Here is a 143777-nt window from a genome sequence, read left to right as displayed (position 1 = left end):
TGGAAGTGTCCATGTGCACTGGGAGTTTCAGTAGCCCTGAATTTTCAGTAGCCCTGAATTTTCAGTAGCCTCTGCATTGGTGAGAAGAGCTTCATTGCAGTCTTGTCAGTGTGGATCATTACCTGCCTTTACATCTCTGGGATGTCACCTACTTCAAATAGCCTATAATTAATCTCTGCATTAAGCAACTTTTAATTGCATGTGGTACCTATGAACACTTAGGTGCCTTTCACTTCTTAATAAATACAAGTGAGAAATGCAGAAACTGCCAGAAAATGTCCTTCTTCTCTTCTCTTCTCTTCTCTTCTCTTCTCTTCTCTTCTCTTCTCTTCTCTTCTCTTCTCTTCTCTTCTCTTCTCTTCTCTGGAAATTTAAGGAAAGATTTAAATAAAACTTATGTTTAGATTTTTTTCTCTCAGAAATAAATAGCAAAAGTTATTTTGAAGCAAGGTTTAAAAGGGAGATATTGCTCCTTCACTCAAATCCCAGAAGCATTTCAACAGTCTTTATTTCAACATTTATCATATTGAAATTACTGGAGATTTTTATATTATTACTGGAGACTTTTGCATATATATATATGTAAAAGTACAGATATACCCACAAGCAATTTTCAATTTGCATTGAGGATTACTGTTGGTCCTTAATATCAGGCTGTGCTAATTAAGTTTAATGAACAAATGTGCATCATTTGCTTTCCAAGCTTTTTCATCTAAAATGTGTGATTTTTATGTTCATTATGACATTAATTCTCCACTTACATACTGTTACTGAGTCTTTTGAATATAACCTTCAAGAATATTGATGCTTTCTATTTTCAACATTTTAATTTCTAGCCTTAAAAAGAGATGTCAACAGGTGAAAAGTGTACTTTCATGCCTTATTATGCTGCTCAGCTCCACATCTAATACTATGAATATTTTTCATTTATTCAAAATTAAAGGATTTGTGCCATAAATATACCCCTGGTATTTTAATGTGATAAATAAATGATACAAATAATACATTTTTTCACTCTCAAAGGCATAAATATGGTTTAATTTGTATCAGCACATAGCTAGTAGGGGTATGTAATTATTTTCAATGCTTCCATTCGTTCTTTTAAGATGTCTGGAATTGTCTCATTCCAGTTTGCACAGGACTCAATACAAAATGACACATCTATAGAAAGCAACTGGTTGCCTCTAGACAGAAAAAGCTTGGTTTTCCCTGACCTCAAAATATTTGCTTGTCATGAGTTGCAGAGAAGGGAACCATTTGGCTGGCTCTGGTTTTGGCTCCCGTTTCTCGGAGCTGTTCAGGCAGCACAGAGCTCCTCCCTGGCCCTGGTTGCACTGCAGTGTGTTGGAGCTGCTGGGAATTTCATGGCATGAGTTGTTGCCATGTGAGCAGAGCCTGGCTGCGTGGTTCTGGTGCTGCTGAGCCCAACAGCAGGGCCCTGAGGAATAACTGCAGGCATTTTCCATGGGACAGGTTTTCCACGTGTTATCAATGATGTTCTATTTTTCCGATTTATCAAGCAACAAGATTAAATTTAATAGTAAATTTTTAATAGTAACAAAATGAATACAATCAAAGTATTGGAGATGGCAATTAAAGTATTAGAGATGAATACAATCAAAGTGCATATATTTGAGAATATACACAATTTTGGCAGTAAGTAATTTAGTATAATTGAGGTGGAGGGGCCCCCCTCCGACCGGGGATACGGGGAGTGGTTCCCATTCCTCACGTACCAAAGCATCCAGGCTAACAATCCCACTTATGTACTGTAGGCTACAGAAGTTTCTAGAAAGCTCCTCCTAGTTTCTATTCCTAAAATCTACGTCACCGTGTTGTACGACGCATGCTCTACTAATGGGTTAGGGGTCTCTCATCCTTTTGAGGGTCTTATTTCTGATGAAGGCTCATCATCTTCCTCAGTGACCGAGGTGTGACCTGCAGGTAGTGCAGGCGCACTGTGTGACTGAGCAGATGTTTTCCATAACAAGACTTTAATTGAGTCCCATGCTTGGAATTATCCCATTTTGGCCCATTTCAAGGTCAAAACTTTCTATTTCTAGATGCTGCTTGTCAGACTTATGTCCTTCTACTATTCTTGTTTGAGTTTGACTTTCTTCCAACCTCCTTCTTCAACTCCCAACATCTGGAAGATGTCCTGTGCCCTGTCTCACCCATCTCCTCCCTCACTCTGTAACAATTGTCTTCTATTGATCTAAATACAATTTTGTTAATATAGTTACAGCTTAATTAGCATGAATCACATTTATCACACACTGCTGCTCTTCAGTTTTGGCCAGTGAGAGGCCAAGCCCTGGTGCTTCCCTTCCACTGCACCTTGCTAACCAGCACTAAGTTGGTCCCTCCTTGCTGAGCAGAGTCATCCCAGTAAGCACAGCCTGTGGAAAGAAAATCTGCCTGCAGGATTAGTTATATCTGTGAAATCAAGCACTTGGGATGGTTGTTCCTTTTGAAGACAATTCTCATCGCTAAAAGGATTCTGAGATGCAGTTTCTTGCCAGGCAGTCCTGTGTGCCCACTTGCAGACCAAACCACAAGGGTTGGCACCAGAAATAACTCCATGGTCCATGGCCTAAAGGATACCTGTAGTGAATCCTGTTAAAAATGCAGGATGTATGCAACTCCTCTGTAGTTGCAGTTGCTTTCCTGCCTCTGAGTGCTCGTGGTGAAGAGCAGATTCTCTTCCAGGAGTTGTGCAGCCTGTTTCTCCAGCTGAGGGGATCTGGGGAGAGGTGGCAGGCAAAACATACCTGAGTACACATCGGGGCCCTCAAAGCCATGGGGAAGCCCTGATGTGCTCCAGGAGATCAGAAAGCCTAGAGAGAGAGACAAGAGCCATGACAGCAATGTTAGTATTGGGAGGGCAAGAGAAGCATGAGGAAAGCATGTGTGTTTCCATCTGAGAGGCTTCAGGACTTTCTGTTCATACCTCTTTCCATCCCCTGCAAGGTATGTGTTTTCCCTACTTAGCACTAGAAAGTTGCAAGCAGGAATTTCAGGCATGGGGAAAAAATGGAAACAAACCTGTCCTGCAGCCACAGTCTTTTCTTTTTTCTGATGGCAGCATCCTACTGCTGCCTCGCTGGGCTAAGATGTTTTCCCTTTGGGACTTGTGGGGTTTTCACTGTTTTTACTCTTGTCTGTCATCTATGTCTTAGGGACAGTCCATTTTTCCTCTAGAGAATTGTGTAAGACAATGCACTGAGGAATTAGTTCATGCAAGTCATTCTTGAGCACAACCAAAAAGCCTTGAAAGTGATGAAGTGTGTTTGTGTCATCTGTGAATGCATTGATATTTATCCTTATTATCCTTCACATTTTCAATTCAACCAGCACATAATTTATCAGCTCTGTTGTCAAATGCTGCATGTAATTGTGTTAAGTAGAAAGCTTGGTGGGAGAGATGGGAGAACAGATGGGAGGAGATAACCATTCCCTTTTTCCCAGGAGAATTGCAAAGCAGACCTTGCTTTGAATTTGGTGGCCATCTACTCTTTTCAAGTACTCCCATGGCACATGTTGTAAAAGTGGAGCAGCTTATCAAATGTAAGGATGTAGTTCAGCAGGGGAAACACAGGTAAATGTCTTACTGGAAAGATGCAGGGCATCGAGGGTTTGCCAGGCTGAACAGTTGCATAGCAGCCCCTTGGTCATTGACATCACTCTGAAAATGTCCCTCGGATACGAGATGCCAGTGAGCTGCAGTGGTCTCCTTTCAATATTAATGTTATGCTATTTTGAGTAGAATTTAGTTTAGTTCTTTTAGTCTCCTTCATGAAAACATGTATACAACACAGTTAACAGATGGCACCACTTAGACTGGGAGCATTAGCTGCAAAAGAGGCTGGAAAAAAGCTACTGACATGCTTCCATTTCTGTAGGAAAACATGGCTCTGTCTGTGTTCCCTGGTTGTTCTGTATTCAACAGCTGTGGAGTCACAGCAGACAACCTGACATTGAGACCCCTTAATGTGTACTTTGTAGAGTTGCTAACACACACAGTTAGGGAGCACACCTATAAAGTACAGCTATGAAAGTAGAAAAGGGGACAACTTGTGGACCAGGGCCTCCACTTTAATCCCCACACTAAGGCTACTGCACACTGTGTGACAGCTGGTTCTTCTGTGCCTCTCCCTTTCTCCATTTCTCACCATGGCCTCTGGTGTGTTGACAGAACAGTCCTTTGGAAAATGTTCTTGCTTATGTCTTTGTCAAAGATGCATAGACAAATTCTCACCAAGATTTTTTGCATCTTGTAGGCCAAAAAAATGTCATTGAAAACATTTAGATATTCCTGCTAACTGTTATCTTCCACTCTGGAGGAGCTGCAGTGCAGGGAGCATGTTGGGAATTGACAGACATCCTGATTGGTTTCTCTGGACCTCGTAAACCTGGCTAGGAGAAAGCCCTCTTGTAATAAATTAGGTGAGCCTCTATTGTTTTCATGCAGAAAAAGCCAATTCTTTGTTCACATAATGCATTTTTATAGAGTTTTATAGACTTCGTGTTGAACGCCCATTGGTTAATAGTTTTCTTGCTATTCAATTCATTGGTTAGAAGGTGTTTTTGTGTAGGTGCTAAGATTCAGGTGTTTACAGTTTTCCTTTGTGGATTCTTATGGGATATATCTATTGTTTATACAGGTGCACTTGCTTTCCTCCCCAAGAATTGTTTGTTGTGTTAATGAACTTTTCATACCTAAGATTGTTTTGCATGGGAGCTCGCAAGTTGCACTTAGAAGAAGTGACAAACTAACTTGGTAATTTAACAGAGCAAGGCCTGATTTTATAAGGCCTTTCTTTTACCTGTCCACAACACTCTTCTGCAATTCTCTTTTTCAAGCACACTTAGAAAAGCACTGAGGAAGTACACTGCTGTTGGAAGGAACAGACTCAGTGCCTGCAGTATGGGGCTGTCTGAGGGTAGTAGAGAAAGAAATCCTTGTTCTTTCTCTCTTCTATTCTTTTGATCATGAATGGAGATATGGAAATTGCAATAAAACTCTGTATTTTCCCAAGGTGCTTTGCTCAAAGAAAAAGGGAATGTTGTGACCTGGAACCTCAGCATCTTAGGAACTTTAAGCCTAGTCTTTGACTGTGATGTGTTTAAAAAGAGGATATTTCTTTAGCTAGGTTTGGCTTTCTCATGAAAAGGATGCTGCTCTGGTGCAGAGCAGTGCTGTGGTATTACTCCATTGGTAGAAACTTGTAGGGCTTTGCCTTTTCCCCTGTTGAATACCAAATCTGTGCTGGGACCCTTAGCTGGCACTGCCTGCTTGAATAGGACAAAACAAGGCAGCTACTGAGCTGTCAGGTATGGGGAGGCTGGACCAGGGAGCCCCACCCAGGCACCAACTCCTACCAACCACATAATCCCCCAGCCAGCCTGGAAGGGAAAAGCTTTTCCTGCTGTGATGAAACCATGCCCCATGCACTGACTGCACTGACTGGGAGTGAGAAGTTTTGTGCTGCAGCCTGGAAAGAAAAAAGGGAAATAGGATGTGGTCTGCTCTGGTGTGTCAGCCGTTTGGGAGCACTAACAGTGACTGTCTTGGGCAGAGCAGGGGGTGTGGGGATTTGAGCAAAAAGGGTTGCCAGATTGGTAGTTTGATGTCAGCCCTCACTGTGCCAGAAGAGCAGCTTGTCTCCTGTTAATAGATTAGCAGAAATTTCTGTGCCTCTCTAGCATATTAACAGCAGTTTGCCTCTGTTTTGTTACATAAATAGATTAAGCTTTAGCTGTGCTTCTATCAGACATTTTCTTTGCCTTTTTTTTTTTGAATAATCGTCAGATATTCTCATCAGTTTTGTCCTACAAGCAAGGCTTTGAAAAAACCCTGAAGAGCTGACTGAACAGTTGCTTTTCTTTCAGCATCTGTAGCTGTTTAATATTTTGCTTGTCTGTCTCTTCAGGTGCACAGGGGAGACAGAGCTGCTCTCTCCAGTCTGTATCAAGACAAGCAGAACTTGATCAACTGGGGAGAGAGGACGAACTGCCACAGCACTGCCAAAATTTCTGGCTCATGTTCTTGAGCTCTGCTGTTCGTGTGTCAAAAATTGAAACTGTAACTGGGTGAATAATTCTCAAGCCATAAAATTCGTAAGTGTTTGGGTTTCAGCCAGCACTTTAGTGGGGATTTTGTGGGTCCAGTTTTAATTCTTCCTTCCATTTGACACAGGAATCACGTAATTTATGCACTTCTAGGGGTGTGGAATCAGGCAGTGCTTTTTTTCATTGCTATTTTATTTATTAGTTTATTTAAGTGCTATGGTGACTTGTTACTCTCCTTATAAAATCAGAATTTTACAGATATTTAAAGCAAACTGACGTGTGAAGGAGCTTTGTATATAGTTCTGGATACTCACTACCACAAGCTAAATGGACTTACATTTGTTGAAAGAAAAAACAATCTGTTGCAGCTGATACTGCTGTTGTGATATAAACACCTGCTATGGTGAGGTCAGGCATCAATGGCCTCAGTGACAGAGCTTCCTTTAAGCAATTTTGCAAATAACAACTGCTTCTTTCATGGACAAATTGCTTTTTGTCTTAAATTTCTGCTTAAGAACCTCATCTGAAGTCAAATCACTACAATGCCACTACAGTACTTGTCTCACAAGCTGAATCCTCTGTTGGATTTAGTATCTCCTATAACTTTTAGCCTAATACTTACCTCTTGGCAGACTCTTGAGGCATAGCCAGTAATGAATTCAAGAGACATTTCATGCCTGAGCCAGGAATTTATTTATCTCACTTCTGTGGATCCACAGAGTGGAAAGACAGGATGCTGACAGCATGTCTTGCTGGCACGTACTGAGAATGATATTGAAAACATATTCCTAACTGCTTTTATACATCTGAATCCTGTGCAGCAACTTACTCTAATTAGCTCAAAATGTGTCTGACCTTCTGTGGTGAAACTGTATCAGCATGAAATGAATCTTCCTTAGACAATGGTGAAAGGAGTTAAGTGCCCTTGGATTTTTTTATCTTTTTATTTTTTATTTTTTTGACACAGACTTGCATACCTCTACTGAGGTTCTGGTGATGCTGTAGGCTTTTTGTGTGACACTGCAGAAATATATTAGTATTCATGACCTAACCTAGAATGTTATTAATGCTCTCCTGCGTTCTGCTTACAGTGTGAACATGTAGACAACTGTCACTAATTCTCCAGAGCCAGTAGCCCGGATTTAGTCTTGCAGAATTTGCTCTTATACATGGTAATAAAGCATGGGAATGATATCTGGCTGTGGTCATCTTAAGTATAAAAGCATTATCAGCTTTTGAAGTATGAGCTACAGGTTATTTTTGTGAGGTGGAAAAGGCTGTCTAATTTTATTTCTTCTTGTACAGAAAGGAGGGATAATTAGAACAAAAGCTTTTGAGAGTAGCAGGTGAAGTTTCTTGGAATTTTTTTCACCTAAATCAGTGACTTCTCTGTAGTAATCAGATGGTGGTCATTTCCTTTTTTCTTTTTGTTGTTTTTTTTTCTTTTCTTGTTATTATAATAGTGTTGGTTCGGTGGGTTTGGTTTTTTTTTTGAATCACAGCTGTGTCAGCCCTACTGCCACCCCCTCATTCACTCAGAGTGGATGAGAATTTGCTGCAGTGCCTTCTGATAGCCTTAGTGCTTTTCCTTTAAGTCAGTTCTATGGTTAAACAGATATTTTGAAAAAGATGACAGAATCCAAAGAGGATGAAAAATCATCCCAGTTTTCCCTAGGGAAATAATATCCTTGATGTAGAGTCTGTGTTACTTAGTTTTACTCCTGTGTAGTTTTTGTGCTGTCTAATTTTTCCCCTTCTGAAAAAGACACAGGGATCTTGCCAGGCACAATATCAGCACATGAACTACAAAGAGCCCTAAAATGCATCTCCCTACGTGCCAGGACAGCAGAGTAAAATACTGCAGCTTTCTGTGAGAGTCCATTTTGTACCACTGGATTACAAGAGAGTGTCACATAAAATTGATTCCTATTTTCTGACCTAGAAAGACAGATGAATAATGTAATATTGTCATAAAAAAGAAAACCAGCTCAAGATTTATTCTTTAAAAGAAGCAAATACTATTACTTCCTTCCTCTCTGGTTCCTTCTTCTTGACTAGCTTCCTAGCAATCACTTCTAAATTTCAAATTTGCATTTCTGCCAGCTTGGCATGCTATATAGAAACAAAGCTTTTCAATAATATATGTGCTGTGCCTGCTCTTAAAGCATATTTTGGCAAGGGCTCTTCTAACTCGAGCTGGTATCCACTGTCAGAGATTACTTTTCTATTACTATTTAATTTCAACACCGCCTGAGAGGGGCTGCTATCCAAGGTCCTGCAGAACAGGCAACTGCTTCCTGCAAGAATTTAGGGGCTATCAGGGAGCCAAAGAAGCAGCCCTGGAAATCCAAATCCTGCATGCAAAGAGCAAAGCTTCTCACTGGACTGTACTCCCAGTGAGGTTCAGAGCTGTGTCTCCTCGGGGGCTCCTGGGGATCCAGGAAAATTGGTGCTACAGGTCCCTGCTGCTGCTGCTCACCCCTAAGGGCAGGGCTGGACACTGAGGACCTGCATCCAGAACCTTTCAATTTCCAGCATTCCATGGGGAGGGTTTTTAAAGAAACAACAGGTTCCTACTGATTTCTGCCAGCCAAAAACAGACTGTGAGCCAAAACTATTGCTAGTGAGAAATCAGTAACTAGGGCATCCTCACTTCTACAAGGAGCATATCCACAGATATGAGTCCTGGGGGGAGATTCTTAGTATTTTCTCTGATCTGCTGAATCACAGAAGATGGACATGACACAGTTTACTTGGGTTTTCTTTGGTTTTCTTGGGCTTTCTAGGATTTTCTTGGGTTTAAGTAATCTGAAATTATGGTGCACTTTACTAGTTCTTACTAGAATGAATACAAACTGTCCCTGGATTTAGTGCACCCTTAAAAGCTTACCATTCACAATATGCTTTAGGATATTCAATTTCTGGATCACTTATGCTAAAAAATAGAACCATAGAATGGCCTGGATATTGGCCATGGGTATGGAACGGTAAAAACCTATTTTAGAAAGTGTTTGTGCCACAACATAAAATTAAGATCCTCAGTATATTGATATTCATACCTATGTAATTCTATCAATAATTTTATAGAAAGCCATGTGATAGGGTGAGTGCTTTTTAAGAATTTGATACTAAGAGATACAATAGACTACATTTTTTTTTTAAAGGAAAACAATAATTAAAAGCTATTCTTCCTACAAATCTTATGGCTTTGTTTCTGAAAGCCAACCAAAGTTAAGAATTACTGAGGCATGAAATGCTGGCAGATAAAATGTATGTTTGTCTTCTATTATAGAGAAATACATGTGAAAGAGAAACTTCAAAAGGATGAGGGTTTTTTTTAATAAGTCTTACTTCAGAATGAACATTCTTCCTTATTTTGAGGTTTGGGAAGGGTTTTATCCCAGTAAAATGTTTTTTTCTCGTTTGTGACACTGACTGTGTACTAACACAAATGGATGATGTGCCAAATGGCACATTTTTATTTACGAAGCATTGGTAAAATACTTCCCATTTTAAGATAATATTTTTCTTTGTTCAGTGCCAAAGCAGCTTTATTTTTCATAAGACAGAATTGCAAAAAATTTTCAGTATTTTTACATAAAGTGATACAATCTGTATCACAAAACAGCTTTCCATAGAAAATTTAGAAAAAGTGAAAAGCAGTGCAATGTTTCAACTTCAGACTAAAACCCAGCATTTTTATCATTAGGAAAATAGCAGTAAAAATGTATGACCACCATCAATTCTCAGGAACAGCAATCAGTGGAGGTAGTTTTTTGATTTTCTCTTCCCTTACTCTATCAAATTGTTGCATTTGAATATTTAGCTCAGCTCCTTTGATCTTCTTCCTCTATTCAGCTCACGTTTCTGTCTGTACTTCCTCACGTTGACACATAATGAGGAATTATTTATAGATAATCGAATCTCTCTCAGTTTTGTAGCCACTGCAAGCCTGCTATATTGCATACATTTGTCGATAAACTACAATGTGATTTATTTCAATGCACCTAAACCCATCTTCACAAATGGAATTCTCTCACACAAAGATGTTCACCTGCTTTGCAGAATTGTTCCTCTCAGGTGCTGTTCTCATTCTGAGAAGCCTGAACAACAAAACCAAAGCTAACGAAGTAGCTGTAGCAGCCCCTCCATTGTGACTATCCTTGGGAAATACCAGTGGTTCATGTTTTTAGAGTTGTGTTTTAGCTCCTCCACAGACGTGCTCTGGTTGCATGCCTTCCTCAAAACTCCTTCACTTCTCCATTTTGTCACCCTATTTCTGGATGGTATTTACAATGCACTTGGTGCATTCTTAGTAGCAAGACTGCGTCTATGATCTGTGGACAATAAAATGGGATAAGCTTATGCCCATGCACATTTGTGGAGCAACTTGGTACAGCTGGAACATGTACAAAGCACACATAGAAGAATGAGACGAGTGTATGGGAAACCAAATGCAGCAAAAATTAATTTTGCTGTCTTGCTTATTTTCCTAAGCACACTGGCATCTATCTTTACAATAATGTTGGCCCCACTGACAGAGGATTCTCCTGTTAACTATACTGCTGTGCAGTGAGTTTCCTGCTTATCCCAGCTGTCGCCCTGCTGAAGTGTCCTGAAATATGAAGCTGTCAGCTTGCTGTGTGGAGCCAGACCCATGTCAAGCTGCTGCCACCCCATATTCATAACCTATCTTGAATCAGTCTGAAGGCTGCTTGCTTAAAGGGATGCTCAGAAAGTCCTTAAATACCCAGCTTTTCTTATCTCAAAAGGAATTCTTGTAACTTATAGGTATCACCTTGGTAGGTGTGTATTTAAGGGCCTTTTTTTTCCCCCTTCTTCTAACATATCTCAAGTTTGCAGCAAAATCTGTATTTCAGCAGGCATGCATATACCCAGTGCACATCCAATCTTTGCCAGTCTGTGTGGATGCTGTTAACATTATTTATACATTACCAGACATGGGCTGGAAGCAGCAAGATAAAAGCTGTACTTTATGAGTGCTCCCAGAAGCACTACCCTCAGTTGCATAATTACCTGTGGCATCTGCTGGGAGACGTGTGTTACAGAACAGTGGGAGCTATCGATTTGCATACAACTATACTCTGCTTTTCCCCCGTTTGTCAACTGACCACAGCATGCTCAACTGCCTCTTCTTCATCTAGAGGAGGACATTATCCCTGCTTTCTTCTGAATCCAGGTACACAATAAGCAGCACAATAAGTTGGGAAGGGAGAGGAGGGAGGTGGAGGTGTCCTGCACCATGTGTCTGTGTGTGCATGAGGATACACAGGTGTTGGAACCCTGAAGCCTGGGAGTTTTGAACTTTCTGTGCTTTCTGACACTGACCCCCAAGAGAATACTACTTTTTACTTGGAGAAGGCTTCCAAATTTGAATAATGGAGTTAAAAATCACTGGTGTGTAGTTAAAATAGAAGTGTGTCATTTCACATGGTGAAGAGTTTTAAATTTCAAGTTTTTAGAGTACAATAATAAGTATGGGACAAGATAGAAGTTTTTGGGCATTGTCTCTTTCTCCTTTTTGTTCCTTCTTCTTCTTCGTGCTTTCAGGTAGTGGTTTTTGGTTAGGTAATTAGTACTGCACTGTGGGTCACAGGAGTTTGGTTATTGGTTCAAAAGTATAAATAATATAGGTGTTAATTCTCTGTTGGACTGTTGAGCTTTAAAAGACCTTGTAACTAGCTAGATTCATCTCCATTTTGCTCTCTTTTAGCTAGTAAGTAGAAGTATTGCAGAACTCTCTGTACTTTAGATAAGATTTAATAAACAACCAAGTCCAAAGGAGAAATCTGTCTCCTTCATGTTTTAATCCTAACTCTGAGTAAAGGCAGAAGAAAATGAAAACAAGCCCCTAATAAAGTCGTGCACCTAACCCATTACACACAGGGGTATGAGAGGCTGCACAGCAACACTTGGTATGTGCCTGTGTGTGCCAGAGAGAGGTAGGAATGGGTTGAATGTACGCTGCAGGCTTCCTGTTGGCCTCCTGTGGTACTAGGAAGAATTGTACCTCTTTAATCAAGCACATAGCTCTAATTAATAATGAGGAAGGCCGTCCTGCCTAATTAGGGTTTCCCTGCTGACCCTGCAGGATGTTACTTATGAACCTCATCAAATTTCCATTCATTCACTCAACAAAACATTTTTTGCTAATAACTTATTTTCTGCCTGATGCTTCAGCTATCTGCCTTTCTTTCCCAATACAATCTTTTCTTTCCCCTCCCATAAATTTAATGCCAGACAACACCTATTTCTTCCATTTTTCTAAAGAAAGCATTAGTCCAAAGTAATGCACTTAGTACATGCATTTGCATTTTTGCAGTGGACAGGAGAACAAGATTTGCATTTGAGAGGAAGAAATGCTTTCTGACAGTGAGGATGATGAAATAAACTTCTTTAGGTAGGTAGTCTCACTAGGACTGAAAGACTTTAAGAACAGTTTAGATTATTTTTCACCAAAAGTGCTGTAAGGTGTAGTTGAGATTGGTAGCAGGAACTTAAACCCGGTGATCATTCAAGATCCTTTGCATCATTATAATTCTTCAATTATTCTAGCACAATAAATTCTGCAGGTTCAACTCACTGCCTGCCACTGTTTCCACTTAGGAATTTTTTGGGGTTGGGAGACATAAATATTCGAGTAATTAATAAAGATGGCGAAAATTTTAGTGACACTTTTAAGTACCTCCAGTCATGAGACAAGGCACTAAACTGTACCTTAGCTTGAGAACATAGTTCTGCATCTGTGAGGGCCCTTCAGCCATCAGGGTATTCCACATCTGAGCTGTCATGGCTCCAGTTAAGGAGCTGTTTCACTGGGGCTCGGCAATGGCAGTGCCAAGAAGCAGACAGGGCACACAGCTCTCGTACCACCTCACTGCCCTGCAGGTAAACGATTGAGGCCTCTACTGTTCCTCCCATGCCCCTTCGAAAATTAAGGATTTCAAGCATCCTAAGTTGTGTTAATTACCACCAGTCTTCCTGCTGCAGGGATCTCTTCAGGAGAGGCAGTGATTTCAGACTGCAGCACTTCAAACTGCTTGCTGTATGTGCTGTATGCAGAGCACCACTTAGAGCAGATGAATGTCACCATATCACCTGAAAGTGTGATGTACTCCCCCTGTCAAATTTCAACTCTGGTAATTAAATTCCTTCCACCTGCATTCCCCTTCCCATTTCAATGGAGAAAGGTATACTTCAATTATTTTTCTAAATATTTATGTAGGGTTAAGAGAGAAAAATTAAATGTTTCTTGCTGTCCATTTGTCATCTGGTTACAGATGAGCAGTGAGAGCGTGAGCCATCTGAATCACCACATTTGAATGGTAAAGTGCTTTGAGAACTTTGGGAGGCAAAAAGCATTTCATACCAAATCTCATCCCCAGAAGTGTTTCATTAACTTCTTACAAAATAATATCTGCTCTTAATCTTGTTGGAATAACATGGAATAACATAATACACAGTATAGGTCTGAAGCAAGACAAGATGCAGGTAATAAAAGGTGAGCCTGGGCCACCAACTGATCAAAACTTGCATAAAGCCAATGCCTCTCCAAGGCTGCAATTTTGGTTTTTCATTGTCTCTGAATGATTTCTAATTGAACGGGAGGCTTCTTCTGAGTTTGTTCTAACTTATTTCTAAAGCCACTGATGTTACAAATCAACAGAACATGCTTTCAGTGTTTACTTTTCTATATATTTTAGGTTTCCTTTTTAAATGAGCCCAAGTATCTACAAAAGAAGAAACAGTCAAAACCCCACATCAAGGAATTACAAGAGAAGAAATCCATAGTATTCTAGTATAGAATAAGACCCAGAATAAGCCTATTCTAGTACAGAATGGTGATGTCTCATTTTTAAAGCTCTGCTTTTTGATAAAGAGCTAAAGCATGCAGTTAAGGAAAGCACATAAGCAGATTTGATTTGCTGGAGAGCAGTTAGCTGGGATGCCAGCAGCTTTTCCCCTGCAGGCTGCATCAGCTGGCACAGCAAGGGACACTGTGGTGACTGCAGGGACATGATGGTGACCTGCCCGTTCCTGCAGCCCCTCTGTGCCACTGGCTGTAGCTCTGTGCTTTGGTGTCTGCTTAAAACTCTGCTCAATGTTTCCCCAGCTGGTAAGACTCAGTGTAAGTGCTGGAGAGTTTCTAGAGTTGAATCAATAGTTGCTGTTGCTGTTTTCTGCCAAGACTTTAACCTTTTTTTAAAGCAGTTGTGCACAACGTTAATGAGTGTCTGCAAATAGAAGCCTGTATTAAATTGGCACTGGAGTTTGTGCCCTGGAGTTTGTTCAGACACTAAATGCAGCTGAAGGGAAAGTCTGAGTATTATTCTAAAATGTTAAGCACCCAGAATTTCCTCTCTTCTTCAGCTGATGCACAGCAAGTCATCCCTTCTAAATGACCCTGTTAGCTTGAGTTAGAGGCATTTAGTGCTATGACTCAGCCATTACAAGCTGTATCTTTCTAATTCATTTCTCATCTTCCCCTCCACTCCGAGCCAGTTGATGGATGCAGAGATGGGGCTGGGTGAAATGCCAAAAGCAGCTCTCAGCATGCCAGGAGCCCTACAGGAACTAGCCTTCATCTACCAGGATTGTGTGCTAAACTCATAGACCATGTGCATGTTCTCTGTAGTGTACACACACACACCTCACACATAAACTTCTGCTCGGTATGTCAGTCTCTATGGCATTTCTGAGAATTGCTCAGGTTACTGAGCAAGATGCCTGAAATTATGCTTTACCTTTGAGCATTCTTCATATGAAAGGTTTGTTTAATAATCATTACATCCAAAGTCTTGAATGGCATTTCAAGCCTCTCTTGCCATATCATCTGATTATAGCTCTGTTTGCTTCATAGACAGAATATGCAAATCCCCACAACATGTCTTTACAATGAAATGAGAAATTACCAGAATTTTATTGCTTGTTTTCTTCTCTGCTACCTCCTGGACATAAGCCACCCTCAATTTCTCTCATTTTGGTATCAGCTGGGCTGACAAAGTAAAACCATCAAGATCAGAAATAATTGCACAATCTTAAGGGAAATCAGAAATGTGCACATTCTCTGGAGACAAGACAAACCACATTTTCCAGATCACTGAAACAAGTGAGAATATTCCACATAGGTTTTGTTAAATTATATATTTAAGAAAAAGAGCCCCTCATTTTGTCAACTGGATGGAAGGAATCAGAAGGATTTAAGTCTGAAAGTGGGACATGGTATGTGGATTATTAAATGCAGAAAAATTTTAAAGATTTTTCAGGATGGAAAACCAAAATGTGACAGGCCTGATCCTCTGTGGCACTCAGCCTTCTGGATGCACTTGTGGTCGATTGGGAAGTGCCACCACAGGGTAGTAGGAGGACCAGGTTCTGCTGGGCAAAGGGGATTGGGGTAAATGTTTCCAAGGGGAAAGCAGAGGGAGGAATGGATCTTCCAGCATCGAGGTGGACTTGGAAGGATATACTTCTGCTTCCATGGAGCTGTGAATTTTTTCCAGTACTGCCACCATGAACGCTGGGGTCTTTCTGGTGGGATGCTGCCAGCTTTTGGCTTCTCCCATCTTCCCTAGCAAGATGAAAGGGAGGGAACCTGATAATCCTGAGAGAAGAGGTGCTGAGAGAACAGAGATTCCATGGTTCTGCATTGTGCTGGCAGAGACTAGAGCTGTTGAAGATGGAGCCAGCATGCTGGCCATCAGCCTTGGGACTTCTGGGCTCCTAGGATGTTTGGGGCCCATCTAGCAGATGGCTTTCCTCAGTCATTGGAACATTAGGCAGACTTTGTAGGGAAGGTGTCAGGCTGGGAAAGAGGACTGGAGAGCCAGAGTGGCCTTGATATGCCTGGTTTGACTGCCGAGGGGACTGCCTGGATGAGCCAGCAGTGTGGGGCAGCTCTGGCTTTTCCTGTTTGCCAGGCTGGGGCTGAGCTGAGCAGCAGCTCTGTCCTGAGAGCTTGGTGAGCACCTGCACTGTACCTGCATGGAGAGGGCAGCAGCCTGGCAGTGCCACACAAACAGCTTTCAGTGCTTGCTGAGGGTGTCTGTCCACGTCATTGGCTGAGTGAAGAGCAAATGTGAACTCCTCCAAGGACACAGGAGACTTCTGAGTTCATGGAAACACAGGATATGTGTGGATTATAAAGCCATTGGTGTAAAATAGTACAGTTTAATTTTCTGAAATGCAACCAGGTAGGTGGGGAGATCAAGTTTTGGTTCATTTATCCTCTCACCACCTAAATCCCAGTATTTTAAAAATACCACTTAAATGACATTAAAATAGGTCTAGACTTCTAGTAAAATCTTGATACAGTTTTTCATTTCATGATGTTTCAAGATTTTCACATCAGGTTGGGTTGTTTTATTATAGCATATGCAGCCTGAAGTAGAGGTTGGATTTGTTACCTGAGACTTATTCCAAGTGAAGAGGATTTGGCATAATATGTGTTTGAACTTACTTGTTTTTCAGAGATTTCTTTACTTTGCACTTCCTGTGAGGTTAAGCTGCCAAATAGCACAGCTTGGACTCTTTTACTGGTTTAGGAAAGACAGGAAAAAGTTTCCCCTGAAGACCATTAGAGGTTAGATCTCTTCCTCTAGATTTGATTTGCTGAATTCCACTCGTACTGAAGGATGGAGCTTTAGTACTCCTGGCAGACAACTGTATTGTTGCTAACAGCTCAAAATAAGGAGTTATCTGATAACACTGATAAATTACTGCCTTGGAGGGAGTGTGTATTTAAAAGGCATTACCCCAACTGAATTATAAGGTGGGTAAGAATGCCCTTCCTTCTGTATGAGTGGAACAGAAGGGCACACTGCACCTCAGGTTTGCTGCATGGAAATATTTTGTATGTATGTATTTATGCTGCTTCACTATAGCACGTTAGAAAAATCATACAAATATTTCTGTGCTGCTTGCAAACTGTTGGAAGGACTACACTTGGGAAGAGGAAAAGGATGCACATTAGTAATGATTTTATCATGTGTTTATTATTTTGTGTATTTAGAAGTATGGGGTTTTAGAAGCTTAGTAAAGGTAGCTCTTGCCAAAGAAATTACAAGCAGACTCCGTGTTGATAATTTTTCAAAGCAATCAACATATAAATCCCACTTCAAGTTTTACTTTGGTGGGGATGTTGGCATAGAGTCACATCTTAATCCAGATATAGGTTTGGAACTTCCCTAAACTTCAGGGAAAATTAGATCTGAAATTTTCTTTTCATCATTCCTCACTATTTTTGTTGGAGTGATACCAGCAAAGACAATTGCCAGTAGAGAGGAAAGATGGACCATGTGTCTGACTCCATGTGGCATTTGCTAGATCTGAGCATAAAGAGAATTAACATTTAAAATCAACTCTTGAAATCTGTCCTCTCATGCTGATAGGAGATGTTGACCAAAACCAAAATTCTAGACTGGTGAAACTCTCCATATCTCAATTGTGTGATGAGACAAGCTATGCAGTCAGGTTTAGATTGCTCTCACATTTGTGGAATGTTTCATACACATATTTTTGATGGAACCATGACTTGGCAGCCAGTGCTATCTGACAGGCTATATGAGCATGAGATAGAAAGCTTTTTCATTTTGTATATGTTTACAAGAGCAGTTACTCTTCTTTAATAAAATAAAATGTTTTCTTTTGCTTCTGCATTCACCTGTACAGACACTGAAATCCAAAAGCTTAGTAAAACAGTCTGGAGGAAGGTGGGGTTATTTTATTGTGGCATGTCACATAGTTTTCTGTCTCTGAGGTCCCTGGGTATGATGTGTAAAACTGGGGTCTCTCAGGACATCAGGCACTCTTTCTCCCATTCCTATGCCTCATTTGTATAATGGGGGGTTTTCTTGCTTTGCTAAAGCATTAGTAATCCAGTTGAGTTCACTTAAAAGCTCAGATTTTCCCAGAAGAATATTCATCTTCTCAGATGCAGAAAATCCTGTATCTCTTGTGTCATTGAATATCTTGGAGTATTTTCAGACAGAGTATGATGATGGTCCTTTTGGTTTGGACAAAACATGGTCTGACATCCAAAATTTTTCAAATAATTAAAGGAGTTAACAGGGTTTCTTTTTGTATTTCCCCCTATAGAGTCTTGTTATCAGCAGAGACAAGCATAATTCTTGTTCAGTACTAGTCCTGATTCTGAGAGCTTACACATATGATTAGATTTCAGTGGAGCAGCTTGTGTATAAATTTAAACAAGAATTTGTGGCGAGGCTAGAACTTTTGTGAATAAGATGCATATTACCCCTGGGATCTTTTGATGAAAGGTGTTGTTATCTGTGTCACTCAGATCAGATATGTTGCTTTTACATGAGTGCTGTGGTTGTAGTCATTTCATTTTCTAACATTTAGAATAAAAGATACAAACCCTGCATGACCTGAAAAGAGAATCATCATATCACAGGCACTGCATGTAGATTCCTCCCTAGCACAGCTGGCTGACAGGTATTTCATGGAGTTAAAGGTCATACATTTTTGTGTGTGTCAGGCTAGAGTTTGCTCACAGATCAAGTATCTTTGACATTTATATTCACATACACCACATTAAAGTTTTTCCTGCTGACTGTTACAGAGCTCAGAATTAGCTGGCTGGCTGAATTCACACAACATGATTTTTCTTTTGTGCTGCCCACCACCACTGGCTATTACTAGATGTGGCAGAATTGTCAAAATGAGCAGAAACACTATGGATAGGCTTGAAAAATGTCATCTGAATAAAAAAGCATCTGCTGCTTTCCTTGGGAGGTAGTGCAAAAATAATGATTTATTTTCTCTCCATGTATTACAGAGATGGAAGGGAGAGCAGCTCTTTTCTCACTTGAGGATTCAGACTCATCAGCCCTCTGGGAGCCCAAGACTGAGGCTCTCATTTGCCTCAGTCTGTGATCCCTGTTACATTCTGTGGGCTGAACATCACAATCAGTGAGCTACTGAGATGGGCTTAATGTTCTTGACATTCCTTGAAAGAGCACCCCAGAGTTCCCTTTGTGGTAGTTTTATTAGAAATGTGCCATTTCTTCAGAAAAAGCTGAAGTCCTGAGCTGATTCAGGATTGCATGTTTTGCATTAGATTTCAGCTGAATTGGGATTTCACCCAAACTGGTCTGCACTTGGTCTCTTTGTGAAGTGCTCACCACCTGAGTGATGTAAGGTGTGTGTTCTTTGAGGAGCATGCCACATTTTGTACAGATTTGCCTGGTTTCCTCCTATTCCTGCTGAGATACTGCTATTTGCCTCCATACCCAGTCATTCTATACAGAGCAAAAGAGAAGCTGTGTTTAACATGCCCTACAAAGAACACCACCAGTGGGTTCCACCCTTCCCAAAGTGATGCAGAACTCAGCCAGAGAGTTCAGATACAGATTCTTGTTTTGTAGACCTGTAAGTTGCATACACAAATCCCTGCTCATGCGTGCTGAGCAGGAATAAAGCCCTAGTGGAAAGTGGGATAAGCAGTGCAAAGTCTCATAACCTTACAGACTAGAACAGTTTTGTGGACAGAACACCTGTCTGTGAGGCACATCAGCACATAACTGTATTTAAAAGTCACCACTACACATGTTAATGACCTAGTTTTTCTTCATTTACCCTCTAGTATAACTGTGTATATAAAACCAAAACAGTAAACTCTAGGAACTTTATCTGTGGGTTTAATATGGCATATATCACTTTTGTGCTATGAACTTGGAGCACTTGCATACATCTCAATGAAACATAAAGCATATATCTCAATGAAAACCAATAAAGTATCTTTTGTATCTAAGGCAGGAAAAAATATCTATCTCTGTAGTGCAGTGAGCTCTGCCAGCAAAAGAATGTTGGGATAGTTTTGACTGCAACAATGAGATTATAAAAAACAGTCTAAAGTAAAAACTTCTTACACCACACACTGCATGTTAAGGGCCAGGAGTGAACTCTGAGAGCTGCAGAATTCTGTCTTTGTACTGCACTGCCATTGATATGTATTCTCATTAGAGGGAAAGTGATTCACCCAAAGTAGGATGTCGACAACTTTGTTCTTTCCCCCACACTTTCTTGGAGCTAAGGGGGTTTTTTATTGTCAAGGTCTCTCGGGATCATAGTCATGAGAAACTTCATGCAAGGTCAAAACCTACTTGAGTCTTTTCTTGATGCTAGTACTTAAGGCAGGTTTCTTCAATTATTTAATTTCTACTTTCTACCAGCAATGACTGGCTTCATTTTTTCTTCAGCTGTTTGGTTTCATTGCACCACTGAAACCTTGGTATTGCCGGGTTTTGGTTTGGGGTTTGTTGTTTGGGGATTTTTTTCTGAAGGTCACATCAAGGATAGCTCAGCATATTGAAAAGCAACCTACTTAGCAGCTTACCTTCCCCCTCAGACACTGAAAGAATAAAAATAAATCTAGAAAGACATTTAATTCTGACACCTAATGGCATGCCAGAACCAGGCACACACTATATACCTGATAAAGCAACAGCCACAATTGGGTGAAGGGGATGGGTCTCGAAATGAAGGTTATTTTAATGCTCTTGTTGTTGCAGAACATCACAAAATATTAACAGGGACCAGTAAAGAAGCAGTATCACTTCCACCAGGAAAATGAAAACCAAGTTCATTGCACAGTCATATGACTCTCATGAAGGGCTTAATAGAGATTCCCTTTACTGCTGGATCATGCTATAAATAAGCAGATGGTGGTGATTTTGGGTCCAGATTATTGGATTTACATACAAAATGTCTTTGGATAGCAGGAAGAAGGATGAATAGCTTTAAATTAAATAATAAAAGCATACTGTATTTAAAAAAAAATAAAGGAAAAAGATGGAAGCAAGAGCAACAATACTATCAGTATGAAAAGCTCAAAGCCTGCAGTTCTGGCAATGTTTTAAAGCTGAGTGAGATAATACATAGTTAAGATTACTCAAATACAATAAATTGAAAAATCAGTGGAGTCTTGCTGATTTGTAGCAATAGAGTTTTGATCCTATGCTCTTACAATTTTATTTTCAAGTTAAGACTTCAAATACATTAATTTAAAAATATTTAATAAGCTCTAGCCATAAGCCTATTTTAGATGGTTCTGGTTACACAGCTTGCATCTGAAGCTTTCTGTAAGTAATATTTGGTTTTAACCTACTTTTCAATCAAGCTGGTGGAAACCTGTCTTGATTTACACCTTCAGAAGGATTTGTCCCATAAGATCACTCCTGCCTGCTGCTGTAATATGATCCTGCCCCATCTCTTACAGCTCCTAAAAGCACTCACAAATGGAAAAACTCATGACAGTGTTGCCTACTTGATTGACTTCAGTCCTGAGCAGCAGTGTTTTCATACAAAGAGCTTTATGCCAATGAAAAACCATGTTATGTTGATGCCTTTTGTTTCTCTGGATCAATTGTATCTAGTGTGGATGTCTCCTGGATTCTTTTACATCTAGATACTGATGCAGTTTTGTAGAAATATTCAGTATGCAGTATTTGAGAGCAGCATGGGCAAAACCACATGGAGCATTTGCCCTGGAGCTCATGGACCCGTCCAGCTGCCCTTGAAGGACAAAATGATCCTCCAAGAGGGACAAATGGGAAGGCAGCCACACAACTGAGACAGGATAACCCTGCCCAGCATCCCTCTGCAGCTCATGGCTAAATACCACATGTTGTTGTAGAGGAAGGTTGCTTGCAGCAGCTTATGTTCTCACACAGAAGATAAAACTACTTTTCCTGCTGAAAATGTCCTCCAAAGCATGAGCCTTGTGACCTCATGAGAAGGGACAGTGTTCCCTACAACTGCTGTTTTCATTTGGGTAGTTAAATTCCAAATGAATGTAAACTACTGGAGGGAAGCAGAGAAGCTGGAGTTTGTCCAGGAAAATATTGGCATGTAATAATTGCAAGTAAGCTTGTGTTTACTTCTCTGGGAATGGTTCATGAAATCCATGGACAGGCTTTGCCCTAGCCATAGCTTAAATGCAGCTGTCTCGGGGGAAATATGGGGGTTATTTAATAGTGCCCAGCAATGACACAAAACAACTTAGGGCAGGAAGAGAAGGCACCATATTAAATTAAAACTGCACAAAGCAAAATTTAGGGAGACAGAATGTAATTACCCAACTTGGACCCTGGCCAAGGCACTGATGCTAACACCTTTATTATTTAAAAAAAAGGAAAAATGCCATGAGAACCAGGAAAATAAAAAAGAGAGAGGACCTTGCTTTTAGTCTCTTTTCTGAAAGATGGCACCTCAAGTAGCACAGTACCCGTTAGCACTATGCCAGGGTATTGATTCAGTACCTACTAAGAAAGAAGGCCACCCACTGAAGAACATGCATAATTAAAGGTAAAAAATGAGCTGCTTTCTCTGTGAAATACAGAGCTCTCATAGCAGTGTTTCTGCAGGAATACACCATCGGGGGAAAAAAAATAGTTTGCACTTCACCTCCAAGGAATTTCGCAAAGGTCAAGCACTAGAGCCAGCTGGATGCATTATTTAGTGACTTGGCCATTTTATTACTGAATATTTCATTGGGTTTGCTTTTACAGTCAACTATTTCTGTTCATGTTAAAAGAAGTTATCACTAAATCCCATGGTTTTTTTGTGGTAGGCAGTGAGACAGAGGCAGCCAAAGGAAACAAATATAACCAGTTGTCCTTGATGTTCAGCAGCTTCCAGCTCCTTTAGGTTCCATTAGCAGTTCCCACCTTCCAGTGATTTTCTCAGTTATTCTAGGAGATTGCAAAAGAAATCAGGATCCTTCTTGCTGCCCAGCAGGGTTCCACAGAATTACTCCAATTACACCATGAGGTTCTGATAATACATCATCAAGTACTTGCAAGGTTCCATGGGCACAAGGGAATATGGAAAGGGAGAAAAGAAGCAGAAGGCAGAGGTGCTGTGGTGGGAGCAGAATTTTGTACTCTCTGTGCAAACCAGAGACACACAGACTGGAAGTGACCCATCCATCTACAACAGTAATGATTTCAGCCATGGAGTCAGGTTCAATCTGGATGTAGCCATTTACCCTTTACATACTGGGTGTCTTCCTAAAGGAAAATCCAGAGATTTCACCTTGATCAGGATTTCCACAATAGATTGTGAAATCATTTGAGATTTTGGGATCCATGCTGTAAAGAAGTCCTTTTCAGGCTGAAATTCAGTAAACCTGTGTAAGATGGTTACTCAAATACATTTTCACCAGTCCATTGTGCCATTTTGCTGAATGGGTAGATCTCCAGTTTTAGGAAAACAGATGCAGAAGGTTTAGATAGCCTATGTAAAAGTTGCACATTGGCATTTATTTAATGTTCAAAAATATGGCACTATTTATCTCCATTCCTTGCATGTTTGTTCGGTTTGGGTTGGGTTTTTTTTTGCTACTAGGATATTTCAACCTTCCTGGGTGCATGCTAAATTATTTGTAAGATCAAAACTGCAGAGCAGAGCCTGCCTTTTATTAATAAATACCATTAAGTACATTATCTAGTTATGCTAAGTCTTCATGGGCAGCAGCTTCTACTGGATAGCTTTTCTATATAATATGCCCTTCAGAGCCTGTGCATTTACCAATATGATTTTATGGGTATCTGTAGTAAGCTGGAACATTTTAGATTAATAAATTACATAGCAGCATTATTATGTGCAAGTTGTGTTTGCTCCACAGTTACAGCTGAGAATGACTTTCCACTGTAAACCCAAAAACCACAGCTGCATTTATATAATCGGAAAAGCTCTATCCACTTCAAGTAAGTAAAAAGTCATTATACAGGACAGGAGTATAAGAGGCTCTGTCTTCCTTGGGCCTCATCTTAAATGCAGAAGTCTACACTGAGTTGAAGGAATTTCAGAATATAGCAAATACAGCCAGAAAATATCACAATATCTGAAGAGAAAATTGTGAAATTAAAAGTACTTTTTGCAAACATAGATTTGCATGGGTCCTGCATAAGCAGGTTCTTAATATCATTAAGAACTCTTGTTTGAAAAACCACTGCATGTTTTCAATATTTATGATTTATCATGGATGAAAGGTGTTTCTATTCACAAGACAATTTCTCAACTTTTGCTAGCTCTTATTTTGATCAGTGCTGAGCATTTTTCAGAATCTTTACCTGTGATGTCTGCATGAAAAGAAACATAAACTTTTAATCAATCTTCTTTGCATACAGTCTTCCTTTGTTAATGAGTAGAAAAGGCAAGAATGCTTTTCTCTTAATCATATAATAATTTCACTAATTCCAGTCTTCTTAGTGATCATACTACAAACCACAAAAATATGTACTTTAAATTTCTTATGAGACAAAGAGAATACTGTATGTGATCTTCATTAAGATCCCAGGCGCTACCCATTATGATGAAGGATCATTAAAAAAGGAGTGAATATGTTTGTAACCTTCTTGGCCAGTAGCACACAATTACCGCATGTGTATAAAAAGAAAAATAATTATCTGGTGTTGTGGCCAGAGATATGGATGCACACAGTGAGTCAGGATCCATTTTACAAGTTGTCATTGCTCTGCTTGGAGCTTGGACATGCAGAGGTTTCTGACAGCCAGAGGGAAAAAGGAAACCTTGGTTCACAGCTCTGAAATGGGATAACTTAGCTGGAGCTTCATCCACAGTGGAGACTCACTCCAGTTCTCCACAGTGTCTCTGCTGTGGAGCTATTCTGCCACACCAAAAGACAGTGTGCAGGAAGCTCCCCAGCTATCAGGACTGTTCATCCCATGGTAGCACATGAAGGGCTGATAGTCCCAAAACTGTAATTTCCTCATCTTGGCACCAAACTATCCTCCAACAGGCTCCAGCAAAGCCATCCACAGGGGACTGAGCTTTGAACCATAGCGAGCCACTCCTGCTGCTATGTGGGATGGCCACAACATGGCCCCTGAACTACAGAAACAATGCTTTTATAAAGCTCCTATGTAAGAAGACAGTGACAAAAATAATACTCAACATTCATATATTGGGATTGCTGTAGAGGCCTCTTCAAGATTTTTTTTTTTTAATTCAGTTCTTTCACAAAAGGACTCGACGCAAAAAGGTCACATTTTGTTGAAGAGGTACCATCTTGGAAAAGGAGATAGATGAGGGTACAGCCACATTCACACTTGTGAATGATTGGGTTGGCATCATGCTCAGTATTTAGAGGGAAGAAGGAGGAATGGAGGGATCTTTGGAATGATGGTGTTTGTCTTCCCAAGTAACTGCTGGGTGTGATGGAGCCCTGCTTCCCGGGGGATAGCTGATTACCTGCTTGCCCATGGAAGTGTTAAACTTATTCCATGGCTTGACTTTCCCTATTAAATTGCCTATATCTCAGTCGATGAGTTTTCCAGCTTTTATCCATCTGATTATTTCCCCAATCCTGCCATTGCAGAAGCAGGTGAGTGGCTGTGTGGGGCTTGGCTGCTGGCTGGGGTTAAACCAGGACAAGGTTACTCCCTACCCAAAGAATAGCCCTGATTCAGCTAAAATCGTCACTCCCATAAAAGAGGAAAATACTAGCTTTTCTCTTTTTTCTTGGGATTTTGTTATTACTATTGATTTAATAATCACCTTTCCAGATACTGTGGTGACAAGAAAAAAAATGACAAAGGAGGTAGATAATAGGTAGTATTCAGTCCAGGATTTATCTGATTTTTTCAGTCTGTTGTAGAGTGATGAAGCAAGATAATAGTACTGACTTCAGTGCAACCCACTGTAATAGGGTGGAGAGTCAGAGCCAGTAACCTTCTCATGGTAGCTCTAGTAAGTACTCCAGTATTTACTAAAAGAGGTAATTCCTCCTCCTTGTCCTCTTTCTGGTATTTTGTATCTTTTAGTTATGAACAAAAAATGTAAAGGGTTTGGTTGTCTTATTTTCCCAAAAGGAATGATTCTATAGAAAACATCTATTACTGCTTACTCTTTAACTAGATGTTATTCCCAAGTGCTGTGTAATCATTAAGTGAGCTTTAATTTAACAAGTGTGCTGCTCTTAGCACATTTTCACTTATGTAGTAGTAAATTAAGTATAACAGATTGTAACTGTTCTCCATCATTTAGCAATAAGTAAATCTTCCCATAAATATCTTTAAAACTAAACCAAGGTATTTTTATGGCACTTGCTCACCACTCATTCTTACTTCTCATCACAGCTTAAACAATATCCATTTCAAATTAAAGATTATTTTTCCTGCTGAGGTTCCAAATTTCAGTTCATTTGCTTTCTGGTTACTGGGAAGGAAACTGCACCACCTGAGGTACGTCTCACTTGGCCACCTCTGGTAGATGAGCAATGCTTTGAGACCAGGGATGGGAACACTTCAGTGGCCTAAGTGAATTCGCTGGATCAATGAGGCATCACTGCATTTCCACAATGATTTCTTTCAGTGTCTCATAGTTTCACACATTTATATCACAGATTTTGCTTTGGCAGTCAGTAATCAGCAGCAAGTTTCTGAATGACTACAATGCTAAGGGCCAAATCCCAAAAAAACAGTAACCAAACCAGGACCTGGTATTTAGAGGAGCTCTCACCTTTTCATCTGCAGCCTTCTGAGTTTGTATGTTAAGTCAAGCTTCTATGCTTGTGTCTAAAGGGGGAAAACTCCTGAAAGACTGTCCTTATGTGACACTTCTCTGACTGCTGTCTATACAGACAGGGAATGACCATGATTAATTAGAATAGCTACTGAAGTAATTTATTGAGAACAATGATGATATTTAACTTGAATATTGTTTTCTCCAGGGCTTAGCCCTGATCCTTTAGAATTGTGCACTTCAAAGGGGAAAAAATGGATCTGGCAGTTACATTTATGCTAGACTGACATTGCTGGTTTGCTGCCAAAGAGGCATATCACAGAGGCACCAGCTGAGGGATCTCAGCCACTGAACCTTGGTGCTAGCCTTACAAGAAATCACTTCAATGGTGACATGGAATATTTCTGTCCATTTTGTCCTTAAAGTTACAGAAATGGCATCCCAAGATAAGTTAAATCACAGCTTTCTCATATAGGTACATGACCCTTCAGAATCAAACATGCCATCAGCTTGTTTCACATTTCACAGCCTCAAGCAAAGTCCTGAGGATGAAAATTTTGCTCAGAAAAATCCTACTCTAGCCTCACTCTCTTATTGTCCCCTGCATATCACAGACCTCTTCACAAAGGACATTACCCTTTCAGTGGAGTTTTCCATATTGTGGCTTTGTTTGTTTTTTTAAGGGCAAAACCAAACATGACATTAAAAATAACTGTTACTCTTCTGACCTCAGGGAAAAAAAAAATGGGCCTGCATTTTTAAAAAAATTGAATTTTCATTTGAAAATGGTTAAACCATAATGGCCTTTTGTCAGTATTCTCACTCAGAAATGTTCTGATTCTTTGACACGTCTTTCAGTTCATGGGGATTTCGGTCTCTAGCAGAAACCAGCAGAGAACAAAATAGCTAAAAGAGGCTAGCGGAATTTGAGTTGCAGAGGGGTGTTACATTAATTATTTTTCCAGTGAACCCATATGTTCTTCTAAATATACAAAATTATTGCATTAGATGGGTAATAATCAGTGATTTCTCTCAGTAGTTTTACCTGAATTGTGAGATAGAATTGTTCCCTGGAAGCTAATTTTCACTTGGCAAAAGGAAATACATTCATCTAGTCATGCAACTGCAAAAGCAAAACAGAACAGGAATTCGTCCAGCATTTTCAGCAGTTCCATTTTTTAACATGTAGAAACTTATCTTTCCCTATATATGCATCATCAAAACAAAGTCTTGCTTTTGAAATTTGGGAATTTTTTTGAGGGAGGGTGTTTTGGAAGTGGCCCACTGTCATAAAAAATGCAATAAATATTGCTGTAGTTAAAACCTGGATTTCTGTCTGGGCAATACAGAACAGTCCACTCTTCTTAAGGATTTTATTTTGTCAATCCATGTTATTTAGACTTTTATCATTTCAGTTCTTATGCTATTCTGAAGACGAAGGGAAATATTTGTAGAGCATCGTATTTTTTCAAATGTAAACATTTTTCATTTGTAAACAGAACTTTTAGAGTCTGCAGAGAAAGGCATGTGTGAGCAAGTCTAATACAAGTTATTTTACTCCTGCCATATCCATAAGGTAACCTTGTTCTCTTTTCATGTGATGCCTCTGTTATTTTGTCCCAGTGTAAACTGTGTCAGCAGAGGTTTGATGTGTGTGTGTTATGTTTATGTGGCTCTTCTTAAAGTTATAAAAGGGCAACTTCCTTAGGACAAACTTCTCTCAGTAGTGGTGCTTGTGTTAGAATATTTTGGGAGCATGTGCTTCCCTCTCAGTCTCCATTGAGAGCTATATGTCAGGGAGTGCTGCCAGCAGATAGCCCAGTCACTGCAGGTGTCCTGGTGATAACACTGTGCTATGACTCTGATTGTAAAGATATGAAATTTTCATCAGATATGTAATATTAAAAGCATGCTGGATAAATTATGAAAAGAAAAATGGAAAGTAGCTGAGTTGTTTAACACCTTAAATAAAAGGAGAAAAAAATAGGTGGATTGTGGATCAAAGAAGCCTAAAAAGCAAGTCTGTTTGCTCTTTTTTTATCAGATGTTACTCGGATCCTGGGGGGTTTCATTATCCAGATGGAAAGTACAGGGCTTGTTTGTCAGAGTGCCGAGGCTTACACTGAAATGACAGCCTGGTCTGCAATCCCTCGGGATGGTGTGGGCAGAGCCATGGGCAGAGGTGAGCTCAGTGATGCTTCACCTTTGGCTGGGATCCTTGGAAACTCTGGCAGCACAGGTTCAAAACTTCACACTGTGTTTCCTCAGCCCTTCATTGAGAACAGGGCCTTTGACTGCAAAGCCCTTTTGCCAGCCTTTGATTCCCTGTCTGCACCATGTGGCTGCTATCAGTTTACAAATAAAGAAAAATTAAAATTGGTTTATGAACTGTTATTATTATAACCGAGTTCTGCTATTAGCTAGGTCTAAATGTTTTCATATATTCCACACCTCTGTTGCCCTTTGAGATTTTTAACTGTTGTTTTCTTGTACATTAATAATTTCCTTGTATAATTGTTCCCAAGAGAATGAGCTGAAAGAATTATGAATTAATTTGCATCTTTTAATGTACTAATAAACTTTGCAAGTAGAAAATTTCACTCCATCCAGGTGGAAACCAATCACTTTAAATCAAAGCTTACTGAATTTCAAATAGTTTTTGTTTTTTTTCAAGAAGTTGCAGAAGAACAGTGCTCTGCATGTTAAAAATAATTAGAAAGCACAAACAGCAATTTCAGACAAAGCCCTGGGTCATTTTTTTGCTGCAGCATAGAGTTCACAGGCACTTAGGAAAATGAGTATTTGTTGTATTTAAACAAAATGAATAGCAATTTCTTGGAGGTTGAGAGGTCTCAGGCTGTAAATGTAGATTTCACTCTTTCATTGAAAAGTATTTTTAAACTGTTTTAGCGTTCTTTATTGTCTGATGTAAATAAATAATTCATGGTATAGCCTCTAAAACAGGGTTCAAGAAAAAGAAATGTCCTTTTATGTACAATTTATTCAAATAGAATCTTGAGTGAAAAAAATATTCTCTCTCATGTATTTATTTATAACCAAACAATGTCAGGTCCTTGTTCACCAAAGCACTCATCTTCATTTATCTCTGAGCACTTGAGAAACCAAAGCTCTTCTCCTAAGTAACTAAAGAAAGAAGGTCTGAGCATCTACTCTAAGTTTAATACATGAGAGTGCTACTCACATAGTTACTCACAAGCTTAGACTATTTACTGAACTGGTGATTTGACATCCAGGTTTATTTACCTTCAAGTATTGTAGCCTTAGTAAATCTAGGAATAGAAATGCATTCCCCAAATGAGACATAAATTATATAATCAATGGAGAACATAGGTCTTGATGTCAAGCTTCTGATTTTGGAAGTTTATTTTAGTAGCTGATAAAGTTAAGCATTAACATTTGACAAGGCAAAAACCATTTGTTTAAATGACTATAAAACGAACAAATCCCAGCTGGTATGGGAAACAAGACACAGTGCAGAAGGGGAAGGGACTGATGAAGGACAGAAAGAAAGCAAGGATAAAACATGGCAGGTTTGGAAGCTGGCAGAAGAGTGTTGGAATTGTGACCAAGGGGAGGCCAAGGGAATGTCACAAGAGCTGAGAAAAGGACAGGTGGGGAAAGACCCAGAGTAAGAGGAAATGGGGGTGCCAGGCCAAACAAGGGGTACTGCTAATAAAGCAAAGGGAGCTGAGCCTCTTCCCTGAGCAAGCAGATGCAGATTAGAGGCACAACTTCATCAGGATTATTGATATGGCCATAAAGAACCAAACCTACAAAAAATGCTCAGTACAACCTGGGTGATGTTTCCTCTCAGGAAATAGAAAAACAAAGTAATTTCTAAAAATATGGCCTAAATATGAACAATCAAAAAACCGAATGCAGGAATTTTTCTGTAAACCTGGAGGTTTAGACTTTTTATCCCCCTGAGGGCTTTGAAGAGCATAAGCTTCTTTATCAACACAGCCTGAGAATGATGCTCCTTTCTTTAGCATGCCCAAGAAGGAAAATATTGTATTGACTGAAGAAACCCGCAACAGAAGCTGTTTCTCCCACAAAGCAACCAGGCATGCAGGTTTCCACATATTCTACCTGAAAGAGTTTTTCCTGTTGTAACTTTGAAGTTTGCAGATTGACTGCAAAGCAAACTTGTATGTGTGCTCAGAGCACTGTCATGAAAAGTACTGACGACAGCAGAACACCCTAGCAGTATGAAAATACACATTTAAAACAGTTGCTATTTTTATTCTTTGAGATGTGTTGTTTGATTTTTCAGTCTGTTGCAGAGATTGCAAACAGATGCATTGTTTGTTTTCCATTCTTAAATGATTTTTTATACAAATGTATATAAAAACTAATTTTTTTAATGTCTATGTCTGCCAGGATGGCTTCATTTTATTTTAGCAAGAGATAAAACATGTGAAATTCTTTATAGCAGACAACCTTTCTCCAATTCCAAACTGGAATTACTTTTGTTTAATGCAAATATATATGAAAGTCCTCAAAATATACAAGCTGCAGTACAAATTTTAGTGCAATGCTTTTTAAAACAAGCAAGGTGAAAACTTCATAACAGAAAGGAGGGAAGACACTTCAGAGCCAGCACAGTTCAGTACCACTGAAATGAGGCTGCTGTCTATTTGAGGTGTTTTGAGATCTGGCCAAATAATCCAAGACCCTGAAAATTATCACACCTGTCGAAAATATGGACACTGCTTCACTTCTGGGACTTCTCTTGCTCTTATTGCACAAATTCCTGCATGGAAGGACTTGTTCTTCCATGGTAAAGTAATACTCTATTTAACGGTGGTTTTTTCTTGCCATGCTTCAAGACAGTGATCATTACTGTCTCCCCAAATTCCCTCCACACTGTAATGTTTAATGATATCTCATCTAAAGTAAAAACATGGTGCCTAATGAATATGCATTTGTTACATGAATACCAGGAACAGATTAAGTCCAAAAGTCCCCTGTAATCTGCTGGGAGAGATATGTGGAGTGCTGGAGTCAGCACAGCCAGAAAACCTTCAATATATTTTTCTTCAGCTCTAATTTGAAAACTTCAATGGCAAAGTTTACCCTAAGGAGAAATGGTGCTAAGCACAGATTTATTTCTTTCCTGCTGATGAACACAGCCATGTGAACGACTGCGATGCTTTCTTCTTGCAGGAGGGTGCCAGAGCTGCCGAGTTAAAAGCTTAAGCTTCAAAATTGACATTGACCCTATTTATTAGCACAGTAATGGGCTTGTTGTAGCTCCCATGGCTTTCCAGGATTGCAGAGGGCTGTTTGTAAGTGTGGTTTTGCTGCCCAATGCAGGTGGCTGGCAAGGCAGGGTGCATGGTTGAAAATACATCTTGTGGAAGATGACTGCATTGCTCACGATCCTCACTTTCAGGGCAAGGCAGCAAAATCCCTTTAGAAACTATTTATCTCTAAGAACAGGCTGAATTCATTTTTTGAAAACACATGATGTTTCTCCTACAGGACTTGGGGAGCAGAGCTTGGATTAGTTCTTTTGAAGTCAGGCAGTCAGATCAGCTTTCCCCTTGGGCATGGCAGTGTGAGGCCACCACCCCTTTAAGCCCTGGCATCAGCAATGTCACTGCTGGGAACTAGCAGGGCTGGGAAGCAGATGAAGGGCTGTTCCTCACCTTGTTCTTGCCTGGAAGACAGGCAGGGCTTGAAGCCTGACTTCACACTTCCCTCAGGATACTCAAGTCCCCTCATAATGGCATTTTCGGATCCTGCAGAATTTCTAATTAGAAGTTAACCCTCTAATATCAAACTATATTTGATCTTCTCTAGAGAAATGTAAGATTTCCAACACATGCAAAACATGTTGAAAATGTGACCTATTGAAGAAAAAGGTAAGAAATTTTTATGTACAAATAAAAATTTTCAGTACAAGTTTTCCTGCTTATACTTTTGACTACTGAAGATTTGTTCACCTATTTTCAAAAAACAGTATCTTCATGAGGTTTCCTTTTTATTACTACTATTTTTGTTGCTTTGAAAATAACCTTTTTTACAACTTGTTACTGTTTTCCAAGTATCTCTTATTGGTGTATATCAGTCCTTAAAAAGCCCAAAGTGCTTCAGAGCTTTCAGGAATCATCAATACTTTGCAGACTAGTAGAATAGGTTGGCAGGGACCTCTGGAGATGATCTAGGCCAACCCTCCTGCATAAACAGGTTACTCAGGACTATGTCCAGTCAGCTTCTGAAAATCTCCATAGAAGGACTGTACAATGCTCTGAGCAGCCTGTCCCACTGTTCAACTACCCTTACAGTAAAAAATAAAAAAATCACTAAAAAAATTCTTACTTTAAAAAAAAAGTCTTATATTTCAGTTTAGGTCCATTGCCGATTGTCTTGTCACCAGAAATCACTGAGTCTGGCTCCTTTACTCCTTGCCATCAGATATTTATACACACTGATGAAGTATGGAGAGGGCTTACAGCTGGTCTGTGAGCCAGAGAGAGTTAACTGATACGGTTATTGCTGAAGGGAATTTTACCAATGCCATTGGTATGGAGACTGAGAAGAGAAGGTGAAGGAGAGAAGTGAGAAGAAATCTGCAGCTGGGAAAAGAATTTTTAGAAAAGTTTGGGAAAAACGGAGGTGGAGATGATTTTACACTTGTGAGCATTATGTTGATTTATTGTAACCAATGAATAAAGTGTAAACTTTGTAGAGGGTAAAAAAGACAGCATCATAAACGGATATTGTCCTTCGTGTGACAATGAAGTGCCCTAAGCCCTCTCTTCTGAAGGAGCAGCCCCACCTTTCCCAGCCCGTCCTTGGCAGCCAATCGCCCCTATGCAGTCTCTCCAGCCTGCATCGTTCTGCTCTCCAGCTGGAGAGCCCCAGCCTGTGCTGGTGGATGGGGCTGCTCCTCACCAGGTGCAGGGCTCTGCACTTCCCTTTGCTGACGTGCATGACACTCCTGTTTGCCCAATTCTCCGGCCAGTCGACTCCCCTGGATGGCAGCACAGCCACGCGGTGCAGCACCCACCCCTGTGAGTCCTGTACCACTGCAAACCTGAGAGCCCCTCTGTGCCATCATCCGGGCCCTTTCAAAGGCACTGAACAGCACCCGGTCAGGTGGGGGATGCACACAGCATTTGAACACAGTCCCATGAAGGAGCAGGGCTTTGGAGTTAAAAAGCCAGTTTTTATTTGGCTGCCACCTCCCCGCCAAGCCTCTGTGTCCTGCTGTTATCCCTGCTCTTGCTGGCAGGAGCCCCAAGTGCTGCAAAAGCACAGCTCGGCAGCCCCGCAGCATTCCCGGGTGGCACAGGGACCGAAGCCATCGCCATCCTGCCCCAAAGAGAGGTGCAGGGGCACTCCCACACAGGATCCAACCTGCAGCTTCCACCTGAGAAACTCCTCGGGCATCAGAGGCCACTGCTGCCCAGCTCACACATGGATTTGGCCAGTAGAGCATTCCCAGGTGCTCCCCATCGAGGAGAAAAGGAGTATCTCTTAGGAGGCAAATTTCTGTGAGACGACTTCAATAGCTGAGTTTGCTGCAAGGTGGGCCCTGTGTAGATTTGGGTTGCTTCTTACAAAATTATCTATTTAAGAAACAGTTTGGGGAAAAGCTGGGATGAGTACCTTATTTGAAAGTCTCAAGAGAGTTCTTTACATGATTATATGCGGTAGTAAAAGAGGTAACTTTGACTCCTTGCATAAATTATTACTATTAATAACTTAATTATAAATTTAAATATTAATTATTATAATGAATCCTTTAGTACCTAACAATTAGAGAGTGTTACAAACTCTGAAATAAGCACTACAAGTCTCTAAATAAACAACATATTCATGGCCTGAAACTGACTTTTTTTTTCCTTGCATTGTAGGAGACCTCAATACAATAGACATCAAAGCTCTGGATTTTCACTTACTCCAACAGAAAGCAAACAATTGTCAGAGTAAGTAAGAATCAAATCTCAAACCCCAGTAGGTCTGGCCTCCTCTGATAGAATTTCCACCCATCACATATTCTTCTGCTTCATTCTTCTAAATTCAAATTCTTCCTCAAGATCTTATATGCTGGTGCACTTTCAGACCTCTTCCATATCTGATCTCTCTCATCTTGACTTTCATTTTGTGAACCAGCAGGTCACTGTATTGCTTTTCTTATAGTTTAAACAAGGAGGCTCTGAGATACAGAAAGGCTAATCTCATAATTCTCGAAAGCGTATCTGTAACTCTCATTCTTTTTCTGACCTAATTCTATATTCAATACATCTTTTTTATTATATTTGTCTTTAATCCTGCGCAGGACTCTTCACAGTCTCTTTTACTTGGCAGTGAAGAAACATGGCCACATGTAGTGTTAAGGCTGAAAAAAACTACAGAGCTGTGGCTGGAGTAGAGCTGGGAAGGGGCTCCCAAAGCAAAATCTGGTATCAATTTGAGGATTTGATAGTCCAGGGAAGCGCTGCTCTGTCCTTCCTAAGGCTCAGTTTAGGATTAGAGTAAAACTTGGAAGAAATCTCAGAGCTCCATTTGGAGTGAGGCTGGAAGGAAGCTGCCAGCTGAGAAATAGTTTAGCCCAGACCGGAATGTTTAGCCCTGGGAAGGGCTGTGGAGCGCCCCTGCAAGGCTGGGATTAGAGTTGACAGCATCCACTTTTGTACTTTACACACACAACCCCGGTTCTTGTGCTCATCTGGCCTGTGAGCTCCAGCCTTAAAGCATGTACTATATCCACAAGGAAGAGAGATGTAACTCCGAAGAGGTTACAGAGGGGGAGATTTACCTCCCGCTGCTAGAGTGCTGTGCTTTAAGGGAAGGAAGCGCAAAGGTCCGGAGCTTTCTGAGGTGGCAGAAGCCGTGAGGTGGGTGCAGGCACCGCCAGCGGGCCGGCACTGGAACGCTGTGCTCCTGAACAGCCGCATCCATTGGACTGGCACTGGAACGCTGTGCTCCTGAACACCCCCCTTTCCCACCGTGCCGATACTCTGCTGTATTCCCGCATTAATCCCCGGCTATTCCCGCAGCACTGTAACGCTGTACTCCTACCCTACCGTACTCCTACCCTACCGTACCAACACTTTGCTGTATTCCCACATTAATCGCCGTCCACTCCCGCGGCACGGAGCGGGCGCAGCCCCGCCTCGGGACCAGCCCCGCGCGCGCCCCCTGCCGGCGCGCCCTCACCGCGCGCCTCCAAAACCGTCGCTGCCCCGGTCAAAGATGGCGGCCGCGCGCGCGTCACCGCCGCGCCGGCCAATGGCGCCCGCGGGCCCGGTGGTCACGTGGGGGGAGCGAGCCAGTCGCGGGGACACGCAGGGCGGCTTGACGTCACTTCCGCTGCCGGGGCCGGGCCCACTGCAGCGGCGGAGCGGGGCGGAACGCGCAGGAGGCGGCGGGGACCGCGCGGGGCCGGGACAGGTGCGGGGCAGGTGTTGGGCCGGATTGAGGCCGGGGCCGATGTTGGGACCGAAAGTGGGAGAGGGTCCGACCCGGCCCGAGCTGAGGCGGGCGCCGGTCGCCGCCCTGCCGAGACTGGGAGGGGTTTGTGCGCGCTGTGGTGCGGCAGTGACTCCCCAGCGCTGCGTTACGCTACTGCCAGTTAATATGTGGGAATGTTCTGTTTTTAGCTTTCGGCTCTCTGCCCTCCTTACTCTTGATAAAGCGCTTGAAGTTACCTTGCCAGTTTCCAAAAAGGAAAGTAAAAGTCACGGAGTTGGCCCTCTCAGTTCCTGCAGACCTCGTCATCCCCTGGGAGGGCTCCGTTTAGTAGCACACTCACGATGTACCTCGTAAAGTGCTTCCCGTTACAAGAGCCGCATTTCGTAACTGCGCTGCAGAGCAAAGTGACTTTCTAGCAGCAGGATTGTTATCTTCTCTGTCACTCCTCTGTGATTAATGCGAGCTGTCCAGTGCTGTGCGTGCTTGTTTCTCACTCGTATTTAAACCTGCCTTTCTTTAGAATACTCTTAGCTTATATCGGTCACTGCACACGTAAGGTATGACCGGTCATGTGAAAAAAGGCGCTGATATGAGGGGTTGTATGCAATTGTAATTAAAGTACATTAAAGTGACTCCAAGGCCTTGGGGATTTTTGTATGATATGCACCATTAGTGGCAGTGAGCTGGCAATTTTCAGCGGAACTCACAGGCTGGTCCTGCTGGTGTCCATTTATCTGTGAGTGGTGTCACTGTTTTCTGATCAGAATTGTATCTGAACCTGCGTTCTGGGCTGTGACCTTGACTGAATGCTGTGCCTGTAAAGCTCATCAGTTCTTTAAAAGATGGCTTAAAATCTTTCTCTGACTATTTTTCCGTCATACATATTGTGCTGTTTGCCCATTTGGTTTATAGTTATATGGAGTTTTAAGTAAATTAGGAGAGCAGAGTACCCATGCAGTGTTGTGTGTCAAAACAAAGGTTAGTTGCCAAAGTAACTCAAACATAAGTACATAAAGAGTCTTAATTTAATTTATGCATATGAAAAGTGGTGTTCCTGTTTTCGAGTAAATTGTGAGAGAGAAGTCTGTGATAAATACAGGTAAAGCAAAATTAAACTGTGTTTAAGAAGGTTTTACCTCCTATTACAGTACTTGTGATAATACTGTTTTTACTAAAGATTTTCTTTGGTCAGTTGGTTTGGGATATTTTTATTAGTTCTGTTGTAGTTGAGAATAAGTAGTAAGTGTGCCTTGTCTTAAAACCATGTAACAAAACAGCAAAATACGTTTTCTTGTGCATTTGCAGGAGCACAGTGTGTTAAGTTATCTCAGCAACCATGCTGGCTGCCAGGCTGGTGTGCCTGAGGGCCCTGCCATGCCAGACCATCCGCCCCACCATCACTCAGGCTTCCCCAGCCTTGAGGAGCTCCAGTATAAAAGCATACAGGCTGTGGCAGCCTAGCCAGGTAAGGTAATTCTCCTTCTGTTGGCCCTGACTGCACATATTTTAAAGGGTTGAGTGTATTGCCAAAAGAATCACTTAGCGTGGAGTACCTGATGTGCTGACCCTTCTGCTTGTTTGAGGTCCCTGCTCTAATTTGCTGAAGGAAGAATGTTGTTGAGTCAAAACACAGGGGTTTTGGCGCAGTTGAAATGAAGTCTTCTGTTTCAATGACTGACTTGTGTCTTGAAAGTAATGGGCAAAAGAGCTCAAAAGAAGTAGTTAGAGATGGACGGGCCTTACTAGGTAAGGTAGGAGGAATAGAAATTCTTGTCCTGCTTCCCTGTTCCCAAGTTAGAGTCTTAAATGTAACATTAAAATAAACACTTCCTTTTCAATTATTTTAGTCCCAATATGTGTTGAGAGCTGTAATCTCAGTTAGAGCCATTTCTGAGCTGTGGCAGGGCAATCACAGATCTAACCAGCATTTTTAAAAACCGGACTGTCATTATCCTGAGACACTGTTTACTCTTCATTGAGAGAGGATTTTGCAGACCTGCAGCTCAGAGCTGTTAGGGGCTGTTGTTGCTCTTTTGTGATCTTGATGAAAGTGCTAGTGGCAAATTCTTCACTTCCTTTGTATTTTCCTCTTAAGCATTCTAAGTTTGTAGGTACATGATGCATTTTTTGTGTGTGTGAGTTTTCTGGTGTTGGGCTGGATTTCATTGGCTGCCAAACACAACCAAACTGAAGGGCTCTGGTAGACCCCTTGAATTGTAGTGCTCTAATGGCTGATGAGAGTAATGCTTGTAAGTTCTGTATTTTAGTGTTGAAACAAATTCACAGCTTGATGTGAGTCTTTGACTGCTCAGATGCAATTTTAATTTAAAATTCCCTGTAAAAAATGATCAGAAAACTTAAGAAGTTGTTTTTGAACTTAAATATGAGTGTATTCTATGTTGCTCTTCCAACTTACTAAAATTTTGAGAAGCGTAATTACTTGGAGTTTGTTGACCTTAAAAATTTTGAGTTTCTAGGCCTTCATTCAAGGTTTTTTCTATAAATCAAGGTTAGATTTGAAAGCAAAAAAATTTGTGCTGCTTTTCCAGCTTTAGTGTCTTTAGTGTTCCAGCTTTAGTAAAATGTAAGTATTGTGCAAGATTTTTTTTGTATTGAAGTGTTCCCACAAAGAGTGTTGTTTTGGTGTAGAAAGCAAAATACTTTTTTACAAAACAAAAAAGTAACAATAATGTTTTTGTATTTAAGAAGGAGGCTTGTGGCAGTCTTTAGTACAGTGGGATTAGAGTAGAAGAAATGCAGTCTGAAAATTACAGCTTCTAGAATTCACTGCATTGGTTCTGTACTTCTATAATATGTGAATGTTTCTCACAAAGGTTCCTAAACCTTAACGTTCACTTATTTTCCTTGAGCACAGTTGCTTCGTATATATGAAGGTAAGCACAGATTAATAAGAGATTAATTAACAATTTTAAGTGTAGCAAGTAAGTTGATAAGACTATCTTCTATTTTATTTCATTAAATATTTGTTATGTTATTTCTGAATCTAACAGAGTTATGCCACCAGAGCAAGAACGGGTGCAAGGCGTGGAAAACTTGGCCAGGAAGTGAAAGAAGCAGCATTTGAGCCATCTGCAGACGCTGCACTTAAAGGTAGAGGAGCTCTGCTTTAAATACTGAGAATCTTTGAACCTTAACTGGTGGTGAACTGACTTGAAATTAAGTGAGGCTTTTAGAAGGAGGGGTAAATGGAGCAGCTATTGCAGACACATCAAAATTCCCATGAGGATGTTGTTAACTGTCCAAGAAGAAGCATCAGTGAGAGTGGGTGGTTTTTACTTCTTTCCACAGCTGATCGCCTGGGGAAGTTCGTTGTTGCTGGAGGGGCTGCTGTTGGCCTGGGAGCCCTCTGCTACTATGGAATGGGCATGTCCAGTGAGATTGGAGCTATCGAAAGGGCTGCGTAAGTAGGATGGCTTCCTTCTTCAATGAGGCACATCTCCTCTTTATCTGTCTCTTCTTTAGCTGCCATCACCTAGTGTACACTTATGTTTTTCTAAGCTCTGAAGAGTAAACCTCAACCTATGCCCCTGCAGGTTTTTAAAGCAAAATTAGAATTATTCAGCCTTAAATAGATAGTAACCCGAGTGAGTTTGTTTTGTTAAATCTAGTGTGAAGAGTATATAAACTTGTCTTAAGAGGTGTGCTCCAGATAACTTAGGAGGTGTGGTCTTCTGAAAAGCACTGCTAAGACCAGTTTCCCTGGTGTTCTTATGAGACTGTTCATTAAACTTTAATACAGCTGTTTAAAAAGTCTCAATTAAACAGCGTATCTTGGCAAAAGCTTTGATCTAATAACTGTGTTCTTAAAACTTCAGTGAATTGCTTCTTGGTCAAAAGGAAAACGCTGGCTGATGGCAAGACTGTACAGTTAGACTTGAAAGATGGGTAATAATAACCATGGACTTGGGAGCAATGTTTGTTGTGGACATTTTGCTTTATTTTGCATTTGTATTTAGAAGTGGCAGTCTGCATTTATACTGAACATGTGCTGTTTGTGTTTATGAGAAGCTTGTAGCAGACAGAGCTATGTGTAATTTTTTTCTGCACAACACTTAAGTAACAGGTCAAAAGTGTGAATTGGGTAAAAATGTGTGCACTATGTTTAGTCCTAGCAGAGAAAGTTTTCTGCAAAGGATACTGCAGAAAGTCACTTATGTCTACGTCTGTTGCTATTGTTAGAGCTCTCAAAATGACGTTTGTGTCCTGCGGTGTCAGATAGCCATGTGCACTGTGACTCAGCGATTTGTGAGCTGCTTAGTGCCAGTACACGTTCTGTAGACCTTTTACCTGAAGCCAGGTTGATATATACACACCCCATTCCCTTATGTTTTCTGTAGTTAAAAGCATTCATTACTCTGTTTTCCATGCATGGTTTCTACTTAGAATTGAGTTATAATTAGCATTATTTGTAATTTTCAGTATTTCTACTGAGTTAACGTTAGATTAAATCAGCAAGATTGACAAGTTCAGTCCCCATTGTAAAGTAAACTCATGGCAGAAGTTGCTAGACCACATCACTGTTATGAAACCTCCCTTATATCCATGGCTATGAATGCACTTAACAGCTTGAATGTGTTTTTAGCTGCTCTCCATTCCAAACCTGGTAACTGCACAGCTCTGTATGACTGCTTATTTTTCAGTATTTGGCCACAGTATGTGAAGGACAGAATTCAGTCTACCTACATGTACTTTGCGGGCAGCATTGGCATGACAGCTCTGTCTGCTGCAGCAGTGAGCAGATCTCCTGCATTCATGAACCTCATGACAAAGGGCTCCTGGCTGGTAAGCTTTATTATAAAAATAAAAGTATTTGCTGAGAAATGCCCCCAAATTATGATTATGATTGATATATAAAAAAAAAAAAAAAAGATAAATGTAAACTACTTGGTGGAAGTAAGGCAAAACTTAACCTACCTTAGTGTCATTATCCATAAAGGTATCCTGATAGTTTGTGATGTAAGATTTGGTCATTCTAGTCATGTTCTAACATGTTTTTTCTATACTGCTTTGATGATTTGTCAAAGACAAACTATGTGAGCAAAAGAATGCTATGGCATCCTTACCAGCTGTATATGTGCAAGTAAGAACTTCCTAGAAATAGCTACCTAAAGCTAATGGCACAGTTTCTGTTGCTGTCTGTAAATAGAAACTGAGGTCCCTTTGCATTCTTACTCCTCCCTGTGCTCTCCCATGTAGCACTTTGAAAGCTTAGTAGGTATTTATTGTCTGTTGAGTGGAGTGAAACAATGCCAACACACGACACAACTTAGGGAGATGAATTTGATAAAGCATCATTGGTGATAAAAGTTGTACACTTCTCACCAGTCTGGTAGGTGTTGAATGATTCTGCTGGGAACTATGAGTAAGAAGAGACACTGAGGTTAAAAAATAATTGGTAGCAAAACCCTGTAAACTTAAGTGTTAGTTTTGGGTGGAGAAATGTACAAGAAAAGCTAACACATTTCAGGTACCTTAATGAGAGTGAGGGGCAGAACCATAGGTTTTCCTTTTCCTACTTTACACAGCCAGGAGAGTTGCCAACTTAATTGTTAAGTTTGCATTTCTAGAAAACTGAGTAAAAATAAATTAAAATTATTGCAAGGTAAGATCTGCAAAGATTTGACTGTAACTTTACAGGAGTAAAGTCAATGAATACTCCAGTTGTGAATTAGGTTGCTGTTTTCAGAATCAGTGTTGACTCTTAGACTAGGAGATTAGAACACAGACCATATGTCCATATGCTAACTTGAGCTCTGTAATGCTCTTTCTTCAGGCAATTGGTGCCACTTTTGCAGCCATGATTGGTGCTGGAATGTTGGTCAGGACCATATCCTATGAAAATAATCCAGTAGCTAAACATGCAGCATGGATGATGCATTCAGGTATGTGGTTTTAGTGTTTGTTGTAGAGATGTCTGTGCTTCAGTGTGACCAGATGCTTGGTTTAACAAAACTCTGACTTTAAAGTAAATTTTTATTGACTGCTCTAGGGGGAGTTGAGATTTTTCAGAGATCATCAAAAACACCTAAATGTCAGGGAAAGGTGTCTTAAGTGTCCTCTAGTGTTTTTCATAGTCTTCTAAAAGTCATGCTCAATTTAAACTTGAGGTATGTGTACTCCACGTTGAATAGAACTAGATGGTTTCATGGCTGCTTTGGTTTTGTGACGTCCACTTCTACACGTGCACTTGCCTACATTAACCATTATTCAGCTGTGCAGAACAGGAGGTATTTGAAAGCCTGATTAGAAAAAAAGAGATTTTAGTATTAGTTTACTTTTGAGATGTGTGTCCCTCAGGTGTTTAAGCTGTTAGTACAGATCAATTTCTCACTAATCATGCCTACTTCAAATAACAATGGCTCTCGTTTTTCAAAACTGTTTTGCCAGAAATATTTTATAGTTCAGAAAACACATGTGGATGCTGGGCACTGAAATCATATTTGCTTCTCCAGAGCTAACATGTCTACCAAGAAGAAGTTATGTTTATTGTAGTGATTGTTATTAAGTGAAACAACCTAATGAGATATTAATGGGCTAGATACATGTTTCCTACAAGCCTCTAGCAAAAAAATCTGACTTACTTCCCTAACTAATTGTTGGATCAGAAATCTGTCCTGTTTTTCAGTGTTGCGTGCTCCTAGTGCTATTATGTAGTTGATCAGTCCATGTTAAATATCTCTTCTTACCAGCTCTGTTCTGAGCCAATCAATATGTTGACTTTTGTTAGTCTTTTTTTTCCCAAGATGAGTTCCCTAAAGTATTCTAGTGCTAAATAAAAATACATTGTGGAATTTAAGGTTGCTAATTTATTGTGCTCCCTTCTAGATAAGAGCACAATCAAGTACATTGGTGTTTTTTTAGGTGTGGATTAGTTTGAGCCATGCATCTGACTGTGGAGATGGAAAAATCAAGTGGGTTTGGCATGTGGTGTTCCAAGTCTTTCATGTGTTCTGTTTTGCTTTGCCTAGGTGTCATGGGTGCAGTGGTGGCTCCTCTGGCCTTCCTTGGTGGTCCTCTGCTCATCAGAGCTGCTTGGTACACTGCTGGAATTGTTGGGGGGCTCTCAACTGTGGCCATGTGTGCTCCGAGTGAAAAATTCCTGAACATGGGAGGACCGCTTGGCATAGGCTTAGGCTTTGTTATTGCTTCTTCAATCGGTAAGATACTGTTTCAATACTGTCCTATAAAGTAGGTTGTGAACTGAAGTTACCGTGGTGCAGCTCGCAGTCAGTTGCATGCTGGTCTGCCCAGTGAAGATTTGCCTGTAATATAGCCCTTGCAACTCCAGCACAGCAGAAAATATTCTGTCATATTTGTTCTTGAAAACAAATATGAAGTTACGGTTCTGACAGATGTTAGTCTGACAAACGGCCAGTAGGGGTGCCTTATATTTTAGATACTGCCAGTGAGCAGGGAAAGGCATTAAATGTGGTCTTAGTTCTTGATCCACTTGTTTTCCTTCATGTGTTTTAGTCATTGTTGTAGTCACAGGTACTTTCACCTGAAGAAAAATGCACAGTTCCCTGGGGTGTTCAAAATGAATGGATCAGGTTGTGTATGTGACATCTTCAGTGTCCATGGCAAAGCTCTTGGTATCAAACACACACCACAAATTGAGAATTGAACACTTACTGAAAAGTGTGTGCTCCAGTGACTGGTGTGTGACCTGACTCAGAATAGCAGATACACACAGTTTCCTTTAACACTGTTGCACATTCCTCTCCAGGGTCCATGTTCTTGCCTCCCACCTCTGCTTTTGGCGCTGGCTTGTATTCAGTGGCGGTCTATGGTGGCCTGGTGCTGTTTGGCATGTTCCTGCTCTATGATACACAGCTGGTGGTCAAACGGGCTGAAACTCTGCCTGTCTATGGAGTGGCCAAATACGACCCCATCAATGCGTAAGTGTTCTCTGTTAGCACAGCTCATCTCAGTGGCTGTGTGCAGTCACCTCCTAACTGAGAGATTTTCCTCTTTAACTCAAAACTAAGCTATGTTAAACCATGTCACTGGGTAAGAATTTGCCTCAAATTAGATTGAAGCATGCTTTAAAAATAGCCTTTTGTTTATTGTTTGAAAGTGTATTGCTGTTAAATGTGAAGAATCACAGGGTTTGAAAACAACAGTGAGAAAATAGCTACTGAAGTTAAAATTGTAATCATGAAGATTGTGAGAAACACAATTGAATGTGTGGTGTCATATGCCTGCAGCAATACATTCTAAAATGTATTTTTGTTTTCTAAAGCATTGCTGGCAGAATTTATAGCTGCTTTCTGAAAATAACTGTCAGTATGAGTTGAAACAAAAAAAGTTAATCTTCCCATAGTCATTTAATATTTATTAGTCTTTGTCACTAAATAAAAAAGCTGCAATGGTATGATAGATAGGGAAGGAAGCATTGACTCTCAGTAAAGACCAAGTCTGACTAACAAATAGCTTTCTTGTAAATGTCTATCTGATCCTGGGTGAATTCTTACCTCATTGGTTCTGTTCTAGTCTAATTAGCGTAATACTGAGCTTCTTAAGAATTCTTGGAGATAAACAGATCAAAGTTCAGTGTAAAAGCAGAGGCTCCTGTATGGGAGTAGTATACTATCGGTTAGGATTTCTATAAACAGTTCTTGCTGGCAGAGCTGGTAGAGCAAAATACCTGTGTTCTTTGAGGATAGTCACAGCTGAGTTTTGTAAAGATAGTTCATGCAGGCTCTTAAAATGAAGTATGATAGTGTGAAGCACCAAATAATTGTCTGTTCAGCAGGAGTAACTGTGATTTCTTGTGTCCTAGATGCCTGGGTATCTACACCGATACACTGAACATCTTCATCCGAGTGGCCACCATGCTTGCAGGTGGTGGAGGTGGCAGGAAAAAGTAAACAGAGACTCACCTTTGCAACTGTCTGACAGCCTACCTAGTGCACATATTAAATAAACATTCATGGTTTAAGCAGTAATGCTCCAAGTGAGAATTTTAAAGCATTTCAGCATATTGGTTCAGTGCAATGTGATTCAGTCTTAGTTTTTCTTCAAACACTTTCCAGCTCTGTGTTTAAAATAGTCTGAACTGCTTCTAATTGTAAATTATTTTGGGAAAGTAAATTATTTTTAATATATGAATGAAATAGTCCTACCTACTTTTTAAGTTTGATGGCAGTTCAACTCTACTTTCTTTTTTTTTTTTTTTACCGTTGTTGCATACTAAAGGAAGTAATTTTTGAACTGGTATCCCATAGGCAAGCTACTTCATGAAATGCCGCTTAGATGCATCAATTTTCAGTTAAGTTTCATAAATGTTATTTTAGTGACGTCTTCAGAATAACTGAATAAATTGCATATGCCCCTAAATGCAATCATGACTGTGACCTGGGCAGAAATTTCAGAAAAGTTTAAGCAGGATTTGACAGGTTGGCTGACCAAAAAATATAAAGGAGACAAGATGTGGGAACTATGCAGCATTTGTCCTGTATGAACTTCAGTCTCCTTCTGGAGTACACATGAGAATTACTTGCTTTAATGTTGACTGGCTATAATAGCTAGCTTATTTTGATACTAGATTTATAAAACTGTTGAATGGCAATATAGCTGTGTCTTTCTTCTGGTGGCTAAATTCCTGGACTGCAGATGAAGGTCTGTCCAGAAGAGCTGCTAGTGGTCATCTCTTGGAAGCTTGTGCAATTGACACAGAAACTGGGAATTGAGGATGGTATACTGTAAACCCCAGGACCATAAATTTGCCATAGTGTTATGTGATTTAGTCTGTTTAACTCTTCCTCAAATTGGTATGTTAAACTTGATCTAAAAGGAATGTTCCCTAACAATGAAATTGATTTAACAGTAAGAAATTTATACTTTCCAGACTCTGTTGTTATTTGTTGGAATAAAAGGGGAGTTCTTGGGCCCTGAAAATTTTGGCCTAATGTCAGCAGCTCATATTTTCAGTTTCTGGCAAATATGTTATGTTTATGTATTGACCTATGAACAATAAAATTCTAGTCTCACAGGTTGACTACTCTCACTTTTCCCCATGTTAAGAAATACTTTAGTACCCCTGCACTAACAGCTTGGTGAAGAGTACTTACTATAAAATTTTTTTGGTTATGGTTACAATTTCCTTTGTAAGAGAATATGTTCCTCTGTAAAAAAATCTGTGAAGATGATTCTCAGTTTCACTGGCTAGCATGGCTAGCACCTTTTTTGGGAGATGTTTCCCAGCTGGAAGAGAACTGGCTACGCTATAAGTGGTTCTGTTGGTGTCACCTGTTGGCCACTTACTGCAGCCACTGCTGCTTTTATGTCTGTCACACACTGTAGTATTTTTTGACTCCTTAAACAGAGGGAAGAAAGATTGGATTGTGAAGAACCTTGTTGCAGCTCCTTTGTGCCCAAAGATTACAAGGCACAATCTAGTTCCTGGCACTATTTCTGCTGAAGGGACATTTGTAGTTCTTAGAAGGAAGACATTTTTGGATCATGTCAGTTGTAAGTAGCCTGTTCAAAGAGTCTTATCTTTTAAGGCAATTTGGTACCCTTAATTTCTTCATACTTTTACTGTAGCCAAACACAGCAGTGTGCTTGTCCTCAATTTGAAATGTACAGGGAACAGTCTTAAAATTCTGACATTCGTGCTTGTTACAAAAGAGAAAAAGATCTTTTGTCTAGATTGTGAGGCTGAAGTTTTAGAGGTTGACTGTGAACTAAGGGAGGAATTCTGGACTGTTTGGAATAGTGAGGTATAGAAACCAACACACTGCTTATGGGAGGTGTTTGCATGGCAAGTGAGACCAACAGGAAATCTAATAACCTTTTGAGAAATAGTCCTGAAGAAACATGAGCATCACTTGTGTTCAGTCTTGTGGAAAGGTGTGACTTGGCTTCTGTGGATGAGATCACAGCACTAGTGATATTTTCCTGCTCTTGGTCTCCAAAGAAAAAAAAAATTGAGTTGTTCCTTTACATTTGAAATCTTAAATCAAAAATGAAGACACATCTTAAGACAGCTCTGATTTGATGGGAGATGAAAATCTGAAGCCAGCCCTACTGTCAGTGACACCTGACAGAGCTACTTAACAATCATAAAATTCTGTGGGATTTTTTGCAGGTCCAGGCGTGACTTATCAATATGTAAATTCAATTTGGCTAAAAATTCCCCACCTTCTACAGTAGTTCTTTATTATGTGAGCCAAAGGACTTTAAAGACAAACATTGTGTTTAATCCACAATTTAATTAAATTCTGATCTTTGCTACTGATTATAGCTGGTTTCTACAGATTTTCATGACGTTTCAAGTAATTCTCCTTTGAAATCATGATCTAAATAAGCAGCTACTAATGTTTACTAATTTACTTCAGTTTTATCAAGAATATAAGCCAATTATTTTCCTAAGGAGTCTTCTTCACCATCAGCTAGTATAATTAAGAAGGCCGGATTCGACTGACACACATATTTTAAGTTTGCATAGCAGAATGCAACATGAAATTTAGATCTCACCTAATGAAATTATTGAATGCAATTAGCTTTGCAATTTTCATCCATCTTGCCCCACCTCAAATGCTGCTGAAAGCTGTCAGGTAGTATGCCCTTACCTTCATAAAAACTTTGTAATAAATCACCTATAACACAGTAACAGGGCATGCAACTTGATCCCAAGACAAAGATTATACCTTCCTATTCCTTATGTCATTAAAGAATAGAACTTTTTTTTTAACTCTTCAATATTTGAAAGTAATTCAGGAATACAGCATAATTTTACTTGAACTTCAGTTTATAGCAAACTTGGAATTTAGAAATTGTTGCCATAAGTTCACTTCAAATTTTGAAATAGACCAACTGCAAATAAAAAGGGGGAATGCATTTAAATAACCCCTCAACAGAGTATTTAAGTAGGAACTGGATTTTTATTTCAATATTCAACCATCTCTGTGGCCTTTAGTCATCATTAAGAAAGTGAGATGGGGAAAACAAGGCAGGCACGCTCTTGCAACACAGGAACCGATCCATCAGTGTGTGGCAGCCGAGGTGGGCGCGGCTGCTCAGGCCTGTCACCTGGCACTGCAGGGCGGCTGCTGCAAAGGCACCTGGCCTCCTGGCACAAGGTGTGACATCGGCCACAAGCCCAGCATTCACCCACCCCTTTTACCAAATACTACTCAGAACTGACACTACTGAACCGCAAACCCAACACATCTGAGAGTGATGGCCTTTAGATCTCTAACCCCCTCCTTTGCCAGTGATGAAGAGGAATAGGTCCAGAAAATACCAGCTTTGCTAATTCCTTCACTCAGTTTTGACACTATTTGGTGTGTTCCTGCAGATATCATTAAGCTTCTGTACAAATCTTTAGTACTGCTGTAAAGCATTTCTTTTATGAGCTTGTGCACAGGACCTAAACCCTTACTGCAATATAGTTGTGTTTGTTTTTCCTTGTATGAATAAGCAACCTTGTAATACATTATGTATTACATAGTTACATTTTGTATTCTTGCTAGTGAAGAACGCCTAAAAGAACTACGGAAACTGTTTTTAATTATCTCAGTTTCCTTTAAAGAAAAAGCATGACATCGCATTCTTGTAATGTTGGTCAACAAAAAAATTAAAGTGGGATAGGGAAGAAAACAAAAAGCTTCTAACCACTATCAGAGAAAAAAATTAGTCTAAATTTTAACTGGAAAAGCTAAGATTAAATATAACTCCCATGAAAAATACTAACTTTACATTTTTATAAATTGCATGGTGGTCTGGGTATCTATGGAAGTACCAGACTTCTTCCTGGACTAACAGCACCACTGCAATGGTGAGGTGGCAGAGGCATGATAATGTATCAAGATAATGGCCTTGGAGTTACAGGTCTTTCTTTACTTTGTGCAGGTGTAAAATCACTGCATCCTCCCACCTAGACTGGACACAAGATGTTGCACATCTACTGGCCCTACCAACTCACCTTATTCCTGACTGTAGCAATGTCAAATCAGAGACAGAGATCTTTTCTTCCTAAGCAGTGCATCTTTTCTAAGAAAAATGATGCCACAAGTTAAAAAAACCCCAACAAACTGCAAAACCAAACACAAATAGCATGTCTTGTAGCACTACATTCCTTAAGGAATTCTGAAGAACTTGTAGGAGCAAGAGCCACTGGTCAGATTCCTCCTCCTGCCCAAGTCAAAGTGAGAAAACAAAATTCCACATGTGCTTACAAATTATATTCGAGTTCCAAGGGGATGAAAAGAGCTACCAGCTGAGCTGAAATGCAAAAATCTCACTCTTCCATCGTTTATGTCTCATACACAGATGGTTTCATAGAGAACTTGAGCTCTTAAAAGCTTCATCAGAGTTCTCCTGTCCAATCAAACTTTCACCTAAAAGTAAAGCCACTGCTGCTGAAGTCTTTTTTCTTCTACTCCTTCCTAGTCACAATAAGTACAACAGAGATGACCATAAATGCTTTGGGTGACAGATTGTGTTCAATGCATTGAAATAGTGGTCAGTAAACTGGATTATGGGATTTTAGCAAGCTGACAGTAAATCAACAATGGAACATTCTCCTCAAATATCACTCTGTAGGAGGTGACAGAAAGAAAAGCTGAAATTTATACCATTAAAGAAATGGAAATCTTTAGCCTCTAAAGTCCTTAGTTCTGAACTTTATTACCAACTAATTTTGTTTGTATGAAATGATTAGCATATCTACAATGTACAGAATAAGCAGAAAGAGGTGACAGTGGCCAAGTAACAGCATCAGGACAAAATACTCTTATCTCTGCAGCCAACTCCTATCGGATAGCAGAGACACGGCTTATTCATGTTTTTTAGAAAGATGAATATGCAGAACAATCTTAGAATCTTTCAAAATGCCTAGGGGCTGGCATCTGCACAGCATTTTCTGTTCTGGAGGCTTGCCAGCTGAAGTAAACATCTTATCTGCTCAGGAAAAAGAAGAGATGCCTGCCCAGACATCTGTCATTGTACCTCTTCACTTCCTCTTACCAAGGTTTCTGGAATTAAGCATTGGGCAGCCAGACTAGTTACTTTGTACAGAAGATCAGATAGACTTCGTATTCTTCTATCATCTTTCTGAAAAACAAAGAAAGTGCTGAGTGAAACAAGGGTGAATCCTTTGGAGCCGTGGTAAGTGGCAAGAGGGATAACCTTCCCTGCTTAGGTGCCTGTTTCCCAACTTTGGGGGAAGTACCATGCAGTGGGAACAGATCTGCCTCCATATTGAGAAGGCTACACTGCATCATGAGGAGGTTACACAGCTCCTCTCATCACCCCATCATGGAAGTGCGAGCTCTGGCAGATTAACTGTCAAAAACAGTCTTAAATCACATCTTGCCTGAACTAGAAGACTGGGCTACCACAAGAAAGAAATGTTTCCGTCACACATACACACTGAACACTGCCCCCAAGGTAAATGACTGTGGCCTGAACCCTTGCCTCATTTCATTATGCTGTTTAGAAGCCTGCAGCAGCCAGGTAGACCACATCTGAGGCCTTGAAGAGAGAGAACACATTAACTAAGCAGGGGGAAAGGGAAAGCATCTGTGTTTTCACATTTGCCACATTGCCAGCAGGAGGAAAGTTAAAACCAAGCAAAATGAAAACAGCTGCAAGTTCCATTTTAATAGAACTACCCAGGACAGTGAGCTGTGAAGAGAATGGAGTGAACACACAGAGCCTGGACATCCTGAGCAGCACATGTGAAACTCACAGGCACACCAGCTGGCAGCTCTGTAGAGGCTTTACTTGCAGGCAAAATGTGAGGAGTGGCATGACACTCATTGAAAAAGCTGCGTCCAAGATGCTTTAAAACCTGTTCCAGGACAGTGTTCGAAGTTTTTATCAGCTCACCATAAACTGCTAGGAGAAATTATAATGTCAGTCTTGCTCTTCTTTCGGATTTCGTTAATTGCTATATCCCAGATGTCATTCTGCCTGTCATACTGTGACTGCTACTGCAGCCTTGTTTCTACACTAGGTTCCCTCCTTCAAAAACAGACCAGCACATGCTCCTGGATAACTACTTTGGTTCACCATAACTTGTCTACCTTGAATTAAATTAACTTTTTATCCTGAAATTTCTTCATGTTTCCTGCCTTCTCACAGCTCAAAAGTTAGTTTCATTTAGCTCTAAATTTAACAAGACCATTTGCTCCAACTGTTATTCTCCTTATATCACAAACAGCTGCTTCAACCTGGTTAGAAGAAATTTTCATATACAAAATGCAGATTCTTCTTAGAATGGCATGACCTTTAGAAATATTAATGAATCTTACATTAGCATACCACCTCCAGAAATAATGAGTCTATGAAGACTGCAAATTTAAGAGTTTTGGCAAGCAAAGAAGTAGACTCTGGATCATGCCTTAATTTAACATTAAGAAATAAAACTCCTTTCTTTAAGATTTTGAGAGACATCCTATGTGGCTTTTGAACACCAAGTATTAATGCAAATCTCAGGATGTATCCCTTATTTCCCTGGATGATTCACAAATACCTCTGCACTCAATTTCCTTCCCAGACCTCTTTTTTCAACAGGAAGACATACAGCAGCTGCTGCTCATTTCATAAAATTAATGTCTTACAGAAGATTATCATACAGATGTCTCAAACTTCCAGCTGGCAGACTCTAAGGACACAGGTTAGCAGGCTATTTAGTAAGCTGTGCTTTTGTTCCATCTCCTGTCCCCAGCCACTCCCTTGACACGGTTCTGTCTTATTATTTTGTATATTCTGCAACCTTATTTGGTGAAGACTTTTATCTCAGGACGGGTGTAAAGATTGTGTAGGTCATTGCTTCTAGTCTTCCATTTTCAGTTTGCTTAACATTTCCTGTAACGTTAGCATTTATAGAAGCATATGAATCAGGGCATGAAGAATGATAGGCTATAACCACGGCAATGATCATCTTCTACAGCCTGAAATTTAAGATATAAAGCACCAAAATTTCTTCTGACAGTATTTAGTTTACTAGGGAAAAAACCTCTTCCTCAGCTATGTTTGTTCTCAAAACTGCTAAGCAAGACATAGTGCATGGACCTCAATACCTACTCAAAAGAATCTCTCAAAGTTTGCAACTAGATCTCTCAACTAGTAAGAATAAACAAATAAATTGCTTACAATATCCTCACCCCAATAAGTTCTGTTGATAAATTCATGCAGTATTTTAGTTTTAAATTTTTTTCCATTTTTCTGTTTGCATTCCAAGAGCACCCTGACAGTAAGACAGCACAAACTCCTCAAACAGATGCTGTCCTTGGAAAAATGGGAGCTTGTTCCTATCAAACCCCTCTCTGGGGCTTTTGGGTGTGCAGTGATGACTGTAAAGGTTTGCCTCATTTCCCATCATAGTAGCTGTAAGTCTTGGAATGTTGTTACAGAGGAGACCAAGTAGCAGCCTGCCTCTTCCATGTAGAAAACAAGTGGGGCATTCAGGTAGCACATGCTGTTTTCTTGCTTGGGGTGATTGGTTAAGTTACAGTGCAGTGAGGTATATTGAGAAAAACAAGTCTCTGTAAATAATTCCGTTGCCAATATTATGTTGTAAATACTTCAGAAGAAAGATGGGGGTTTTTGAGGTAGGTGTTGGCAGCACTTTTTGTTTAAATGAGCATAGTTGGAAATGTCAGTAGCCATCGCATGATGAGGTTCTGTTTTGCAAGTCATCTCCCACCTTACCTGTTTACTTTTCTGTGTTCATTTTTTATTTCTTATCACGGACACAAAAAGAGAAAGTGATGCTTCTAGTTAAGGCTAAAAAGACATGAAAAATTATTTGGGTATTGTTGTGGTTTAACCCCAGCTGGCAACTAAGCCCCACACAGCCATCCACACACTTCCCCCAGTACATGAGCTTGCCTAGAACTTTCTCAGAAAGTGTAATGGAGATAAAATACAGTAGTCACCAAGTGAAATCCTTGCTTCAGTGCTACCACTACTCAGACAGCCTGATTGAATGTTGCAGAAAAATTACTCTCCTACCAACATTTTCGTGTGCCTTATTGACATTTCAGATCTGCAAACCTTTGTACAGTGCTCCATTTTACATGCTCCATTTATGTTGGGATTTATATTATTTGATTCAGTCTGAGGCAGCAAAAGTGTTGACTTTAAAAGTACAAAATGAGGAGTCACACCCATATGTTTCAATATTCAAAAGAAGCCTGAGATCATAACAACAGCATTGCTGCTCTGTTGTCATTCATCTTTCCCTGCATCGACTGAACTGTAGAAGTCTCTCCTGACGTGCTCGGCAGGGATGTGAACTAATGGCCTTACTACAGCTCAACAAGGTGTGCCAGTGCAAGGCAGGGCTTTCACAAAGCACTTTGAAGATACTATCTTGTAGCAAGTTTTGTCAGGGATTTGATTCTTGAACCTTGGTAATGCCAGCCTTGGCAAACAAAAAAAGGCTGTAGCAGTCTTCACCATATATGGATATTGCTAGGTAGGACTACAGCCATAAGCTTTCGGGGCTAAATTTGTAGATAAAGGGATGACCCAATTTGGAAGGCTGCTGATGCAGTGCAAGAAACAAGTTAAATCCCAAATCTGAAATAGGAAGTATTTGAAATTGGGGCTGGGGGCAATAAATGTGCACCAGAGTTAAGCTATAATTCCAATTCCAAGTCTGGGTGGCTTGCAGATACTGCTCCTGCCTTTTAAGACTACATAGCTTATAACATATTCTGTTTTTAGAGACTCAAATCTTACCAAATTAAGCAGGGAGAATTGGATGCTGCCAAACCTGAACTTTTTGCCCTTTTAAAGAGACACAGCTCTGTAGCTGATCCCTCTTGAAGGATTTTTCTTTTTTTTTTTTTAAGTACCTTCTGTGAACCTTGATACTATGTTCAATTTGATGACTTCTTAATCTGAACTGTTATCTGGAATTTCTATAACTTAATTATTCAGATACAATAGAAACTGAGAAGTTAATAATAAACTCAGAATTCTGCTGCTTAACCAGCTGTCTTGTTAATTGTGGTAAAATTGGTTAAATTTAAATTTGCTGGTTAAATACGGTTGCACACTTGCTTTGATTGAAATACCCTGGGCTTGATTTGGTTTGGTTTGCCTTTTCAAGCCCTGATCACTGTCCATACAGATTCAGTTTTGCTGTGCTCTCTGCCCTTCCAAGCATGCAGAGGAGCACACCAGGTCCACTGGAAAGGCTGCTCTGAAGCACAGGACAAGGACTCTGCCTCAGAGCATCCCTGTGTACTTTAATCCTCCAAGCTCCTGTGTAACTGCTAGGGAACTCTCCATGCTGCCTGATTCTGAGTAAATTGCTTCTTGAAATAGGAAGTGCTGTTTCTTTTCATCTGTTGAGGTTCAATACAAAGGCCAAATCTCCACCCATTCTGAACATAACATTCCTTTGGCTCTATGTTATAAAAAGCTGAGGTTGTGCTGGAGGAGACCAAGACACTCCCTCAGCCTCCTTGGGAACATCTCGTGACCAGTTGGAAAGATGAAGCTCCTGACACTTTGCAGCTTTTTGCTTGTCTTTCTTTTGTGCTTCAATGTCTTTGCTGCAGAAGGTACAGAATTATAGTCTTCTTAACACAGCTTTCTCTTTTCCTGTTCTTTTCTTTTTTGATACAAAATGCTTATTTACTATGTTGATTTTAATTAAAGGAAACTAACAGAGCCTTACAATGAAAAGGAGAATAGAACTTAAAAAAGGACTTAGACTGCAGAATGTGGTAGCATATCAGTGCTTTGGTTTGTACAGTAATGTTTCCTCTGTTATTGCCTGTTGCACAGCATGATTAACTTTTACCTTAATCTGTGTTCTGAAATCTGCTCTTCTGAAAATACTTCCCATTATATTTTCCCAGTAGATAACCAACCATCCACCAATGTAAAAACAGTATAATTTTCTTAGTAGTGGGAAATTTGTTAATGGAGAAAGTTTCTACCCTTATGAAATGAGGGAACATGAATCAGTCAGGTTAACAGGGTATATGAGAAGTTCTTTATAAAAGAGTGAAACAAGTGAGAATAACTCTTCTGATCTTCAATCAGACTCAACTTTTCTTTCCTTTGCTTTTTTTGTTGGTTGGTTGGGTTTTTTTACCACTGATATTCCACACTTCAGTTGTAGTACCGTGAGGCACTTAGTTAACCATTTTGCAGTATTCCAAATTCCCAGAGCAGTTAAAATCCTGAAAGCAGAGGATTTTCCATCTGTCTATACCCACATCTCTGCAGATATCATTGTGCATTTCCAGAAGGACAGTTCAGTAGAGTTTTTAAATTGAGAGGTGCAATCTAGAGTTACTTGTGCAGATTTGAAGTTTGATATTGTAAATCTCTGAGACTCACCTTGATTTTTCACAATGTATGTATTTTATACAAGATATAGAGAGTAAATGTGAGATAAGAAAAAATAAATAAGCTAAGTGTCCAAAGGTTAGGAACAGCAGACTTGCCATGCTTGATATTTTCCAGAAACCTTCTAAGAATTGCTTTATGTGTAAATATGAGCATAGAGAAACATGTGGAGGCTGTTTTTCTAATTGGTTACGTCAGCTGCCCAGTTTTTTTATTTACTGGAGTCTGTGCTGAATGGTAGAGCTAATTGCCAGAGCAGTGGTACCTGAAGCCCTTCTGCTCCCTTTGCCTTTTCTACTTCTTTTTATTCAGGATTTTTCCATGACCCTTGAGGAAAACTTAAGGAACAGTGCAAAGGGAGTTGAAGAATTTCTAGATGTGTCTTCAGGAGCATAAAGGAAGCTTGTCCAGGAAGGGCAGGAGATGGCCATATCAATAAAATATAAATTAATACCTGCAAGTTCCCATAATAGTTTTCCCTTTCTATTGTTGTGCATAGTACTTCCATGAGTCAGAATGTGAGGAGGGGACGTGCAAAGGACACTGTTCCTTATTTGTAAGCACCAATGTGAAAATAAAAGTGGCTGCATGTGCCAGATAAATGTACTCTGCATGTTAAACCTGTAACATCAGAACTAAATTTTGGTGATAAGATAGCTCAGCCTCTATCACCAGCCTTGGCTGTAAACTGTGCCTCAGTGATTTCCTGAAACATTTACCATATGTTAAATTTTGTTGATGAGAAATCCTCTGTCTCTGTCCTTTCTGCTCCACCTCAACTCCAGAGTAAACCTTTTTTTTCTCCTTTATTGTGGTCAGCACACACTATGTCAGCAGCTCACTTATTTAGGTGTGGTGGGGAGGGAATATTTCAGTGGCTTTACCCATCCAAAGCAATTTATTCTACACTCTTGTGCATCTGGACACAGAGATGCTCCCTTGTCCTGTTGGAAATTTTTTGTATTTTCTTAAAGTACTATAACTATAATTGTATTGCCTGCCAGTGTGACATTTCAAAGAATAAAGAAATCTTCACAATGTGTATCTGATGTATCTTATGAGTAATGATGGAAAAGAGCAAATACGTTTCTGTTCCACACTAGGGACAAAGCTGTGCAGAGATCTAAAAATCAGTCACGATAATCCTTTTTTTTACAGATCTCTCCATATAAAGATGTCAGTGGTAAATACAGTAAGCAAAATGTCTGTGGACTCCGACACATTTACTGTATATGTACAGTTATTTGTACTACCTGTCTCCACTGATAATATATTATTTTTCACCCTTAGGTCAGAAGACTAAAAGACCCTGCTGCTCAAAAATACCCAGACTCAAGAATAAACTACATAAAGGTAAACAAGTTTACAGTTTCATTAGATGAATTAGGTCATCATTAGAGAGAAATCACAGCACTCTGTGTTTTTTCCACCTGCAAACTTCACAGAATTTTCCATGCAGGTAAATATTATTTTCATTGTATCACTGAGAACTTGTTCTCTTTTTCTTAGGAAACTTACTGAGTATTTGGATCGGGAAGAAATAAGTTTAGAAGAGATTAGAATCCAATTCGTGCTGACAGTATAAAACAATAAGGAGAAATGTGATCAGGCCTGATTAAAGAAGTATCAGTGTTCCTCATTGATAAGAACAGTTGCAAAAGTGAAATATTATCCTGGCTTTGCCCTGCTGTATTACATCACCATTCATCTGTGGCTGCATTCATCTTCATGTTTTGAGAGACCAACCAAAGTGTGATTCTGTAAATTCCCAAGAATCCGATTTTTGGACCCACAGCTCTGCTAGGAACGAGAATGAACTGAGATTGAATTTGTCCTAAATAAGTGTGTCTAAAGACTGTGCAAGTAAAAGTACATAATACTCCCTGTTTCAGTGAGAGCCCAGTGGAAAAAAAGAGATACCATGAACAAGTCTGGGATAAAAGGCTTAGTATGCTCCTTAGAATCTTAGCATCTTAAATCTTAATGTTTCTAAATTCAATAAAATGTCTAGCTGATAACTTATGTTAAACTCTAAAGAGAAAGAATTCAATCTAAATTAGTTTATTTCCTATTTCTAATCTTTTAGTTGTAAAATTACTAATTTGAAGTTCCAAGCAAATTCATTCTAGCTGATAAAATATCTTAAATGCTTTATTACTTTTTATATTTAGATAACTTAGGTGCAAATTTTGTGTTACTCTACAGTTTTCCTTTAACTGGAGCCTTTCCTTCCTGTCCAACCTCCCAGTGCTGAATCATGGGCTCTTTTTTATAGGCAGAGTCCCATTGGTACCAGGAGCAGTGAACAAATTGGAGAATTATTATGGGTCAGGGGTTTATAGCTGTCTGTGGCTGCTCATTCAATCCGCAGGTGTAGCAGCAACTGAGGACTTGAGCAATAGCAGGTTCCCAGCTGGCCCACAAGGCCAGGGAGTGCAATGCCAGAGGCACAGAGGAGGCTTCTGTCCCTGCTGGCCTGAGCTGGATCCCAAGTGCTGCTGCTGCCTGATCCTCCACCCTCTCCACATTACTGGGACTTCATGTGATCAGCACAGCTCTTACTATTCAATATGAGTACTTTCTACTATCTGCCAAAATAGGGGGTGTTTCACGCTTTTTTACATGCAACAGGCATGAAAACTCTCTGATAAAAGTGCTTTCAAAGAGAATGTTCCCTTGAAAGCAGGCTGCTATTTCCTGGGGATGAAGTCCAGTGATGCTGGTCTCACAGAGCACTGGAAGATACTGAGCTCAGAGGGGGAGCAAGGAGTACAAAGTTAGCACTCCATTAAAACCTGTAAATTCACCAGAAAGATCATCTACAGAGGGAATCTGAAATGCTTTCCTCTGCTGCAAGCACAGAAATACTTTATGATCTTTGCTTGTCCCATTACACGCTGCCCTGGTTCTCGGAGCATTCAGGTATGCTTACTGTAATCACCTCCTGTCCTTACCTGCAGCCAAACCTTTTCTAAGTCAGCGATTGTTGTTTATTTGCTTCCGTATAGGGTGCATCTTTCTGCTGCAAATTGCTTCCTCAGATCTGCTTGTATCAAAATGCTTACTCTGAGTTGATTTCTACTCTTACTGAGAGGCAGCTTTAAAAGCTTGGGCCTAACGCAGCAACTGCCCAAAGCTGAATTCTTCTGTTTAATGTGTGGCTCTTGACTGGAATTGTACAATGTTGGGTTTGTTTTGTGTCGTCGCTACGAGATTTCTGGGTGACTTGTGCTGTCTTTTTTACGGGGATATTACTTGCTTTATAGTCTGCAGGCAAAGCCAGCTATATGCTGTTTTCCAGCATTGCTGTGCAGTGTTCTTTGTGCTGGGCACATGCCATGGGCAAGCTGCAAAGCCACTGGGGGACCAGCTCAGTGTGGCTGGAGGAGAGGGTTATGTATAACCTTATATAACCACACTGGCTGCTTCTTTTGAAGCAAAACCACTCATGTCCTAGAATGTTGTCATTCCATCAGAAACAATTGCTGTCCCAGAAAGCAAATGCTTCAAGCCAATGTCAGTCTATGGCTTCTGACCAGGGAATAGGGAGAAATATGATAGTTAAGAGAAGATACTCTTTAATGTGTCAATTGCAGAATTCAAGCTCGGGAGAGGCAGTAGCACTATCCTGTGTCAATGAAGACCTTCACCTGACTATAGAAACTTCCAGTAGCAGCAAACTTTCAGTGATTGAGTACTCTTACTAAAGGGAAAATAGGCTGCTGGGAGTCAGTGACGTCCAGAAACCTGAGGAAAAGAAAAAATTTCCATCACATCTCTGTTTATTTTCAAATCACTGCTAATCTAAGCCTGCCCATACAAACATAGCTGAAATTCAGATATTAAGGTTTTGTGCCATTCTTCACACTCCCAGTTAAACAAATCTCTCAATTTTCTCTCTTTTTCATGTTTGTTTTACAGGTGTAAGTTCTAAAATGACTCAAATGAAAATAAGGAAACACTGCAAGCCTTGTTCTCAGCGAGTCCCTCCAGTGATTGCTGTACCACTTCCACAGCTAAAATGAGCAAACTGAGAGGAGGGTGAAAATCATCTGCCTACATGCACAACTGACAGTGCTTCACTATCTTGAGGACCCTCCTTTCACATTGCTTTTTGTTTGGGAAAATGCTTCAATACTGTTTATTCATGCCTTCACCCAGGCTTCTTTGTTAATATTAACCTGGCAGAAAGAGTCAGGCAGAGTTGTCTGGCTGCCACCAGACTTTGTGTCAGTTGAATATTCCTCTGCACCAAGCAGGGATTTAGCTCCTTAAGTAAGAGAATGAGGAGAGCTGGTTGAGAGGTAGCTGAATTCCACTGGTTTGCATTTCTAAATTACCTAAAAGGTGGTGAAGGGTTGATGATTTTGTTTCTAGTTATCAGTATATAAAGCAAATTTAACCTTTTCTTTGAATCATTTATTTTTTTATTAACAAAGGTGTTTGTATGATCATCAATCATTGATGATTTTTCCTGCAGCCCTTGTACTCGGTGCTTGCAATCCACTTGGAAGTAGATTTCTACAAATGATAAAAATCTCATCATTTAGAAAGGGCTGAGAAACCAGATAAGCAAGTTGTTAAAATAGTGGTGATGGGCCAGATGCAAGTAAGATTTTCAATATGTTTTCCAAGGGGGCTAAATCTGACTTTAAAATCAAAGTGGCCTGGTTTTTAGCTTCCTTAAGAGTGTCATCAGGTGATTATTAAAGAGCACACTGAAAACATATTAAACCTAATCAGATTTCATCTGTTCCTCTGAAGCCAGAAGGCAGCTGTTCTTTCAAGACAACGGAGTTGTGTGATCACCTCAACAAACAAAGCTTACTGGAGCATGAAATAAATGCTGAGAATAATACCAAAGGGCTGAATAACAGAGAAACTGAAGCACCTGCTGATACTTTAGTCATGTATCTTCTGTCCTTTCCTAACTCTCCTCTGCATTGCTGCTATTTTTCTGCCTGGGGGAGAGTCCTTAAAACTGAATTACTTGGTTGTTCATAAATTCAGTTTTCTTTCTAGTGAATATGAGGAGGAGTAGAAACCTTTTCTGCTGCTGGGCAAATTGCAGATTGTAAATAGTAATTTTTCTGTCAGTACTCATAGTACTACTCTTAACATAATTGTCAGTATGATAGAAATGGTTTTGGTGCCCTTCACAATTTGGGGGAGTTGAATGGGAGCAGTCAGAGGTCTGTTGTAACTCACACAGGCAAGTGCAATTCCAAAAGGTCAAGTTTATGGGCACTTACTCAGGGTCCTGCTCTTATTGAGAATGTTTCTATTGTGTTGAGTAATTGAACCTATTTCTGAGTCTTCTGTGTGCTTGCTATTACTTTATTTTCATATTGGTTTTGAGAGTAGGTAGATCTGACACTCAGCTTTCTATTTTTGAAGACCTGACCATGCATAGCATTTTTCATATCAAGGATAAAGGAACTGCCAGTCCTCCTTGCAAGACCTGTGAATCAGGAGGTTGGTGAAGGAACTGTGTTTCATTGTTCGGTTGCTGGTCAGGGGGCCAACATATTTTATTTCTATTGTTTTGTGGAGCTCACAGAATCTGTAGCATATAAATGACAAATAAGCGTAAAAAGCATTTTTGGTATTGTTTGCAACAGGGTTTTCTCTGTAAAATATGGCCATGTGTTTACAGCTCTGTATAAAGCATCACTAACAGGTTAGAAGATTCTGTTCTCTAACGTGAGTTTCAGCCCTTTTATATCCGAAAAATGCTCTATAATTTTCCCCTTTGCCTTACACCCTCCAAACATCATGCTCCAAACTCTCCAGCCCTCCTTCAGGCAAAATGTTCCCTCTGATAAGAAAAGCATAAGCCCCAAGACCATTAACACAATTCTTACAGAATTACTCTAGATCTCTGGAGAGATCCCAGGATATAATTTATTGCATTTAAGTATTTTTACTCACTAAGTTTCCCAGGCTGGCCTCACTCCTTGGTTGGAGGCTATTCCAGTTAAAGATGCTACTTGTCTAAAGTCCCAGCCTTGGCTCAGTAGACTAAAGCAAGAACCTCCAAATTATTTCAGCATGGACTGTGACTGCTGCCCAAATGCTTTGTTGCATCATATAGAGGTATCAGAATGTTGTGTGTCTTGAAAGTAATTCCTCAGCCAAGCTTGACTCTTATGTACCAGGCCATTTCCCCATGTGGCAGAAGAGAGCTACCATCTGATCATGCTTTTACTTACAGGCATCTGTTCTTCCTTTTGTTTTCCTTTCACTTCTACATGTATTTGTCTGGCATTACCAGAAGAGAAACATATTTGCTCAGTGGCTTTTCAAAATACACAAACTGTATGCTTATATAAAGTAGTAAATTTATCTTGTCCAAGCTGACAAATGCATTTTTTGTATCTTGTGGTTTTGTGTGCATTCGGCTGTCAAGCAAGAAAATTGCACAGCCCTTAAGTTGCAGTAAAGATGTTTCTGAAGTGTTTCTATGCCTGACAGAACAGATGTTGAATCCTGGTCTGACCCTGTCAATTAAGTGAGCCAGGTGGCTCCTCACTTTATTTACACCTTAATATCACCAGCTAACACCAAATCAGTCTGTTTTATTTGGCAGTATGACTGAATTGTCAGGAGCACAGGAGAAATTACCCCTGCTGATAGGGACTGTTGGCGTCTAGAGGCAAGTTTTGGGATCTCTTTTTTTAAGTGGGTAGTAGGATAAATAAAAATATGTATTCAAAATATTTTCCCAAAAGGTATAATAGGGGCACTTGATATTGGCTTTTCGGCTCTTTAGGCTGGCTCACAACTGATGCAAGGGCCTAGGTGTCCTCAAGGAATTCAGGATTTTGGCTCTGGAGAAGCTCTGTTTATCCAAAGTGTGGACTACAGGGGCAACTTCCTGTAATTCCATTTGCCAAGGAAAACTACAGTCCTCTGTGAACAATGTCATCTCAAACAATAAACTTTGCTGAAATATAAAAGCAGAAGGATAAATCTTTCCTGTGTAGATTCACAGCTAACTCTTGCCAAAACTGAGTAGAGGACTCATGACTTCAGTATTCATTGGATCAAGTCTGAGGACCTGTTGCCTGACTCTGTTTTGTCCAAAGTTATATTGCTAACTAGTTTTAGGAAAATATTGTCAGATTGTGGAGGCAGGTCAGATGTATGAGCACTTATTACCAAAGTTTTTTCTGAGAAGAATTTATCCAAAGCTTTTCTCTTTTGTCCCTCTTGTAGATTGAGGGGGAAACTCACACAACCTTTTTTTGCCTCAGATCAGCCAGTTGTTATTAGATGTAGGCAGTTATCTTCATCATAGCTAATTGCTCTGCAGAACTCATTTTTTAATTGCTGCTGGGGAGCAAAGAGAGCTCTCTAATGGCAGAAGGGTGTTCGTTCCAATCCATGTATGCCTGTGGTTCCAGTAGCCTTCAGTATTATAAGACTTACAGCAGCCCCTGGATAATCTGCCTTGGTTTTGAACACGTAATTGTTCCATCATGCTTTGTTTTCTGATCTTAGAGCAGGACTATCAGCACAGAAGGAATTCCCAGAAATTACTTCTGACTTCAGTGTCTCAGCAGCGGGATCTCTGCTAGAAAAGTTCAGTATCTAGATATGGATTTGTTTCACGTTGTCATTCAACCTTTGTGCCAACATCTGTTTGTGTGTTTCAGATGTAGTGACTGTGAATATCTTTAAGTGTGAGGGATTTATTTCCACATTTTAAGGCTGATGCTCCACAAGGGAGCTAAGGACAGATTTCCTATAGGATAAGCACAATGCCATCTGGTCAGGCTCTGAGCACGTTCTCAGAGAAATCAGGTCACTGTGTGCCTGTGAGTGATCCTCAGATGAACGTGACTGGTGTGACTTCTGCAGCCTCACAGCCAGCTCAGCTCTCCCAGGAAGCTCTAGCACCAAGCCCAGCTCCTGTCAGACACTCAGGCTGCAGCTGGGATGTTCCTTTAGGAGCTGATTGCTCCCAGCTGCTGGTGCAGCACAGGCACTCAGGGCTGGTCCAGGAGCTGCTGGAGCCTGAGCATCCAAAGGTTCCACAACACAGAAATGCCTGTTTGTTAACTGCCCAGCAGTACAGGCACCTGTACAGAGCTGGGCACTCTGTGATGTGTGGTGCAGTCACAGCAATGGATGCATCCTGGCTAAAGGGACTCTGAGTGCAAAAGCCAAACAGGAGCAGGGTTTCTTTTCTCTCAAGTATGTGACAAGCAAGGTGCTGCTTAGGTCCGTGAAGAAGAGTGTTTTTCTGCTGGATTTTGTCATGTTGTTTAGTCTTCAGCACTGATGCAACCTCAGGGCAAAAAAAGACATATTCCTGAGGCACCCTTTGGTGCTTGCCTGGTCTCTGAAAATCAAATCTCTGTAGCATGTGCTTCAAATTGTCTCCCAAAACTGAAGTGCACTGGAAAATGCTGTCTTTGCTAGGTGGGTCCTCCACACAAAACTTCATGTTTGCATTGTCCCAGAATCCTGTGTCCCAGCCAGTGCCAGTTGTGTGGCCTGTTCACCAAGCAATGCTAAAACCTATTTGCATCACAGATTTCTCCCCAAGGGATCAATATGCCTGTATAGGAAGATGTTTCCATAGAAAAAAAAAAAGAAGTGTGAAGAAGTCCATCTGTTTATAAATGCTATCAGAGAAAGAGTGGGGTGGTAAAAAACAGGATTCTGTATGAGCTGAGATAATACAGCAGTGTCATCAAGTCCCTCTATAAAACATTTTTTTTTTAACCAGTGGCTTTCCAGTTGTTAACTTCCATTACTTGGGAAACAATAAATGATGGCAATTGTCACTGAGCTCTTATCTTGACGTTGTTTGAGTGCACCAAGGTTAAACAATTCAGCAGTTTCCTTTCACTTAGTTAAATATATACCAATACTGCTGCTTTATTTTTCACACATCTTCAGGAGTGTGGTTGATGAAAAAAGAAAGCACTATGTGTGTCTTGACCTCAACCTCGCAAGCTCCACCTTTGATAGTCATTGAAAGGAACTCCACTTAAATTTTTGTTAAAGTCAAGACTCAGCAGTTTTTAAAACAGATCCTTGAGTCTGAGCAGTAAAGTCAACCTGCTCTTCATAATTGTATTATAAAATGTGCTTTGCACTTTTTCCTGTCTTTTGAACAGAAGAGTGTCTTTCTGTTTGCTTCCTCAACATTCTTTCCATTCTTTCCATGCTTTCTTTTGTTCCTAAACATGTCAAGCCTTCTTCCTTGTCAGTTCTCATGGAAGAGAAAATTAATATTTCGCCTCTTGGCATGATGGTCCCCTACCCCTTCTTTGTGTGGGATCTCAAAGAAATTGTGCTATCTGAATTTCCTCAAGGGCTGAACTACATTAGTCTCCGTGAATTTCTGTCCATGAGGCTGACTGGAGTGTATATTTTCAAAAAATATGTTTTAAAATGCTGCTGCATTGCCTTTTTTGTTTTCAGACATTAATTTTGTACCAAGGACACTTACAGAATTTGAACATCTCTGTTTCAAGGCCCCATATAATCACCTTAAAGCCAGAGTATGAGAAGGGATTTTTCTGTCATTTAATTTGTATTTCAACATTCACTGCAATAACTTTGTACTGTGTAATCTTAGCAGATGTTGAAGTCTTTTCTCAGATATTTTATTCATTCCTCAACTTAGCATCTATTGTTGACATTCTTGCTATGTAGTTGTCTTGATTTATCTTATTGATAGATTGTTTAAAAAAAAAGCCAAGTAAGTACAGCATTTAGAGATAAAGTACTAGAAAGTGTGGGAGGAGACAGTAAGAGCACAGTGCCCATAGATAGAGCTAGTAGGAATGAAGAGATAATCTTTGGGCTCTCACCAGGTTAAACTGCTTGATTTGAGAACCATCATACACACACTGATTGTAGAAATCCCTCCAGGCAAAGAGTAGATAGCTGATGGAAAATATAAGTGGGAATAGAGCGATAGTCTCACGTGTTTGGGAGGTAAATTACTTCAAAGCTGAGTATTTAATATTCTTGTAATAGAAAATCTGTTGACACATCTTGTTTTTTTAGGCTAAAGACAAGCACTGCTTTGGTATAAGGCTGCCTGGATACTCAGGTTTCCTCTGGACACAGCAGTCCAAGGGAAAGGCTGGGTATGTCCTGGCCAGTTGGATCTTAATACCCTAACAAAGTAAGTCCCTCGTCACCTAGTCCCGTGTGAGAGTTGCTGAGTCGTGGGATTCCCTGTTGAGAATGGTTTAAGGCACACCCCTGCATTCCCAGGAGAGATCATAGGAAGAGCCCCCTGCAGTCACAGTGTCATACATTCACCTGAGTAAAATCCAGGAGCTGCATCAGCCCCTGTGGCCAAAGTGCTGGTCAGAGCTGCTCTCCAGTGAGGGCTTTGGTTCACCTGTATCGTGCCAGTCCTGTACTGAACACCTGAGTTTGGTGAGACATGGCAGCGAAAGGAGCATGTCTCATTTTCATACACCCCTGCTTCAACAAGTCATTTACAGTGGTGTGAGCAGGACATCCACACAGGGATGTCCATGGCATGCACACCAGCCAGAGGGCTTATGGGGAGAACAAAAATGTTTCTTTGCTCTGCCTAAACAAGTCTCGTTATTTTTCTCAGCCAAACTGAGTAAACTATAAAATCTTGATTTATTCATTATTTATACCCCAACTCTGAATTATATGTATAATTTTTACTGGCAAAACAATGAACAATACTAGTTCTTTCATAAATAACTTGGACTGCCTGTCTGCTGCTAAATGGCATCCTTCACACAGATCTGTGTCATGCTCCACAGCACCACATCCATCACAGATCATGCTGCTGAAGTGAATGTAGGCTATCTAAATATATCTGGATATTCTAGGGACTATTTGTTCATTTTCCATTCCTGTCAAAATAAAACGAGGAGAGTGATTTGTAGCTGCAAAGAAGCAAAGTTACTGAATTGTAAATGGATTTTGCAGTGGTCTTTAAAAGCCTCTAAGCTAGTAAAATGGATAGCAGAAACTTTAATTACTTAGCAGCCGCAGAAAATGTTCCCCTTTTCTCAGTTACCTGCAGCACCTTTTTTGCAAATGCTATAAAACACTTTTTGGCAGACTAAAACCAGAAGATGCTGTATCTGAGATGAAGTTACTTCTTTGTCCCAGGAATTCCCCAAACCTCTGCTGCCACCCACAGCAAATGACAATAATTCATGATAAGTCATGCAGGCAAATGCTCTGAGATTTTTGGTGTATAGACTAGCACTTTTCTCTGATGGGATGAAAGTCCCATCTCTTTACCTGTGTGGAAAACATACCCACCACATTTTGTTGGGAAAGCACTTTGTTGTCTGTTTTAAAGCCACTGTGGAAATGCTAAAAGTGGTAGATGTTTGGTGTCTGATCTCCCTCTGTTTTCCTGACATTGTAATTTCTTGATTCCTTTGACAATAAAAACATCGTAGCTGAGTGTTTCTGTTCTTATTATCCAAAATAGGGGGTTCAAACCCAAGGGGCTCAAGTTGATATAATGCTTGTAGTCACATCTCTAAATCTTGGTTTTCCTTTCCGTGAATGGGAAATGTTTTCCTTCTTCTGCTCTGTGGGTGTATCTTCCCGAATCAGTTGAGTTAGAAAGTCTTTTTCATGTTATGTGTTTTATCAGGCTAAATTTTTTCTGATGAGGGTGGTGAAATACTGGCATGGGCTGCCCTGAGAAGCTGTAGATACCCTGTCCCTGGAAACATTCAGGAGCAACCTGATCTCGTTAAAGATGTCCTTGTTCATTGCAGGGGTTTGGACTAGATGAGCTTTAAAGGTCCCTTTAAATTCTATGATAGTACCCAGGTTTCACCATTCTCCTGCACACTGCTGAGGTTTAGCATAGCTGCTTAATAGAGCTGCAAAATAAAAAAGACCTGTAAACAGCTGAGTTACAACTCATGTTGTTCATTAAATTCCTTAAACCAAACAGTACAGTGTCACTTTCAGCCTGGAATTACTGAGCTAAGAGAGGTTTATAAATTTAACTAAGATGACTCATGACCACATCAGTATCTTTTGATTACTTTTATCTGAATTTAATGATCTTGCACTGTTTATTTATAGACTGTCTGTGCTAGATATGAAAACTGAACTTAGACCCCCATGTGTCAGAACTATAACAATGAGCTCATTTTCCTTTTAGAATGTTAAATTAATTCAATTAATAGCAAGAAAATAACAGTAAGAGGAAGAAAGAAGTGATTCTTTGTTTTCATTTTAATGTGTCATGACTACAAAAAATTCCATGTCATTTTAACGAACTTGCATATCCTAAGTGATGAGAGTAGGCTTTGGAGGGATGCATAAACTCTCTTTTAGGAGGTGGCATATTTGTTCTGGCAACAGGGAGGATCAGAGTTTAGTGATAATGGCCAAGGACTCAAGCACAAGTCTCTGATTAGATTTAACCACCAAAACATAGGACTGATTCTCTTTTTTCTCAGTTCCTACTGAGCAATGTTTTACCTATTGCAAGTCTGTTTCTCTCTCACACCTGGTAATTCACAAAGTAAAGGGTGGCATTGAAGACTTCTGAGGGACTTCAGTCTTTTCTCTCCTGCCAACAAACTGGCCCAGCTTCTTGCAGATTCCCCAGTTCCTATAGTTCCTCCCAGCAATCAGACAGAAGTTTGGTGCTGTGCTACGGAAATTTAAAATCTGGGTCGTGTAAAATTCTTCAGTACCAAAACCAGTCATGTCAAATGTCATCAACAGCTGTTCCTGGATTTCCAGCTTCATCTGTATTCTGTATGAATGGGAATTGGTGGAGAGTGATGATATTCCCCAGTACAAGTCACCTCAGTCCTCTGCAGGGAGATTTTTGGGAGGAAGAATGATGTAGTTTGGGCAGGCAAGAGTGTTTGGTTTGGTTTGTGGTGGAAGCTGTGCATTTAACTATATCTCAGCTCTGACCCCTCCCAGGCAGCAAACACCCAGGCAACAAGTGTGATGGTTGTATTTATGTTACCTCAGCATGTCCTGCTGCTCTTACAGTGTTTGGAGATCAGCTGAGACAATTCTTGCTCACACCATGCTGTGGGACTTGCTACTTGTCCTTTGGTGTGCAAGGGACAGCCCAGCTGGGGCCAGGGTTGTTGGGGTGTCTGTCTTACCAATGGTTTATGTTCAGGTCCCTTCCATTGTTTGCAAGTTTGACTTGAGGCTCCACTTCTCTCCTTTGCAGAATTGCATGAGGAATATTGAGTGAACTGTGCTGTGCATAATGCCTCCAGGTATCAATGGTAACTCCCACAGTCCCTTTTAGCATGTGATTTACAAAGAGAAGGCCACAGTGTGATTTGGTGTCTTTCTGCAGATGCTGAGGTTTATATAAAATGTGCAGCACTTTTTATGTTGAATTTATTTACATGCACAAATGAGCACACAAAAAATGTTGAATACGCCTCTCTAGGGTAATGCCTAATGTCATATACACCCCGAATTCAAGGACAAGCATATAAAAAAAGTAGCTTGAATTGCTGTTATGTGAGTATGAACTTTATTACTTATCAATACTTGTCCAGAGCCTAGAACAGAGGAAAATGGAAACATAAAATCTGAAGACAGTACATAGTTATTAAAAAGCAAAGCAGGACAGTGGAAAATAATACCTGTTATTTCTTTCATTTTATTTTTCTCATGATTTTTAAATTGCAAATGCGTGTAAGAATCCAAAAGCTGATGGAAATGCAACTCCTGCAGACCTCCCATTTACATGCCAAGCAGGCATTCCCAGGTGGGCAGCTCTAGTGTGAGTGATTTCTCTCTGTGCCAGCTCAGCCAGTGCCCTGTGCTCAGCCTGCCAGCACGGGTGGCAGCAGGTGCCAGCTGGGATTCCAGTGGCACTGCAGGACACTCCCTCCCTTGGCTGTGAAGAGGCTGCCACCATCCCCACCCCAGCTCCTGGTGGCATTGCTGTGTCCTGTGAGGGGCTGTGCTCCTGGGGAAGTTTAGGTGCCATTTCATGTTGGCATCTGCTGCCAGTTCTGGTCTGGCCAACATTTTAGGCTGTGCTTTGGGACAGGGCTCAAGAGTCTTTGTGGGACCCTCAATTCCTCTGTTCAAAGCCCCTTTCTTGTCAGCCTTATTTGATTAAGGAGCATTACTAGTCTTGGGCTTAAAGTTTAGGGCTGAAAAAAAAGAACATGGTGGGGCCCAGGATTTTCCAAGATTCTCAAAGGCTCAAAGAGATGAGAGATAACAGGGCAGGAGCTGGCCTTGTGTGTGACTGGTTTTGTGTCTGGCCCCTGTGCCCAGCAATGATCTAGTTTCATGTTAGGAGTAGCTTTGCCTTGATGGAAGAAAAGGCTCATGGCTCAGGGCATCCCAGGGAGCTTCTCAATGCACAATCCAGCAGTTTTACAACCATGCTGCACTGGCCCCAGTAGACCCCAGCTGTGGTCAGAGGTGGAGTAGTCTGAAAAATATTCATTACATTATTGTAGCATCCTGCAACATTTAAACGTCTATTGTATAAAAATTCAGGTTGTCTAACGAACTCCAGTAGATATTGCTAATCAGTGACCCAAACTTCTGTTCTGAAGATATTGAATCTTTCCTGGATCTTTTTCATACTGAATAGTAAACAAAACCCTAGGAAACCAGTTGGTCCAGATCAGGTGGGTATATTTGAGATCAGATGGGTATATTTCATTCTTTTATGTTTCTTGCTACTCGATATGCTAAAAATGTATGAAATAGAAAGTTTCTTCTACACAGAGAGGGATCCTTCCATTCTCAAAAATGTTGGGACAGAAGGTGTTGCTTTCCTGAATGCCCCTCCTGCTCCTTTTCTTACAAAGAAGAAAATTCATCAAAATAAGCCGGATCCATGAGCTGTGTTGGTTTTGATCAAAGGATATTTTCTGACAGAAAAAAAAAGACTCTGTCAAATGCTGCTGTGTTAGGTATAGATCTGACTGTGCATATACACATATTAGCTAGGTTTTCAAACTGTAAGGGGATTAAGAGCTCAAACTCATTGAAATTCAGGAGGGAGGCATTTTGCTTCCTTGGAGATGCAGGCCCTAGAGATTCAGATCCCCAGGGGATGCAACCAGGGGAACAGATAGCTATTAACTTTGACAAGAGCTCTCCATCACTTGTTCTAGGAAAATACTCTGCAGGAAAAAATCGTGTGTTGTTAGTTCTGTGTTGAGGAGGCAGATGAGAAGACATTTAGGTGCTATTTATATTTCCTTTTGGGTACCACGCAGGTCTATTTCTGTGATTTTATCAGTGGTTTAGTACTATTTTTGACAGAGGTGGGATGATTAAATCTGCAACAGGGACTAAATTTATATCCATCTTCTATATGTGTATCTGCTCCCACACAGTTTTCAGATTTGGATCTCCATATCATGAATTTCAATGCACTAAAAATACATTTGTTTTTCATAGTTGCCTCCTGCAGGTTTCCTTGAGCTTTACAAGTCACTGCTGCAGTCACAGATTGGTTCAACTTGGAGCTTTTGTAAATAGTGCTCTACAAATATAATCATACAGAGTCAGAACAAAGGTCTGATCCCATAGGAGATAGTCAAAAATAGATCAAGATGTCAAAGAGCCTTCCCCTGGTTTAACTTCTGAGCTTCTGGCAGGTGATAATGTAGTACTGTACTGAACCAGGGTTTGCATCTGTGTCATCACATTTGTTAGTCACCAATGAACTCAGTCTTCATTAATTTGTCTGGTCCATTTGCAGCCTCCTTTAGTCTTTTGCTCTCTGTACCATTCTCTGGCAAATTCCGTTACGGGTGATGAGTTTTATTAATATTGGCCCAAGAGTTTTGCTTTTCTCCTTCTGGGAGCCTTACAGTTGATTAGGTCTGCAGGTAGAGGTGTCCTGCCAGCAGCACTGTAGATCCCAGGGGATCTGCAGGAGCCCACAAGCCCTGTCCACAGCACGGGAGCAGCACAGCACTGTGTCTGCAGCAAAGACCTCTCCCACGGGCCCCTCCAGCATTTGCTCCCCCTGCAAAGGTCAGGGTAAAGAACACTATAAATGTGTGGCAGGATCTAACTGCCAGCTCCTTCTCTAGGAAAAATACATAGGAGCTGCCCAGCCTGTCCCATGTGTGATGAAAGTTCTCCCTAGAGCACTGTCCATCTTCATCTCTGTACCCTGCAGTCCAGGGCTAGGAGGGGAGACTCTGTCTGTGGGGTTATGTCTAGGGAACAAGAATTTGCTCCCTTCTGAAACTTTAGCAAACAGTGGTTAAACATGTAGATAACTGAGGGAGGCAAAGGCTCCCACTGTGTGAAGCTGCTTCCTGGCTCTGCACCTGCTTTCAGTGTTTCCACTGCATGTGCCCACCTCACTGTGCCACTGCAGCCACCCAGCCAGGGTCACTGCCAGGCAGCATGTGATGGGGACTCTGCGACTGATTAATTTCTTAGACCTTTCTTTCACTCTGGCTGTTAATTAAATAACCCAGAAAACTCCATTAACACATCCTTAAAGGTCAAGTGCTTTGCTGCAGGTCAGGTTTAAACAGCTCAGCTCCAATGTAAACATCTCAGTGCTTGGCAGCCAGGTGCTGCAGAATCCCAGTCACAGAATGGTCTGAGCTGCGAGGGACCACGAGGCTCATTGAGTCACCTACTGCCACTGATGGAGCTCCTTTCAAGCAGATTTATCTGTGAACATCCCCAGTGTAGCTGATTTTTAACCATATTGTATATTGGAATACATATATATTTTTAGTTAATGCAAACACCTTCTATCCGTCAAAACAAGCAATTAAAAAAGCCACTCTGTAAACTTTTGTGATGCATTGATGGTTAAACACATTATTTAGTAGGTTGAAAATAAAAGATGCTTTCAGCAATTCGTGCCGTTTAAGAATTAAATGATCAGGCCAACTCATTAAAAGAACATTTTGATTTCTGCACTTTTAATATGCAAAGTTGTGTAATTTTTTGCTATTATGTTTTCTTTAAAATCGTAACAGTAATTTCTATTGTTTTTGCGAATATTAGATTTTCCTCTTTTGTAGTTTCTCAATATTACCAGAGCTAAAATTTAAAAAAACCCTTGTTTTAGCTCTTAAAAACAGAGAACTGGCTTAGAGAATTAAATTAAATTAAATTAAATTAAATTAAATTTAAATTAAAGAAAACAAATTTATACTTTACATTCTCCCTGACTTGTGTGTTTGGACAGCACAAATACAGTATCTACAGTAAAACACGAGAGTTACACTGATTCCTCCAAATCTTGTCTCAGAGACAGCCCCACAGCTCCCTGCAAAGTAATTGGTCTAATTAGGTGGTAGGAAGGAGCTTCTTTAAATTCCTCAGAAATTAAGACGTGTCATCCGCTTAACATCTTAGCATCTGTTGCTGCCTCTTCCACATTTCTCTGCTACATCAGTCTGAAGGGCGCTTTCCTGGACATTTCAGAGAGATTAAAAATAAAATAAATAAAACCAGCAAAAACCAAGCCCTTACAACACAGAAGTTGGCTCTTTCTGCAGTGGGATGAAGCATGTAAGGCATTTCACCCCCTCCTTATTTCTCAGTTTGGTGCATGTTTGCCTGGGTGAGTACCAAAATCACTTTGTTAAGTAAAAATATAGACGAATACAAGCATAACCTTAAATCCCGTAGTTATCCTTACTGATGTGCTAATGTTGTTCTGAAATATTTTCCTCGGCAACTGGTCCTTGTGCAAATGTTACCCTCTGTGTTTATATACTTGCAGTTTTGTTTCAAATGGGCTATTTTGAATCTCTCAGTAGAATGACAACTAATTTGTTGTTTTTTGTTTTGTTTTTTTTTTAACTTTGCTGTTGTCTGGCAGCAAGTAAGTATTTAATTATAGCTAATTGCTCATAGTAGGCATAATTTTAAGGCAGGATGTGCTTAGAACACTGGGTAAGAATACTGAATAAGGTACCAAGGCACTGGGAAAGTTTCAAGCTTGTATGTGTAGAGTAGAGGAGAGGTGTTCCATCATTGCAAGCTGAAAAAGTTAATTTTTCATTGAAACTGTCTGGAACTGGTTGAGATTTTTTTAGGGAGACTGCTATTTGTTTTGTTTCTGTCGATTTGGAGGATTTTTATATCCTCTCTCTATTTCCTGCTGTGTAAATAATGGCACGGTGGCATGTAGATGTAATTTTATTAAAAACATCCATACAGATACAGTTCTGAAAGTCCATTGCAGCAACTGGGTGTGTTATGCCCTCCCAGTATTCCCAAAACAGCTCCTGTTTACTGAGAGTCAGGTAACTGAGCCAGCCAAATGACTGTCACCTACAAAACGCTTTTGTTTGGCTTCTGTTTTGTTTTAATTGCAGTTCATGCAAATTATGCCCCCTATTTCTTTGATAATGGAGCCAGAAGCACAAATGGGAACATGGCACTTCTCAGCCTTTCAGAAGACACGCCTGTTGGTCAGTATTAAAATTTGCATGCTTAAACTGTGAAACTGGAGTTGTTTGCTCTTATGATTAACATATATATTTTCTTGTAGGTTGTTGTTATATACTGTGATCTTACATGTTTTTCACTCAAGCTTTTAATTGGCTTCAATTTAAAATGACATGTTTGACTTGTAGCTGCAATTTAAAACATGAATTCCAGCTCCCTCTTTTTTGGTCCACCAATCTATTCACAGCTTCAGAGCCCAGACCTTTCAGGTCAGAAATAAATTCGTGGTAAGAAGCTTCTTACAGTTCTGTGAATGCTTGTGAGAAAAAAGCCTAGTTTCTAGTAATTTTATCAGCCTTGATAAAAGCAAGCTGTACATTGAAAAGTAAGGGGCATGATTTTTTCTAAACCCATTTTTAATGTTTATGTACAAATGGTAGAAAATTTTTCCACTTCCAGTGCAAATTTCTTTGTCTAAATAACTGATGTTTTTTAGAAGTTTTATTTTTAGTTTTGTTTTATTGAAAATTCAAAATTTCATACAATTTTCAGATTTCAGCACTCTGATGCAGGTCTATTTAAGGTTCTTTTAACTGTAGTTGGAATAATAAAAGTTAAATAAGAATAAAAGGTGATTTATAATGAATATTTTCTTTGGGGGAAAAATAATCTCCTAACACCTAAACAATTACATAAAAAATATATTAAGTGATGAACATCACCTTTACTTCAAACTTTGCACTGAGGTTTTATTTGGGATTTTCTTCTGTTCGTCCGTAGCTTTCACAGGCTAAATCAGAAAATTATTTAGTTAATGCAAAGAGGGTGTTGAAGCACCCCTTTATTTGTGCCTCATGCAGGGAGGAGAGCTATGGCTGCACAGGGGGTGCCCCCAAACACCCCCTGCCAGGGCTTGGGCAGCTGGGGAAGGCCGGGATGAGGGAGGGATCAGAGGGCACAGCCTGCTCTGAAAGCCTGACATTGCCACCCACGCCTTCTTAAACCACACCAAGGTCACTCTCTGCACTGCCTGGGTTTGCTTAAAGTCTCCATTTCTGACCCCGTGGTGTTAATGTCATCCCAGACCCACGCTGTTTGGAAGCAGCAAATTCTCCTTTACCTGCTCAGCTTGAGAAGAGGTGGGGGGAATGCAGCACATAGTGTAGAAGTGACACATTTTGACAATGATGCAGCAGGAATTTTCTATAAGCTTTGTCAAGCTTAAGTGGAAACCTCAGGCCTTGAAGGCCAACAGTAATGTAGTAATGTACTTGCAAAAGCCAGAGGAAGACCAAGGAGCTGCAATTTTTGCTGTACTTCTGCCTGGATTCTCATGGAAACCACGCTTAGTTCAGCCTTGGCAATCCCTACGGTTCTGCTGATTGCTGGAGTTGGATTAGCCAGTGGAATCACTTGTCCAAGTGTAGATAAGGCTTGTAATGCCAGACAGCCACAAAATAGGACCCCAGCTCAGTTTGTTTGGGGTGGTGCTTGCCAACTCCACCACTGAAACTGCAGGCAGTACAACTCACTTGCCATCCAGCTCCCACTCCTGGTGTGGAGCCAGCCTGCAGACATTCACCAGCCTCTCCTGCCACCACTGGGAGCCTCCAGTGGGCAGGAGGAGCTAAAGATGGCACAGAGCCACAACATGGGCAGAAATGTCCCTCCTATCATGGCTGCAGCACCACATGGTCTCTCAAATGACAGCACTCCCTGCAGCAGAGAAGTACAGCAGGGATTTCCACTGCATCTGATCTGGTGCACTGGCAGCCAAAAAAGGGACAGTGTGCCTCAACAGCAAGACAGCAGTGTGAGGGATCAGAGCCTGTGTTAGTACTCTCCTAATTAGCCTGAGTAAGAATAATGAGATATATGTGATGGGCTTCTGTATGTGCTTTTGTAACATTAGCAACCAGACGAGGGACATAGAGGTCTCTGGAGAGTTTGTGCTTTGCTTGCAGCAGTGATAAAGCTCAGGCTGCTCTGAGAGTTTCTATGCCTCCTGCCTACTAGCTTCATCCAGGATGTGCTTACATGTGTTTAAATTGGCTGGCTTGTGTTTCTAATTTGATGCATAAACGTGCTTTAAAAGACAAGAGAGAAGCAGTTTCTCTCTGAAAGCTCAAAAAGACCTGTAGAAACCCTGGAGAAAGAGAGATAAGACCTTACTTTTGAGAAGACCAAACATGGTTGCTTTGTCACACAGCTTCCAGTGCTTCTTTGGGCTAATTCCCAGAATACCTTGACAAACAGCTTTAAGTACTGCAAGGTCCTCTCTTCTGAAAGCACTTTCAGAATTTCCATTGGAACATTGGGATTTGCTTCATGCAAACTGCTGCTGCCCATGTCAGTGTAGCCACTGCTCGGGGGGGCTTTGGCAGGGACAGTCACAGAGAAGGGCACAAACAGCACTGGCACTTCAGTGCTACAGTGCTGCGTGTGCTTTCAGCTTTGTACAGGGCAAGAGGACCAGAGCTCACCTCAGACCACAGCCAGACCTTTGTGCCAGAGCTCAGTGCTAAATGGCTACAAGGCTGGCCCTTTTCTGTGGCACTGCAGAGGACACTTGTTCTTCATCACTTGCTCTGATCTCCTCCAGAAGCAGGAGAAGGAATCTGGTCTCCCATGTCCATGTGCAGTCCCAAGCATCCACACTCCTGCAGTCATCTCTCAGGTTGAGCAGGATGGTCAGTGACAAAACAGGGGAACTAAAACTTCCATATGTTTGATTCTGGATGGCTTCACTCAGGTTTATGTGCTGCAAAAATGAGAGGTTGCTCTTAGATCTTCCCTGCCCTTACATAAAGTTTGGAGTCACGGGCAGGATGCTTTTCTTGGCAGCAGCTGTTGTCTGATCTGTGCAATGCCATGGAGAACAGCTTTAATAAACCTCCAGAAATTTTACAGTCTTTGGCCCTGCTGAGATTGCAAGTGGTTGGCAAAGTACCATGTGTTAGTTATATTCCCAGACACCTGTAGGCAAGGGACATGCAACTTTTAGAAACACTAAAAGGACACGATGGATTCTCTCTGTGGCTGTAGAAATTGCAGTTCTGCAGCTGTGTGAACACATCAAATTCATTGCCATTCTTATATCATCCTTAACTTGACCTTCTTTTCCCTTGTCCAATTTTGCTTATTTACAGATTGTTCTAACTTGTGTACCAAGTTATCATAAAACCAGCAAGGACTATTTCTGCATGAATGTTTGAAAGTGCCTGCAGATTGCCAGATCCTATTTATTGCTGCAGGGCATGAGACCCCTCAGGGTAAGACAGGCCAGAACAGAAGCCCATTTCAGTGCCAGATTTAAGAAGATGGGAGAAGTTATAAACTGAAGTAGCAGTTAGTGTTTGTGGTTTGGCAGGGCAGGTGGGTAATTAGCTCTTTGCATGTGTACATACAAACTGTGCGTGTGCTCCTAATCAAGGTCTTAAGGCAGGAGTGGATGCTATTTCAGGTTGTTTGTTTCATCTTACCTCATAATCCCTGTAAGCCTCATAGTGGGGACAGAGTGGGGCTGGGAACAGCTGCAGAGCAGGGGATTGAAGCATGCTCAGAAGGCCTAAGTTCATTACTCTCTCAAAGCCCAAATATCATCAGTGCTCCGTAGATCTCTGCACGATCTTCTTGCATTTCCCTTTCTCTTTTTGCCCTCAAGAAGGCACTCCTTCCATTAAAAGCCAATTTGCAGTGGCAGATCTTTGATCAAAGCTACAGCTGCCAGCTACTCACCCCTGGCTGACTGGTCCCTTCAGATCCCTCCATCCTGCAAACTTGCCCTGTTCCTACATGCTCCAGGTCTCCTGTCTTCCCATCATTCACAGCTGACTGTGGAGAGCCTTTTGTCCTCTGTGGTACTTACAATTCCTTCCTTGTTTCTGCCACCCTGGTCCACCTCTAGGAAAGCTGGGAGCTACCAGAACAGAAATGTTAAGCACAGCCTGCCTTCTGCACCCCTGCAGCAGTGCCAGAAATGCACAGGGCAATGTCCCCTCCAAAGCCGAGCACTGCACAGAGATGCTCTGAGGACTCACAGATGTTACAGCCTTCAATTTTGTTCTGATTCTGGTAACAGAAACTGCAGACACATCAGAAAATTGCACTCAGATGGCTTCTCCTTGGAGTTGGTTGCTGTGGGTGCCACAGGGACATATTGCTGCTGTCCTTGGGGTGATAGTCCAGGCCCCATGCTGAGCACTTGTTGCCATCTCCCGTTTCTCCAGGACACCACTGGCAGCTGCAGGGTGTGTTTCTGCTGCTGCTGCTGGAGCAGCCGTGGCTTTTGGGCTGCTGCTGCTGCCATGTGTCTGCTCTGCCAGCTGGCTGGGGCACCATGGTGCAGGGAGGAAGCAGGAGTCCCCCGGGCATGGTCCAGAAGGAGCTGCAGCAGGCAGTGAATGGAAAAGGAGGTGGCTTTGGGGTAGTCATGGTGTGTGCCCGTGACCTCCAGGAGCCTGAGCACCCGCTGTGCTCGGGGTGAGTTTGGTGTGACAACAGCTGTCTGTAGCTTTGTGTTAGCTGTCCATCTCCTTTTCTGCTGGGGAAATGGGCCCTTGCTGAGACAGGTGGACAGCAGGCATGTGACCCCGGGCAAGCTGGTGTTTGCTGTGACATTAGGAACAGAGGTGTCTTGTCCTGGGAGCATGGCCATGCAGTCCCTCTCAGCACCTTGTTAACAGATGTCAGCAGCGGTGGCAAAGGACAAGGGCAGGTCTGAGCAGGAATCCAAAATGTGCTTGGCTTGTTTAACTGACAGGGAAGGGATCTGACTGCTGAGTGCTGCACAGCAGAGAGGGAGAGCTTGTCTTCAGTGAGAAAGCAAACTAGCCCCAGAGCCCAGCAGAGACTGTGATAAAATTTGAGTCAAAAATGAAGTAAAATGGAGCAATGGCATCATGAGACAGCCATTTAGTGGCAGAACAGAGAGCAAATTACTTTTAAGATGGAATGGGAAAACAGAGTGAAAGAGCCTGGCGTGGCTCCTGGGAGGAAGCCACAGCAGGAAGGAACAAGTAGCTCCCCAGGACTCCCCTGTCCCAGCTCACTACACAATCCCCTGGATACTCAGAGTATCCAGCTCTTCTAACTGGGGCATTTGCCATATCCTCAAGTAAAGACTCTTCTATTCCTACATTTTTATGACAGGGAGAGGCTGTTTACTTGGTATCCTCTGGTAAGATTTTAGCTGTCTTTTTCATTTATTTCCTTTTCAGCAAGTAGAGACAGCACACTGAGAACAGATTTTTAATTGGCATTAACACTGTGCTGAGAAGTGTTGCTGGGGGTGTTAATGATATGGAGAGTACTGCGCAGTGAAATTACAATTTGGAAAAAAAATAAGAATTATAATGAGTTAGAAAATAAATTTTGATCCACAATCTAATTTAAAAGTCATGAGAGTATTTTGTATTATGAAAAATGAAGTATCAGCTTTAGCTAAAAAGCAAACAGTCCAGTGTAAAAATCAATTAAGTCTGTCATTACTTGCTCAGAAAGCTCAGTAACCTCAGTCTGTACCAATATCAATGTTTCTTCTCACATTTAGCAGCAAAAAAGTTCCTGTTTTCCTTATAAGAAAATTCTAAGAAATGTAGGAAAGGAAACTGTGGGATTTAAAGAACAAGCCCAGATTCAACTGCGTTCACATAAATTTTCAGTCTTGTTCTCCAGCCCTTTCAGTTTGTTCTCCAAACCCCTGAGGAGGGGTTTGCATTTGTGTGCTGCTGGTATTGGTATTTCAGGGCAGCCACAGCAGAGACCTTGTGCCTGGTGGTTGCTCCCAGGTCCAAGAGAGCCCAGATGTGGTGTCCATCCTGTTTCTCCAGGGCACAGAGAGAATGCTCAGCAGCTGCTGCAGACATCCACACAAGCTAGAAACAGGCAGGACAGCCAGCATTGTGTCAAGTGCAAGGGACAGAAAAGGTAGTAATAAGTGCAGAAAATAACAGAGAAGTAGAGAAAACTAATGACCAAAATAAGGCTGCAGAAAAGCACTATATTTATAAGGATATCAGTGAGATTATGAAAATCGACGCCTTAAATCTCCAACTGGACCCAGCTGTGATATTAAGGCAAAGCTTTTGAAAAACAAGAATAAATGAGTGCTGGTGCTGCAGATCCCTCCACAGTTTTCAAATTTCTGTCTCTTATATAGAGAGCTGTATGAGGAAGCAAGCATCCTTTCAGGATACTATTTTATATCAGTCCCAGTTAATTCCTCTCCTTTCATTTCCTTGTGTTTAGAGAGTTGTTACAGTCAGAAGGGTCTCATCATACCACTCATTGTCTTTCCCTAATAATTTTCAGGGATCACAGTTACAGATGTGTTGTTATTTTCCATTCAGTTTTGTGGGAAAAGTACAAGAAAAATGTGGAAAAATGTTTGGTAGTTTTGTGAAGTGTTTTGCAAGTCTTTATTATTTGTTGGCTGGTTGAACCAGCTTGTAACAGGTCTCTGTCACTGCTCTTGTGGGTGCATGGGTTTTTGCAATGTAACATTTTTCTGCCCAAATATTGCCCTGATAATTATCATAAGTGAGTTTACTCATAAGTGAGCACAGATTCCACATGGTTTGGTATAATCTCTTTCAAGACAAGAAGACAGCCATGCTTTCCAAACATCACCACTGATGGCTGGATGGCCCGTGTCCATTAAGGCCTCTGAGCAGCTTCACAGTTTGCATGCCAAGGAGGAAGCAAATGAGGTCCAAAAGGTTGCCTTGCAAAACTGAGGAAACCTTCGAGAAGCTGACCTGTCACTGGTCTGGGCAAAGTTCTAGAATTAAACACAAGCTTAAACATCTGGTCAGTGGTCTATGCTACTGAAGAGAGGAGATGAAAAAAAATTATCACTTTTGAGTACTGAATTAAACATCTCTCAAACTCAGGGCCAGAGCAGTTAAAAACTGAAAGTCTTAGTGTTCTTCTTTAACTTTATGCTAACTTTCTTAGCAGGGATCCTTCCATCCATATTTGGGTTGTTTGCACGAGCAAAACTCACTAGTAAGCAGTGAGTCACTTGGCTACAGTATTCCCAGTGCAGAGGGCTTTGTTAGATGTAGAGCACAGTTTCTGTGCTTCACCTCTACAACCTGAGTATCTCAGGTAATTTACCCAAGGTACAGCAGATTGGAAGGAAACATAATTTCAGGCTCAGATGTTTGTAAACTGCTTGAAGTTATATGGATGAAAGTGTTACAGCACAGTAGAATGGCAGACATGTAAGTTTAAAAAATAATACTAATAAACACTCTCACCATGCTTTGAAAATATGGGTATTATAACTCCCTCAGGAATTATCATTTATAGTACACAAAGTTGAATGGAAAAACTGGCACCAACTTCTCAATTTTTGAAAATAGAAATAACAATCTTTCTCCAGCTTATGAAGGAAATACATAGATGAGTTTGAAAAATGTATTCATTGATATGAGCATGAGTGGGCGTGTCAGTTAACTTAATTAGAGGGAGCTAATGAGTGGGAGTGAAGTAAGAAAGAAGCCTTTTACATCGATTAATTCTGAAAGTGGAAAATACGAAAATGTCCTTGCACCTGCCAAGTTCCAGAGCTCAGATCCAGCCCTGCAGGAGCTCTCCCTGGAGGGAGATTTCCAGATTCTCTGCATGCTAGTTTGCAGTTCTGTTGGTACTACAAAGAAGAGGTCTGTGAGGGCCTTTTGGTGCTGCTGACATTGTCACCCAGCTGTACAACAGCATCACTTCTGGCTCACCTGGGCTGAGAGCTGGTGAAGAGCTTGTCACTTATGTAAACCCTTAGGTATGAACAGTATTGACCTGGGTACAGCTCCACAGGAAAGTGACAGAAACCAGCACTGATGAGCTCAATTCAACCAGGTGGCTGTTGAACTGGACTATTGGACTTTCTGCTTATCCATATTTCCCAGTTAAGTGGGTTTGATTGACAAAACCTTTTCCTGCTGCAGGGTAGCCAAGTTTCTAAGGAGCAGACCAGTGAAACACTCACTGATTGAAATAACCACAGGGAAATGCTGTTGAATATCAATTTTTCAGGCACCCATGTGTACACTCTGAATGGAACTGATCCAGAAGGAGATTCTGTGACATATGACCTGACCTACGAAGCTGGATCAAGACGCTACTTTTCTGTTGACAGGAATCTTGGAAATGTTACTTTGATCGAGGAGCTTGACAGAGAGGTACAATCAAATGGCACCACTCCAGGTGTTTGTGGAATTTCTTTCAGTTTAATTTGATCTGAGGCTTTGGGGGACAAGGCCAGTTTATTAGCCCCTGAAGCATGTAATACACTTTGCAATTCTAAGACATTATTCTTTATTCTTTATTATTCTAAGACTTCCCCCATCATGTTGGATTCCAGTTGACTCGTGCCACTAACACTGCTATCAACTTTTTCAGATGCTGTCTGTTCAGCTTTTTTTGAAACAGAAGTTTCTTCTTTATTTCTATCTTCCCCCACCCACACCCCATTAAGAGCTTAGGGGCATCAAATCCTCAGACAGGGGACTCTCCTGTCATTAGGAAAAAGTAGAGATTTGTGTAAGCAGTGTTTCAGGACACTCCTCTCGTACGTCATAGCCCTTTAGCCAGTGTAACTATGCTGGTTAAAGATGCCTAAAGGCATTGAACCCTTCATATCTCCTCACTGAGAAGCTTAGACAATATTTGGCAAACCCTTTAAAAAATCTGTACACTAAGAAGAATTTTGAACTGAAGTTCCATTTTAGGGAACATTTATTGAAAAAGGTGACTAATTTTTATGAGCACTTGAGGAAGCAACAGGGATTACCAGGGCAACCATCTCCTGACAGTAACCACAGAAGGTTCAAGGACCTGGAGCTTCTGAGGGGTTTTCCTGGCCCCTGCTAGGATTGCTTTGTGCTATTAATTGTTACTTTCATCTGCCTGCCTAGACAGGTTTAAATCTGCAGTCTCTTTTCCAATCAGGACAAACACCATGTCTCTAACAAAAGAATTTTCTTCGTTTGCAGAAGGAAGATGAGATTGAAGTTATTGTCAGTATTTCAGATGGCCTGAGTACAGTAAGTATTTAATTATGGTGTCGCTTGTCAAACTGTCTGCCCTTACATACCTATTCCTATTAAATTACATTAAAGGGACCATCTCATTTGATCAGAAATCATAATCTCATTAGGGTCTTACCTCCTGTAGCAAGAGCCACTGAACTCACTCAAGTCTCACTTCATCTCCTTGCTCAGCTATTTGAGGATAATTACAATGTAGTGTGAGCTGAAATACTGACTTAGCAGCCTGCAGAATTGCAGCAGCTTCCCATGAAGTTTCACTGCCAGCACAGTAGGATTCGTGCCTAAGATCTGGAGGCTTTTTGGAGAAATGTGTGACATTATAGGAACTAGTGTTGGGCACCCAAGAGCTGCCTGTCCCCACCCCCACAGTGTTTCTCTAGCATGATGTTAAGAAGATTTGCTTAGGCTAAGGTGGTGGGGGCTTTCTTGTCTGCAGCTAGATAAAGTTCTGTTCATGTCTAATCATTAAAGACTTATCTGAGGCACTGAGCATACAGTCCTACTTCCAGATTTTCTTGTCATTTTCAATTTATGGACTGATGGTGTCACAGCCAGGATAGCAGTCTGCCAGTCGGAGGATGTGGGCTTCATCACTAAAGGTACCACAAAAGTGGGACCCTCTTCTTATCCACAAGTCTGGATAAATCTACAACTCTTCATCATCTCAAAGAAATTAATTGAGATTATTACAAGAAATTTTTGGGATGTTCCAGCATCCTACAGGCACAACTGCCCTGGATAAACAGGAAATAATGGGATTCATAAATAATGGGAGTCATAATATGCTCTTCATATTCTACTCCAGGTTTCTGAAAAAGTCAGGATCCTTGTAATGGATGCCAATGATGAGAGCCCAGAGTTCATCAATACACCTTACATAGTCGAAGTCCCAGAGGTTGGTGAAGTTCCTTTGCATACTGGAAATATACTTTTATAGCATATAAACAGGGGCTAATATGATTTCAATAGAATAGCAAGTTGTGCAGGACAGACTTGTATTCTTTGGTTTAGGGTTTGAGTAGATATTTAATATTTACTGCAAGCTTGGGGAATAAGTCTGTAGGTACTTAGGGTGTGCTATTTTTGAGGTAAGTTCCAAGATGTGAGTCAATGTGAGTTTTTAGAATTTACTACAGTGGGTATAGGATGCATCTAGTCTCAGCTAAAATGTTCTGCTATTTTTATTTCACAGTGTTTCTTCTTGTTTTCCAGTTTTAACCTATTCCCTCTTTCCTTTCTGCTCTTTGGTTCTCTGAGTGCTTTTACACTCTTTCTACCATCACTCTCTTTTTCTGCCTCCTTGCATGCTCATTTTTCATTTCTTTTAATTCACCTGGTGTTCTGTTTTTGTGTGACTCTGCTAACTCTTTCTGGTCACAGAACACTCCCTCCAGCAGCAGTATCTTTAAGATTGAGGCAATAGACAAAGACACCGGTTCTGGAGGAAGTATCACCTACTTCTTGCAGGTAAAATATTGTCTGTACCTTCACAAATCAACTCTCATTCACTGAGATTTCAGAAAGCTGATTTTAAAAAGATTTTGGGAGTTGAGTGAACTGCTAGTGCCTATAGGACCAATTTTGTACCATGCACAAGAAAATAAGCATTGGCAAAAGGGATGTTGTCTGATTGCAAGCAGCCAAGGGTGGTCCAGCAGGCAGTAAGGGGAGCTGGAGTTGCCACTGACACTCCTGTGCTTGCCAGCAGGACCCCTCATGGCAGGGCTCTTACTGGCCCTTCCTTTGGACTGACAGGGAGAACAAGATTAGCTGGTAATCTTGTATGCTTATGGGATTTCTAAAGCATGAAATAGCTTTCTTTAGGGAGCAAAACACACTGGAAACATAAATGTGCCCTTTAGTGTAGCAGGCCTGGTGCATAATTGATACCTGGATCACAGTGTGAAATGAGAGGTACTAAATCTTCTCCCTGCCAAAGCAGTGACTGCCTGAAACCACCCTTTCAGTTGCTGCCCACTGGTGAACTGAAAGGACTACAGATTTAAAGCTGAACTTCTGTATTACAGATCTTCTGTATGCCACAAGGGCAATTTTTTGCATTATGTCCTTCAAATTCCTTCTTCCTACAGGCAGTTTCATCCAGGTTATCTGAAGTTCCCCTTATTCAAGAGGAAACATGAAAAAAAAGCAAACAAAAACAAAGCAAATTTGTTGCAATATTTAATTTTGGATACAAATATGGAGACAAATTAGAAGATATTTACATAGCACTAAAGATAATCCTGTTAAGAGCTTGGGCATACCATGAAAGAACACCTTGAGTGCCTTGCTGAAATTAGCTTTGATTTCACAAATTATGATCCATGTGCAGGATTCAATTTTGCACAGGGCTTTTTCCAGAGAGCTGATAGTCTGTGAACCAAGGGACATCAATTTCAAAATTCTATGTCTAGTTTATAATATATTTGTGTGGCAAAAGGGATAATAAATATGTGTATTTGTTGAAAAAAATCTTGCCATGTCTTTAGGCACAGTCCCTGAGAATTCTCAAGTTGCACAGAAAAAGCCTCTCCACAAGTATGATATAGGCAGGTGGTGATGTCTGCTGAAATGCCAAAATTATCTCAGAGTGGCCATTGTGTCTGGATACAGGAACATAGGTGTTTGTGCAGGTATCTTCAGTTCAGAAGAATGAAGGGAGGTATTTTTTAGGCCGCTGTTAAAAGCAGATGTCCTTTAGATTTTGTACATCACAAAAATCACCAGACCACCACTGTGTTCGACAATAATGTATACATGCAACCTTCCTGCTTTTTTTTAGAACCATTAGAAGTTTGAAACACTAAGGGGTAACATCTTTTCCTTTTTTCTCCCTTTTCCCTTCATCTTTTTTCTGTTAAGTCTCCCTACCTCTTTCCATGCAATTAACTGAGTTAACCAAAGTTTAAATTTTCACAATGAAATACTAAAAGATTAAAAATATCTACATTACAAGTAACTGATTAATTCTGAATAATGAAAGACTTGTGGTTGGTTCATGAATTCTTCATAAACACACAGAGGTGAAATTCATCAAATACATTATTCACCCAAACTGTATCATTATTCTAGTCTTCTCCCTTAGCAGATGAAATAAAAGATGAATCCCTATGGCAATCCTATCTCCATATGTGTAATCTCTGGCTGTTTCTTCTTTTCTTTTCTTCTAGAACATCCATGCTAATAAGTTTACAATAGACCGCCACAGTGGTGTCCTGCGCATCAAGCCAGGGGTCACCCTGGACTATGAGAAATCAAGAACACATTTTGTTGTTGTTGTAGCCAAGGTAAAAGACTTTTATGTGAGACTAGAGAAGGTGGGGTGTTGTGTTTGAGTGGGACCAGTTAGTTTGAATACAAGTGCTGCTGAAACAAGAAGGCAGCAGTGTTGCTCCTGCTGTAACATCTGGAGGCGTGGGTGAAAGGTGAGGGAGGAAAGGTAGCATGTGTCTGCTGCTGAACAACATCTGGAGGATTTGGGAGGGAGTTTCCCACATTTCATGTCACAGGTTCATGTCACCTGAGTCATGAGACTTACCTAGAAGTGAAGGGTTGGTGTATCCAGCCCTGGCCTCAAGCTCAGGGCTCCTCATGCTGCCCAGGGCACAGCCCTACCACCACAAGGACAAAGCCCTGGCAGGCAGACACCACAGTCACTACCCAGACACAGGGCACAGCTAGGCACAGCACAGCTGGATTTCTTTTCTGGAAATATCTGTGAATCTTTCTTTTTTTCACTTCTCTGCTGCCTCATGGCAGGAGCTTATTTAAATCCTGCAAATATTGCTGCACATCTCTTCTTGCCACTGTCTTTCCCAGCAGAACTGGGCCTGTGACTGCATATGCTAACAGGCACTAAAAGTTTATAGATTCTGAAGTCTCTCACAATCTTGTGGGGACTTGTCACACAGACACTCACATGGGTGGAAAGAGGGCAATTTTGCTGTAACTTAGGGGGACTTCGATTTGCTCATATGTTTTGAAAAACACATGGACCTTTTCATGTATTTTTAGCCAGGGTTCATTCGAAGAGAAGTAACAAAATTTCGCTTAAATTCTGCCTCTGGGGCAGTAAGGAAGAAAAAAATCAGTGTATCTTTTCAAAAAAATTGGAATTTTTAGAATTGGTACTGCAGACCTGTTGAACAATTCCCACTCTTACACACCAGCATGATGACTAGTGACCTATAACTGCTGCTCAGAGACTGAGGGTGTTAAAAGCTTCTGAAATAGCGAGCTGTCTTCCTAATTGGCTCTGCTGTATCAGTTGTGCAGAGCTGGTTGCAGCCAAGTCCCCAGAGACTGTTTACACAGTGTGGCTGTCTCACAGGTTTTGGCAGCACAGCTCCTTCTGTGCTTGCACTTTATCACATAGGAGTTCCTAGGAGACTTTGAGCATGTACACTGTTTATTTCCCTCTAGAGATGCACTGCCTTGCTACTGCACACTGTCTTGTGCTCATGACAAGACTATATGTGGGATGAAAAGTTGTAGACCTTGGTCGCTAACTTTTTGCATCAGTTTCTAGCGTTCTTTTTTCCTGAAAAAACCTTGAATTCCTTGTCCCCTCTCTAAAGATCATTTATGACTGTATATATATTGGCTCAATCGCTTTTAATATAGGAAATTACTTATGAGGCACTGCAAGCTGTCTTGCTAATCAGAGAGAGAGCAGGACAAATGGAAAAGAGAAGGGAATTGGGCAGCACAGATTAAATGGATATGTTCAGAGAGAGAAAGGATTCTTGGAACTGTGCTTCTGAAGGCTCATGAGGCCCATGCACTGCCTCAGCTGATTTGCAGGCATGCTTCAGCAGAGGTATCTGACAACAACTTCTTTTCTAGGATGGTGGTGGGAAGCTCAGGGGAGACAACAAAGTGTTTTCAGCCACAACAACAGTCACCATCAATGTGGAGGATGTTCAGGACACTCCTCCTATGTTCATTGGGACTCCCTACTATGGATATGTCTACGAGGACACGCTCGCAGTAAGTTCTGGTTTTCATCTATAGGAGAACAAGTGCAGCCTTTCCCCTCTCAGTCAAGACGGCTCTAAGGTTTCTAGCATAGGCTTTACTGGAAATAGGACCTAAACTTTGATTTGATCCCTAGGTGAAATGAGCTGACCAAATCTCAGACTTATTCTTACTTATGTCTACTGCAAATCTGCCATGCAAGGCTTCCTATTGTTTTCATTACAGTCAAAAAGGATTCTGCCCATTTACATTGCTCTAAGCCCAGACAGTAAGAGCTCTTCTGTAGCTCAGACCTCCAGAGGCACTTGGCTAAAAGCTTAAGCAGGCTGCCAGTCACCTCACCTGAACGTATCATGCTTAAAAGCCTTTGTGTGTCTGTTTGCTCTGTGGTCTCACAGACTTTTTATTTTCTAGCTCAGATCAGTCTGCTACCAACAGTTGGTGGTACAAGGTGCAGACAGAATTTACACCCAAATACTCTGGGATTCTCTCGGACATTACCTAGGGAGAAGCAACCCTGACATCCCCAAAATGCTTTCTGCTCAGTGATGGCTGGTTAGGCAGGATGGGCCAGGAAGGCCTCCTAGGTATAAACTTAACCAGATTATCAGTCAAGCAGGGGCATAATTAGGAGAACCATTTTCAGCCACATATTCTTGAAGCTGCAAACTAATGAGTTTTCTCTATATCGAAGCAGTGACATGATTGTGTATGGGTCAGCTTTCACCCTGATACATAAGATTTGATTAAAATTTTCTTCATATATAGGGCAAAAAATGGTATCTACCCATGAAATTACCCAACATTAGGCTATTGATTAGTTTAGCAATGTGATTGCATGCTGTTCATCTGACCTTCCCTTGAGTTTCAGGAAAGATTGTCTTACCTTTCTGTCCATAAATGTACACTGCAGCCCATGCATGACTATATACTGCAGTTCACTGCAGAGGCTGTTACATTTCAGCAGGGCAGAGAAGTAATGCTCATGTACTTTGCAGGTGCTTAGAATGAATGATATTATGTATATTGATTTATTCTGCATAGTTACATATAGATCTTGAAATAACTATCAGGTGCACACAGGAGTTAGTGTTTACTATGGAAATGAGAATCAATAAATGTTAATTACATCCAGCTTGAGCTCATAACTTACACCATTATGATATAATGATGGAAGCACGAATCAGTCCTTCCCAGTGTGGGGTTTGCAATTAGAATGAACTCCACAGAGAAAGAGTCAATAGCTGATTTTAGTGGTGTTTGTGCATTTGGTGTTAATTTTGTGAACTTGCTTCTTTTCCCCTTGGTGGAGTCGTCAGAATTTACAAGAACTCTGTCACCCTCACAGGGGCTGCTCCGTATTTTGCCCAGTAGGCAGATTTTATTGCTGCTTCCAGCATAAATGATAATAAATACAGTTCTGTATTTCCAGTTGCTCTAACAGAACCTTGCCCTTGTTTGGAAAATTCATTCAAGGGCTGTCATGAAAATGTTCTTTGTTGCCATTTGTGATTCACTGACAGTCAGTTCAATGTTCCCCAGCTCTGCAGCCTCAAACAGAAACAGTTCAGTTTAGAGGCCTGAATTGCACAGCTCATTGCCACTTGGGTGAGCATTTTAATGTGACACTCATCATCCCTCTGAGCTGATAGGAGCAGTCACGTGAGGAAATGGTCCCCAGTACACAAATTCTGTACATATGGTCCACGGCCACTTTACTTGTGCAGAAAGACAGACAGTGAAGGTTTAAGGGCAGTTAAATCACCATCATTTTCATCACAATTTTATGCCCTAGATGTTCTGTGAGCCAAGTTTTTCTGTGATCTCCGTTTGCTTCTACTGCCTGTCTGAACTTAATTAGGAAGGACCAAAGTGACCCAATGACTTCTTGGCAGCTGCCTGTGTCTCAGCACACTGTGTGGCCATGGGGCACAGGAGCCTATACAGAAGCAGCCAGAGGGAATTTGGTAGAGCCCCAAACTAAACTTTGGGTTTCAGATTGGCTGCTCCAAATCCTCTGTCCACATCTGTGGCTCCAGGCAGGTGCCCTTGGCCACAACTTCCAACCACGGCTGTGACCAGCCAGCCCCCAGGGCTGAGGCACCCATGGCCACGCAGGGTCTGCAGCCATTTCACACCCAGAGCAGTGGGCACTGGCCCTTTTTGTGTTCCCCATGTGGCACAAGCACAGGTGCCAACTCTGCCCCAGCACTTCACTGCAGAAAGACTTTCAGGAGCTCAGTTTATTAATGTGCACTTGCAATTCCACTGCTCTGATCTCAGCACACAGACTGCGATTTCCCATTTCTCCCCAGGGCTCTGAGGTCCTTACTGTTGTTGCTCTTGATGGAGACAGAGGGAAGCCTAACAGTATTCATTACTGCATCGTGAATGGTGAGTAGGCTTGGCTTATAGGAAAAAGACAAAACTACATCTGGCATTAAATTAGAACATAATATGCTAGAGTTTAATAAACCTGAGACAAAATCTCAGGAAATAATATCAGGTACCTCAAACAACTTCAGGGCCCTGTCTAGCAGAGAATAGCCAAGATTCAATTCAGTGAGTTTTAGTATCTTCTTCACAGAACTGTGCTTGGAGCTGTTAATGTTACTGATTTGTTAGGCATCAGTAGCTCGCTTGTCATTTCAGAAAGTGTAAAGGGAGATGCATTCACTCTTCTGAGCATCTCTATCACTTAATCTGGGAGGTGAGATAATTCATTGGGAGACCCAGACATGGCATTTGAAGGGATATTTTTATTAATACAGTGATGAAAGTGGCTAAACAGTCAAACCTCTGATTTCTTGCAAGAAATTATATTTACCAGTGAAGAGACACTGGCGGTACACTGAAGTGGAAGGTAACAGATGTTATCAGAAGATTAATGCTTTCCATCAGCTATTCTGAGAGTGTCTGTCACACATCTTTTAATAGCATGAATGTGAAACTTAGCTGAATTGATGATTCATTAGGTGCTGAGGACAACAGCTTAGAGCAACTAAACGCTAGGCTACAGCTTTGGGGGTTTTGGGTTTTATACTCTCTCCCTTCTAAAACAAGGCTTCCGTAGCAACTGGGCACTCCAGCTCTCAGGTGTGAAAGATCCCAAAACTTCCTAAGAGAAATCTGAAGTGTAGTTGAAGAGCTATGGAGTAAGTGCTTCATTGTGTTAAGTGATCTAAACAACCAGAACAGAGAGATACTCACATATGCGTTTTTGTGTTGGTGTGGGATGAGACCCATGCTGAGGTTCCTTCTTAATATGAGGGAATAAATAGTAAAAGAAAAGGTAGAAACATTGAGGAAAAAAGGGTCGCAGAAAACAATAGACAGAAAACTAGAAAAGGTAAAAAGAAAGGTGTAAAAAGAGGAGCAAGAACAAGTAAGTGGGATGAAAATATGCTAAACAAGGGAGAAGTTAAGTAAGGAGAACAAGTGAAGGCAGGAGAACCAGGGAAAATGTCAAAGGGAAATAAGATTAATGAGGAAAGACACTGGATTTCCAAAGAAAATAGAGAAGGACTAAAAGGGTTCTCCGGGGTAAAAAACAGATAAGTGTTTAGGAAAGAGTAGGAAAGGGAGATGGAAGGGGATGACAGATAAGTAGAACAAAATATGACTTAATGGGGAGTAGGCTTTTCTCATGCCCATTAACAAAGGTTTTTGTTTGTGTGAAATGGGAAAGAGAGGAAGGGAATATGCTTTTAGTACATAGAAAGTTGAAAAACAGAGAACAAAAGATTGCAACAAGTTTCTGTCCCTGCACCTCAGACACTGGCATTATTTTTGACAAGCCATTATTCCAATAACTGCAGGCTGGGACGTCAAAGGATAAGAAAACACTAACAGCAAATAGAAATTGTTCTTAATAAGCATTTCTTATCCCTGGAGTGTGGGATAATGATAGGAAATGCTCCAATCTTCTGAACATGCTTTATGGAGGAACACACATACTGCTACACATACTCCAGGTTACTAATTTCCCTGGGATAACTAGATAATAAAATGAAGTATGGTGGTTTGAAACCACTATTGACTTAAGCTTCTTCTCAGTCAGAATATATTTTGCAGGCCAATGTATCTTAATAATTTGGTATTGTGAGTCAATATCTGTTCAGTGTTGTGTCTAGAGTGCTTTAATGAAGTTGCAGTTATTGTAGGTATTAGCAAAAGAGGATACTATCAGATGGTTTAAAAATCAACGTTGGAAATGAGTTTGAGAAAAAGAAAAATGACTGAGCATTCAGGTCATCATCCTTTATTTCTGAAGGTTTGATCTCCTACATTTAAAGGGATTACCTCTCTTTTCCTTTCAATGGTAGACTGCCACAAAGCACAGGATGTGTCTGGTACTGTACATGAGGTAGCATCAGGGCTGCCCTTCCTGGGCACCAGCCTGCCCTTGGCTGTGATGTGAGATGGCTCCTGACACCCTGGTGAGACACTGCTGCCTCTCTGCAAGCTGGCATTTGCTTCAGCACGAATTTACCAATCTCAATAAACTGCTGCCTGGATCTGGTGTTCTCTCCAGATCAATGGAAGTTGGGTAGCAGTAGCAAAGTCAGCCTTCAGCCCTGTCCTGCTTCTGTCAGACTCTGCATGAGTTCAGAAACCTTGGGGTTTACCCCAGATACTCCAAAAAAAACCTTTTTGTTCAGGACAGCCTTGCAACAGGCTGAAAGCTTTTTTCTGACTACTCAATATTTAAGACCAGAAAATGCTTCTCCAGAGATGCTGTCTGACGGAAGTGACTGTGTTTCTTTGAGTCAGATTGTCAGACTTCTCACCTTAGCTCATATTAGTGAGAGAAATGTTCTTGTTTCTCAGAGATTTAATTAAGCATTTGCTAATTACAATGACAAATGTCTATTTTTGTCTAAACCAGCATATAAAGAAGACAGCATAATAAAAACTAATACCAAATTTGCATGCCTGGATGCTGAGGCTTGAGGGGAGCCCAAGCAGGATGGGAAGAGGAAAATGCTGACAGTTGCCCCTAAGGGAAGAACTCCACTGAGCCATTCCTAGGGGAGGAAACCCTTTCTGGCCCTCATCTGTGTTTTTATCTCACTGTGACTGGTCATAGAAATGCTTCATTTTTGAAGAGTGGCTTCAGACTTATTGATAGATATGGATACACATATGGATAAAGATGTGCTTCATGAAGTGTATAGTTGATTTACCCATGCTTGCTCAAAAAACAAAGTGTGGCATATAACCAGAGCATCTTGGTTTCATTGCAGGAAGTGAAGGTTCATTTGAAATCAGCAACACAACTGGAGCCATTTCTGTAATAAAAAGCCCAAATCAGCTCAAGAAAGAAGTGTATGAACTAAAAGTTAAGGTAGGTACTGTGGCCACTTTAAGACTGTTGGTCTAAAATGCCATGAGTAGGGAAGATTGGTCTAAAGTAGTTCAATTTATAGCTGACTTTACCTGTTTCATAAACTTCCTCCTATATTTCAGCAGAGTGCCAGATAATATAAAGCAGCACTAACTGCTTTTGTTGGGATATTGGGATATTATTGTTGAGTTATTTAGTATCTCAAACTATTTCTTTCAAATGAAATAATCTTGTTCTAATTTCATCTCTGAGGCTAGAGAATCAATGTCCTTTACAGTCCATAGATACCTGTTCTCCGTGTTTGCAGATTTTACTGCTAAACTGGGAATTAATGTCTTGAAACCAGGTAACAGTCAAATCTATGATTAGTAATAGGACTGGGACAGATCATGCAGTCATGTCAGCATCCACTCCTGAGGCACTCATCAGCCACCTACAAATACATGCTCACACCTTGATGAGCTAACACCTCGATCAGCCAGTACTCATGTGACAGGCTGTTTTATTTTAAGCAGTTTCTAAGGAAGAAGTGTTTAAAAATGTAGAATTGCGAAGACTGTATCAGTTTTCTTCAGCATGTTGGAACTGCATATTATTGTTGTGATAAGGACAATACCAGCTTAAAAAGGCAGCTTTGAGGAATTGCACACTGCCAGAACCAGTGTGTAGCATCCCCAAGGGCACTTGCTTGCTCCTGGGTTCAAGCAGTGAGCTGTACCTGGGAGAACATGGAGTCCTCATGGGCTGAGTTTAACTCAGGCACCATTTCTTCCTCTATCAGCTCTGCTTCACTGCAGTCTGCTACCACTCCCCAGGTACAGAATGGGTTAAAGCCTTGCAAGCTTTTCTGATCTCCTAATTATGTATGTCGTGACCCAGAGCTCATGCAGGATGCAAAAGCTGCTAGAGGAACCAAAAAGGTGTTATATTACCCAGTGTACATGGTGACAGGCACCTCAGGTACCAGACTAGTGCGTTCAGAGAAAGTGCCTTTGGGTTTGAGCCCTTTTGAGCAAAAAGGCAGGTAAGATATAGCTGTTGTGACAAAAAATACCAGCCAGTTTCTGTCCTGGCAGAAGAAATGTCTCAGGTTCAATCCAGTGAATCAGACTGCATGTTGCAGTTGTTGAAACCCAGACAGATTTGATCTTGTGGCTCAGAAAAATACCAGCTAGGTTTGCCTGTCTGTCTAAACTATATCTACTTTAAATTAAGCTCATCTAAACATCACAGCAGACTTTTGAATCAAAGACTAAATCACAAAAAAAAAACCAAACAACACTTTTTCAAATATTTACCTAAATGCCACAAATGCAATTTTTCTCACAGTATTACAGGCTTCAGTCTTTGCAGCAATGAGACAATGAACTGCCTGTGGTACCACATCAAATTTAAACATTGTCTTCCTTTTCTATTCTATCAACACTTTAGGCAAGCAATTACCTTTTCTCTATTAGATTGTTTCTGGAGAACTAAAGTTCACTAGTTCTAGTTTAGAGAACTAGTTTTCACCTAGACTGAGTTACTAAGATCACAGAATTAGAGAGAGAATCAACTGTGACTCTGCTGGGACTGGTTTATTACCATAATCTTCTAATCATCATAAACTTCAGTGTGAAATGGACTGAGGTTTTAGTGAAGTATAGGTCTGTGAATCTTCCTACAAGTTAGAGTGCTTTGTACAAGTGGAATAATACCTGAACATGAATCTGAAGAAGGAGAAAACAGTTTCATCATTCTTTTCTTCCTCTTGCCTGCTGCAGGCATCAGAAGTCAGTCAGGAAGGTGACATCTCTGAGCACACGTTTGCCATGGTGACCATACGGGTGGTCGACCTCAACAACCATCCACCAACGTTCTATGGAGAAAATGGTCCCCAGAACAGGTTTGAACTGACCATGTACGAGCATCCCCCAGAGGGTGAGATCTTAAGGGGATTGAAGATTACTGTCAACGATTCAGATCAGGTAAATGGAAACTATAAGGACTTTCAGTTTTCCTGTCCTATTTTCCCAAAGACTAGAAGGAGCTGTCAGACGGGCAAATGTCATTTTAGAAAATCAACTGTTTCACCTGCATTCCCTAAGAGCCTAGGACAGACAAAGTAGTTGTAGGGTCCAGTACCACAGAGAGCCTGGACCCAGGACTTCAGATTGTCTGTCATATACCGTTATATACTGCCAATGGGAAGGGTGGTCTTAAACCTACAGCCCAGATCTTGTGGCAACTGAAGTTGAATAATCCTTATGAACTTCCCAAATTGCTGGTTGTGTTTAATTGTTGCCAGTGTATTGTCTGAGAACATACTCCCTTTGAAGATTTTCCTGGAGGTTCCAAGCCCTTTAGTAACTTCAGGTGCAAATTACTGTCTGCATCTTCTTACAGTCAGGGTCTGCATTGCATGTTTTGATAGGTCATTCCCACTGGAGTGATATTTCTAAGTAGTCTTAAAAATTATGCCCAAGCCAAACTAACTCTTACCAGACAAAGGAAAAGGAAAGAACACTCCATCCATCTCAGGCTGCTGTCTATGTGACCTGTGATGCCTGTAGGTACTATGGCAATCGTTGCTATAGGGACCTCTAAGCTAAATACTGTATGAATGACATCCGTCTGAGTTAGCCTCAGGTTACGTAGTGACAAGAAAAAAGCTTAATGCATCTGAGAATTGTATTGCTATTGGAAAGAGCTCTCTTCTGTAACTGTGCTCAGCATTGTGCTGGTTTGATGGTATTGTACTTTATCAAACCCACTGGCTTCTTCCCCCTCCCTCCTGCTGCTCTGCGGCGAGCAGATAAATGACTGCTTTCAAAGCACTGCTACGTCTATCCTGCTGTTGTCACAGGGGATGGTGCTGCAGAAGGGGAGAAACAAAACCCATCTCTTCTCTTTAGAGACAAAATATATATCTAGGCTGACAAAATATTCAGGCTGCAAGTTAGGCTATAAAATAAGCAGAAAACACTGATAAATACACTGTATAGATTTCTCAAGAAGCTTCCTACAACAGTGTAAGGCATCACTCTAGGGGGGAGTGGGTTGCTTTTCTTCTAAGGCACAGAATGCAATGTTTTCCCTTCCATTCAAGATGATTGTGTAGAGAAGAAAATTAAACATGTGTCTGTCTCTGTCACAGCTACTAGAGACTCTTTCTTTTGGGAGAGTGGATGATACAAGTGAGGAGGAGGAGGAAGCTGTGCTTTAGGCCTACAGTTTGATGGAAATGCCATGCTTACTTGCAAGAAAATAATACAGAAATTTCTCTCCCAGACCTCTTCAACAGGGCTTCAGGCTCAGTGCTCCTGTTCTTCCATTCATTCCTGTGTCCCATGGCTGTCTGCTTGGAGACATGCAGCAGCCTGGCTTGCTCTGAGCAGATCTGTGTTCTGTGGGCATCAGTGGCAGAAATCACTCAGCTGTTGGAGGGAGGCAGTTCTCTCCCTATCCCGTGCCACCCTTCTAGTCATGTACAGTCCCATGTGCCACACACTTTGTCTGACTTTGTATTGTCAGACTGTCCACTCTTCCCATCAAAACTATTTTCCATAGTCCAGCAGCTCTGGCTTTGTTTGGCTTTACCATCCAGCAAAAGAGAGCCCATTATCATCGCTGTAGTTGGGGGTGGGTTTGTGTAACCAAACAACAGAGACCATTGAGTTTGCATCCAAGGTCACTCTGTTTCCCTTGAGGGACTACTGCTGAATACTTTTTCTCTTGACATGAGCTAGGGCTGCTCAAGAACTGCTCATAACAAGCTCTCCAGGGATACAGCTGAAAGTAAAGTTGTCCTGTTTGAAAGTTATTATTAGAAATTCATCATCTCAAGATTCATGCTACAGGGAGAACGTGTCACCAGGCAGGCAGTGAATCTGGCTCTTTGTCATAGTGTAAATATGACACTGAGAAATTGGTGAACCCAGAGAGTTTGGTGAGGCAGGCTCAGCTCATTTTCACATCTTCCCTGTAAGGCAGAAATATAAGAATCCCCCTTTCATCTTTTCTCTTACATGCTCCAGTTTGGTTTAAAAGAATTAGCCTGGCCAGCTGGCTCTAGCTCACTCTTCCCAACTTGCATACAGGTGGTGATAACCTTTTAGATACTGCTGCTTCCCATTTTCTCTCTGGCTAGAGGTTTATCTATGTAATGGGATTTGCCTTCTCACTTCACCTGGAGCTATCAAGTGTGTCAGATTTTGTTCTGCACAAGTGGAGCTACTCTCTCCCCACAAGCTCATCAACTTCCAAAAGGTTTGGTATTTGTATCTCTGGCCTAGCTTAGTCTAATCAGTGCAAAATGTAGAGTACCACCTCTGTTTGGAAATTGCCTATCTTTGTGATTCTGCATCTTCATCATGCAGAATGCATGAAGAACAATTCACAGAGCATGTGAGTCATTAAAACACAGGCTGGACACTGGAAGTGTTCAAGGCCAAGCTGGATGGGGCTCTGAGCAACCTGGTCTAGTGGAAGCTGATCCTGCCTGTGGCAGGGGGGTTGAAATGTGGTGATGTCAAATATCCCCTCCAACCCAAACAGTTCTGTGAGACTGAGTTTGTGAGGGTTGTGTTGTCCTTCCTCGAGCAGTTCAGTTGCCTTTCCTTGGAAAGCAGGAAGAGGCAGGACTTCCCTGCCAATATGTAAGTGGTGTCATTTCTGTCTAACTCCTGGTGCATGGCACAAAACCCAAGGCTGCTTGCCACAAGATTCCTCTCTTAGCCAGGCCTGCTGCAGGGTTTTTCCATTATGACTGAAAGAATAACCAAGCTTGTCAATCTATTTTAAGAAAAGCTGTGTCTGTCTTGTGACAAGGGCTGGAGGGATTATATAACTAAGCTTCTTAGTGGTCTGCTCAGGGGATGGAGAGCAGAGGGCTCTCAGCAGTAAGGTTCATTCTCATTTTATATAGTTTGAAGAAACAGAGCAATCTAGGCTATAAGATATGCGCCATTCACTGAAAACAATCAATTCCATATCTGCTTTTATTCACAGGGAGCCAATGCTAAATTCAACCTCCGTCTTGTTGGACCTGGTGGCATCTTCCGAGTGGTTCCTCAAACTGTCCTGAATGAGGCTCAGGTTACAATAATAGTGGAAAATTCTGCTGCTATTGACTATGAAAGCTTCAAGGTGTTAACCTTCAAGGTATTTCTGCTTTCCAGGTCCTCTTGCTCAGTGTATACAGTATGAGTATGATGGCATTTGTATCTGATGTGATTTAGCTTCTTAATCCACCAGGAGCTGTCTGATGCATTATCAGAGACATGATAGTCCAGGTAAGGAAAAGTCATTTCTGCCTCTAGCTCACCACCTTCACAAGGTTTAGTGGATGCATCTGTGGACTGATTTAGTCCAGTCAGTGCAAAATGTTAATTTTATCCCTCTCTGGAAACTGTACATGTTGGTGGCTCTGAATCATTCTAGACTGAACCCTGAGGGTGTTATTTCTGCACTCACAATGATACATTCACAGGATGAAATCCTAATTTCTCTGCAGCTAGAACTTTACCTGCTTAGTGCTAAGTAATTTGATTCACGATCATGCTTTTGGATGTTGGCAGCCTGAAGACCCCAGCTGACTGGAAGATAATTCCCCAAAATTGCTCACTGCCTTTGTCAGAGTCTATCTATCTATATGGCCATTTGCAGGCTGACCTGAGGCTCACCCATGCTCTAAGCCAGCCATGCAAGAACAAGTTTCATCCAAAAGCTGGAGCCTTGCATTATCACCTTCCCTGATGGATTATTTGGCTCATCAACAAGATAATTAAGTAGTCTGGTCTTCTGTCAGCTGCCTCTGAACATGAGTGTAGATGTTTCAGCTCTGACTGCAAAGAACTGCATAGACAATCCCTGTAATAATTTTTTTAAATTGCCAAAACGATCTAGCTGAATATTAACATATACTAGTTTTGTAATGTACAGAGAGGAGCATTTTTTTGCACAGTCCAAACCCCAAAATTCCAAAATTTTGTTGTTCTCTTTGCTGTATGGATTGCTTTGTGTCCTTAGCAAATTTCACTTCAGTATGTTTCAGGCTTCTTCTTGTAATGTTCCTAAGCCATTTTAAGCTTTATAGGTTATAGATGCTACAAAAGTATGAGGCATCATTACTGTATTAAAGTGGAAGATTCTGAAAGGGCCATAAAGTGCTACTGAAACTAATTATAACAAGCGCACATTTATTCAGATTAAACTACCAAAAGACCAGTAAAGGAGTTACACATGGCCTCCTCATGAATGCCAATAGAAATTAAAGCAGTTAATGTGATTGCCATGAACACCAGAAGAATTAATTACCAGGAAAAAGGAGATATATTTTTATAGCTTAAGCAGTTATTCACCTTTTTTTATTATTATTATTATTATTATTATTTCTACTGGAGAAAGACTTTCCAAAATTATTTCTACTGGAGACTATAAGACTTGGCTTAAAAAGTGCAGCCTTTGTCTGGATTCTAAATGGAGAAGGTGCAGATGGATGATATGGTAGCAATATATGGCAGCAAATACTTTATAAAGACCTCATTGCTGGCTTCAGTTTCCTGCAAAGTTCAAATCACTTCCTACCCAGTTTTAGTTGTCAATGTAGTCATTCTGGTTAGAATTTTGGATGAAATATATTTCTGTTTAATGTGTATTTCACAACAACTTTGAGAGGTTATCTTCAGAGTTTTGGGTATTTTTCTGTAAGCAATGATCCCACTCCTCTAGTTTGTTTTTGAAGAGTAAAATGCCAGAGAGTAATTAAAGCTAATTTGTCTGGGAGATGCACTGCAAAACTCTGAAGCAAAGGCTACTAGAGAAAGGCTACTAGGCTATCTTCCATTTAGTGCTGGCTCATAAAAGTAGGTGGTAGTCAGGAGTGCCTTCATTTTCAGCTAAGAGCTCGAATGGGTTTCCCAAAGTATGGCAGCTATGGTAATTCACACATCTCTCCAGTCCCTCTGCCACAGGGGCCACATATTGCTGTCCCACCTTGTTATGGGCTGCCATGCTTTGGGGGTAAACCTCCTGCCTCCATGTCCTTCAGCTCAGAGCACAGTGTGCCTTGGCAGGAGCCTGGACATGCTGCAGACACATCTACAGCCTGGGACCAGGTGAGGCTGCAATTATCTTCAGCTGCCAAAATCAAACTCTATTTTTAAAAATCACCTGCCACTTTTAAGCTTGCATGTCAGTTTGCTCTTCTGGCACATAAGTATTAATTGTTGATATGTAGTCCTGTGAAGTAATAGTTTTATGCTATTTTTTTCTCTCTGCATGAAACAAACAATACAGGTCTGCATAAGACACTGCAGGCAAGTAAGCTGACACAATTTCCTCCCTGAAGGAAGGCCTTGTCAGCATGATGACATAGCAGGACTGTGGCTCCTGAAAGGAGAGGGAATAAAAAAATGAGTGCAGAAAACAAAGTAAAAACACTGAGCTTTCATAAGATTTACTAAGAGAGGCTGATTGCAGCAGCAAAGATGATTTAACTGCAGATGTTATAATTTAGTTATAGCTCCGTGTGCACAATCAGCACTAAGATTTTACCTCTGTAGGTGCTGAAATTTCTCATGAGGAGGTTTTTGCTGATGTCTTATGGTTGTCCCTTCAAAAATTTCTTTTGCTGTAACACTACCTGAGACTTCCAAACACAAAAGTTAGCACAGCACTGTAGTGACCAGGCTCCCCTTTTAGAGCAGATGTGTCCTGCAGTAATTGCATGCAATCCTTCGAGATTCATTTCTTCTCTTTATTTCCAAACATCATAAACGTTCACACAGCAGGCACAGCTCTAGCAGATGACACTGAGATAGCCATTTCCCTGTCCACTTGAACAGCTCCCCACCCTCTGCTTTCACCTGGAGGTGATACAAATCTGGCAGAGCAGAGGCTTGAGCACAGTGTGTGTCCCCCAGGCAGCTGGCAGTGCCACTGCAGGTGAGCACCACTCGCAGCCCCGCAGGGACCTGGGGAGCAGGGCATGCTGTGCCAGCCCTGCTGCTCATTCCAAAGCTCACTTAGGCACTCACCCTCTTTGTGGGAACTCCTGGGACACGGCTCCTAGGAATTAAAACCCCTGCAGTCAGATTTTTCAGCTGAGCCTCTTAGATCTCAGTTCATGTCCTGCTCACTAGTCTATTAGTGGTGTGCTGTCTTCTTAGAGCCCTCCTGCTTTGTGTTAAATGTGTCTGACCAAGCATGAAAACCAAACATTACACCATTGTTTTTGGCATTAGCCATTTGGGCTCAGCCCCCACAGAGCCCAAGACTGATGGGCTAGTGCTGATCCTGTGTGATGCAGCCACCCATGGGACAGACGCCTGGGACAGACACCTGGGACAGATGCTGTGAAGGTCCCAGTGTTTGTCTGTACCCATTGTTGAAACTGCTCTTTCTTCCTCAGCCACAGACCACCTGAGCTTGCTGCTCCACCAGCTCAGGCATCCTACTGATGCTCCTTAAATCCAGCAGATTTTGCTCAGTAAGGAGCAGATAGATACAGTAGATACTCAGTTTGCTCTATGTGAATGCCTGTCCTTTCAGATGAGCAGTTATAAGAATGTGTCATGCCAGAGAGCTCTGTTGTCCTCAGAGACAATTCAGAGGCAATTCAAAAGCCCCCGTGTTATCTGATAAAGTCCTAATCAGCATGAGGCAATGAGGGTAGAAGTTCCATGAAGTCACTAGTAGAAGTCCTCACAATCTTTGGGAAATGGGATTCTGTGTACATGCCTGACCATCCAGCATTTGGGGTGGGAGTAATGTTGCTTCGAAACAACTGGTTCCCTCATCTTTTTACTCTGTTTGGTGCAGTTCATTGTTCCTGATTTCTTTCCTGACGACAAACTTCCTCTACAAAAGATCATTGTTAAATTTATGTGGTTATTCAAAATAATTCAGTGCTTATATTTCCCAAAGTTCAAGGAGCTGCCCAGAGATGATTGTTTGTTGGCTTCTGTTATGGCTTTTGGATGTGTGTTGGTTAGTTATGACTAGTCACATCTGTCACATGAAGTCTAATATGAATACACAGGTTTGAAGGCCTCCCCCCACAGCCTGGTTGCCCATTCAAGCAAGCACACACAAACAAGCCGAGGCCGCATGCTGACCTGGCTCATCATCACCCTGGTTCTGAGCTATCTGCTCCAACCAGGCTAAAATGCACCAGTGTGCCATGGGTGGTGGAGGAAGCTCCTTTCAGAGGACTAATAGCTGCTTTGTAGTGATTGCTGGTTTTTCTCTTCTTAGCTTCTTGCAATAGAGGTGAACACACCGGAGAAGTTCAGCTCGACGGCTGACGTGGTGATTCGCTTGCTGGATACCAATGACAATGTCCCGAAGTTCTCCTCTGACTACTACATTGCCAGGATCCCTGAGAACTCCCCAGGGGGCTCAAATGTAGTTGCTGTTACAGTAAGTTTCATTCACCTCTTAAGAAATGTTCTCTTTTCTGGATGCCTGTGGAGACAGTTCAAGTACCTTAAAAATAGTGGACAGGGCAAGTAGCAAATCTTACTCACCATTTGACTTCCAGACCAAACTCCAATTCCTTTCCAGAAGCAAGCAAAAAAAATCCACTTCGGGGAAAAGTTGTATACAAATATTATTTAGAACAGCAAGGGTCATCTGCTTTTAAGACAAATCACAGGGCCTTTGAGTATTAAGAAAGCCTCAGCCAAATCAGTGCCCAGTGGGATGATTCAGTTACGGCTAACTGGAATTGGATTTACTGGATTTGCTTGCTTAAGTGTGAGTAAAAAGAAAACAAGATGGCTGCTTAGTAGGTATTAGTCTCCTCCTCTTGGGAGGAACCATGAGGGCAAGAATATAAAATTAAAGTGCTTAGGACTGGGAAGAAAGATTTCTATGTATGTATCTTCTCACAGTGGGAAAAATATGCCTATAGATTTTCCAGTATCTTGCATTTTTATACAAAGAAAGTCAGGGTATTCCATGGATCCTGAGTGCTAGAGGACCACTTCCAGCTGCCTGTCTCTAATACAACTGCTGAGACTGTAAACAGCCCTCATGTCACAAAGCCAAGAAAACTCCTGGCCACCTGGGCCTCAGTGGGGGATGCAAGTCACCTTGCAGAGGCCACACGGGTAAGGATGGTGGAGGCAGGTTGCCAGAGATCTCCAGCACAAGCTGGCAACAAGTAAGAAAGACAATTAAATAATCAGAATAATAAAGTGCTGAAGGCGAATTTTAGCAATGGAAGAATCATAGAAGTGAAACATAAACAATAGAGAAAAAGTTATTGCATGAAACTAATAGGAAAGCTATTAGAGACTCTTAAACATTACTATCTTTGAGGTAACAGGAATAAAAAATTCTAGGATGTGGACAGCAAAAAAAGAAAAGAGACATTTAAAAAAATGTTTGCAGAAGCAAGAAAACATCTGAACCAAAGTGCACAGGAACGTGTTGCTAAGGACCCCATGTAAAATTTAGTCAACTCAGTACTTGACCCAGATTCACAACTATCTGTGAAAAACTAAGATGTTTCTAGTACTCAGAATGGCAATTCTGGAGGAAGTCCAAGGTATGCAAATGTTTTAAGTAAAGTTAGACAGTACTAAATTAGGCTGTGGTCAAAATTATGGGGCTAGACAATCTGACAATCTCATGCCAAAGAACAAAACAAAATCTACCAGTAAGGCTGCAGGTGTGTTATGTTAATCATGCAGGAATCAAGGACGTTGTTCCAGTTCTCAAACATTTAAACAGGAAGATGAATGAATCAACCAGCACCACCATGAATTTTGATGGCCAGATACAGCAGTATCACCCTTCCTCAGAGCTATCAGAGGGAGCAGGAGCTTATGGAAATAGCTCCTACCAAGTCAATAGCTTTCCTAAGCCTGAGCTAAGAAAGGAAGCCAACAAGAGTATGAAACAAAGATATCATCTGGCATAGTTTTTGCATTATTAAAAGTCACACAGGCACAAGAGTGATTAAAATATAAACAAAGCTGAAGTACAATGTATAGATTGAAACATTTGTTATTCATTACTTTAAATTGAATCAATTAAACAAGCAGAAGCTTAAAAATACTCTATATAAAGTAAATAATTTTGTCTAGGGAATATTCATTAATGTTTAACTGATAATTAGGAAGGTTTGAGAGCTAGAAGTGTGTTCATGTCACTGAGATTATCTCCATCTCTATCGAAGGAGGGTGAGGTAAGTGCGGATGGATGGGGCCATCTAGCGTCACTCTCCCTGCCAGAGCCCCCGGGCACAGGGACAGCGTTCCTGGGGCTGCCAGGGACATTTCCTGCTGGTAGGTTGTGCACTTTCCAGGTGCGTATTTGCTCATGCGATTCCCCACTAAAAACGTCATGGCAAAGAGAGCGAAAAGCATTCGAGCCTGTTGTTAAAAGAAAAATGAAACATTCCTTTTTGTATTTTAGTAAAGTAAAACTCTCTTTTTTTCTTTTCTTAAGGCCACAGATCCAGATTCAGGGCTTTGGGGAGAAATCAAGTACTCTATCTATGGAACAGGAGCAGATCTGTAAGTAACAAATAAATAAAACTACATAAACTCTAATCAGATTTCTAAAATAATTTTAAAAGAAAGCTAGCAGGCTCCTTCTTGATCTGCTCATTTCCAAGGACATTTATGCCATGTTCTTTGTGAGTTCTGTGAACACTACAACAGTGAAGCTACCGTGATCATTAAACATCTGTTTCATGAACCCAAGGAATTCTATCCACAGACCCCCAAAGAGATATAAGGCAGCTGAAGTATCAATACACAGAATTTGTTCAATCACCATTTGAAAAACACTTGTAAGGGAAAGAGAGGTTTTGGTCTAGTAGTGAAAAGTCAGTTTTACAGAAAAAGAATCCCTTGGTTTTTTCCCCTTCCCTTTCCACATGGTTTTACAAATAGCTCTTGTCAAAATAAATCAAGGAAGACAAGATATTCAAGAATATAAACTTCAGCTTTGGAGGTCAGCTGCATTGGGTGTTAAAAGCCTTTCATATATTTAAACATAATAGTACTGCATCAGGAAAACGAAACCTGATGCTTACTTGCTTTGGTAATAATGCCTCCCTCCCTCTTCCTGTCTTTGGGGACAGTGGTGGGGGTAAAACATCTTGAAACATTGGTTTCTCCTCAGCATGTCCATCCCAGCTCTCAAACATGCCTGGGATCAGTGACATGGCTGTCACAGATATTCCTGCTGGAACCTGCAGCTGCAGGGCAGGGCTCCAGGGCAGAATGCTGGAAATGAATGAGCTTTTCAGACACTCATCTCAAGATTCTTTTTTCCTCTGTACATTATCCAACTGGAGCTAAAGCTGAATTCCTCTTGTTAAGGTGAAAACCATTTAGGAGGCACAATCAAAGTCCAAAATCCAAGATGTTAAGGGTGAATCTCTTCTGTAGCCAGAAGGATACACATATGGGAGCATTTCCACGATGGATTATTTTGAGCTCTTCACTAAGTCTTTAAGCTAGCTGCTAACTGCACAGAGAGAAGCAAGAAAAGGTCATGTCATGCAGGCAGACCTCTTAGGTTTAGAATGTAGCAGCTGGTGGAAAGAAGCATGAGAAGGTTGTTGACAAAGGATTTAGGGGAAAAAAAGGTGTAAGAGCAACTCTATTCTGACTAGCATTATGGGGATGCTCAGATTCACTGGTCTTATGCTGTTGAATGAAGAAATGATGATGTGAACTTCTCTTTTCCTTCTTAAGTATTTTTGTTTGTTTTCCTAATGCCAGAATGGCATAGCTCTGCTAGGCTGGGTTGATTTTCTAGCCCTGGCACCTCTAGATCTGCTGAACACACCATTTGATGCAGACAGGAGCATTTCAGCTAGAGGCACAACGTCTCTGTTTTGGATATTGTATCAATGGATGTGCAGAAAGATGAGTTGTACTGGAGTAAGTGAAATAGTTTTAATTGTTGAAGATGAAACCAGTCTGATGGTGATCCTACTTTGGTAATCCAAGCTTCCAGTGGGAGCACTTCTATTCTTCCACTAAAATGGGAATGATGAGAGTGCTGTCTGCATGGTTGGGCTGGGCTGGACTGACAGCACAGGCACTGTCTCCTCCCTATGCCCACCTCCAGATCTTTTATTTTATCAAAACTTGTATTTCTATTTGTATTTAACAGCATTATGAGAACAATTGAAGATTCTGTATTGCTAAATGCCCCTTTTATAATCATTCTCAATTGCATTCACAGCTGGAATGCAGAAAATATTTTGCTAACCTATATATTGATCAAAATATATATAAAAACTTTCATCTGTTAAGAGCTCTACTGCTTGGAGCCTACACTGGCAGTCCATTTTAAAAAGACACTGTGTTGGTATCTTCTCTATAAATCCAAACTTTGGGCTGACACTTTTGACAGTGTCTCTGTAATTACAAATGTGTAAAACTGAACTTGCAACAGATAAATCTGAACACCCACTCCATCCCAGTGTCAGTCTATGGAAAAATGATTATTTTTGGAGAAGATAATTTGCCCTGTAGTTTAGGAGATTTAAGAGCAGATTGTTTTCCATTCTGAGAAGTGAAGAGCTTAAATATAATATGCATCACATTTCTTTTAGCTATTTAGGTGATATAAATCAATCTTAATTTATGCAGGACATAATCTATTGCACTGTACTTTTAAACTGAAAAAAATTAAAAATAGGTTTAACATTTTTGCTTTTAATGCAAGGAAATCACTCTGGGAGAAGGCCATCACACTGAGCATTTACTGAGGACAAAGACTTTTAATGGAAAATGCAGCTAAAATGGCAGAAGAGAGAGAAAACTATCAGACATTGATAGTTCTCTGGTGTTCAAGCCTAAGGGAATTAGACAAAAACTAGGCTGAGTGAAGGATTTGGAAACATCACCCAGAGAAGAATTCAGTGAAGAGTACCAGTGTCTGGGCACAGCATTTCAGTGTTTATACCCTGGAGCAAAGGTGTGCTCTAAACACACATTAAGTGACCAAAAATCTTCTCTTACTTCTTTTCCAGGTTCCTAATCCACCCATCAACAGGTATAATTTATACCCAGCCCTGGGCTGTACTAGATGCTGAAGTGAACTCAAAGTATAATTTCTATGTGAAAGCAGAGGACACAGATGGGAAATACAGCTTGGCTGAAGTGTTTATCACCGTGCTAGATGTCAATGACCACTCTCCAGAGTTCAATGAAAACATCCAGGAAAAGACGATGATCATTGGGTCGCCGGTGAAGATAGAGGTGAGGGATGGCACCGTGTGTCACAAAGCAGAGTGCTTTGGAAAAGCCCTGGCTCTGCTGTTTACTCTCAGGCGTCATGATGAGTGTCTGAAAGTTGCCTTTTCTTGCAGCTTTATTTTGCACATCCATTTGGATGTAACAAATGGATTAAAGTGTGGATTTATAGTATTTACTGACTGCTGAGAAGGAGAAATAAATTCTATAGGCAGAATATAAAGCCCTGTTACAGTATTTGAACGATCAGTTGGTGGAGGATCCTGGATTATACAGTGATCACAAGCAGTCCAAATAAGATAAGTGAATGAAAGTACAGGGTTTTGAACACTTAACCTTCCTGACACCCCTTTGTGTTCAACCACACATCTTAGTTCCTTCATTTTGAAGAACTATATTAAATAATCCAGTGTGGAACGTAAGGTGAAAAAATGCAGTAACAATTGCCAGGCAAAGGTGCAGAACATCCTATGTTACACACATTTAAATGCATATCATGAAGCCTGATGGCACAACACCTAATGTTAGTAGAATAAATACCACAGCACAAAAATTAAGGCAGCTATAGTTTATGGCATGGGGCTAATCCCATTGCTCTTTATCACTTCACATTTTGTCCCCCACACTGCGAGAAGCTCCCAGCTGAGGACCATTTGCATTCTACAGATAGTTTTCAGTTCAGTTTTTCCTCTTATTTTATTTCATCTCAAATAGAAATCACTTTAAAGAAAGGAGCCTGCTGTTTTTCACTAGAAAACATAGCCTAGTTCCAAGATGAAATGAAAGCAGCCCAGTCATGGCACCGATACTATCAGGAGGGTCAGAACCCTTTTGTCCTCAGGCAAGAATACAAACAATAACACCTGTGTTTTTTTACACTTCCCCTACCAGGCTATAGACCAAGATGCAGAAGAACCCAACAACATTGTGGATTATTCCATCATGCAAGCAGATCCAGCCAATGTGTTTGACATAGACCAAAGCACTGGGGAAATCAAGCTGAAATCCTATATCCGATCTCTGGACATCATCCACAACATCACAAACAATAAAGACTGCATATGGTCACTGGTGGTCCAGGCCAAAGACCGAGGCTCCCCATCCTTCAGTACCACTGCAGTTCTGAAGATTGATATCACAGAAGAGGTAAGCAAATGTTTTAGAAAAATCCTTGTGGGAGATGATCCCTGAAACGCACCAAAGGGTAGACATTGCTTGCTTAATTTCTGAGAGTTTCTTGGCAACTCTGTTTTGTACGGTGTTTCTATAGCCTTGTGGTGAAGTTGGATTCTACAGCCACAAATGTGAAAGCTATTTGATCAGAAATATTGCAAAGGTACAAAGGTAGGAGTATAATGTAATTGGGAGATGAGTTTTTGTTAGAGATTGTTAGATATGAATTAAGGTCTATAGACTTCTGAGAGTAAAGGTAAATCCCAACTGCTAAATTTCTGCTTTTTTTATTTTCATTCAGGAGAAGGGAAAAAAAAACTTCTTCCCTTACAAAAAGTGAGGGGAAAGCAGCTGGGGTTAGAGTGAAAAAAATTAGATAAATCAACCTAAGTGGCATAGGAAAAATGAGAAAAAATATTACAGGAATACTTTAAAGTACATAGAACCTTGGATGGGAGGTTAATAATTCCAGTATTATTAGCAAATGAAACAAGAAGACTCTAAGTGTCTTGCACACGTAGGTTGAGATTTTCCTTAGTCCAGCCTTTACATAGCTGAAGAACAAGCAGCGATTTATGGTGTGCAGCGCACGCTTGCACAATTCTTATTTATTGTAACTGCCTTGCCATGCCTTTAACTAGGTACCAGCAGGGAGGAAATGGGCTTTAAAGTAGATGAGAAACACATCATTAGCCTGACAGTCTCTGGACCACACACACAAACTGGGCAAAGATGCAAATCTCATCCTACTGACAGCAGCTGGCCTTCTCTTGGTTTGGTCACAATGCTCCCACTGCTCTTAGGTCTGTTATAATCTTTCTCTGTTTTCTCCATCTCCTCTTATTCCACTGATACTCCTTATGAGGCACATCCACATGATAGTTTTTGTACGCAGTTCAGAGCCTGCTGGACTGCCAGGGGATTTGGGTTTGCCCTACAGGGCAGTGCCTGGCACGGGGCTGCCTTTTGGGGCCAGCCAGCTCTGGGGGCGTGGGCTGGGCTTGCTGCTGCAAGGCTCTGCCATGTGGAGCTGGGGGACTCTGCATGTGGGATGTCAGTGGTAAGTCCAGATATTTAGCTGTTCTTCCAGATACAAAGGAAATGCACTGCTTAACACTTGGATTTCTCATGGAAATGAAGTTTTGGTGGGTTTTATACAACAAAAAAGAATTGCTGCCCACAGCCAAGAGTGAGAGTACTTGCCCTCCCTGCCTTGTTTCCAGGCTTCTCACAGGCTGCACATTTCAGGAGTGCATGGCACTGTCCTCAGGCATGTCCCTGCTGGTGGCCACCAGCCCTCTCTTTCCTCCTGGGTGAGCTGAAATCTCTCTGTCAGCGTGTGGGGCTGGTGGGTGTGAATGGAGGGAGGGTGCCCCACACCTCCCCTGCTGGGGAACAACATGTCTCTGAACCAGCTGATGAAGGACAACTGGAAGGAAAAAAAAAGTAGCTGATACTTTGGGATAAGGAGTTTCCTGAATTTCCTTCTCGTGCTTGAAGCAATAGCAGTACCTGATGAAAGATGGAATCTTGTATGAAGTCCCATGTCTGCTTCCTTTTCTCCCCTTCCAGGGGTACATATTTGGCATACAAAGTGAGGGAAAGCATCCTCGTAAAGTCTAGAGGGGAAGCAGAGAGCATGTGATGACATGGATTTCCTTGCACACACAGTTATTTTCCTTCTTCCCATGCTCTTCTTGATGCCAAGTCCCAACAGTGAGTCTGAAATAGCAACAGCATCTTCTTTCTTCAAATAGGTTCCTTCAGCAGGGTCTGGGCTACTACTCTAGTGTCACATCCTCCATAACCCTTTGTACATGTCTCTATTACTTCTTCCATTGCTTGTAATGATTTGGGTTGGTTGGGGTTGGGGATTTTTTATCCCATAGCATCCTATCTTTTTTGCAGAAACAGATTTCAGTTTGCAGGCACGTGAGATGCAGTGCAAGTGTACAAAACCCTTGGTCACTCCCTGTATCCCGGGGACAGCACAGTCACTGCTAACACTTTGTGAAGAAAACAATCTCTTGGTGTAGGCATATTGCATACACATACTCTTTCTCTGAGGCTGTTACAAATGTGCATTTCATCCCTCTGTGCTCCAGCTGTACAAAGGCTCTTATTTTGCTATTTGGTGGGCATTTATGTATTACTGATTTTGGGTAAGGAGGATATTTTTGAATGCATCCTCTAGAGGTTTCCTGCAGTGTTAATCACAGTAAGTAATTAAACAGGCATATTTTCTGATTAACATTTACCATTGCAATTAGCACAAGTCTGTGCCCTTTGAGATGGATGCCTTGTGGCTAAGTTCAGCAGTATTGCACATCAAAAGGACCTTCTTGTCTTGGAATAATACAGTGCTAAAAGAATCCAAAGGCCTTTCAATATAACTGAGTGTGATTTTATGGAAATTGGTATTGAGGGACATCTGTTAATATCCTATCCTTTCACAATAAATAAAAAATATCCTTTCACAGAATAAAAAACATATGCTGGAAAAGCCAGTCTTTTTCCATCCATATGTCTCACTTAGAAATCTATTTCTGCTGGCTGATATTTTCAGAGAAGGCTGATTCCTTCTCCTGTTCCTGAAGGTTGGCCTGATGGGGGCATCCCTCGGCCTCTTGATGACTCCACTGAGGTTCTGCAAATGCAGAGGGGGCGTTTATTTACACCTCCTCACGGACTGAGGCTTAAGACCATATTTAGACAGCATAATCTGTAATTCTTAATAGCTTTGGCCACTCATTTAGACTTCTAAATATAGCTGGTGAGTCTCAGTTTTAGATTGTCCTAACTGAAAGGTTCAGCAAAAATCTTTGAAGTAACATGGAGGTCTTGTCCTCTCTCATACTAAGAGCAACCATGGGAGCTGTAGTTGATGGCACTGAACAGCCCTTGCCACATTTGCAGAGCAGTTAGCCTCTTCTTTCCACAGTTTCATGGACTTCAGTAAAATATTGGTTTGATTTGAGAAGTCTTGCCTCATGCTGGTATTTGTATTGCAAAGTGATGCAAACACAGCCTTCATACACAGTGATAGCACTGAGCTTTGGGATAAGCACTGCAGGGCCAGCTGGTGTTCTACCCTGGATCAGGAGTCACTTCTGAAGCATCTCCTGATCATCCCCACGTACTGTGGGATGGCCTGTGCCTCATAGCTCCAAGCACAAAAGGTGGACTTCTTTCAAAATGTGTTTTGGGAGCACATCTAGTGTGCCTGGGCACCAACAGGAAGTCCCTCCCTGCAAGCAAGCTAGAACTAGTGGGGAAGTGGGCTCCTCAGAACCAGCTGGTTCATTGCACTGATTGTATAGATCCACTTGCTCAAGTCGACACAGCCTGAATTGTCTGTAACACAATCATTGAACCAAACATTTAAGATCGAGTCCAACTGTTAATCCAGCACTTCCAAGTCCATCACAAAAACATATCCCTTAAGTGCCACATCTACAAATAATCTGCAATAACTTGGGATCTTAACAGGTTCGCCTACTTAGACTCCTAAATATAGCCTGTGAGCCTTAGCTGCTCTTGTGGTTGAAGAGCTCAACCACATTCCTTGTGGGTTCAGCTTCTGGATACTTGGCCCACGTGCTCTGCTCACTGCAACCCATACATTAGGAAAGGCTCTTGAGAAGCTGCCACAGCAAAAAAAACCCAGCAGAGCATTATTTTCTGTGAGCAGTGGTATTTTAACTTCCTTGATGACTACTAAGAAAGAGAGGGTTTCTTCCAGGTTCTGGCCCACAGAGATATGACAGCTTTCATTCAGTCATGTATCTGCTTTTATTTTATGTGTACCAGAATAACCGGTACCCTTCAAAATGCAGCATGCCTTTGAGGAAACACAACAGCTTCAGCAATTGCAAAGTGACACTATTTGATGAGCTGGCTACATGGCACTGCTGGTAATTGACACAAGGACTTGATGTTTTAAATGTGCACTTTCTATACATCTCTCTGCAGTCTGGCTAAGATTATGACATTCCTGGCCTGTATTGCAAGTTATTCCTCCTATTTATCCTGCCAGTGTCATGCCCATGACAAACAGAAACTCTCCCACTCTGTGCTGATAGAATGCCTGATGTTTTTATGCAGAACTGTTGTTGTCCAGGGCTAATTCCAGGCAAAGCTTTGTATAGTAAAGGTCAAGTAACTAGAATAGGGGCTGAACCAGCTAGCTGTTAATGGGTTTAGTTTTGGTATTAATAATCTCTTCATCACTGGAAGCTCTGAACAGATGCCAGACTTTCTGAGACCAGAGGATTCAATGAAGCCAAATGTCAAAACTCTCCATGCAATTTTTATCTGTTGTTACCTCCGCAGCAGTAGTACATGGGCAATGTGTACTTCTGTCTAATTTCATTTATTCAAGGTTTTCAAATACCTAGTCAAATACTCTTCAGCTATCAGTGCCTTCCTATAAGACAGATCTTGACAAAACTCGTAATAGGTGGACTCAGGTCACATACTACTTAGCAGAGTTTATCTGACACTTAATTCATCTGACTTTCACATGAAGCTAAGTAAGCCAGGATAGAATTTCTAGCATCTTATGGAATTTAAGTACAAAAAAGTCCATGTAATGCAGAACAGCAAAGCTGATGTGAGTCTAAGCTCCATCAAAGTCATGGGCTGCTTTGCTTTTGGTTTCTAGTTCAGGTCCATTCCTAATTAAATACTGGAAGAACTCTCTGCACAACAAAATAATGAAAATTTGTCCCTACCTGCCCAGTGACACAGTCTGTGAGTTTCACTAGCATTTCTTTGCCCCTTTCTTGTTGGCAGTGGGACACATTCAGGGTAGGAGAAGCACGGGCTTGATAACGTGTTTGAGGTAGGTTGTGAAAACACAGAAATTAATACAAGGAGGTATTTATTAGCTAATTTACATGCCCGAAGTTTATGGATGTGACATTAATGACAAGAGGAACTCTGAAGCACACTCTGGGATACTCTTAGTCATCTTCCCCCACAGACTGGGGAGGGCAAAGAAATGGGCATCCTAGATTCGAGTCACACAGGGAAATCCATCTGATCTACAAGTCAGAGGTTCAAGTCCAAGCTACTCACAAGGTTCTCCTTATACACACTGCCTTTGATACCTATTTTAGCACATGGTGACTACTGCTCCAGCAGGGTCCTTTTCTCCCCATTGACCAAAAGCTGGGAGCTTAGACCTCTAACTAAAACGCAGATCACTAGACATGCAAAGTTTGGGTGAGGATTCCCTCAAGGAGTCAAAGACAGGGGACTGGGGTACAGTGGGCAGCCCTGTCTTTCTGCAGCCACACATGACTTTGGTTACTCTCAGTAACCAAACCTGCATGTGAATGTGCCATTTCTGAAGGATCTCCTAGCCTTGCCTAGCACTACTGTCTGTTCAGGTACCACCTATATTCACGATGAACTTCTCTTGGAAATGCAGTCCAGGGATGGACTACTGTGCCTTGAATAAGGGTGATCCATGTGCCATGCCTCTACCCGTTATTCCCCCATCAGCCAGGTGTTTATATGTGCTTCCTAACTTCTTTTGCTGTTTCTGGATTCAGTTCAACATCATTGCAACTGCCTCCTCTCCTGTGCCTAGTTCAACACTTAGCTCCTTTTATTTTTTAGGCTCTCTATCCTGTACACATTTCAGCCTAGTTCCCCAGCTGTATTTATAATAGATACTGGCCTCTTTCAAATATAACCATGTGAGGGTTGACCATTTCTCTTATTTTTGATATTTCCAGATCAAGTCCAGGGTAAAATCCTATATTTTAGGCCTCAAGAAGCGTCCATGGACAATATATGGAATATGCATGAGTGGCGTCCTTTCCACCATTTCTGTTACAATGGTGATCTCCACCATCATGTACTGGAAAAGTGTGAAAAGATCCAAGCTCCACCCACAGGGCAAAATCCGCAAAATTATACGGGGACCTCCAAGACGCACAGTGTGCTAAGCTGGAAAGTGAACTGGCCATTCATTTGTCCTTAATATGCCATATGTAGCTTATCTCATTGCTGATTTCTTTTCTTTCTATAAACAAAGCTCTTTAGCTCCACTTATCTCCCCTACCTCAAAGAGTTTTGTTATGTCTGTAAAAGAGTACTGGAAAACAGAATGCAGCACATATCTGCTAACTACTCATTTGTATACTGACATTTTATAAGCAGAAGTTTTCTCCTAATCCTTTTCAATGCCATGCTCAGTAATTGAGCCAATTATTTTCTTGCTCCATTCTTGCAAGTTAAACACTATTGTGACATGCAGGAATATGCCCTAATTTGGTGGCAATATTTCTGTAAGCTTTTGTGTTCAAGTCATCTACCTCACAGTACTATAATGTTTACCCAGTCTCCAGTCCCATCTAAATTCTCCACCCCTGAACTGGACTGGCTGTGTGACTCTCATTGGTTTTTTTTAGAGACAACTTCCATCAATCAGCTCTACTTGTAACATATTTTGGACAAATGAAACTTCTGGGTCACTGTCTGTCCCATAGAGTAAGTCATGTGTTTTCTTTGTACTCCTTTACAGACTCTTCACAAAGGGCCTATGGCCAACTTTTTGATGCAAACTAAAGATAACCCCATGAAAGCCTTAGGAGTGCTAGCTGGTGTCATGGGCATAATGGTGCTGATAACTATCATGATCTCTACTGCCATGTTCTGGCGCAACAAGCGGTCCAACAGAGTCATGCCGGTGAGAAGGATCATAAAAAAGAGACAGATGCCGCCATCCCGGACAATCAGGATGGAGTGGCTGAAGTTCAAGAGGCCCAGCAATGCTGCAGAGAAGTTTGTCGTGGAGGAGGACGTCAAGAGCCTACACAATGAGAACAGCAACAACAACGTCCAGGTTCTCCCTGTGCCACCGGCAGCCCCCCTGCCCCCACCACCCCCTGCCCTGGCTCCCCAGGGCGATGCCCCAGGGTGGCGGGTGCCAACCGTGTCTGGCTCCCTCACTCCCAAGCACATAATCAAGCCACCGAAGAAGAAAGGTCACAGCAGCACCCACAACGCCCTCGTGTCAGAGCTCAAATTGAGGTTCGAGAAGAGGAACGCAGCTTTTGGGGAGCCCCACATCTAGGTGCTCTCAGCAGCCCCCAGAGACTGCAGACTGTGGCTGGGCATGGATGTTTTTATGTGCTGTCTCTTCCCTGTGTCTGTCAGGACCCTGTGAACCAGAGCAGCTTCTCGCTGTGATAGTCACCCCTCACCTTCTGCAAGTACCACGTGCTACAGAGTCACCCCCCCGCAGAAGTGCTCCGTGTCCAGTCGCGACTGCGGTTCCTGCGGCCGTGTCCCATGGGCCCTCCCTGCAGCTGTGTCTGACCACGGTGCTGAGTGCACCAGCCACAGTCTCCCCAGGTGAACAGGGACTCAGTCTGCCCCTGGTTTGGAGGTCTCTACCCAGAGCTTGGGTTTTCAAACAAGATGCTCGGCAACCAAGGCCCTGGTGGATGCTTCTTCTGACCTGGTCTGACAGGTGGGTTTGAGATGTCTGAAAATCCATCACTTCAAATCCCAGACCCATTTTTGAAGAGGTTAGCCTGGCTGTGGCAGCAGTACTGAGTAGAGGTGCAGGTCTCCTACAGCAATGACACTGCCCTGTCCCCAGAGCACAAAGTGCTTTGCAACAGCTGGCGGAGCGATGTGCTCATGGCCTGAGTACCTTCATTCCTGAAAGGTAAGCGGGCAGGCTTGGAGAAATTCTTCGTTTTCCTGCAGCTTACGCTGGGTTTTGCCAGAGCACATTGACATGATGCTGTGCTTTGCTTCTGCCCTGGACTTGCCTGCTGAGGAGGGACAGGAGGGGCACCTCAGCCTTCCCTGGACCAGCAGGGGCAAGATTTGAGCACAGAAGTTCAATAGCAGCGCCCACTCAGCACTGTGTCCTTCTGACACCGCGCCCCAAAAGAGTGGGAGCCCAGCACGACAAGGACATGAATAGAAACACAGGGAAGACAAGGTAAAACTGAGAGGTAAATTATAAGTGGAAGACAGAGACAAGTGCTGGAAAGTTGCATATGTTGGTCAGGCAAGTGTCTGGAAAGACTGTGTGGTGTTGTACACTGCTAGCAGAAGGTGTCAAGGAATATATTTCATCACCTCTCCTGGCTTGTTGCATGGACTGGTGTGTGCAAAAGGAGGCTTCCATAAAATATTCAGGTTTTTCTAATCAGTATTTTTGAGTGAATTGAACAACAGTTAATGGGAGGGGACTTGCAGGGCAGCTGACAAGTTTTATTTTCCTGTTATGTCACAGTAAAAAGGCACCCAGAGTAGAGCACTTTTTTCATTGGATATACCCCACAGACCCCCCCTCAGATTTGTTTCTGAGGAGATTTTTTTCAGCTGGGCCTGGGTCTTTTCCATCCCCTGGGGAGAAGGCAGCATCAACTGAGCTGGCTGAGGAGCAGCACCCTGCACCCTGTCTCTGAGACCCAGCCCTGCAGAGAAGCTGTGCTGTCATGGTACCAGGAACATCAAGGTGGGGAGCAAACCTGACAGGACACACTGTGTTAATTCAAGGGATTCATGAGAGTTCTCCAGCTGTCATTTCAGTTGAATCAGCAGACCTGGCCCTCAGGATCTCCTCTCACTCCAGTAGCTGAAATAATTCCCTTTTTTGCACCAGGACTTCATCAGTTTAGGGAATAGCTGGTTGAATATAAAATTACCCACTCACAAGGAAAATCTTGTATTTTTTAACTTCAGGTCATTCTGCCTAGAAGCCATTGTGCTTGTGGCTCATGCCACCCATGAGCTGAGCCAGCAGCTGTAGCTAAGAGGTGCAGGAGAGTCCCAGCTGGGGGCCATGGCAAGAGCGCTGCTCCCAGAGCCTGTCCTGTCACATCTCTCCTTTTCTCTACTGTTTTCTTGCTTATCCCTCCTCCTGGGGCACTGTGATGTGAGGCCCAGGTTCTCACCTGTCCACTCACCTCGTCCTTGTCCCCTGGCCATAAGGTGGCCGGAGGGAGGGGATGTGCAGCCCCTGAACCTACTCCTGCTGCCCTGTGCAAGAACCTGCCTCCTGCTGGCTGAGTGTCCACAGGTTCTGCAATGCTCCCTGAAGTTCGTGATTTATTCCCCATACCACTGTCTTCCCAGTGTTGTGTTATTACCAGTATTCAGTGTTCATTCTCTAATGTGGAAAGCCTATAAAGACCATTCAATTAAGTCAGATTTAACAGGAATTACAGGCTTATAGTCTTAGAGATTATATTTAAGAGGCAATAAAGATGTCTTATTACCATGTTGTGAGATTCTTTCCCAGTTACTCTGTATTTCAACTTCAAAGAGTTTTTTTAATAAATAAATTTTTTAAAAATCTGCAAAAGGTGCTTCTGTGCTTAGTGTGCTTCTGTTGGCAACAATGCCTTGTCATCACCTGTTACGTGACCAGACAGCCATAGGCCACATTTTAGGATGACCAAATGGACCCTTCTGCAGGCTGCAAGTAAGGAGGGGGGCTGTGTGGTTTTTGGACAACACCAGGCTGGAAGGAGAGGAGGTGAGAAGCAGGGTGTCATTGGCACAGGCCATGGGCAGGATCACAGAGAGCCCCTGGCCAAGCTGCTGTGGTACTACAGCCCACTGCAGCATGGCCTGGGGGGCAGGGAAGCTGTAGGTTCAGTCTGATGCTAGTGTCCAGTGTCTGCCACTTGTTATGAACTTCTTCCACGAGGTCAGGGATGTTTTGTCTTTCCCTGGCTGTTTCCTCACTGTGATTCAGCAGCTCTCTCCAGTCTCTATAGTATGCTGTTGTCCCTCCCTGCTGACTGTGGTGGAAGAAGGCCGTCGTTACTGACAGTGCTTTGTTATTTACTACCCCCCACCCACACTGGTCTTCAACCAGCATCACCTCATGCAGGTCTGTATCTCTGTATTAGCTGTGTCTGTGGAGGCTTTCCCAGGACAAGGTTTTCCTGCTTGGCCAGCTGCTTCTGCCCTTTCCTCACCACTTCAAACCCCTGTGATTTGTACTGAAGCTGCCTGGCCTCCTCCATGCCTGCAGCCAAACCCTGGAGCTCCTTGGAATCCAGGTTTCTTTGCAATATGTAACTGTAAAAGGCCAGAGATGAAGCAGAGGACCTCTGTGTATTCTGAAAACCTGTTGTGTTTATTGCTTTGACACTAAAAGACTGACGAGACTAGGAAGTCCTGTGAAATATTAACAGCAAGAGTCAGCAGTGACAAACAGAGCTGTGTTCAAAAGCTGTGCAGTACGGTACAGCAGAAGGAGGTACTGAAGGAGGAATAATAGGGCTTGAGGAGAGACTGCATGGAATATACACACCAAAAAACAAAATACAATTAGAAAGCCAAGCTACCACAGCATGAAGCTCACAACAGATGGGGTGTCTACTCTAGATTTTTCTTTTTGAGACGAACTATAACACATATAACAAGGGCTGTGGGTCTATGGGTCACATGCTTTGGTTGTGCTGGAAAGCATGAGGTCAAAAAAAGAAAAAAAATAAGTCACATGTCCTCAGACCCCTGAGAATCACAGCACTGAGCTGCTCCACAAGCGGGAGGCAGTCACTTTTACATGCATCTTTGGGCTTTTTTGCCTCTAGCATAAAGAGGCAAGCTTTGGTTTCAAACCAGCAGGATAGGCAGGCACCTGTCTGCATTTAGGGAATGTGCCTGGCTTGCATCTTCAGATCCCAACCCCCTGCTCCACTGTATTCTCTACCCCTGTCCATTTGTCCCACCGGCCTGGTTCAAGCACTTGCACTTTTCCTGTTTGTGGTACAACCAAAGCTGTGAATCTCTTAGGGCTGCGTAAACCTTAAGGAGTAAGAAAAAATAAAAGCAAAACAAACAAAAAACCCCACCCCCGAAACCAACACCTCTGGTCAAAATAATTTTTCTCCAAGTAAAATAAAATCTCTTCATCATGCTGACCTAATCCTCCCCACCATTTGTTGTTGCTGGGCTGTGACCACAGCCGTGCCCAGCTCCCCTGTCCATTCCCAGGAGCTAGCACACAGGAGAAGCTGGCACCCGGCAATGGACAGAGCTGCGGACACACATAAATAGTTAAACACACACCTGTGTGGGTGGGTGACGGGACACCTCTGGCCTTCGGGCACAAGCACTACTATTGGTTCGGGGTTTGGGGTTTTTTTTTGTTAGTGCTAGTTTTCTTCGTGTATCAGTGTGCGTTGCTCCATGACAGCGCTACAGGGGCAGCTCCACGCACACCTGTGGCCGGACAGCCCGGGCACCTCCATTCCCAGGGATCCCCCAGCCCGCCGCAAACACGGACGGTGTGCCCGCCGTGCCCGAGTTCGCGCAGCGCAGAGCCGCCCTGCCGCTGTCCTTCAGCTCTGGCTGCGGCCCCAGGTGCCGTGCGGAAGGTGCCGCAGGCCGCGCCCTCAGGGCGGGCAGGCCCGGCCTAGTAGAGGTCGGCGCTGTTCCTGTGGGGCTGCCGCGCCTTGCCGGGCTCCGGGCGGTCCCGGGCGCCGCGGCCGCCGTCGGGGCGGCAGAGCCCGTCCTCGCTGCCGGCGGGCAGGCTGTCCAGCGTGCTCTCCTTGCTGCCCGCGGCCTGCGCCGCGCCCCCGCGGCGGCGGCGGCGCGGGCAGGCGCTGGGGCAGCGGGCCAGGCAGCCGGGCAGCGCCTCCGCCGTGCAGGCGTACATGCCGGCCGGCACGGCCAGCACCATGGCGCACACGATGACCACGATGTGGATGAGCTTCTCGCGCTGCTCCATCTGGCTGACGTCGCTGCCCGTGACGAAGACGACGCACTGGCCCTTGCGGGGAGCCTGGTTGCGCACGGCCACGCACACCTCGTACTTGGTGGCGGGCAGCAGGTCGGTCACCGAGTAGGTGTTGACCCCGGGCCCGATGTAGATGGTGTCCTTCTGGGCGGCGTCGTAGCGGCCCACCAGGAGGGTGTACCAGGTCTCCCCCGGCTCGGCCGCCGCCGCCGCCGCCGCGAACCACTCGAGGGTGATGCCGTAGACCGTCTGCTTGGCGATGCGCACCTCCACGTGAGCGCCCGGCTCCGCGGCGGCCGCGGGCGCCCAGCCGCGGGGCGTGGTGGACGCCCACGGGGCCACCACGCGGAGGTTGATGGCCACCGAGGTGTTGCCCAAGAAGTTTGCGGCGGTGCAGGTGTAGTTGCCGGCGTCTGATGGCCGTGCCGCCGGGATCAGCAGCTCCGAGCGGACGGTGTCCTCGCTGATGGGCTCCGTGGACACTGCGGGCAGAGGTGAGGGGGTCAGCACGGAGCCCTTGGGCAGCCCCAAGGCCTGTGTGGGACGGGGCCAACGCAGGACCCGCTCTGCCCAGGGAGAAAGGAAGAGGGGCACGGGAATGTGGCAAACCCCGCAGAGCTGACAGCAAAGTGTTTGTCTGAATGGCAGTAAACGCACTGGGACACCCAGGCATAGGAAACTGGGACTGTGTCCCACCCCTGACCCAGGAGAAGCTGCTGTGGACAGAGGCCGAGCTGCCCATCTGCCGTCAGCATTCTTAGGTCAGGACAAACCGGGAGAGGCACTGAGGAGGCACACCTACATTTTGGACACATGCTCCATCCTCTGTTAGAATTAAAAATGTTCATCTCAAGAGGCTCATACAAAATAGGTGTATGAAGCTGGAAAGTGTCGGGCTGGAAGTGAAATGCAGTTTTAAGAACAGGGTGAAACCCTGTCATCTACCCAAACATAGGTGTGTGTGTGTGTGTGTGTGTGTGTGTGTGTGTGTGTGTGTGTGTGTGTGTGTGTGTGTGTGTGTGGCTGTGGTTGAGAAGAAACTGTATGTAATTAATCAGCATGTGCTTGTGGAAAGACACTCAAGTGCTGCTACAGCGCTGCAATTGAAGCAAATATCAGCCCAGGATTAAGGGCTAATGCTATCCTATTTAGTTAGCTGGCTTATTAGGGACACACAGCCTGTGTGCTGGCTGCCTGTATGTCTTATTACCTTACCTGATGAAAATAGCAACTTGTCCTATTGAAGGCTCTCAGTAAAAATAAACATGAGGGAGGACGAATTGGGAGGAAGAGGAAAAGGTCTCGTATTACAACACCTTTGTTAAAGAATACAAATAAGCGAGACTTCAGGAAAACACCACCTTCTGTTTCAATTGGTGGAACGTGAATGGACACAGACAGGAAATGGGGCTCCACAGTTTTGTGGTTTCTCTAGTATTTCTCGAGGGAATATATGGGAATAGCATAGGAACATACAAGTCTGTGTATATGTGTGTGGGCTCATACAAACACATCTACATGCAAATATACAGAGTGTGTGCATATATGCATGTAGTATATAATATATAGTTGAATATGTAGTATATAATATATATAAATATACATGCATATTTAGGTAACTACATTTTTATTAAGTATGTACAACTAATATAAGATTAGTAGTTCCTGCATCATGTCTCATGAGGAAAGAGCTGCTTCTTAAAATGCACAAGTAAGATAATTGTATAAAAATGAGGCCATGCTCTTTTTTTTCTTTGATTGATATCCTGCATGAAGCAGCTCTTCTTATGCTGGTCAGATGTGCTTAGATGCACAGTATGATTAAGATCATTTGGATTACTGCCACCACAATAACTGTGGTGCTCTAAAGGGGCTGGGTTGCTGTGGTGACTGTGATGGCCTGCAGACCTATGTAAGTAGAATAGTACAGCATAAATTTTTAATGGGAAAAAAAAAGGAAGAAGAAAAAGCTTTGCTTACCATTAAATGCCCTTAAAAGTTTGAGTGCATAGGTCCACCAGACAGCTGGGGAAGGGCTGGCTTGCACAAAGCAAGTCAGGGTGATGTTGAACCCTGCTGGGACTGTCAGGTTGGTGTCAAGGGCTGAGGTCAGGGGCTTCGTGCAGCTGTTAAGCTCCACTTCATGAAAAAACTTCCCTGTCCTGAATTTCGGGCCTGAGCAAGTTAAATAGGAATTCATCAGAATAATAGGTGGGCCCACAGACTTGATGAACTGGACAAATCCCCGCAGGCGACAGTCACAAATCCAGGGGTTGTCATGGAGGGCCAGGACGGCATTGGAAATGGCTTCCAACGGCCCCTCCGTCCTCTGGCTTCTCTGGTAGACAGGCCAGTTGTAGAAGACATCCCTGGATATGATGGTAAGCTGATTTGAGGATAGATCTAAGTAGGTCAGGTTGGGCAGATAGCGGAGTGCGTGTTCTGGCAGGACATCCAGCCGGTTGTGCTTCAGATCCAGGATTTTCAGAGTCGGGGTGTCTTGAAATGCTGTCCATGGCACCGAACTTAATTTGTTCCCTTGCAAGCGCAGCTCCTTCAGAGCTGGCAGATATTCCAGGCTCTTGATGTGCATCACTGTGATGTTGTTAAAATTGAGCCACAGATACTCCAAGGCACTAGCGTTCTCAAAAGAGCCACGAGGCAATTCTGTTAGGTGAGAATTTTCTATTCTAATTTTCCGGATGTCCTGAGGGATGTTTGCAGGGATCTGCCTCAGCAGTGCAGACATGCAGAGCAAACTCCTAGGGACGAAACCAGAAAATTTTCCAGGTCACACAGCACATTTGAGGCAAATAAACCAGTTAGTTCCCTATGCAGGTCTACAAGCACTTGAATATAAGGTATAGTATGTAGGGCATGCATAAGCAGCCCATCCATCCATCCCTAGGGTTTACACCAATTTTACCATAAAGAATGCATCAAGTCATGAAAATGGCTATGTATGTAACTACATTTCTCAAGGAAATAAGAGAGATCTCATTCTGTGCTCAGGACAGCACAATTCAAATATTAGAGATGGCACTCCATGCATCAGTCCGCTTGGTTTTTGTGCTCGCATCATCAGCAAGTTCCTACTGGGGCTGTCTGAGCCCCTTCACTGGTGCTACAACAGGGGTAACAGTGTTCTTACCTTCCAAAGCTGTCCTGAGAACAAGAGCATCCTGTGATGCAAGATGAAACTGATGGGTTTATCTTGTGGAAGGCCAGAAGAAGAAGAAAAATATGACAGACAGGGTCCATATTCTCCTTTAAGAAAGCACTGTGCAGGGGTTTGCACCAAACACACCAACAGCCTCCAAGAAGCAAATCCTATTAACTGTAATCTTCCTTGACGCAGAAATAAATCCTGCTGGAGACCCAACCCTAAGGAAGACATGCAGTGTGGTTCTCAGTCTGTGTCCAAGTGCTAAAAATCACCTGCAGGACCACTCTTGGCATTTCTCCTCCAGCTGAGGGGACTCTGACAGACATATTTATTTGGTTGGGAGTATGAAGATGGAGCCAAAACCATTTCTTTTGCCAAGCCCTTGCAAGTAATTAACCAATTTTTATCTTTTTTTTTAATTTCACGGAGTCTGTCTCCTGTATTTTAATTACTTTTATCAAGGCAGAAAGCCACAGTAAGGGCCAGACTTCACGGCTGTAATTTGCCATGGTGCCCCATTGCACAGTCCATCGTCCCCCAAACCCTGCCCACAGCTCTGTGCAGGATGTGTTGTGCTCATGGTGAGTGCAAAACCTATTCCCCAAACTAGTATGTTACAGCGTGGCAGCATAGGCGTGGCACCTGTTTCCTCTGAAACGACTCCTCCTCACCACAGTAGCTCAGTTCTTACATGTTGGTAGTGAAAACAGCAGCATAGCTGTGGCCAGTCCATGGGTTTCTCTGGCGAGAGTATCTTGGAAGTCAATCTCTTTTATATAAACACAAAATTTCAGTGCTGTTCTCTGGCTTCCCTCAGAAGACACGAGCCGACTACCTTTCAGTCATCTTGAAAAACTAAGCCGTAGTGAGAAGGGATTTTGAGTAACCAAATTTATGGATCTCTTAATCCAAAACAGCAGGTTTCAGTTATGCTTTCCAAGGAGTTCTGCGTTCTCCTGGGGCCATCTAGTGTGGACGGGCATCACTGCAGCCTGCGCAGGAGCACGCCTGGGAAAAGGGCTGCGCCTCACTGCCCCTGGGTGTGACGCTGGGTCACCAAGCAAGATTAGCCTGAACCTGCTTAACCTCTAACCTATGCGACCAGGATAGAAAAATATTTAAATCGTGGCAGCTTAGAGCTATATGTGGCTCTCAGTGTTGTGCTGCTTTCAGCCTACAGAACACACAGGCTTGATTCTGCAGTTTGTAAATCAACAGGCGCTTTTATTTCATGGCAAATCAGCAAAATGAACTGGTGGGGAAACTTCTGGGGACTGATACAGTGCTTTGTTTCTGTTCCCCATGTACAGGGAGCAGGCCACAAGGAGTGGACCTGTGGGGATGCTGTTGCTGGCAGTGCCTCACATCTAACCACAAGCATATGGGATTGTTATGGTTTGGGTTTTTCAGCTGAAATATTCCTTATTTGTCCGTGGTGCAGTATTTGATTTTGCAACAACTGCCCTGTATGCAAACATGCCAGTGAGCAGGGAGTGAAGGGGAAAGGCTGCTGGTGTGTAGCACAGCAGATGCAGCAGCTGTAAATCCCCCACTGGGGGGTGGTGGCTGCTGAGGAGTTTCTTGGTGAAGCTGCTGCTGTTGTAGTGGGGGTGGCACCACTACAGCCCCGGTCACCTGAGGCACACTCCTTGTGCACTTTCCATGTAACCAAAGCAATAGAGAGGACATCCATCAGCAGGGCTGGCTGGTTAAACTGAGGATGTTTCAGAATACCAGTGGCAGCTGCCATGGGAGAGTGTGTCCTTCCCCATCATCCATCAGCCACTGAAGCAGAGGGGCTCAGGGCCCCCCACTCCCACCCAGCCAATGCCACAGTCACCGGTGTCTTTGGTCTCTTTCTGTGGTCTGCTATGAAAATATTCCCTAATAAAACAATTATATCTTTTTATAATAATTGTATATGTTTACACTTTACAATAATAATAAATATAATTTTACTATAATAAAAAAATAAAATAATTTCATATAGTAGTATAACATAATGATACCATAATAATATAATTTTACTATAATAAAATACTATTATTTTACCCTTTACAACAAGCAATAAAAGTAACAAACTATTTATGATGTAGTTAGTTAAACTCTTGGATGTCAGGAGAAATCCTGGAGTTTGCCCATGTGTGAGTTGCAGAGCCAGGGAACAGAAATCTTTCAGCAGAGGCAGAATAAAATCAGTCCCTTGATATGTTCAGCTTTAGAGGGGATGGGACACCTCTCTGTGATGGGATCAGTGGCTGAAGCCCCCCCAGATCATTGGCATGTTCAGTCGTGTTGGATAGGTGGGAGCCACAAGGGATGGAGACACCCATCAGTGCCTGGATTCAAGGCAGGTGGGATAGAAAACAGGTTTGGGTTGGGATGCTTTGGCTGTGTTGATAGCACCGGGAGGGACAGCTGGAAGGATTCACTGCTTTTAAGACCCAAAACCTCCATTTTGTGAAAGGAAGGGCCCTTCTTTGCCCCCTTGCCGCCCCTCCTCCATGGTCCTTGGGGAGGGTCTTGAAGTATGTGGCAGCTAAGTCACATCTTCAAAAAAATCTTTCCTGAAAAGTGAGGTGTTATTTATTTGTTTATAAGCTACTGGAGTTTCCTTCCATGTACACCTTCAGGCACAGAACAGTTGCACAATGCCCAATGTCCTGGCATGCAGGAAGCAAAATGATATCCAGGATTCTCTGTTAGAAATACCTTATTTTAGATAAATTAATTGCTTAACAGGAAAAAAAAAAACAATAAAAAATCATTTCAGTCGTTTTCCTTTTCCCACTTGAGAATTCCTGCCAGTCCCACCTATCTTCTATAGGGCTGGAAAACAGCCTTTCAGAGAGTCGTGTTAGTCAGTACCATGGGCCTGTGCTCTGGCTGTTTCCAGGCTGATATTTATTTGCTGCTTGAGAGGCCATTTATCTAAGTATATCCAAATTACAGGTGTACTCAGAAGGTTCAGTATTAACCTCTGAGTCCAGTGGTGAATCACTTTACCAAAGTCGGATGAATTAGGGTAGAGAGAAGGGGGAGGAGAAAGGAGGGAGGGGGAAATAAGGGAAATAAATTCCCCAGTGTTAGCCATAGTCATTATGCTTATGTTCCCTACTGGACTGGGATTCTGCTGCCTTTTTAATTCAGCCCAGTTTATTCCTGCTTGTAAATTTAATGGTCACTATTGTGACAGCAGATGTCCACTAAGTTCAGCTGCTCTTTAACATCATGTGGCATCCTGGCTGAAGCCAAAATGCAGAACAAGCTGTCTGAAACTCAAGCTGTCAAAATAAATCTGCACAGAGACAGTGTCTGCTAGTCTATGGGAAGTGGAGTTTAAGAGGCTGCTCTTATTGCCAAAGCGAATGCCAAGAGATCACTGTGTGCTGCCAGCTATGGCTGGGGAGTAAAACTCCATCTTGAAATGACATTTCTTCTTGTAAGAAATCAAGCCTGGGCTGATACTTTTCAGTTAGTCCCTATGCCACAGCTTTCGTTGTTAGGAATCATTGCTGGGCAGGACATAAGCATTGAAGGCTGCAGTTTGGTGTTTTAGACAGTGCATGTATCAAAGTGTTTAAAAAATTGACATAATATGGTTTAGTTGGCATGATAATATGCAGTCTAAGCTTGTTAAAAGGGAATGCAATAGCTGATGTTTGCTTTGGTTCTTACAGTACATCTTGAGAATTTAATCGAGAAAGAAGCGGCTTGCTCCTTACCATGCTGAAACTAGGTGCCTAGCAGCCGTTCCATGACAACAAAATTCAAAATCCAATGAGGTATTTATATGTCTGATACCACTGAAAATCTGACTCAGAGCCTTGAAGTTACATCAGCTTCCTTAATGGTTTGAAATTTCACTCATAATTTAGCAAGTACAGGGTTTCTCCTCTGACCAATGCCAGACAAGACAGAGCTTGTGCAAGTTTGTACCTATTGCCTATTGTGTATGAACCACCAGTGCAGTAGAGAAAGGCTCGTCTTGAACAGCAGGAGCTGAGATGATAAACTGCAGTGCCTCAGCTGTGAGACAGTGAGAGTGGGTGCAGGAATGAGAGAAGTCACGCTTATTCTATTTGGGATCACTATTTATTCAAAGTACAAAAAATAGGCGGTGGAGTCTGTAAAATTGAACACATCCACAGTGAATGTCCCAGGATGATCCCTCGATGGAGCACAAGCAAAGAGTGCCAGTGGTGGCCCAGCTGGTGCCTTCTGCACAGCTGGCTCACAGGCTGAGGCTCACAGCAGGTGAGAGCTGCTCCTCACTGGGGCTGGGTGCAGCAAATGGCCCAGCTCATGTCTCCAGTCAGCTGGAAGGTGAATACTTCTGGTTCCCAGTCAGCTCCTGCAGACCTGACTTACAGGAAAGTCCTTGGGCAGTAGGTGCACTCCATTCACCACAGGAAAAGTTGAAGACAGCCTTGTTTCTTAGGAGCTTCCCCATGCAGGGCCATGGTAGGCTGAGTTCTGCACAGCCCAGTGCTCCTGCTGTGTATGTGTGCAGGACCCAGGCTTACATACAGCAATCCTTGCAACTCAGCACAAAAACTGCTACTGGAAAGACAGTTCTTTCCTGACTCTAATAATCAGGCTGGGACAAATTAACTTTGTAAAGAAGGAATAGGTCTATTACGTACCATGTTTCATCAGTTAATTTGTTGCATTAAAATACATAATTTTACAAAACTTTATTTGTAAATCTAACAATCTACACAGTCCAGTAACAGAAGTAGCATGAATAATTTTATACAGGGATTGACAAATTCTCCCAATGCAACTTCCTTATCATTCATGCAAAGAGTACAGGGAGTCCTATCAGAAACTCTCGTGATGTACCCCTTTTGCTGGTATTTATGTTGAGATCAAAGACTTGCTTTTTCCATCAGGCCAAGTAATCTGACATAAGTGAAACCCTTCTGTATAAGGACGACTTGGAAAATCCATACAGGGCTCCATTCCAACTAGTGAATTTTGTTAAGCCACACTGGACATACACATCCAGAATGTGAGTGGAAGTCCTTCCAATAAATTTACAAACACATTTCAGAACAATTCAGCAAGCTTTATCCATTAGCATTTCGACTTGGTTGGATCTTTCCCATTCAATATTTGGCAGAACATATATAATTTTCTTTATGAATAGTATTTATTACAAAGAGAAAAATGTTATATACAGTATTACTACATGAGGGACTTGAGTGGAAAATTACACATCTGGGAATTACTTTGTGATAAGCACTCAGATTTAAATTCCACTGAAGCTGCAGAACTTAAATGACTGATCAGTTCACCCTGACTATGAAAGTACATTTGGATTAATATTAGGCAGGCTTTTTTCAGTGTCCTCAAACTTGTAAAATGTTTGAAACCCAAAAGACTGCACTGAGCCTCTGCCACCACTGAGACCGTAGTCAGGAATGGCTGATGTGTGCACGGCCAGTGGTCTGACAGCACATCACTTTTTCCTGCTCTGCACAGAGCAACTTCTTTCCATGACCAAGTCACAAGTCCCTGGCTGATCATGTGGGCCTTCTCCATCAGTTTTGCCAGGAGCACAGGCAGCAGTGACAGGGCTGGTTTGGGAGATTTTTGCAAAACTGTCTAATGTAGGCTTTCCAGTATGATTACAAAGCATTACACCACCACACACAATGTGCAAAGTAGGCTGTTGTATGATTTTTATCTAGTACAGCTGGTATAAAACATATTCTACTAATTACAATACAGATACAAAATGCCAGCTAGGACTGATACTGAAAGCCTTTGCTGTTGTTCCATACCTTTAGAACAGGGTTTAGGGCCAAAGTGCAAACAATAAATGCTCTCTATTATGCATTCTTAGGAGAGGATTGGGTTTTGTCTCTTCATTTTTATCTCCTTTGCACATTTCTCTGAATTCACAGCATAGAGTTGTGATTATGCTGGACATATTAGAAAAGGTTGCTGTACATCTGTATTTAGTGCTCTATTAAGCATCAGGCTGCATGTTTCATGCAAGCATGGGGGATGTAAAAGGTGAGATTCTCAATCTTAGCCTTCATAAGTATTTTTATTAAAATAACGAAACACTCTCCTGGCTTGTCAACCAAAAGAACGTCAAAAGAGCTGAGAATAAAATACTTAGCATATTGCAGAGAAGGTCCTAAACAACACCAAGCAGAGCACACTCAAAAATGTTGCTTAATGTCCTCACACTTAGTGTGCACACTTCATTTTCATTTGACAGGAAAAAAAAATGCAAAAAAAGTGGTCCAGGAGAACGAGGTTATCATCACAGAAGCTTTTGTCTGGGCACAAAGCAACCAACCCCAAGTGGTGTGAGCAATATGTTTCTGTAAAGCTTGGGCACCGTCTATCCCCTTGCATCCTCTTCCAGAGCATGTCAGAGACAGAAGCATGGACAGGGAGGCCTGCAGTGCTGGAGCAGTCACAGATACAGCCACACGCTTCCTGCTGGGAGAGCTGGCAGCCAGCCCAGGTGCTGTCAGCAGAAGTATTCGTTAGGCTGTCCCTCAATCTTTGGTATGGCTTCCGAGTCCACGCTGGAGCGGGCAGACAGCAGCCTGTTGGACTCGTCAGGGGTGTGCCGAGTCAGGTACTCTCCTTCCACACCTTTGGCCTTGGCCCCGGGAGAGAGGCTTTCAAAGGTGACGTAGGATTCCTGAACGTCCTTGGGTTTTCGCACAAAGCATTTTTTGCAGCGCCGTTTCAGTGCTCCGCAGCAGACCACCAATGTCAGAGGAACAGCAATGACACAGGCCACGCTGATGACAACCACATTGATGAGCTTCTGCGTCCCTCCTGCACTGACAACTTCATCTGTGGAAAATATGATGCACTGCTCTTTCCTGGGGATCAGCCCTTTGACACAGACACACACGATATATTTGGTCTTTGGCAGCAGCCCATAAAGAGTGACCTTGGTCTTGCCTGGCTCCACGTTGATCCGCCGCATGTCCCTCTCCCCAAAGACAGCATAAAGGACGCTGAACACCGTGGTGTTCTTTGCCATAGGCGCCTTCCAGGCCAGGGTGATGCTCTGGTCGGTGTCCCCTATGACCCTGACAGACCTCACCATCCTCTCTGGCTCCTGCTGGCCTGTGGTGGGGCTCACCAGCAGGTTCTGGGGGTTGCTGTCTTGTGCCACATCCGGGAGGAGGAGGCTGTCTCCAGTGCCTGCCCCAGCCCCCAGGGTGGGCACAGTGGACGTGGTGATAACGTACCTTGCCACCAGTTTGTCATTGTAGGCAGCTGCCTCCATCCCGCTCGCCTTGCCATTCCACGTGCCTTTGGCACTAGAGTTAGGGTCATCCGTGCTTTCTGAGTCTGTGATGATGAGCGAGATGAACGCCTCTGTTGCCCCCAGGAAATTCTTCGCTTTACAGATGTACTCTCCAGAGTCAAGGTAAGAGACTACAGGCAGGCCCAAGATAGACCAGCTCATCCCATCACTGGAAATCTCTTGGTGAACTGCAATGCAGGAAAAATGTTAAATAAACAGGCAATAATGAATGGAATTAATTCCATGTTTGTAAAATATTAAGACTCCATCACCAAATATCTGCTTGATAAAGTATATTATAAAGAATTGTCATATCTGCTTGCCACCAAGAACATTATAAAATCAAAGTAAATCTAAGAAAAGGACTATAATTAGATTGTGTCAGGATTTAAACTGCTTCAGAATGAATATACGTGAAAAATTTGATGCTATTTCCTCCAAATTGATATACAGCTTGAAAACATAGCAGGAAAGGTTCTTCCATTAAAAATAAAAACTTGGAAATTCTTATGTAGGAGCAGTACTTAAAAGAGTGGAAGGAGCAGGCAGCAACGATCTATTTGAGCATTAGATGCAGACCATGGAAGCAAAGAAAATACAAACAGTGGAGATTTTACTGTAATAAACACTCACAGACTAGCCTAGAGTATATGGAAAATAGTTGAAAGATAATATCCCTTCTACTGCTTAATTATTGCAGATGTTTATCCTTACACACTTGCCACTAAATGATATGTATATAGCTGAGTGATGGTTTGCTCATGTGATTTACATGCAGGATAAAACTAGCTTTTTTTGCCTTTTTCTCTTGGTGCAGAGAAAAAAAGAAAGAGTTGGGATCTTGTGGAAGGGTAAAGCACCCTCTTCATTATTTAACCATCCTCCTTGGGATGGGTACGTGCCCTCTCTGCCCTTTCCTGCTGAAAGGTAAACCAGGGAGATGTCAGAAAGGCAAAGGTAAGAGGTTGCAAACTTCTCTCAGGCCCTCCTAGGGTCAGGATCCAGCCTTGGCAACCAGGGCCCCTTCCAATGGCAGTGAAATACAAGGTAACAGAAGTTACTTTTTCAGTTTCATTATTTACTGAATGAGTATATTAAAAAACATAAAGCTATGAGTCTACCTATGGCAATTACCTGAACATACAGACTGTGGACTGTTTCTCACTCCTTTCTGCTCAGAACCCCAGCATTTCAAATAGTCACATTATAGCATTGGCACAGAAGCTGGCATTGCTGAGAAATAACCTGTCTTTCCAGCAAACTTTTTACTGAAAGGTGCTAGCAGCTGATTTAATGGGGCACAAAATACATCCATCTCAGTTGTAGCTCAGAGTAAACTGAACACAGACTTTCAGGAAATCATCCTGGTTTATTTTTTGTCGTGGCTTCAAGTGTAGGAGGGATGTTTGCAGTATGATGGGTACACATTATCATTTTGAGGAGCAGTTCTGCTACATCCTGCACATCGTGCACAACAGAGCAGTGACTTGTGCAGATCCCAGAAAATTATATTTATTACAAATGGTTCTACTGCTGTGAAAGAAAATTGCTCTCTTCCCTGTTCTATGCACCAAGGAGCCCTGTAACCCTTTGAAGATCAGACCCAATACTTAGCAATCTATCTGCTGGGTTTAGATCCTCTATCAAAGTCAGGGCAGGACTAGGATACAGGAATATTCAGGGCAGGTTGGAGTCAAGGAGCTTCTAGGACAAAAAGCTAAGGACAACTGTCTTCAGCAGAGCAAAGGTTTCTTCCTTAAATTCTCCACAAATTAAAGGACCAGTGTTGCAATTTACTCCAAACATTGTTGTGAATGGAAATGAAATTATGATCTGTCACAAAACCAGTGTCTGTTTGAAGGCTTCCCTCAGGAGAGAGGTAAGCACAGAAGAGGTGCTCAGACCAGGTGGTCAGGGTTTCTTCCACAGACCTTTTACCCCAGGAGAACTTGTCAGTCTTATAGAGGGAATGATTCCTTGGGGACATTCCCATTGAAGTGTTGTATTCTTCAGCAGTTTAGTGGCTTTTTTGTCTTTTAATATATCAGTAATGCTGTATGTTTGCTACCTTTTCTTTCTTCTACAGCTGATCTGAATCCCAGTTGAATTCACATCAGACATCTCTCTGCCAGAGATGTGTGCTAATGGATTAGCTATAGAATAGATGAATAGAATATGAATAATAGAATAATTCAGTAGGAAGACCTTTCAGTGACTGAATACTAACTGAAAACAGCTTATTGCTACAGTTGAAAATACTTCATTTCTTTAGCTCCAACAGATTTGCAGAAAATCCCTCGACTTGTCTCACCACAACAATTGCTATGAAACAAAGCAAAACTAAATTCCTACACATGATAACACACATTTATCTGATAATATTTAGATCAACATGTAAGTAATTTTATAGAAAATCACAATGCAAGAGTGGATTGCACCTAGTACAGGTCTGCCCCACTCATTCCATGTGTGCAGAAAAGCTTAAACCAAACCCACCTGTGCCATTCAGCTGAGCCCCATCAGCTCTCCTCCAGCTGAGCTCGGGGATGGGCACGCCCGTGGTGCCACAGCGCAGCAGCACCGTGCTGCCCAGGATGGTCTTCACCTTGGCCACAGAGGTGTGCACCACGGGGCTCTGACACTTCCTCAGCTCCACCTGGCTGAAGAACACGCCTGCAAGGCTCCTGGGGGTGAAGCATTTCAGCCTGGGCTCAATGAAGGCTATGTTAGGAGACTGGAAATTTAGGAAATGGACCATTTCATACAGAGTGCAGTCACACACCCAAGGATTATCTTGCAAGCCTGTCAAAAAGAAATCAAGGCACTAAGTCACTCCAAGAGCACCTTTTGTTTCTTTTTTCAGCAGGACAAAGTGTGATAGGTTCCCAGTCTGCTCTACAAGAACTGCCTGTGCAGGAGGATGTGGGGTGGGGGGTTGTGTTCCCCCACTGCTGTTGGCTGAGTCTGATGGATCCCACAGTTGCCAGAATGGAATAAATGTGGCTTGCCAAAGTATCTCCAGATCTGGATCTGAAATCATATTCTTTAAGTTCAAAGCAGAATTATTCATATCATGAAAATATTGTGATTTGTGCACATAAAGAAGCAAAACAAGAATTTATTATAAACACACTTCGTTCCAGGATGAAAAAAAAACAAGTACTCATGGGAGGAGGGCTTTGGATTATTTTGGAATGAGGAGACTATGAAGTCTCAGGCCAGAAAATTCTTCTCACTGGACATTCTTAAAATATTGGCCAGATTTGTCATGCCACTTTTCACACTTGCAATAGCTGTACCTGATCCTAGTTGCCTGTCATAGTTGTCTTCCAGTCCTGTTATTCGAAGTTATTTTCATTATTCTGGTAATCAGTTGCTTTTCCTGAAATGCTAATTTATACTGGATAAGATGAAAGAACTGTTTTTAGGATTAAATTGAAGATTATGCCTGTTACGGCATATAAAAATCAGATAGACCCTGACTATATTAAGGCTATACACACAGAAAGAGATGTATTGAAAAACACACTCCTGTTTCAGACTCTTGGAATGTTTCTTCTCATCTTTGTTCTGCTCTCCCCGTATGGACCTGTTGAATTCCAATTCTGAAAAAATGATAACATTGTGAAAAATAGACCTGTGAAGATAGTACTGAAAAAGCAAATTTGGAACTAGAGCAGTGCATATCCATGAACAGAAGTTGCTGTATTCTGATTGAATCTGTGTCATCCTACTTACAAAGCTGTGCTGTGGACAGGCTGTGGTCTCTAATGATTTTAGCTAGCAGAATTGGCACTAGGGATATTAATGCCACGTAACCCCAGGCAAACATTTGAAGCCTAAGCCAGGAGCGTGGCTCCCAGGCCTCCTGCCTGCCACAGGAGTGAGCTCAGCTCCCTCCAAGGAGGCTGCACCTCCTCTTTTCCATGCACAGCCCAAGGACGTGCCTGGGGGCTGGCACCTGCCTGAAAAGGACGAGTACTAATATTCCCTCAAACTGTTACAAAGGCAATGCTGAAAAAACTCTTATGAGTGCATTCCGTATCTTCTTCCCTGGGCTTAGGAGAGGATCTGGAAATGATGGGTTTTAGCAGGAGATCAGTTTTTGATAATCAGTATGTTAAAGTGAAGGGGACTAAGTAAATAATGAACATTCAGCTTGGCTTTGTTGTTTTATGGCATTTTTGTTAGCAGTTTCTAGTTCACGCATTTGATAACAATTGGTCCCAGGTTCCCTGGCAGGTGCCCCAGCTCCAGCTGAAGCAGCAGCACCCACAAAGCCCAGTGAGGTCTTTGCTCCTTTGCTGCCCTGCACAGCACAGTTCCATGGGCTCACATGGAAAAGCTTGCACCCTTGGCACAGACTATTAGCCAGGAACTTAGCAGAGCGATTACTTCTTGAAGGAGTCTGAAAGTGGTGGCTCTGGAGTCACAGTGTTGCACTGCAGACAAGGAATGGATTGGGCTGACTTTTTATTATTCATGATTTTTTATGCCTCCATGAGAAATAGTCACGAGCAGAGTGAAACAGAAACATGCAGCTGTGTTTTCCCAGCCTGCTCCTGTGAGGGACATGCGTTTTTATCTACCTGGTTCCTGTGGGTGTCCACAGGATAGGACCTAGAAGCTGGAGTGTCTGTACATCAGTGTAATTAATTTTAGCATTGTTCTCATATGGCTACATTAATTTTTTAGGATCCTGTCGCAATCAACCTGTGCACAGCTGGATACTACTCAATTTGGCCACGTGCATCAAGGCATGATGTGTTCTTGATAAAAAAACTCTCCTAATCTGTATTAAGTGGAATAACATTTTTACATGCAACTTGACTCTAAAAATAAAAAGGGGGAAAGTATGATCTAGGCAGTCTTGCCACAAATGAAATGGGCAATCCCAAACTGCCAGTTTTGGCTTAAAGAACCTCTTACTGCATCTGGCAAAATAGGATAATGAAATACCTGCTCCTCTCTTGATGCTAGTGAAACCTTTAGCAGCATCTGCTAAGGACACTAAAAGCTTTGAAAGATGGTATTTTGTGTGTTTTTAAAGTCTTCTATCTCTTTCCACTGCAATCCGGTTTTAAAATTTTAACTCCCTAAATTTATCAAGGGAACAAAGAGCAGCAGGTATTTGCCAGAGTGAGAGGAAACTTGCAGTGCCTCTGTTGAGATTATCAGCAGGTGCCTGAACTCACACTCCTGCCTGCAGAGGCTGTACATGCAGATGGCAACAGCTCTGAGCTACCATCAGCCTGCCATGGATTTGAACAGTGAACAATGGCTAAAAGACCATGTAATAATCCCGTGAATGAGGAAATGTGCTCAAAACCTCACCTGGGCATCCTGCAACCGAGAGTCAGCTGTGAGGTACCCTGACACAAAAATGGACAATTGTCCCAAAGATGTACCTCTGAGGAACCTAGAACTGCTACCAAAAAGGGTATTCTGGGAGCTTCATAGCTGCCCTTCAAGGCAGCACTATCTTGGTGTGTTTGGGTTTAATTCTGTGTGAACAGATAAACAATGCTCTGGGAAGAGACACATCAGCAGCTCTGACCCAGATTTTATGCTCAGCCGTGGTATTATTCTTCTTTAATTTAAGCATAATAAATTATCCATCCTTTTATTTAGTTCTGCTTAAAATGGGTCAATTCCAAACACAGTGCTATTAGAAAAAAGCACACAAATGATGAAGAGCTGTAAATATATTTGTATTTCTATCTAAAACGGCAGTGGCAATAACTAAAAAAGCCTTGAGCAAGACTCACCAATTTTGTGCTACAAAGATCGAAGCAAGTAATCAAACTTATGGCATAATAAGATGGGTGTGATGAGCCCGAGGTGAGTTTCTTAATATGCAGATGAATTTACACACATTATTTGGGGTATTAAATTGTATACATATAATAGCAGTGTACTTGCTGTGGTAACCACATTGGGTGAAAATGCTGCAAGAAGATGAGGAACTCTTGACATTTGTCAATCTTGCCCCCTGCAAAATGGCAGGCACTTCTCTTACCTAGGATGATCTTGGAGTTATCGTTGGGGAAGTAGGGAACAGCCTGGAGGTTGGCCCAGGTGGCAATGAGAGCCTGAGGAAGAGTCATCAGCTTATTGCTAGACAGATCCAGGTATGTGATATTCTTGATATAACGAGCAGCCTCTGAAGGGATTGCCGTGAGTTCGTTGTTGTGTAAATCCAGAAGCCTCAGCTGTGGCATGCCAGCCAGGCTTTCCCAGGGAAATGATATTAAGTTGTTCCCATCCAGCCTCAGCTCCTGCAGACGACGAAGGCCCTTGAAGGTGATCCCGCTGAGGCTGGCCAGGGAGTTGTAGGGCATCCAGAGGTACTCCAGGTTGTGAAGCAGGTGGAAAGCCTCTCCTGGTACCCTGCGGATGGCTGTCTTTTCTATCCGAAGCTTGGTTGTATCCACAGGGATGTTCACAGGAGGGAGGGTCATCTCTGGGTCATTACACAGCACTGTCCTGGTGGGGAAAGACAAGGACAAGCAAAGTTGTGACTTTCTTTTATTTTGAAAAGATTTGAAAACTTATTTTAATGCAAGATTTTGATCTGCCTGTCCTTTTTCACAAGATTTCTTCTTGTCATTTCTTTCTTGTTGCTGATCTCTGCATCATCACAGTAAATACACCAACTTGCAGTAATTCGTATGTGCCTTCTGACTGCAGAGATCACAGGTTGTGCCTCTCCTGGAGTGGTGTGAGTTCAAATCTGGCCCATTTAGTGTTCTGTTGGGTTTTGCTGTCAGTTTTTTTAGAGTCGTTATGATAGACAGCAGTGACAACATTCACGCACAATGCAGGATTCTAGTGCAAGTTAAAACAAAAGGATCCATAAATTGAACTATAAAAGCCCTACAAAAAGAAGTCTTATTGACGTGGGAGGGCAAGAAGTCATATAGATTAAATATGACACAGGAACTCTGGTTTGAGAAATGAGGATAAGAAGGCCAGCTAACAACTCCTTGGAAATACTCAGGAGTAAGCTCTGCTTTACTGTGGAAGGTGTATAAAGCAGTCACTGATTTATGTGTTTTAATCATTCCTCCCCATTTCTAATCTCTAGAGGTCAAAGCATGAAAAGCCTGTATTGCCTTTTTGCAGTCTTCACACAAAAAATTGTGACTTGGGATTGTAGAGAGCCATGAGAAATGAAGGGAGACACAACAGGTGTCTCAGACTTAATTTTAATTTGCCCATGAGCAAGTAGGGGAAGGCAAGTTCTTAATAAAATACCAAGCCACCTGCAAAAGGTAAGAGGTTAGATGGGCGTGTTCTGCTCGCTGAACAAGACACCACAAGAAATGTAATGTGATCAGTCAAGTAATGTTTTCCTATCACACTGCCTCTATAAACAGAATATTACAAAGCTGTCAAAACCAGACTGGTTTTGGCTGAAAGCAATTATTCTTCTGCTATTAACAAAAACATATAACATTGCTGAACTGCTCAGGTAGACTTCCCAGATTTAAATGCTATTATAAATTGTTAATTTATAATCAAAACACAGTACATTACTCTTACCCAACACTTATTGTAGCATTAAATCCTGCCCACCCTCTGCTTAAAGTTGAGATTTTGAGGAAGATAGAAATCTATCAAATAAGAAAAATCCAGAAATCCACTTTCAATAAAACATTTTCCTTTGTGTAGTCATTTCACAAAATGTTTACGAACAGAAAGACCATGGCAGTAAAGCGGAATGTTTCTCATAGTGTCCCTAAATTATGTCAGTGAGCACTAAATATTTAATCTATGGGATAATCTACTTCTAGTGAGAAATATGAATCATAATGCAGAAAAAAAGGTGGCATTATGCTCCTTAAGAGAATAATGGATATTTGCTTTATTATGTATCTTACTAAAATGCAAAACAGCTTTTTCCAGTCACTGAGAGGAAACTCCCCTGGGAACTGTGACATTTATGGGGCAATAATTGGCTCTCACGCTGTTGCACTATCTTTTAACAATTGCAGGCTACTTGTGTCTCTACCCACACTGCTTCTTAACGGAAAAGTTTCTAGTATTAAATCTGTAGCACTATAAAAGAGATAAGAAAGGAGAGCTATTTCATGAGGTTCCAAAATATCTCATTTCAGTAATGAAAAAATACTTCAGTCCAGAAAATGTTTATTATAAAGGATTTTGCATCTCTATCACAAAACCTCCTCTGCTGTGAACTACACCTTATGAAAATATAGCCTCTATTTTCTTTAAGTCAGATACTTTGTGCTTACCCTTCAGAAAGACTCTTTTATAACAGTTCTCCAGCAAAATGTATGTACAGTGCTTTTACATTCAGATGGATGTCCTCTGGTCTTGTCTTCTTTTTTAATGGACAGTTTCCAGTCTGAGAATGAACTTTTTATCTTTTTTTTTCCTGTTACTGTCTTTTTCAATTCATTCTTGTCTAAAGTCTATTGCTATGCCTAAAATCTCCAGATGAAGGAATTTTTAAGTAAATTGTTGGGTTTGGTACCACAGCATGAGTCAGAACTAGTCACACTTTAGCAACAAACCAGTAGAGCAGAATAAAACCTTTTAGAACCAGAAATTTCAGCATAAACGTAAAAAAATATATAATATTGTTTACATTTTATTCCCTTTTTGCCATTACACCAGCAATAAGTATGTCACTTCTGTTCTTACATAGGAGATGCCCAAATGCTTTCTCCGAAATCAGCTTACTGTGTTTTCAGAAGCTAATCCTCTGCAAATATATCTAGAGCGCAGAGCAACTGGAAAAATGACGGCCACAAAGTGCAGCCACGATGTTTTCTCGTTCCGGAGGAGCAGAAAGACCCCCCCGGCCCCGCGGAGCGCCCGGCGTACCTGGCCTTGGTCCCCTCGGCGAGGCTGTGGAAGGCGCAGCTGCACTGCGAGGGGCAGGAGCCGCCCGCCCGGGGCAGCGCGGCCAGCGCCCCGCAGCACAGCAGAGTCACCGCCAGCCGCATGGCACCTGGGCATGGAGCGCACCTGGCTCTAGGCAGCGGGCACGGCTTCGCCTATTGTTCCATCCATCGGCCGCTCACATCTTGTTAACTCCCTTTTGTTTTCAGCCACACTCTGATCTTCCAGCCCTCGCTGAGTCCATCAGATAAAAAAGGATAGGCAGGGATTAAGGATGGGGACTTGAGTTATTTTCATGAAGGTGCTTATTGCTTCCTGGAACCGTACTAACGGCGTTTCTTCCTTCAGCAGCCCCTTCAAAACACTCTCCTCTGGCAGTCTGGGGCTCTCATGCAAGAAAAAAACAAATATATTTTGGGGGACCTACATCACAGGCAAGGTAACTGTTATCTAACCAGGAATTAGCAATAACTTACTTCCTCGCAGAGGTATTGGGAAGATTTAAAACAGTTATTTGTGCTAATGGAATGTAAGCCTTCTATCTAAGAACACTAAAATATATATATAGTGATGGTATTAAAAGGCTTTTTTTTTAAAGACTTGTAGTTTGATAAAGCAATTTTTGAACTGTTGGCAACAAGCCTGGTACTGATAAACAGTTAATAACCCAGTAAATATGTACATATTTCAGTTTCTACCAGGGCTAGCAGGACTGACCACGCTGACACAGCTGAGCTCAGATAAGGGACCCTTTTGGGGAGTGCCACCTGATGCAGGGCTGTGTGGCAGGAATTCAGGAGTGCTAAGAAAAGCTCAGCTCTGTCTTAAGGTCAGCGGAAGACTCACCTCACTTTTCCAGCATTCCTCCCTGCTGTGGACCTGTTGATACTGCTTTTCCTTTTGAAATACATAATGAGAAGTTACCACTCAGAAGTGCAGCAATATCACACCTATCTAAGTACAAACTACCTGAGGGTTAATGACTATGCTTACATCAATGTAAGCATAACAACCTAACAAAGATTGCTCACTGGGATTTCTGGAGTGGAGTTCTTCTCATGCAGAGTTCATCCTGTGTTCTTCACAATGAAATTATGCTGGTAATTTTTCAATAATTCCAGTAATTCTAGGTAATGGAAAGTTTCAAGGTAATCTAGATGTGGTTTGGGACTAACTATTAGACATTTTATGGTGCCATAGTTTCACATAAGCTTTTTTCACAGGAGCTTGTTTCACAAGTTACTCTGATAATTAAGGCTTGCAGAAATCATTTATTCAGAGGATGGCCCAAAGGATTGCTTTTTCCCCTGCTATTTTCACATTCTACATTTATTGTTGTTCAAAGAGAAATTCAAGTATCTCGTTATTTTTGAAGAGATGAGAACATAATGCAGTGCTGCTCATTAACTATCCATAGTTGTTCTCTCATTGACTTCCATTAGGTCCCATTTCTACATTTAACGATTTCTCCTTTCCCTTAATGCTCTCCAAGCTAAGACCAAATTTATTTGGTTTTTTATTAGTGTACTCATTGGTCAACTTGCCTTGCTGCCCAGACTTTGCCTCAGCTCAATACTCACAACATTGACTGAAACATCTGAAGTTAAATTCTACTTGAAAAGGCAATGCAACATAATTAACCTCTTGCATCTGGTTTTTTTTTTTTCAATGCATCTGATAAAGTAGTTTCCCTCCCTTGGAGCTCTCTGATGATAAACTTGTAGAAAGCAGAACTGTATGGTAAGGTTTGCTTTCATGAACTTCAATTTTGCCTCACTAATGAAACATTTAAGTTACCACTAAATGTCAGGAGCAGGAGAAGTAAACTTAATTTGTAAAAATCAGCAGCAATCAATAAAACATGCCTTAGCAGCAGCTAATGCTCTGCACTTTGTCAAGAAAGCTGGTATTTACTTAACATGGCAGAGTCGCTTCTGAAAAAGAAAAAGACCTAGAGGTAGGCTGTGAGATTAATAAAACCAGATAAAAAAAAGAGGTAACATTAACAGGTTTCACATCTTGGAGTGTATTCACAAGTGTGTCTCTGGAAGGATGAAAAGGGAGAGAAAAGGAGCAGACAACTAATAACCCAGTTATGTTTTATCAGCACTTAGGTGTTGGAGTTCTCCCTCCCTGTTGACTGAATTATCTTATAATCCTTCATCGATACATCCCCACCAAATGATGCTAATAAAGGATTAACCATCAAGGCACAGATGCACCCATATTAGGCTTGATCTGAATGATCAAGAGAGTGTGTCTGTCCTCACACTGCAGAAACTCAACAAGAGGTTCATCAGGAAGTGTGGAAACCAGCTCAGGTTAGGCTTTGGACATAAGGAACTGGAGGCAAAAGAAGTGGAGGAGGAAGGCCTTGGTGCCCAGGGAGCAGATATATTCCCCTGGTTCACAGACTTCATAGATCACAGAATCACACAATGGTTTGATTTGGTTTGCAAGAGACCTTAAAGATCACCTAGTTCCAGACTTGCTGCAGTGGGCAGGGACAACTTCCAACTAGAACCAGTTGTCGAAACCTCATCCAACCTGGCCGTGAACACTTCTGGGGATGGGGCATCCACACCTTCTGTGGCCATTCTCTTCCAATGCTTCACTGCTTCATAAAGAGTAAAGAATTTCTTCCTAATATATAATCTAAACCTGTCCTCTGCCAATTTAAAATTATTCCCTCTTGTCACTACATGCCCTTGTGCAAAAAGTCTCTCCAGCTTTCTTATAGGCTTCCTTTAGGTACTGGAAGGATGTTCCAGGGCCTCCCCAGAACCTTCCATTCTCCAGGCTGAACCAGACCAATTCTCTCAACATTTCTTCATAGGAGAGACGCTCCAGCCTCTGATCATCTTCATGACACTCCTCAGGATTTGTTCCAGCAGGTCCAGGTCCTTTTGTTGGGTGTATGCAGTACTCAAGGTGAAGTCTTAGAATGGAGTAAACAGAAGAGTACAGAGAGAATCAGTGAAACAAAGACAATGAAATGGGATCCTTCAAACTGTAAGGGTAGATGCCAGTACCTGCACTTCAAGAACTGTATGAGGCAGCATTGATGAGTTGATGGGCTGCAAGATGTTGCTTCTGCTTATGTGCATGCTCCCTCCTTAATTCAGGGAGATGGAAGAAATAAAACTGGAAGCAAAATCTGATTGCTGTGTTCAACAGACTATGAATTCACTTCTACACACAATTCTGGTTTATCCTGAAGCACTGTTTGCTGTACAACAGCTTTCTAGATTTCCATGGTATTTTTAAGGCTTAAGTGTATTACCTCCTCCCAACTACTGAACAGTTATTCACTCATTATGCTATCTAATGTAAAATGAACACTCATTAGATAATTTCCTTGTAACTACAGGTGATATTTATTTGAGACTTTAAAATCAATACCACATTTTGCAGTGCAGAGTAAAAACATTTCTTTTCATGACAGACAATTCCATTCCATAATGAAACTAGTGGGAGTTAGGCTCTTCACTTACAGTTTTGCACTCCAAATCATAAAAATTGTGCTTCTTGCTGTTTACTTAGGAAGGCACGTAAACAGTTTCTTGTCTGCACCAAACTAAAAATATCAGCTTTAGACAAAAACATACAAAGAAGCAGTCAGAAAGTGTCATTCATCTGAAGTGTAAGAATTTGTTTTGCATTCTCTGAGAAGAACCAGATCTCCCATTTATATTTTTGGTGTAAACAAATGCAAAGCAAATAGGGTCAAAGTCTACTGTCACCAAAGTTCTGCACATGGCAATCTTCCTTATCTTTATCTAGGTGGGGTTATAATTCAGAGGAAAAAAAATTGCTTTGTGTTTAATAAGATTAAATTAATTATTTGACATCATAGTTTCCATTTTTTCCTAGAAAAGCCAGAAATGTTTTATCAGAAGATTCTCCTCACAAACTCTAAAGCTAAACCTGACTGACAAATGCAGCATGTTCCACTAAGTCACTCATTTTTAATATGGCAATTGGACAGAATTTATTTTTCTTTTCTCCATATACTTAGAAAAATATGGCATAAAGCAAACCCAAACAGCATATATTAGCATAAATGAAAGTCATAAAATACCTTATTATCATGATTTTGTATGAAAGATTTTATTAGCAGGCAACACAGGCCAGATACTAAATCAATTTCATTAGGTAAATGCACCTCCAAGAAGC

General features: G+C 41.8%; 4 protein-coding genes across 8 annotated transcripts in view; 2 read left to right on the top strand and 2 right to left on the bottom strand.

Moving 5' to 3' along the window:
* GHITM (growth hormone inducible transmembrane protein) overlaps nt 1–46066 on the top strand; it is a 47344-nt gene extending 1278 nt beyond the window's left edge. Inside the window, exons 2-11 of one of the 5 annotated variants that reach the window (XM_088168849.1) lie at nt 32431–32492; nt 34491–34562; nt 37357–37516; nt 39063–39162; nt 39361–39472; nt 40713–40854; nt 41846–41954; nt 43041–43229; nt 43799–43970; nt 44855–46066. In XM_088168849.1, coding sequence (XP_088024975.1) covers nt 37388–37516; nt 39063–39162; nt 39361–39472; nt 40713–40854; nt 41846–41954; nt 43041–43229; nt 43799–43970; nt 44855–44942 — 1041 coding nt within the window. In that variant the 5' untranslated portion in view covers nt 32431–32492; nt 34491–34562; nt 37357–37387 and the 3' untranslated portion in view covers nt 44943–46066. Of the gene's footprint in view, nt 1–32430; nt 32493–33870; nt 34162–34490; nt 34563–35887; nt 36031–37356; nt 37517–39062; nt 39163–39360; nt 39473–40712; nt 40855–41845; nt 41955–43040; nt 43230–43798; nt 43971–44854 lie in introns of those variants that run through there. The other 4 variants (XM_088168851.1, XM_088168850.1, XM_088168848.1 and 1 more) reach the window with 4 other exon arrangements.
* A 26631-nt stretch (nt 46067–72697) lies between these two features.
* On the top strand, nt 72698–117872 carry CDHR1 (cadherin related family member 1). The gene is made up of 17 exons (XM_014878019.2): nt 72698–72949; nt 73710–73805; nt 81820–81965; nt 82779–82829; nt 83641–83730; nt 84216–84302; nt 86006–86122; nt 87681–87824; nt 90128–90206; nt 93059–93159; nt 94923–95126; nt 98149–98301; nt 102397–102561; nt 104599–104666; nt 107147–107375; nt 108261–108515; nt 115078–117872. Exons 1-17 carry the CDS (start codon nt 72889–72891, stop codon nt 115627–115629), a joined length of 2598 nt encoding a protein of 865 aa, XP_014733505.2. The 5' UTR covers nt 72698–72888; the 3' UTR covers nt 115630–117872.
* Nucleotides 117873–119949: 2077 nt separating this feature from the next.
* Nucleotides 119950–123534, bottom strand: LRIT2 (leucine rich repeat, Ig-like and transmembrane domains 2). The gene is made up of 3 exons (XM_014877961.2): nt 123425–123534; nt 122254–123035; nt 119950–120755 (listed from the first exon to the last, which is right to left on the bottom strand). The coding sequence occupies exons 1-3, from the start codon at nt 123532–123534 to the stop codon at nt 119950–119952; spliced, it is 1698 nt and encodes a 565-aa protein (XP_014733447.2).
* A 4026-nt stretch (nt 123535–127560) lies between these two features.
* On the bottom strand, nt 127561–139705 carry LRIT1 (leucine rich repeat, Ig-like and transmembrane domains 1). Its single transcript, XM_014877960.2, has 4 exons — nt 139584–139705; nt 136750–137216; nt 133227–133532; nt 127561–130918 (listed from the first exon to the last, which is right to left on the bottom strand). Exons 1-4 carry the CDS (start codon nt 139703–139705, stop codon nt 129933–129935), a joined length of 1881 nt encoding a protein of 626 aa, XP_014733446.1. The 3' UTR covers nt 127561–129932.
* Between the last annotated feature and the right edge of the window lie 4072 nt (nt 139706–143777).

The sequence above is a fragment of the Sturnus vulgaris genome, chromosome 8 (genome assembly GCF_052056855.1).
Source record: "Sturnus vulgaris isolate bStuVul1 chromosome 8, bStuVul1.hap1, whole genome shotgun sequence".
NCBI classification, from domain to species: Eukaryota; Metazoa; Chordata; class Aves; order Passeriformes; family Sturnidae; genus Sturnus; species Sturnus vulgaris.
The sequence above is the reverse complement of the archived record's forward strand: the minus strand, read 5'-3'. Positions and strand labels throughout refer to the sequence as shown.

Coding starts and splice junctions, on each gene's coding strand:
- LRIT2 (XM_014877961.2), bottom strand. CDS start 123,534: ATGGACCCTGTCTGTCATATTTTTCTTCTTCTTCTGGCCTTCCACAAG. Junction 123,036..123,424: donor TCTCAGGACAGCTTTGGAAG/GTAAGAACACTG, acceptor TTTCGTCCCTAG/GAGTTTGCTCTGCATGTCTG. Junction 120,756..122,253: donor ACTTTTAAGGGCATTTAATG/GTAAGCAAAGCT, acceptor CTCTGCCCGCAG/TGTCCACGGAGCCCATCAGC.
- LRIT1 (XM_014877960.2), bottom strand. CDS start 139,705: ATGCGGCTGGCGGTGACTCTGCTGTGCTGCGGGGCGCTGGCCGCGCTG. Junction 137,217..139,583: donor GCCGAGGGGACCAAGGCCAG/GTACGCCGGGCG, acceptor TTTCCCCACCAG/GACAGTGCTGTGTAATGACC. Junction 130,919..133,226: donor GGCTCAGCTGAATGGCACAG/GTGGGTTTGGTT, acceptor CCTGCATTGCAG/TTCACCAAGAGATTTCCAGT.
- CDHR1 (XM_014878019.2), top strand. CDS start 72,889: ATGAAGCATGTAAGGCATTTCACCCCCTCCTTATTTCTCAGTTTGGTG. Junction 73,806..81,819: donor TTCAGAAGACACGCCTGTTG/GTCAGTATTAAA, acceptor TCAATTTTTCAG/GCACCCATGTGTACACTCTG. Junction 82,830..83,640: donor TTTCAGATGGCCTGAGTACA/GTAAGTATTTAA, acceptor ATTCTACTCCAG/GTTTCTGAAAAAGTCAGGAT.